Raw genomic sequence first — 124,872 nt, forward strand, 5'->3', positions numbered from 1 at the left:
TCAAAATTACAAAACATAGTTATTATGTTTCAAATCTGGTAATCCTATTACTGAGTACCTTTTCTCAAGACAATTTTCTCCGAGTCCTCCTTGCGTGTATTCCTGCATGGCAGAGGGTTGAACTGGATGACCCTTGTGATCTCTTCCAGCTCTAAGATTCTATGGCCTGGGACAAACCGCCTGAAAAGGGCAGTGTGCCAGCGGCCTTTTTTCCTCTGGAGGAAAGCCACAGTTGCCAAACCACGTGGCTTCCCTGCAGAGGAAAAAGAACCCGAGTTCTTTTCAAGCCACAGGGGTGGCGTAACAAGTGCGCCATTGGCGCGCTCATTACGTAAGCACTGTGTAGCAATGTGCAGATGCTGTGCATTGCTTATGTAACAATGGCAGTGCCCGCGTACACAGGGTGCCGCCATTGTTACACTGCCCATACGTTCTAGAGTTAGGGACCGTGCGGTTGCCACACGGTCCCTAACTGTAGAATCGGTGCTGGTACGCTGCTTTATGTACCATGCCTATGATTCAATAAAACTCTTGATCAGCCTTTGGTCTAACCTGGAGGTAGGGCTTATAGTCTCACTTTTAAAAACCCTTGATAGATTGGGTTCTTTTCCTTAGGACTGGAGCACGGCTTTGGCACGGCTTCCAGCCTCTTAGGATGCATGCATCATTTAAACAGCACAATTTCAAAGTGACCCGAAGCAGCTTTATTTGGCATGTCTGTTTGGGTCCAGAGTCAATCAAAAGATCTTTGAATCAAGGTGGCCTCTATCCTGTTATCTTCCACTGACTAGTTAAGACTTCTTTTTCAGGAAGCAATTGTCTAGCCAGCTAACCAATGCTTTACCTGAAAAAAGTTGCATTTATCTTTCTATCTGCCCCTTATTTGTTCTATTGTATCTAGTAATATTTGGGAAAGGTTTGGAGGATATTTGGCATGTGCCAAACCAAACTGAGAGTGGTAGGATACGAATGGACTCTAATGACCATTGAGATGGAACTAATAACCAAGCTCTCTGGCAAAGCAGAAAATTGGCTTCGTACTTGATCCCAGTCACTAGCCAGAGACTTTACTCCTTTCCCTGGAAACTCCAAGGTAGGACCTGGAATTCTAATACTTTAGATCAGAAGCTGAAACCTGGCCACCATCTGTGCTGTTGCTTGAGAGCCTAAAATTTAACCGAATGGAAGCAAGTTCATCTGCAGTGTAGAGTCACCTTTGAAAAATGCAACAAAAATCACAAGGATTATGCTCTATGTGTCCAGAGACAATATCTGAATAAAATTAGAAAGTGGAAAATAAACCTATTAGTCAAATGAACCAATGCAATGTGGCCCAGATGTAATTCTCATAATGCCAAATGAGTGTGTGTGTGTGTGTGTGTGTGTGTGTGTAGAGCTAGCTTTGAATGACCAGCCAAATTATATGGAATCATTCCTCAATTTGTGATTATCCCAAGAGAAAGCACTTTGTCTGCCAAGCCTTCTTCCCAAAGTTTTTTAATGCTGACTTATTAATCAAGTCTTGTGCTGAGTGCATAATCTTAGCTTGTAAAACTTGTAATATACTGCTGGAAATGAATCAAGCTCTCTGCCAAAGCAGGAGGCAGAGGAGGGAACAAAAGGAGCTGTCAGACCATGGATGCAAACAAATCTGACATTGTCTTTAAAAGACAAATGCTCTGACTTGATATCAAATTGGCAACTATTTCACTATTTGTTTTGGGAAATGGAAAGTACAGATTGGTAAACTAGAGAGAGCTTGGCAAATGCTAAAGAAACAGGAGAGCTAAATGACTGAGGTTCACAAATATGTCTGCTATTGCTGAGACACACTCTGTCCAAGAATGAAGATTGTATTAATCATGGAGAAATATGTGTGAAACAGTATGGGGAGAGCATTAACACAAACTAGTATCCTCTACAATTAGCCCCACTGGCTAGAGATTGAAAACCAAAACATCTGAAGGTCCAAATCTCCCCCATCTTATGCAGCTTCTTGAACAGGTAAGCATAGATCTTTCATCTTTCAATTGAGCCTTGCTTGAACAAGAGTGCTTTCTTGAATGGCAACACATTCATCTATCCTAGCTGCTCTTTGGTCTTGCCCATGGTTCATACTCCAGTTCTGGTTTTGTCCTGACTGCTGGCTTGTCCCATAGCTTTTGGTTCACTGCAGTTTCTTGCTCATGATCCAGCCCCAGGTCTTTCCCAACCTAATGACCATCAGGCATATTGGACTACAAGTCCCAGGTAGTTTAAGACCTCCAGAGGTCACCAGACTGAGGAAGGCAGTGGTAGAATGCAAAGGTAGGCCTGCTTTTGTTTCAGTGTTTACCAGTTCTGCAGGTTTATAAGTTTTACATAAAACCTACATATCTAACTCACAGATAGACACCTTGTGACCTTCCAGATTCTGATGGACTGAAACTATTACTGCAGAGAGAAAGCTAACAAAACTACAAACCTCAGAATTCCATACCATTGAACCATGGTAGTTAAAGTGGTATCAAACAGCCATATTTCTGCTGTGCAGATTCACCCTTAGTTTGTTTCAGACTAAAAGGATGTAACTGAATCATGTAGCATCTTTCAGGCTAATTGGGGTGGGGTGGGGATTAGAGCATAGACTTTCATGGACTCAAGTCCACATCATTAGATGCATGGAGAGTCATACAGCCATGAATTTGCTGATATGGACTAGAGTCCATGAAACCTTATCCCTATAAATTTCGTTTTCTTTGTCCCAAAAGTGCTGCAAGATTCCTTTATATCTTAATAGGATTTAAGCCACTGTCCACTGAACAATGATTTTTAAAAACAAAAGCAGTCTTTTTAAGTCCTATATGAGATGAGTTTGACTTATATCCATTTGTTAGTATTTGCTAAAGCAGACTTATTGAATGAATTGAACTTAAATTATGTTGATTTACCAAGTTCCCATTGATTCATTCTAATCTAATTGGCTTAACAACTGGATTTAGGACTCTGACATTTTGTAGGAAGATTTTTTCCCACCTCTTCCCCATCAAAATGGCTGAGGTTTTATACATTATGGTGGTTGGAATATAGTCTGGGGTCTTTGGTGTTTGTTAGAGAGTACAGTATTTGTCTATCTTATATTCCAGCATGGCGAAACAGACTGATGTCTTCTATTAACAATTTCCACATTAATTTTAAAACTGGTAGCAGGAAATACTACCACACATCAGCTTGGAATGTTGCAGCCACTTGTGGTTTGGGCAGAAAGGCCTGACTTGCTTTCAAAATTTGGATTTATGTGTAAAATGGGTTCTCTCTTCTTCAAGAAGAGAAGCATGGTTTGATGACTCAAACCCACCTTGAACTTTCAGAAATGGTTAACAAGAAGCTGTTGCTTTTCACCAAATCCTTATATAAAATGACTTATGATACATTTCCAAAAAGCAGAAGCTCCCATCTACTTCTTCTCTGATTAGTATGTCAGCATGCCTTTTAACTTCCCCACCTGCCTTACCTGTATATTGTAAACAAACTGATTTTGCAAAGATCATGGCATATAAAATCATGGAATTGGAATACTACAAGGGCCATCCAGTCTGACCCCATTCTGCTATGCAGGATCTCACAAGCAAAGCATCCCTGAGAGATGGCCATCCAGCCTCTGTTTAAAGACCTCCAAAGGAGACTCCACCACTCTCCAAGGGAATGTGTTCTACTGTTGAACAGCTCTCACAGTCAGAATGTTCTTCTTGATGTTGAGCTGGAATCTCTTTTCTTGGAGCTTGCATCCATTGTTCCGGGTCCTGTTCTGTGGAGCAGCAGAAAACAATCTTGCTTCATCCTCAATATGACATCCCTTCAAATATTTAAACAAGACTATACAAGTGTCCAGCATGCGTGGGTCTCACTGTTCCTACTGTGGCAGGCTATGTTCATGAAGCAATATGTCATAGATTGGCTTGGAGTGACTTAAGGGGAGGAAACAGAAAAGGAGGGGAAAAAAAGATCTCCCCTCAGGGCATGTTGCTACTGTTGATATAATGTCAGCTGCATCTCACATTCTTTCCTGAACACACCATTGGGAGACCCTGTGTTTATTGTTCAGCTCAAAAGGGAGGGGAAATTACAGCTTGTGGTACCATCTGTGATTGTCATACTTCAGCCAAAACAATCTCCTCAGCCGAACCCACCAGCAGTGACACCAGGGTCTTTTCTTTGGCAATTAGAAGGGGTAAAAAAAAAAAGGATCTTTTCTCTCTACCCCAAGATAAGAGCTTGTTGCAAAGTAAAACTATTAGTGGAGTGCTGTACATTTTGTTGGAAGTGCACAGAGTTTTCCTAATTTTGAAGTGCTAGAAATTGCAAAAGCTAGGCATGTAAGCCAGGGAAGAATGGTTTTTTAAATTACTTCTGTCATAACACACTGTTACATAACTGCAATTCACCTGAAGGGACATTTTGTTTCATGTTGATTGAAAATTAAATTACAAAAAGAAAAAAGCCTACATCCAAAAACAATGCTGCTCCTTTGATAACATGTTGCTGCAGCCAAAATAGTCAGGCAATCAACGAAGTTTAAGTACAACTGAATTCAAATACAATTCTATTACACTATGGTCTTCTGTTTATCACAGCAAATGCCTCATCTCAGTTGACTGTGCAGATGTAGGGCAAAAAAAAATTTAATGGACAACTATAAACATGTTGTGGTGATGTTTCCAGAAATATTGGTTCTTGCATCCTTTTCTCTTTAACTACTTTTGCTCAGGGAGGCATTTTAGGGTCAAAGGACAATTTGCCTAGCACATTTTATTACATGCTTAGCATATTCCACAAATGGTGAAAGATACATCTTTCCTGTAGCATGCTTTATTTTGTGATCAGTCACTGCAAAGTAAAAGTTGGCAAATTTACAAGGCAGTACTTAGGAACAAAACTTTGAGTAACTCCCACTATCCAAGGGAAGACAAATTAAGTTTGGGGAATGTCTTCTGTCATATATAATTAAACCTACAGAGAACATCAGGATAACTAAAGCATGTCCAGTCATCGTAGACTGCATCTACACTGCAGAATTAAAGTAGTTTGACACTGTTTTAAGTTCCATGGCTCAATGCTATGAAATTCCGAGATTTGTAGTTTTGTGACATTTTAGCCTTCTTTGTCAGTGAGCTCTGGTGTCACTACAAATTACAAATCCCAGAATCCCACAGCATTGAGCCATGACAGTTAGTGGTGTCAAACTGCAGTAATTCTGTAGTGTGGCAGCAGCCATAGAATCAAAGAGTTGGAAAGGACTGCAGGAACCAGCTAGTCCAACCCCTTGCCATGCAGGGATACACAACTAAAGCAGTCCTGAAAGATGCCCATTGTGCCTCTGTGTAAGGACCTGCCAAAGCGGGGAGTTCACCACCCTTGGAGGTAGTCAATTCCAATGTCAAGCAGCTCACCCAATCGAGAAGTTCTCCCTAAAATTTAGGTGGAATCTCTCTTCTCGTAATTTGAACCCACTGGTTTGTGAACAGAAAACAAGCCCGCACCATCATCTCTATATGACAACCCTTTGGATACTGAAAAATGATTATTATATCACTTCTCAGTCTTCTCTTCTCCAAGTTAAGCATAGCCACCTCCCTAAGATGTTCCTCACAGGGCTTAGTTTCATCATTCCTTCTGTTTCCAGTGTTCAGAGATGAGTGCCACTGACCATGCAGCCAAAAAGCCCCCCATGGGTGGTATCAGCAATGTTGTAAACAGAAGTAGGAAGTTGAGGGTGAGGAGAGGAAGAGTCCAATTTCTCACCTCCCAGGACCCAGCATCACTAGGGATGGCATCACCTGGTGCAGTGACTCATGGTCTCACCCCCACATACACACACCACACAACACTGACCTCCTCCTATACCACACCGTACAGAATCCTTAGTTATGTTTTTTGTACTAACGTTACACATAAATTGTAATTCCCATATGTCACTGAACGTAATGGGTGATAGTTGCGACATAAACAACTGGCACCATTAAAAGTGTACTTTTAAATTACAATAGCATATGCCCAGCCTGAATGTATTTACATAGACATAGGACTTTTTCACATGCAGACCTATGTGATTCCATCCCAGAAATGGTTAAAGTGGTGGCATCCCAGAAAAGCAAGTCCTTTTGCTAATGGTTATCACACACAAGAGCACAACAAGGGGTTAAAGGCACATTACTTAGGGTCAGATTTGAATTTGGCTATCAAATGGGTGAGGACAAACACCAATTGCTTGCTTAGAAATACCTTTTCTGCGTATGCTCCAAACTGTCACTTCAGGCCGGTACAGATGGGCCCTAAATGACACCCTCATTACGTACTAGGGTTGCCTTGGGGCGGAGCGCCCACATGCCCCGCAGCCCTAGCACATGACTAGGGCGTCATTGCTGCACATGCTGTATAGACGGTGTGCACAGCGATGACATCGCTGCTGCGCTGCTTCCAAATAGAGCAGTGCAGCAGTGATATGTTTGTGCTGCCGCAGGCTGCTTGTGGCAGCGCAAAAAGGAGACGCTTTTTAGTGCTCCTTTTTTTGCTCCGCAACAGCGCCGCACAATTTGCTTGCTGCAGCGCTGCTCTGCAGCAATGAAAGGCGGCCCCAGCCCACCCTTTTGGGCCCGTCTGTACCAGGCCTTCCACAAGTGCCCCCCTCCACATGCTCCGGGGAGGGAGGGGAAACTGGGGGGGGGGGGGCAATCCTCTTTGCCCCAGAAGCCCCAAAAGCTGTGTCAGAGGAAGACAGAATGAGGCTTCCCTTTGCAAATTCCGTAAAACCACAAAGACACACACACAAGACAGAGAGAGAGAAAGGAGGGGGCTGGGTCCATAAGCTTGCCTGATTCCACAGAGGGCTGATACTCCCCAATGCCCTCCTTTTCCAGGACATGTCCTCCATTTCTCCCTCCATTTCTTCAGGAGGAATGTCAAAACATCCTCCCTCTGCCTTCTCCCAGCAGTTCCCTAGTCAGAGGCTGCAAAGAGAAGGAAAAGCAGCCAGGCTAAAGTGTGTGGGTATCCCTTTAAGAAGAGAGCATTCTCCCTCTTTGGCACAGGAAGGCACCCTGGGAAACAAAGGCATCTGGGGGCTTGCATTTTCAGACAGCTGGCATTAAGTGAAGAGAGTGAATTCGCAGGCAAAATGGACATACAAATCCGGTAGTTTTGTGAATTTGCTCATTTCTTGATTCCCCTCACATTCTCCCTGGATTCTGTCTGGATTGCGTGCAGCGTCATGTGGAAAGCAGCTGCGAATTTGTCCCTAATACTCTGGATGACCTTGCATTGCCCTCACTTTAACCTTCAATTTTCTCTGTGTGATCAAGTCCATAGTTTCATGTGCTTCAAGTGAAAATTTGGTTAAATGCATTTTAATGAAACGCAGGTGAATGTCACACCTAGGGTTGCCATAACCCACCTGCAGGTGGGACAGTCCCGGTTTTGGCAGAACCAGCCCGGTCCCAGTCCAGTTCTGCCAATTCAGGGGTTGGGGCCTGGATTTGGCCTTTGCTGTGGGCCGGACGGCACTCCTCCTCCTCCTCCGCCACCTCCGCGTGCTTCCACAGCGGCCACCCACCTCCTCCTCCCCCACCTCCTTCTTTTTGTGTGGCCGCGCGGCTGCGCAGCCCTCCCTCTTCCTCCTCCTCCTTTTTGGGTGAGCGCACACAGCGCACGGCCCACCTACCTCCTCCTCCTCCTTCACGCGGCCATGCCGCCCTCAGCGCTTCCCCAGTGCTGTGGCCGGTGCCAGCTTGTGCTTGCCCCACTTGCGCATGTGCGGGACCATATAGGGAGTGCTCGTCCCCTTCAGGCTCGCTGGCCAATGGCTCGTCCCCTACATTTGTCCTACATTTGTCCCGATTTGGAGGTTCTGACTTATGGCAACCTTAGTCACACCCTATTTCCTGCCAAAAGGCAGATGTCTGAGAAGCAACGGTGTCCCACCTCCTTAGGATGTCACCTGGTGTGGTCCACACACCCTGCACCCCACTAGTGATGCCACTGCCAGGGCCCATGGCAAGTGGGTCTGCAGCAAAACTAACGGGATTTTTTAAATCCAGGAGGATTGGGGTCCCAACCATTAATCTGTTGAGCTTGCAAAGAGACACGTGGAAGGGCAGTTGGGTCTTATATTGTCTAAAACTCTGGAGATTATCACACAGGACTTATCCTGTCTTTTCCCTGATCGGATACACAGACGTTTAACTGTCAATGATAGATCTTATCACATTCTTCCTTGGTCGGCAAGCCTCATACAGACAATTATTTTCTTGCTTCAAGCTGCAATAGGGAAATAGATGGGGCTCACACTATCTAAAGCAGTGATTACCAAATGTTGGTCCTTCAACTGTTTTGGACTTCCACTATGGCCAAAAGCCAAGAATCCTGGGAGCTGAAGTTGAAAACACTTGGAAGACCGGTGTTTGGCAACCACTGATTTGAAGAGTCTTAGGCCTGTTACAGACAGTCAAAATAAAGCTGCTTCGAGTCACAGTGGAGGTATGGTGTTTCAATGATGCATGCGTCCTAAGAGTCCAGAAGCCGCACCAAATCCACGCTCCAGACTGGAGAGCGGCTTTGGTGCGACTTCTGGACTCTTAGGACGCATGCATCATTGAAACACCACACCTCCACTGTGATTCGAAGCAGCTTTATTTTGACTGTCTGTAACAGGTCATAGTCTTCTCTGTGAGCCTGCCTGAGTTCACTGGAGCCCTTGTTTGGGTCCCATCTTCTTCTGAGGCACATCCAATTTGTGTGTGAGAGAAGTCTTTCTCCATGAATGATCTCAGGCTTTGGAACAGCTTGCTTAGGTTGACTCCTTCCCTTTTGGTAACCTTTCTATCCAGACTGGATTTTGACAATTAACTTCTCTTGCCATGGCCTTTTAACTGGTAATGTATTTTTCTTTTACTGGTGTGTTTTTAAGGTGTATATTTAAATTTGTTTTATTCTTTTACTTGTTTTGTGTCTTTACTGTAAAAGAACCAATGTTGTTTAGTGGTTTGAGGAGTGAGCTAGGATTCTGAGATACCAGGGTGTGAATCCCCTCTCAGTCATGGAAACCCATTGGGTGACCCTGAGCAAGTCACATTCTCTCAGCCTCAGGGGAAGGCAATGGCAAACCCTCTTAAGAAATCTTGCCAAGAAAACCCTAGGATAGGTTGCCGCAATTTATTGTAAGCTGCCTGGAGTGCCATTCATGGGAGAAAGGCAAGCTAAACATAGAAATAATTTTTTAAAAACCAACTGTATGAAAATATAGGGAATCCATTCAGGGAGGATTCTGGGAGAGGGTCAGGGCACTTATGAGTCATGAGCCTCATCTTTAGAAGGCACAGTTTGTGTATTCCTGCCCTATAGGGATCCCTTTGTGCACTGAGTTGCATCATATGTGTGTGGGATCAAGGCCATTTATATGGCCCATCCTTTAATCACCTGAAATTTCAGAGAACCCTTTTTCTATATAAATATATTGTTATTTAAATGCAAGCACTAGGCTAGGCTCCAGTTACATCAACTGCCCTTCCACATGATTTTTTTAAAATCCCTTTTCCTGCCCTAGCAGGACCCCCCATATACCTTTGAAATGGTCTTCTCCTGTAGGCAACCTTTTCTTACAGATTAAAACATGCTGAGTGACATACTGTCTTCTCACAATGGCTCCAAAAAACAGCGGAGGCAAAGAAATTAAATGATAGTTGCCTGTTTTATGCATTTCTCTGTGTGAGCCTCTGTTTTCAACATGTGCCAATAAAACATGGCAGGAACACAGGGAGCAGGTGTGCATGAAAGCTGGTCAAAAGTCTACTAGCGCACCTAACAGATGACAGACAGGAGATGGCTTTGTTAGAGTTTTGTTTACAGCCAAAAGAAATATTGTCTCTGAGAAATTCTGCCCTGCTCCTGCATCACTGTGAGCACTCTGGGTTGCATGCATTTAATACCAAAGTAGGTTGACATCTCTGTTCCGAATATATTAGCCAAATTTAACTACACTCCTGAACTTGAGCCAAAGGAGGTCTGGGTTCAAATTTTGGGGGTCATTCACACTTCATTTTTTTTTTTTTTTTACCAGAATGATGTGGATATCCTCACTCACACATTCCAGTTTTGTTATTCACATTTTGAAATGGTCTTGATCCACATTCCTTCGGGATTTTAGCAGGAGCCAGCAGCTGAGGAAGGGGGGATCCCCCATTGCTAGTCCTGGGCTTGTCCTCCAAGATCCGGGAGGAAGCAACACACCACTTTCCTTCCAGGAGGCCCTAGAAGCCACCTGTTGGAACCAATAGTGCACTGAAAGAGTAAGCAGCAGAGTGTCTTTTCGTAAAGACATCCAGGTGGACCCTCGCCCTACCAATGAGTTGACAATGCGAATGTATTCGAAACCCGTTCAGTGTATGCTTAGTTTAATCTGGGTCTGTTCGCAACATTATTCACACTACCAATGATGTGAAACTTTTTAACCTGTTGTTGAATACCCCAGGTTAAGTTGTTTTTTTGGTAGCCCCTCCCCCCCAAAAAAGTGAATTGGGTGCATTCGGGGTGCATGTGAACGACAGGCATTCAACCCAAATTCTACCTGGATTATTTTCATTGTGTGAATAGGGCCTATGTTTTCCTGAAGATTTGCTGGCTGGAGCTTCTGTATGCAGAATGGAGGATTGAGTTACTATCTTGTCCTTTGCCTCTGAGGCACAAAATGGTTTATGCCATGAACACTACCATGTTTTTGGACTCTTGCCATTTTTTGGATGGGCCAAAAATGGCCACAGATGCCATTGTTTTCTCAGAATCTCTCAGATCCCAATGTGGAGAAGGGAGAATTCCAAAGGAGAGGATAGACAAGTAAGGAATACAAGCAGGGCATATGTGTGTGTGGTGGCGTAAAGAGTCAGAGAGGCAATGCGTAGCAGGGACCAGGAGGGCTTCTTAATTCTGACACTTTTCTATGTTAAATTATTAATTCTCCTTCATGCTTTGCAGCAAAGAAACGGACCACTGGAATTTTATTGCAGGTATTTGGTGCCAGCAGGGCTCAGTGGTTTGAGTGTTGGACTATGATAGTGTGGAGACCAGGGCTCGATTGTCAGCTCAGCCATGAAACCCACTCGATCACCTTGGACAAGTCATACTCTCTCAACCTCAGAGGAAGGCAATAGCAAACCTCCTCTGAAAAAATCTTGCAAAAAAACAACAACATGTTAGGTTCACCTTAGGGACTCCATAAGTTGGAAATGACTTGAAGGCACACAACAACAACAACAACAACAACAACAAAAACAACAACAAATTTGTACATAATATTTAGATAGATCCTCAGAGTCTCATGCATCTCTCTGCCATGCTGCTGGTGTACGATTATTCCAGGGAGAATAGCAAATGATAGTGACTTGTCCTATTTATTTCAGAAAATCAAATCTTGAAATGCATCTTTCTGCTCCTGAACTTTCTTAAGAAACAGCAGTGCATCAGTGTTCATTTTGAACTAAAAAAAAATCACAACAATCAGGAAAAACTCTCCTTCAGAGGAAACTAAAGTAATTTCTAAAGCATTTGTAAAAAGAAAACTGCTAAAAATGTCAAACTGGACCTCCATCTAACCTTCTTTATATATCAGCTTCCATTACTGGTTAGGTTTGGAATGTGCAGCTCTGAAGGATTAATGCATTTCCTTTCCATAATTTATGTGATGGGAAACTACACCATCAAGCATGCCCACTATTGTTTCTGGGAAATTCCAAAGTTGTGAATGAATCACATGTGCAGATAAACTCAAAGGGATTTAAAAAAAAAAAAAGAGGAAAGGATCACATGTCTAAGTATGCCAATCAATATTATAACTTATGTCCAAAATCTAGTTGTTAGCAATATCTGAAGCCAAGTGATTGAATCAATGGAAATTTGGTAAGTCAACATTTATGTAAGTTCTATTGATTCAGTGGGTCTGCTCTAGTTGGGGAGAAAAGTGGATAGAGACCTAATAGCCCTTGGCAAATCTGTTCAGAAGTAAGTTCAAATAAGTTCTGGCCTTATTCACAGTCATGTTTTTGCATCGAGGAGATCCAGGTCACCTTGGGGATGCCACACTGAATTGATCAGAGTCATAGTTTCCACTATGTTTACCCTGATCAAATTTCACCTTGCAGTTCACACTACAAGGGACTCAGTGGTGGTGCTGAGGGGAGGTGAGGAAGAGGAGGGAGAGGAGGAATAGGAAGGAAATGCTGGCAGTGGCAGTGAGGGGGGCAAGGAAGAGGAAAAAGATGAAGGAGGAGGAAGAGGTGAGAAATGGCAGCGGCGGCAGTGACGGGGTGAGGAAGAGGAGGAAGATGAAGGAGGAGGAGGGAGGACACTGAAAGAAGCAGCACAGGGGAGTGGAGGAGGAACGGGGAGGGAGGGAGGAGGACACAGCAGTGTGGATCTGGATTGGTGGTTCCCACTACCAAAGATACGGATTCTTGCGGGCTGCAAAAAAAAAAAAAAAAAAAAAAAACCCTTGCTAGTTGATCTGGTGTCAAATGTACCAGGTCAAATGGGTTTTTGGTGGGGCCCCCTCACAAACTGCACTGAGTGCAGTCAGGGGAAATGTGAACGCCTATGAAATAACCCAGGTTACACACCGGGTTATTTCATAGTGTGAATGGGGCCTCTGTGGGACTTGCTCCCAAGTTGGTATTTTTTGGCTTGCAAGTGGTCTTTTGGTAGATTTGTTTTAAGCAAAATTCCATATTACTAGTTCTTCCACAGAATGAAGTGATTTTGAGTAGACTGTCTTAGGAATAAAAAAAAGAAATATTTGTTTCCCAAGTGCCCATCTGGAGCTGGGGGCTCACCAGCTTTTTTGCAATGGGAGGAAAGCTCCTGCTGATGTCAATAGGAACTTTTGTCTGACAGCAAAGAGATTATCATTCCCTCTCATCTTAACCCATAGGGTTCCCAAATGTCATAGTCTGGACCAGCAGTGTAACTACATGGGTAGGGGCAAAATGAAGGCACTGTTCACTAAATAAGAATTCTGGTCCCCAATGGAATTTCCCATCAAATTTCTGACACTGCAGACAGTGAGACGCTGAAAATTGTTCGTCCCTCTAGAATTGATATCTTCACTGTGTCTGCATTCCCTTGGGAATTTTGCTTCTTTTTCTTGGATGCATAAATTTCTAAATACTCAGTTTAAGTTTTATCAGTATGTAGAGAGAGTTTGTAGCATCTTTGAGACCAAATGAAAGAAAGACATTGGCAGCATAAGCTTTTATAGACTTCAGTCTATTTCCTCAGATGTTCTTGCCATCTCAATTCCATAACCAATGGCTATGACTTTGTCCACAAATGACCATCCTTAAAACTGGACTTGCTACTTCATTTCCATACCCAAAGGATTTTGAATTTGAATTGACATTCTCACATACCTAAGGCATATCTGAGGAGGTAGACTGGTGTCTAAGAAAGCTCATACTGCCAACTTCTTTCTTTCACTTAGTCTCAAACATGCTACAGAAAAGGAGGGCCACTAAAATGGTGAAGGGTCTGGAATCCATGCCCTATGAGGAACAACTTAGGGAACTGGGGATGTTTAGCCTGGAGAAGAGAAGGTTAAGAGGTGATATGATAGTCCTGTTTAAATATTTGAAGGGATGTCATATTGAGGAAGGAGCAAGCTTGTTTTCTGCTGCTCCAGAGACTAGGACCAGGAGCAATGGACAAGCTACAGGAAAAGAGATTCCACCTCAGTATTAGGAGGAACTAACAGTAAGGGCTGTTTGACAGTGGAACACACTCCCTTGGAGTGTAGTGGAGTCTTCTTCCTTGGAGATCTTCAAACAAAGGCTGGATGGCCATCTGTCGGGGATGCTTTGATTTAGATTTCATGCATAGTGGAGGGTTGGACTGGATGGCCCTTGCGGTCTCTTCCAACTCTATGATTCAATGGGCCCGAACAGACAGGCCAAAATAAAGCTGCTTCGGGTCACTTTGGAGGTATGCTTTTTAAATGACACACACATCTTAAGAGGCCAGAAGCTGCACTAAAGCTGTGCTCTAGTCCTTAGGACTGGAGCATGGCTTTGACGTGGCTTCTGGCCTCTTAGGACGCATGCAGCATTTAAACAGGATACCTCCAAAGTGACCCAAAGCAGCTTTAGTTTGGCCTGTCTGTTTGGGCCCTATGATTCTACACAGTATTTCTCTACATACTGATTCTACAGACTATCTTTGAATTCTAGCACTAAAGTTTCATGATACTGCAATGCTGGGAATTTGGGAAAGGGGGGCTGAATTTTTATGAGGAAGATAATACCTTCATTTTGCCCACCCTCATAGCTACGCCCTTGACCTGGACCCTCTTCTCCATACATCAGGGAAAGGAAAAGAATTTTTGGTCAAGAGTATTGCCTTGAAAATTGTGAATGTGTGGATATGTGTATGTGTATTCCTCATTTCATACCCCCCCCCAATTGTTCCAATTTGACAGGGGCAGTCCTGATTAATCCTCTGTCATCCCACTGTTTCAACTACGATTGAAATGTCTCAGTCTTGCTCTCCTCATCCCCCTTTCCTCCTTTATCCTCAGCTTACTTCAATTGCTTCAAACTGAGGTCAAAGCACAAAAGTAGTTTACACTCAATTGAATCATCAGGGAGAAGAGGAGAGTAGAGAAAAGGTTGAAGTCTTGCCATTCCCCATACGCTCAGGTGAAAACTGCTGCAGCCTCACCTAGCTTGCCTGTTCTTCTGCATTAATGAGGAATTTTGCCATCTTGACCACAGCCAGATGTTGCTTGTGCTCATGTGTCCCAGTTTTCTTCAGTGAAATGTTGGAGGGTATGCCATTTGCAGGACTTGTTGGCATCTTTTATTTGTTTGAATTAATACTCTGAATGCTTGAATTCTATGGGAAACTGTGGTTAATGTTTAATGTATCACACTTAATGCCCCTTGTAACATTCCCCTTGTAACATCACCAGGCCACCCCTTGTGATACTACAAGAAGTTATCCATAGTTCTCAAGCTTTACCCTGGAATCCCAAGGCCTGGGATAATCTTGACCCTGCAATCCTATACACAGGTATACACATATCTAAATTAGGAACTGAGGCCCCTTTTGCCAGTCCATATTCCCTCATGCCATTTGATCTCCATTTATTTAGGGGAAACCCCCATGCATGGCAGGATTAAAGATGTGTATGAGGATATATCTAGTTTGGCTCTAAAATGGTTAAAAGGCTATAGTTTATAGTTGATAACAGTTATCTCTTGTCTCAAAATTTAGAGACCTGAATGAACTATTAGGCACTTTACCCCCTGTCATTTTGAGATTCAGCTTTAAAAAAACAACAATAAAACCCTTCTAAGCAGTGTTTGTGTCTATTGAGGAAAACAAGGATAACATTTGCTTCTATTTTTTTCCCTGCTAATCGACAGATTTCATGGCATTTGTCTAAGCCTGACTCTCCAAAGAATCAATTCAAATTAGCATTATAATTATCCCCCAAGAAATCTGCTTCATTATAATACTGAACTGGAGCACACAACTTTGTAAGCATAACATTCAAGTTAACTGATGTGAAGGAAAACCTCTTTTAATCAGAAGACAAATAAAGCTCAGGTGCAGTTTTGCAAATGACAACTCTAAAAATAGTTTGTCCTTGCTGGTAGATTAGGAGTGAGCAAGTCGCACTTTGTGTAGTTAGAATGTTATCTAAAGACTGATGATCCTATTACAAAAGAGAAGGAAGAAATTACAAGAGGCAGAAGAACTGTCTTTAACACTGTAGTAGATATTTTAAAATTGTACTCAGCTTATTCTATATTTGTGCCCTCCAGATGTATTGGACTCCAGCGCCTATCACCCCAACCAACTGGCTGGAGATGAAGGCTATCTTTAATAAGAGGTGGACAAAAATTTTGTTCAGAATATTTCCAGAGAAATTTCATGCATAATCTTCCTCTACTTAATAACTGCTATTTAAAGTGAAAAAAATGAGAATTTTTTTTGTAGGTTTCTTTCTTCACAAGTGACCTGAATAAAAATATGGGACATCCTCTGATGTGGTTTTAGTGTGTTATCCTATACTTATGACCCACTAAGCTGTAGGCCTAGAGGATTTGTCAGAAGCCTCAATATGCTGGTGGAACACCAGATACATCAAATAAATTGGAAGAACATCCAAGTACCAAATCTATTCTGTGGTGAAAATACACTGACAGAATGGATGAAACAAAGCTGTGGGTGGGATGGAAAAGTCAGATGGAGAAAGCGTATGTATGCTTTCAATCCATGGCTGCAATCACCAGCAGTGCAATTTTATAGCAGTCCTAGATCTAGTGTAAAGTGTGGTAACTAGTGCTTCCATGTCAGTGGAGTGGTAAATCGACTCTGGATTTCATTTTGCACTTTAAAGAAGATACCCAAGGTATAAAACATCATAAATAGTTGCAGCATCTTGGAAAGCTTGTGTAAAGTTCAGATTAAACCCCAGAGTGGGTGTAAAGAGATTTCCTCTGGCATCATAAAATCATAGAATCATAGAGCTGGAAGAGACCACAAGGGCCATCCAGTCCAACAACAACCAGTCCAGTCATGTTGCCATGAGATCATCAGTACATCAACTACCCATGTGTAATCCTCAATATTTGGGGGAATTTAAATTAGCTCAAAGTAGTGATGTCTATTGGCTGTGTTATGTAGCCTTGGGACAAAATCCCTGTGTATATGAAGTCCAGAGACAGAAAGAATTCCAGAGGCAGGGCTCTAAACAAATAATGAGTTTTATTTTAAAAGGGGGAATCAACAATCATATGAAAACACACAGCTATGCACATTCACAAAGTCCAAGAAATTTGAAGGTGTTATGTTGGAACAAAGTGGTCTAGACTAATGAGATACTACACCTTAATGAATAGTTGCTCCTCTTGTTATAGGTCCGGAGATGAAAAGGGAACTCAATCACTCCCAAGTGAAATGGGGGTTGGTGAGCGAAAGAAGAGCTAGCTGAGTAAACTGGCAGCATGTATGCCTATCACTGAACTAAGCCACCAAAACAAAGGAATGGCACCAATATTTATAGTGAATTTTAACCCTGGGGCAAAATTCAAGGCATTGAAAAAAGCAAATTCAAGGCACTGAAAGGGTTCAAAAACCCTTTTTGAAATGGGTTTGGATCACTTTGAAGTCAATTTTCCAAGTGGTGACATTGTGGTGTGAATGTGAGTGTTGGGCACACATTTCCGAGGCAAGGAGGACTAGCGGCCAGGGCTACCTGAGTCATTGACTCCTTGGCGTTAGCCCCTTGTTGGCATTTCTCACTTCTTCTAGAGTGTCCCAAAAAACAGAGCCCAAGTGACTCCTAGTGCTAACCTACATGTGATGGAGGCATCCTAACAATGGTGTCCACCGCAGGGTCATAGAAGGGCCATTTAGTCTGTATTTTGTTGCAATTCTGATATCAAAAGAGGAGGGGTACCAATGCCGGTAACACATGGGAAGACAACAACTGCCCCCAGAAGATCAGAGGGTGCACCACACTGGTCTCTATTTCCTTGATCTCAAGCTCATAATAGTGAAGGACAGGGGAAAGAGAGGATACAAAGAGAGTACTTTGTCCAGAATAGCCTGGAGTATACTTGAATACAGAGGCAGCACTTCTTTGCTTGAAACCCTGACACCTACCTTGAAACCCTGACAGAAACCCACCTCTAGGCTCCAGGCTCCAATACAAAAGAGCACTCCATCAACTGGGGTGCCTTAACTAAATATTCCACATGGGTAAACAAGGATAGGTGGAAAGACAAGTGTTTCTCTACCCCACTGATCTATGTAAATACTAGGATTGGGCTAAGATATTTCTCTTAGACAAAGAGCAGGATGAAGCCCCCATCATATTCCATACACCAAAGCCACTAGATTGGAAACTGAATCTTTCTTCAACATTAGCAATTGGACAACATCCCCTGTCATATATATAGGCAGCAGAAGAGTTTAAGGGTGTGTGTGTACAAGACAGGTTGTATGTATGAATAATAGCGTTTCCCTTCAACACCTTGCTGCCATTTTCTAGTACCTGCTATCTGAGGCAATTGCCTCACTCTTCATAATGGTAGGGTTGGTCCTCTATACATGCATGCATACACATACACAAAATGGGGGCAGCATTGTGTCCCATGGGGGGGTGCTGTCCAGTGCAACATCTGGGGGCACCTCAGACAGACAAGCAAGACAGGGAGGATGCATTTTGCTATTTGTATTGACTATAATGGCGGTCATTGTCTGATATGTCCTCCAACCTTTTAACATATGTGAAAACTATGTCTATGCGCTCTTAATTCCCTGTGTTTCTTGCATGTTGTGAGTTTTGTTCATGACTTTCAGGGGTGGAGAATGTCAGGGATTTGAAGGGTTAAAACACAGCACACAGGGAAATGCTTGATGTGTGTTTGTTTGGCCATGAGCATTCAGCAGAGTGGCAAGGCTGATCAGCACAGCTGAAGCTCATTGGCTCAAGGACACTCCAGTGTCCAATTGCACGTAGCCATGGATGATGAAACATGTGGCTAGATTGCACAGGAGACACATGACATGGTTACACACCTGAACTCACTGGGTTTGGGAGACCACATGGTCTGGAGACTATATAAACCCAGGGGTTGCAAGGGATAGTTTGTGGGTTTGAAGTAGGAGTTGGATTGGTATGTTTTGGAGTTTTAGAGATCTGGTTTTGTATTATAGCACTGTGAATAAAGAGCACTTTGGGGACTTTTGTTTCTCTGGTGGTTTATCAGAAGAAGCTACAGCATTGGTTTGCTGTGTGTCCCCGGAGGTTCCTGCATTGCTGCAGTTCCTGGAAGACATCCAGTTGCTGTCATCCCAATTGGACTTTGGAGCCACGCTTCAGCTTCTGGAAATTGCCAGTTCTGCTACATGGGTCTGATTTAACCCCAGGACTCGTTTGAGTTGCTGACAGTGGTTGTTGGACCCCAGCAGTTGCGCTGACAGAGAAAGTTGATGCACTAGCTTTAACTGTGCAGAAGCACTCCTTGCCACTGCAGAAATCCAGGAATATCCCAAAACTGCTAATTTATCTTTTCAAGGGGACAATAATCCCATCTAGCACAGTCTGAAAACCTCTCTCTTGGTCTACTTTTCAAATGAGCAAAAGCATCTCTGTCTTGTTTCAATTAAGCTTCAGTTTGTTCACTGTCATCCATTCTATTATTCTCACCAAACATTTTGTGAAAGACAATGTTGTGTAGTGATTAGATAGTTGTAACAAGGAGATTTGACCTCAAATTTCTTCCAAGCCATGATGATTTCCATGTGATTTTGTTTCACTTTACAGGCCTGTTATGTGGATCAAATGGGGAAAAACACACTGAAGCCTCTCCAGAGTTCCTTGAAAGAAGGTAAAGATACAGATGTGATGAGAATGTTGAGAGCTATATATAGTCAATATGTTAAGTCCACTATGCTAATGTTGAGGGAAATTTTGGCTCAAAGTACCAGTTATAATGGCTGACATAGTTAGATATGGCACAGCTGGGCTGACCCAAGATATGTTGCTTCTGGAGGCAAATGACAAAATGGCTCATCTTCCCCATTAGGCAATCTGACTGGACTGGCACTTGACAGAATGGCATCATCAACATACCTGAGACAGCAAGTTTGTTAAGGGCAGGGGTGGCCTAAAACACCTCTTAGGGTTGCCAATGTGTAACCTAGAAGGGCCCCTGTACTTTTAACAGTTGTAAAGAAGAGGAAAATTCAGCAGGTGCTGCTTGACATGCAACCAGGTAACAAGCAACACCTGCTGAAATTCCTTCTTCTTCAAAACCATATATAACTGTTTGTAGTCCTTCTCAAAATGGTGATAGGAAATGGGTTAGCAGCAGTTTCTATACCATTTTGAAGGGGGACTGCAGAAGAAAATAGAAGTTGTTTGAAGTAGTGGGAGAGCTGAGTAAGTTGGGTGCATTGGAGAATTTTTGTGTATTTTCAGACATTTGGAGGATTTTCTGTGTGATTGTCAGGCACAATTTGCCCACAAATGCTGCTGCATTAAAATGAATAATATTTAGGAGGGGTTTTATGGTCTTTAGGAGACTAATGGGAGGGCTATTATAGGCTGTATCCCGCATACCCTTGATTTAGGGGGTTAAAGACAAGGCTATGTGGTATTTGCTGCTCTGACTTCCAAGAGGGGACACCCCTTTTTGTTCAAGAGTAACATCTTAGACAGTGGGTCAGATATGTAACATGCCCACTCTGAGTTTTATTCCAAACATTTAAAAAGCTGTCCAAGTTGCTGAACCCTCGTCTAAGCTACAAGACTCAGGACCTTGAATAAATCCTTTAAAGTGTGGTGTATAACTCCAAGTGGCTTCACCACACCTCTGAAGTGGAAATCAGTGGATGCCACTGTTGCCCCCCAGTATCAGAAGTCTGAGATAGTTGACTCACTCTGACTAGCTGTAGAGTGCCCTTGCTTCACAATAAAACACTTTTATTTTATCTTGTGAGCCAGTTTGGTATAGTGGTTTGAATATTGGACGAGGACTCTGGGAAGTGTGCCTTCAAGTCATTTCCGACTTAATGCGACCCACAGGTGAACCTATCATGAGGTTTTCTTGACAAAAGTTGTTCAGAGGAGGTTTGCCATTGCCTTCCCCTGAGGCTGAGAGCATGTGACTTGCCCAAGGTCACCCAATGGGTTTCATGGCCAAGTAGGGAATTGAACCCTGGTCTCCAGAGTCATACTCCAGCACTGAAACCACTATGCCACACTAGCTCTCAGGACTCTGAGAGACCAAGGTTCAAATCCCCACTCAGCTATGGAAACCTAATGGGTGATCTTGTGCAAGTCGTACTCTTTCAGTGTCAGAGGAGGGAATGGCAAATTGCCAATGAATAAATCTTGCCAAGAAATCTCCCTGTGGTAGATTTCTAATTTAAGGTATGTGTATATAGTCCTTTAATGAATTTCAATATTCTTAACTTTTATAAAAAAAGTTTTTAAATAACAATTAAAAATGGTGCAAAATTGAATAAGAACAGCTTGACTTTTGTATCATTCTTTTTTAATCACCTTGTATTTATACTTTTCTTGCTGCTTTTGTATACTTGTTAGCCTTCTTGTGTGCCATTTTTGGAAGAAAGATGAGATATAAATATAATAATCATAATTATAATTATACTCAGTAATTATATCATAATTATACTGGGCTCCCCTTAAAGGAATGAAGGTAATCCAGAGTGGTGTATGACTAAGTACCCTGAAGGCATCATATTACATCTGCCCTTGGAAACTTAGCAGGGTCAGGTCTACTTAGTACTTGGATATGGGTATCTCCAAGGAATTATTAGGTGATGTAGACTAAATTTCACAGGAAGGCCATGGCAAACCGTCTCCTTGCCAAAGAAACCTCTATGAAATTCATTGGGTTGCTATAAGTGACTTGAAGGCACAAAGGCACACACACAATTTGGGCAGAATTCAGGGTTGTGGGATATACTTTTGATTTACTAGAAACTTGAGATCCACCAACTGGAACCTGGTGCAAGAAATAAAACCTTAGAATTAAATAAATTTGTTCTGACTACCAGAGCTCAGTAGAGACTTCTACACAAAAATCTACTTCCAGTTACTAACCAAAACTCCCTTCCACTGAGCAGAGCAATGGGCAAAGTGCAAGCCAAGGCTGTTTTTGTAGTACTTTACCCCTTCAGATACATCAGACTCTACCTTTTCTCTTTATTTGCCCCCCATAAAATGTGATTTGCCTCACCTTTTAAACAGGCTTCCACAGGAGCCTTTTTATTTAACTGCCAAAAGTATCTATTTTTAAAAAAAACAGAAGTGGATTTACAGTTGTTTTTGATTTTCTTTTGGAGGTGTTTCTGCCAGTATGTGCAGTTTCTGGATGTTCCTCAAGGGCAGGAAAATTGTTTCTGAGACCCACTGCAGTTGCCCACCTCCAATTTAGGAGCAGAATTCAAGATGAGAGGGATGCAATTTTGTTATTGTTACTAGAACAGAATTGGGATCAGATACCCTTACTGATCTATGACAAATCCCCCAGAGATCTACTACTAGTTACCATTCCATCTTCCTCTAGCTCTGCTCTAATCCACTTGACACTATAAGCCCGACTGTCCTGACTGATTCCATTTTAAGTCTTCAGCACAGACAACATCCTGCTCTGCGTCTGTATAGGTAAGGAGGCTTGCTCACAAACAACCCAGAATGCACTGTTGTGAAACAAAAGACAGCATTCGTTCCTCTATAGAAGATTTTTAAAAAATAAAACTTGTTATCATTCAGGCCACCTTAATACTCATTTAATTATTCATTTTGTTTATTTACAGTCAAGTTATTACCCATAATATGGTGCAAATCCCCAGCAGCCTGCAACACCAGATGCTAGTTTTCTATCTGCAGTCCCATAAGGCAAACCGAAGTATCATCAAGAGGATTTTAAAATAAGCCCAATTACATTTGTGCTGGCATGTCAGTTCCCCTAAAAGAAAACTGAGCAAATACGTAATGAGCTTCTAGTCAATGCTTTTTCTATTATGTAACAATTTTTAAAACTTCATTTTGGCACACACTTTGGAACATGTCTCTATAGTAAGCAAATCCACTGATTCATCAAGCTCATAGTTGGTTGGTAAATTCTTGTATGGGAGAGCTGTATTGGATTCCCCTTCAGAAGCTGGTAAGGTACATATTACCACTGCATTTACCCACACTGAACTTTCTACTTGTGCCACATTTTGGCAGCAAATGTGCCATTCCCCTATGATACAGAAGGGTTTTAAAATATTTTTTGTACCATGAGCCCAGTGATAAAGCTGGGGAGACAACTTACTTCCTTGGTTGTTTTTTTTAAAACACTATCTGTCAGGCATGTGTGTTTCTAATCAAGAACTATCTTAAGATCAGAAGCAAACTTTTAACAACAAGCTTTTTTTAGCCGAATAGCATGTGCCTTGTCACTTCCAACCAGGAAAAAAATAAGTAAAAGGAAATGAAGATGGAAGGAGAAAAGATACTCCACAGATGAAAGTCAGTATGTGGTCTTATTTTTTAAAATTCATATATTCAACCCCTAGGTCAAGTGTTCTAGAAAAGCAGTTCTTATTCAGATGGGTTTCATTAGTTCTTGCTTAAGGGCTAGCCTTACATCAAGAAGTGAATTTAAAAGGAGAAATTCTTGAAGTTCTTGCTTCTAAGTATCTGGATATAATGCTCTTGGTGTTCTTGTCTGGGGTGGGCGGACGTTAAGTCAAGGCTTTTCCAGTAGAATGTCTGTTATTTATGCTTAAAATAAAGCTGCTATATATGCTGAAAATGGAAAATATTTAGAGGTGGTAGCAGGGCAAATGAACCATGGTATGAAGGCCCATGTCCATAGCTATACTGTAAGAAATGGCTTAAGTAATTCATTCAAGTGAAAGATGGCAAGCTGCCATTTCAATAAAAAGTGATGTCATTCAGATCTGGAGGTAACAATAATTTTCTGGAACCTGAGCTACTCTGAAGTATACAACAGTGCAATGTCACAGCAATTCGTATGGAAGCTTTATGACAAGTTCTGAATCTTTAATGTTTGGGATTCTTCACTGAATATCTTCCTTCGGTGTCAAACTTCACATCCCATTTAACAGTAAAGAGCTGTGAAGCTTCGCTTGAAGTGTCTGTCAAGCCAACAATACTACTTAGAATACAACTTCAGTAAACAATGACAGTCTTCTGCCCAAATCTCTCAACCAGAAGCTGATTCATTCTCTCCAGTGGCAGGCGTGTTCTCTGGTATGTCCTGAGGGGAGTGTGTGTGATTTCTCTTCGCATTTCCTATGGCCAAACATGTGATAGACATGTACCACTAAGGCTTACCGTAGTTTTCTAGAAGGTGTCCAAGCATGTCCTGGAGTACTCTTTGAATTCTACTACTGGATTAGTTGGTGATACTTGTTTCTGGTCCATAACATAACATAAGAAATAATTACAATTTGGTTTGGACTATTATAGCTATCAGAAGTATTGCCTTCCCAAATGACATTTTAAGACTGTTGGAACAGAATCATATTGGAAACTGACTAGAGCACTAGTGAATATCAACGTTCAGCGACAGGCCAGCACTATAAATACTCAAATGATCTAGAGCAATTTGGTCCCTGAAATGTACCAGATCCCTTAATTTCTGTAAAGTTGAAAATGGTTTCACAAATGTTGTAGAACTGCAAATCCCAGCATTCTTCCCCATTGGTGAGGCGAGTGGATATTGTTGGGTTTCAGATCAACAACATCTGACCTTATCCCCTGACTTCAAATAAAGCCCTAACACAAAATCCATATTCCTTGTGCTCTGGCAGAAATGTATTAGAGCAGAGAGTCCATGAACATTAGGATAAATGTTCATCGTCCTGAACTAAATTGTCTCATCATACAGCTGATGGACTTTCCATATTTAGAAGTCTTTAAACAGAGGATGGTTGGGCATCTTTCAGGGGTGGTTTAGTTGTGTATTCCTGCATGGCAGGGCAGGGGCTGGATTAGATGGCCCTTATAACCCTTCCAAACCTATAAGTCTATGAAATAGTCCAGCCAATGAAGGAAGTACACTCAAGAGGAAGCACTTTCTCAACTTTATTTACCAGCTACTTCTGAGTTCACCAGGATTTGTACAGACAGAAGAGAAAGGGAAATAAAAAAACTTGAGAGAGAACCTCTGTATACTTCACTGAATTTTTACTTAACCAAGAATGAATATTGGTACTGGTTGAGAAGAAAATATATTTCAAGAGTGTTCTTTTGAAGAGCACATTTTAAATTGTAAAAAAAACCCAAACTCTTATTCAAATGGTCACTTGTGTTACTATTGTAATCATTTGGTAATCATTTGCAATGACTTATAACTTGGACCTTGAAACTGTGGTACATGCTCTGGTAACCTTGAGACTGGAGTTCTGCAATGTACTGTACATGGGACAACCCTTATACCAAACCCGGAAGCTACAAATGGTGCAGAATATGGCAGCCAGGCTGGTCACTGGTACTTCCAGGGCCAGCCATATAACACCGGTGTTAAAAGACCTCCATTGGCTGCCCATCCACTTCCGGGCACAATATAAGGCGTTGGTGATCACCTATAAAGCCCTAAATGGCTTGGGCCCGGGACACCTGAAGGACCGCCTCTCCCCGTATATTCCGTCCTGCACCCTCAGAACATCTGGGCAGCAATTACTTAGGGTACCAGGGGCTAGGCTCACCTCCACCATGAGGAGGACTTTTTCCATTGCCGCCCCGGCCCTTTGGAACACGCTGCCCATAGAGCTCCGCTCGGCCACCTCCCTGGCCCAATTTAGAAAGGACTTGAAAACCTTTCTATTTCAGTCTGCATTCCCCGAGTAAAGTCCAACCAGACCTCCATTCCTCTTTAAGAGCAAGAGGATCGGCTAACGGGGCTTTTAGTTATTTTTATTTTTATTGTATGTATTTTTATACTAATGTATGTTGTTTATTTGTATTGTTGTTTTTTACTGTGAACCACCCTGATCTTTGGAAGGAGCGGTATAAAAATAAAAAAAATTATTTTATTATTATTTTTATATATCCTTTCCTACTCAGACTGTTGGGAGCCAGGATGGTATAGCTATTGGTATGTTGGACTACAAGACTGGAGATTAGAGTTTGAATCCCCGCTCAGCCATGGAAACCCACTGGGTGACCTTGTCCAGTAACACTCTCTCAGCCTCGGAAGAAGCCAAAGTCCTCTGAACAAATCTTGCCAAGAAAATCCTGTGGTAGGTTTACCTTAAGGCCACCATAAGTTGAAAATGACTTGAAGACACACAACACCACTTACAGTGTTCCCAACATTTTCCAACATAAATACTAATTTCCAGACCCACCTTTGGCTGTCTTCTTCACTGGATACCTTTTTGCTCACATTTATAACTCACTGCAAATTGACAATTACTTCATCATCTTATAAAATATCCCTCTTTATAAACATTAGGTGTCCAAGGGAACATTCTTCTAGATCCATTTTGAGGACTCTGCTGAAATCTCTTGACCTAGATATTTTTCTCATTTTTGTGGATATAAGTGAGTGTTCATGTTGTTTCATTAATACTTTATAAATTTCCTAATGAACCTTTAGTTTGTTAAACTGGCATTAATATCTCACATTTAGAACAATAAGGTGATTCATATTCCTACATCCATACTGAGATATATATCAAGTGAATTTATTATATTGTTTTGTTGCATATTCCCCATGTTCTGCTGATACCTATCCTCATATCTCATACCCATAAAAGATATGTTGTATTGCAGTCACTAGTGTAAAAGAAACTAGGCCACAGGTTTAACTGCTTGAAATTCTATTCACTCTCCCAAATATTCCTGGATGTCTCCATCCACTTCAGTGCCACAAGAAGAACTATTATGGATTGGATCTGTACTCTGTAAAGATCACCACCACCCCATTGATTAATAGTATCCCATATAATATCCAAAGATCTTAGGGCATCATATAATAAAATCAATTTAAATAAGGTAAAAAAATTTAAAACAGTAAGAATAATTTAAACAGACTAAAATTAAACAAGTTAAGAAAATTAACAAGTTAAAATAAGATAGTTTAAAAGCGGTAGAATAGTCCACCACAATTTAAAACCATGCATATTTGCTGATTTGGCTCCAGAGGCTTTCATAAGGAATTATCTTTATTCCACATGGCATTAGAAGGATACAAGTGTTGACAACTATATGTTATACTGGTCAATGACCGAATAAATTTTATTACTATTACTATTAAAAGTGTTGACAACAATCAAGCCTGTAAGAGGAGGTTATTTCACCATCGTGGCACCACTGTAGAGAAGTCCTCTTACACATCCTTTCATTGCCCCTATCTATGGGACGCAGAAGACAGTATCTTCTGTAGACCTCAGTCCCTGGGCAGACAGATAGATAAGCAGGCAGGCAGGCCAGACTGACAGACAGACAAACAGTGTGAACTGTTCCTTAAAGTATCATGATCCCAAGCTGTTTTAGGGGTTACATTTTATCACCAGAACCTTGCCTTCAGACTGGAAGTGTAAAGCTAGCCAGTTCAATTCCATTAAAACTGGTGTTACATTGATTTCCACGTGGTATTTTGGTCAGCAGTCTAGCTGTTGCATTTTGCACTACTTATATCTTCTCAGCCATCTTCAAGAACAGTGCCATTTAGAATACATTACAATAGTCTAACTGCGAGGCTACTAATGCTTGGACTTCTATGGCTAAGTTATCCCTGTCTAGGAAAGGCAATACTTGGCAAACTAAACAAAATTGGCTCTAGACTCTCTGATAAATAACAAACAAATTTAGAATTCAGAGACATGGTTGTGTTAGTTTGGAATATCAATATGCAAAGGGATCTTCCAGCACCTTTGAGACTAACCATAAAAGAAGTTGTAGCATGAGCTTTCATAGACTTGGTCTACCTCCTCAGATGCATGGAGTGAACAGTTCATGCCTCTGAGGAAGAAGACCAAGTCTATGAAAACTCATGCCACAACTTTTTTTGCACAGTTAGTCACAAAGTTGCTCAAGATCCCTTTGCAAACAAATTCAGGACCTTTATCCTCCTCCCCCGTGTTTTTTTTTTACTAGTTAGAGCAATCAAGGCTATTTCAGTACAGTTCCCTGGCCTGAAACATGGCTGAAATAGGTCTAACCCACTGTTTTCCTTTGAGTACAGTGAGCAAAAGAGTAATTTTAATTGTTATTGACTTGCAAAAGTGAGTTGACAGTAAATAACTGACAGACTGAAAGAAGGTGAAATTAAAGGTCATACTGTACAACTGAATCCTGTTTAAAATTAGTTTGATTCTAACTTTCACCTTGTTCATATCTTCATAAGGCAAATGTTATCTTGAATTCATATGGTAAAGGGATCTAGAGAGGCTATTTAGATAACAAGACTCTAACGAAGTTGAAGAAATCACAAAATGCCAGAAATAAGATAGTTAAGCAACAGTTTATTTTAGTAATTTGTTTAAGCCACCCTTCATCTTTGCAATACCATATACAAATTGTACAGAGATGATTAAAAAAATACATAACCCAATAAAGAAGGAAAGAAGGCAGCAAATACAATACAGAGAGCAGCAAAGGGTTATGGGCAAGGAAGTAGCAGAGACAGAGCTAATAATCAAGATCAAGCTGAAGACTCCTTTAGATCTCAAACTGAGATTTTCTTGTTGCTAAAACAAAATTTGAGCCTGCTTTTAAAAGTCCTGAACCAGAGCTCCACACAGAGCTGTTCACAGTCCTGTCAGACTTTGAACCCACTGGAGCCTGCTGAACTTTGTCTTGTCTTACTATCCCACTGAGCTTTGGTAAGGAATGGTGGAAGCTGCAGTCCAACAGTATGCTGAGGACTTCTCTTTCTCCACACTGGTATTACTGGATACTGAACTCTTCCTTACATTGCCTTGCCATCTCAAAATTCAAACTCTTGCTTAGGCCCCCTTGCCCTCCTTTGGCTGGAATTCCATCACGATGAAGCCACCAATGAGGAGGGAACACAGCCTAGGATTCCCTAATTTCTGTAGAGTGTATTCCCTTGTAAGTAGGGTTGCCATAATTCTCTACTATAAACCGGGTCAAAATGTAAGACAAAATTTAGCCCAAAATATAGGGAAATTGTAGGATAAAATTTAGACCAAAATGTAGGACATTTAAGAAAAATGGAGGACCTTACATGTCCTACATTTTATGCTAAATTTTATCCTACAATTGTCCTATGTTTTGTCCTACATTTTGTCTCGATTTATAGTAGAGAAATATGGCAACTCTACTTGTAAGTGTACATAGGTATGCAGCTTAAAACACTCCTTAATATTAAAGATGGCACACAAATATATTTCCTAAATAATGCTACTAACATGGACTTATACAATCAGCCCTTCACATTCACGGACGTGGCATTCACGAATTTGGTTATTTGCGATCAGAGGAGCCAGAGGAGCCCATGTGCAAGCTGTTCCCAAGCTGTCCCAGGCATTGGAAGAGGTGGGAAGGGCTCGCGCAAAGGCTCCATTGGTCCCTTCTCCCATGTTTGGGACAGCTAGCGAATGTGACGAGCTGACTGTATTTCATTCTTCCAGTAAGATGCTGAGAAAATTGGTTTTTAAAGCATAGAATAATTAACTAAAATGAATGAAATGCTAACAGAATATTGAAAAGACCCATTCTCCAGTTGCATGTGCTCAAATTCTTTAAGAATATGATTTCTGGAACTTTTAAAAAACTTTCCTTTTTCCACTTTCATACAAGATGAGCAAGGTGTATCATTTTGTTAAAATCGGTTCACATGAACAACATTGTCAGGAAAAGGAAAACAAGGAAGACAAATTAGAAAACCAGAATAGAGTGGTAAAACAGAATCTACATTAAAACACACAGTACATTCCATGGAAATTTCAATGGATGGCATTGTGTAATTGAATTTATTTTTAAAAATTTCTGAAGGAATATGCTCTATATGTTTAGGAAAACAGGGAAATAATATTTGGCCATTTTCATGAGGAAATATACTTTAAGTGAAAGGAAATTCTGAGAAATTTTCCTGTCCATAGTTCATTGCGGATTCAAACTCTTTGAAGCTGATATGGCCATCAGAATCCTGATCAACTTCCCTGCAAAAGAAAAACATTGCCAACATTTGTAATTACCATTCAATTAAGAAAATTTATATATGGCTTACATCATACACTTTTATTTCAGCATACTGACTGTATTGGTGAAAAATAATATCAAGTTGACATCTAAAACAGAGCTGGGCAACTGTGGGAGGCTGAGGGGTCCCTCACTGCAAGAGATCTTGGAGGGTTGCATCCCCTGCATTATTTTGCATCCAAATGCCCTACTATATCCCCCCCCCCCCCCTCCTCAGGATTTAAGGCACAGAAGAGGTGTTTTTAGCAACAGAAAATTTATCTTTAGGTTTCTACCTTTAGAAACTACAGGTTTCTATCTTCAGAAACCACAAGTCTCAATTCCTATTTTGGAAAAAGGTCTCTCCTGGGCCTAAATTGGCCCAGGCTGACCAAAAAAGTGGTGAAAATGTTCCTATGCCCCCAGAGGACTTTTGAGGGCAAAAATGGTTTGAGCCCTGAGGGCCACAAGAAGCCTGCTGTCCACCTCATCTAAAGCAATTGCCTATGATGGCCATTTTGTAAAAACGAAACATAAATTAAGAACATAAGGAGAACCACATTAGTTTAGTGACCAATCAGTTGCCCTTGTGAAGCCACTTGGATCTCATTCTGGGAGAAACATGGGATATGCATTCAATGACTAAATAAAGCAACAAAGCCTGCCAAAAATGACTGCAACTGCATCCCCTGTTTTAGACTTCTCAGAGACGTAACTCATAACCATAGGTAACATTTAGTGCTGTTCTTCAAATGTACACCAGAAGGTCTTCCAAGCCCCTGAAGCAGAATCGGTGCATGCAAATTGTTGGGGAATCCATTCTGCCAGTGGACAGTGCCAATTGGCTACAACTCAATGCATCTAGTATGATTCAGAGTGCATTACATGGGTGGGTTACAGACCGCCGAAAAGTGGTGGCCTGCACCCGCCTCTTTCCCAGCCGGATCGGGGCCTCAGTGGCCAGAGCGGCAGCCACTGAGGCCCTGATCCGCCACTTTCCAGGCTGCGGGGAAGCGGCAAAAGGCCCCTTCCCCGCAGCCTGGAAAGGGGTGTCCTTGGGGCTTCAAGCCCCAAGGACACCCCACAGCGGCGGGGAGGAGGAGAAAAAGGCCGCTTGGACCCTTCCCCTCTGCGTCGCTGGGCGCAGCCGTCTGAAGGCTGCGCCCAGCGACGCAAACAGCAAAAGGAGCTCCGTTTCGGAGCTCCTTTTGCAGCCGGGGAAGAGGCACACTATGCGCCCTGGTGTGGCGTGACGATGTCACATCCGCGCCGCCCCGTATAGAGGCGGTGCAGTTGTGATGTCGTAATGGCGGCGGCCTTGTGGAACGGCGCCGCCATTTTGTGCGCGCTCCGCGCGTGTTAGAATTGGGGACGTCCGGAAAGGACGCCCCTTTCTAACCCTAGCGCGCACTTTAAGGCCCATTTGTAACGGGCCATGGTGTCCATTTTCAACCAGTACTGTAATGAAGGTGTGATCTGGGGCCCCATAGGTCAGAGTCCAATCCCCAGCGCAGTGCATGAAATCCAGCTACAGCATCCCCAGCAGGCAGCTGTCTAGTCTTCTTTGGAGACATGCAGAGAAAGAGACCCCATCATCCTTCTAAGTAATCAGTTCCATTGTCAAATAGCTCTTGCTGTCAAGAAGTTTCTTCTGATGTTCAATCAAAATCTATCCTCCTATAACTTAAAAACATCAAGCCTAGTCCTCCCTTCTGGAGCAGCAGAGAACAAACCTGCACTCTCTTCTCTGTGGCAGCCTTTAGATATTTAAACAGGGCAATCATGTCACCACGGTTTTCTCTCTACCAGGCTGCTTCTCAGCACAGTATGAAAGAATTCTGCATCTTTACATATCACTCATAGTATATTGCTGCTTTTGTACAAGCCTTTTAACTATTCTTGACAAACTAGTGGACATCTTAAAATAAGGAATATCTCAGAAGCCTACAAAAGTAGCCTTGATCAATCATGTTCAATTCTCACATGTTAGCAGCCTGATGCCTTAAAACACACAGGAATATGGCTTGGCAGAGATGAAAGTGGAGATGGTGCACTGAAATAGCGTAAGACTATGATGTTGCAGCACTGTGAATAAAGTTCCATACCTATCGCCTATTAAACTGTTTAATTGCTGCAGAGCTGTGGGGCAAAGAAAGCTGAAGTAGGTCAGCAGAAGTGCAGGATGACAGGTGAGCCATTCCAATGCCTTGCCTCATTTGGCACATTGATATTATATGAACAGAAAAGGAATGTTACTGTCAACAGATACTTTAAATATATTCCTTAGGGTGCTACTACAGGGAAGGTTATCATTAGGATTAGCAAACTGGTCTTGGGCACAAAATGGAAATAGAAAACCAACATCTAATTCCTTCGTTGGTCCATTGATCAGAATTGGCTGCACAGGAAATAATACTTTGCAACATCCCCAGAGGGTGACCTACTATTTCAATTGATGTTATGGAGAATTTTCTTTAAAATACTCTCTTAAGTTAAATTCCCCAGAATAACACTAAACAGAGTATTTTTTTTCTTTACCTGAGTAAAACTATTCTAATGAAAAGTCCAGACACTGTCTCTAAGAAACAACACAGCATCATTTCCGTGCAATAAGAATGAAAGCAAATGGGCTTTCAGAACTGATCATCTTGGGATAATTCTCATAAGACTGAGAAAAGCTTTATCACTCCTACTGAAAGCTTTTGACATCCCCCCCCCCCAAACGTATGCTAACATAGTTTTCACATGCCCACTTAACACAGGTCTAATCTGCACTGCAGAAATAATGCAGTTTGACACTGCTTTAACTGTCATGGCTCCAGTCTATGGAATTTGGAATTTGTTGTGGTACCAGAGATCTCTGACAGAGGCTTTAAATATCTCACAAAACAAATCCTAAAATTTAATAGCATTGAGCCATGTCAAACTGCACTGTTTTACCATGCTTCAATTACTCAGTCTGTAGTTAAAAACCATGGCCAAAGAGTGGATGCATTCTCATTGCCAACATAGGCAATCAATATGATAATATGGTTTGCCAGGAAAAAAGGTAACAGTGTTTGAAAGATTGGAAAGATAGTGAATAAGGAAGGGAGATGATAAAAGAATATAAAATTAATTATGCATATGTGAATGTCTCCATATTCACTTTCTGTAAGGTATTCATAATTGTATAGACCTTTCTCATAATATTAGAACCTGGGGCCATGCAGGCAACCTGAATGGTGGTGTATTGATCACAGACAGGAGATACTCACAAAGCATATAGTCAAGTTATGGATAAGTTATCACTAGGTGTGGTGATGGCCACCAACATGGATGGTTTTAAAGTAGGATTGAACAGATTAGGAAAGGAGGAGGTTACCAGTGGCAACTAGTCACAGTGGCTCTAAAAGTCTTGTCATATCAGCTGCAGGGGAATATGAGAGGGTAGGAACTAATATGGTCATATCCTGCTTGTAGGATTTTCACAAACATCTGAGTACTGTGGGAACAAAATGTTGAATGAGATAGGCTGTTGGCCTGGTCCAGGATGGCTCTTATATTATTACTCTTAAAACCATTAAAGAGACAGAGTTTTGCTCCATAATAGAGCACTAGAAGTCAGAAAGGCAGGCATTGCTATATGATTGTAAAAAAGAAATCTATGGCTTAGAAAAGTACTAACTTTCTTCATGTGACATTGGTTTCTGTCCCTTATATGTGACAGCAAGAAGTTATGAACAACATACTGAATATCATTGTTCTTGAGAATCTACTTACACTTTACATTGAGATTTAAATGGAAAACTTCTAGAGAGGTTCTCAAACACAGAAGAGTGTGTATGTATGTGGGAGGGATTTTACCAGTTTCAGGAGACTTTAATTATCTAAGTGAATAAGAAGTTAATTTATATTCTGCAGCAGCTTATGTTGTGATACTAATCGCTTCTACAGTTCTAATAAAAGATCAGAACTAGATGCTGAATGCTACAAAACACACATTTTTATGGTGGAAAGTTATCGAATAAAAACATTGGTCACAGCTATTCTAGACTGCAAGGGCAGTTATCCCAGACTACAAATTTATAATGTATTTACTCAGTTAAAATGGTGCATCTGTCATCAATATGGATTTTAAAATTATCCCTATTGCCTTCATCATGACTGTTCCTTTACATTCTTCCATAAAGAACAGAGCTGCAGTGAAAACCTAGAAGCAGAACTAATCCAAAGAGCCAGTAGCCCTCTCATTTGTTCCCATGTTGCTGGTGTGTTGCACTGCAACATCATGAGGACTCTGGGATTCAGTCCCAAAAATAACTGTTTCAAACTCTGGCTACCATCACGCTCCATCTAAGTGTATTGCCTACCAGACCAATGAGGGGGACCAACCCTTGATAGGATGTTTCCCTTCCATCACTGGGGAGGAATGTTTGTGTTTCTCTAGCCCTCCTTCACCATCCCAATGTTGATGCAGCTTTAAAAATCTAACTAGACAGAGGAGAAAGAAGAATATGTAAAAAGACATTGTAAAAGAAGCTCCCTTGTCAGAGGTTTTCCTACGATATCTCTATTTGATTTTCTGAATCCTCATATTACATATAACATTGCTGTAAATCTATTTTGTGGTTATTTTCATACTCTAGTGCACTACTTTGTAGAATGCTAGGGATGGAATGGAATTTAAAAGGTCATTCATCTATTTCTACTGCCCTTTTCCAGTCTAAAGACGTAGGCTGATACATGCACAATCCTTCCCCCACCCCTCCCACTGTGGGGTGTTTCTTTTGCTGGCTATTATCACTCCTTCTCCAGCAATGTATTTATTATCCCTTTGGACTCTTTATAGAGAATAAGGTATTCCTGTAAGGAGCACAACGTGTCATGTGTTTAATTACAGACTTCCAACCGATGGCTTGTCACACTCTGGGATAACTAATAAGCTTGCACTTCCCTGTGTGGTCTTAAACAGTAGAAGGTAACCCCTGGGGAAATGAGAATGTTTCTCCATGCGTCTTTCTACTGACAGTTATTCCAGACTTCAAGCTCTCATTTATAAAGCTGCACATGAAAGCTGAATTAAGAATACCACTTTGGATCAATAGTGACCTACAGATAATGGGCCTTATAAGTTCTTTGCCTTCCAGCATTGACTCTTATTGTACAAAATCCCAAGACTTCAAAAGTTAATACTGGTCAAAACTCCTGTGGTGCCTTCATCTATTTTGGATAATGCTTTCTAGTGGAAAGGGAGGGTTCTATTTAAACTATTTTTAATAGTCATTCTACTACCAATATTTCTACATGGGGCTCTTCAGCACTGCATTTCCAGGAGTGAAGCCAGTGCTCTATTGTGGCTAGAGTAAAGGTGGACAAAATGGCACCCTTCAGGTATTTTGGACTACAGTTCCCCTTGGCCACTGACCGTGGTGACTGGGAGTTCTAGTCCAAAACAACTGAAGGAAAAGAGGTTGCCTGGATCTGAACTAGATTATTGGATTTAGACTGAGAATACACTGGTTCAATTTTTTAGGTTCTTGTCTTTAAGACTTTTATTTGGGGGGAAATGAACTAATTATAAGCAACTATTTGTAAAAATTACTGGTAAGCTTTGCTTCTCCTGTTGTAACTGGATTTTCTCTTCGCTGCCTCTCCAACCAGTGTCACCTTTTGCACTGCAACAAAATTTGCTGCAGAGGATTTTCCATGGGATAAGAGAAACTATTTTCCTGCAAGCTATGCTGGTGGAAATGCTTCTGTCAACAGAATAACACAGTTGGATCCTGGCCTTCATTCTTTAATTTGACCAATACAGGTGGTTAATCATGCAAATAGATCTGAGAGACTAATCATAAAGATAGGTTTGTGATGATCATGTAGATTGGAATAATACAATCACAGTAGCAATGATGTCTGCTCCTAAAAGTGCAATTCTCCACTGAAACTCTAGGATAAGAAGTTTTCTCTTGTTTACTCAGGCAAAGAGGTTCCAACAAATAGTGCCAATAGTCAGACTTGCAAAGGAAGGGAAAAAATAGAAGACAAAGGAAAGTTTCATAGAATAAGGAATACCACTGAAGGCAGTCTAAAAAAATTAGGCTATAGATTCTTGCATAATAGGGGGTTGGACTAGGTGGGCCTTAGGATTCCTTCTAATTCCATAATCTCATGACTTCTTAAATATCAAGTTCAGAATTACGGAAAACATAAATAAAACAATGTTTCTCTTACTGAGTAGGGGAAAATGGTACCAGCCAGACAGGTACTGGAAAGTTATGAAAATAATGTATCCTGTTTAACACGTTCAAACAGATATTCAAACTGTTATGGCTGTACAGCAGAACTCCATTGTGATCGAATACTGATCTTTCTGATGGCAGATAAGCAACCTTTTTATTTGGGCCAGCCTTTATCACTTAACTCAAGTTAATGCTAAGGAGAAAACTGGATGATTACTTTTGTCTTCTTTTAATTAATATATTTTTGTGTCTTTAAATTTTTGGTGTTTTAATTCTGACTGTACAGTATTTAGTTTTATCACTGAATGCCATTTTGAGGGAGAAAATTAAGATATAAATTTATTAAATAAATGAAACATTCATTGTGAGTTTACTGCATTACTTTGAGTTTAGCTAACAACATGTATAGTAGCTTTACTTCTTTTAAAGATATAGATGTTAAGAAAAATTAGATAAAAACTTTAAAATATGGAAGAATTGTAAGTATTGCTGTAGTTTTGTTGACTAAAATAGTACAGATCTGATAGGATTACTGGCAGTCAAAATCCCCGTTTTGAGTGATGGCATCCTTAAGGATGCATTTAAGTTGTCATAATATCATCAAGATGTGTAGGTACTTACCCAATGAAATAGTCTGGAGTGCTCTCCAGTTTTTTAGATGATAAGATTAAATCACAAACTAGTTTAAAATGATGGGATTAAAACCAAAAGCAGTACATTGTGTGGAAGATAAATGAACAGTTCAAAAACTGAACATGAATGTCTCCTTTTTACTTGACAATGGTTTCTTTCCCCCTTGTTACAATAGCAGTACATATACACTACTTTTAAGAAAATTGAATCTCTGAATACTTCTAGGTAAGAAGTCAAAAGGGGGAATCAAAGGGTGCTAGCACACTACACTGTTATTGCATTATACTTTAAGTGCCATGACAACAACCTATGTAATCCTAGGACTGGTAGTTTTGGGAGAGGCCTTTAGAATTCTTTGCCAGAGAGCTTGAATGCCTCAATAAACTACAAACCCCAGAATTCCATAGGATGTTGCCATGACAGTTAAAGTGGAATATAGTACTATAACAGTTTATAACAGTACTATAAAGTGGAATATTGGCACGTTACAGACCGCCCGTTTGGGGCGGCCTGTAGGCGCGCCTTTCCCCGCCGGATTGGGGCCTCAGCTGCCAGAACGGCAGCCTCCGAGGCCCTGATCCGCCGCTTTCCAGGCCGTAGGGAAGTGGCAAAAGGCCACTTCCCTGCGGGCTGGAAAGGGGTGTCCTTGGGGCTTCATGCCCCAAGGACACCTGGCAGCAGCGGGAAGGAGGAGAAAGGGGCCGCTCAGCCCCTTTCTCTTTTGTGTCACTGGCGCAGCCATCTAAAGGCTGTGCCAGCGACGCAAACCGTGGTAGGAGCTCCGTTTCAGAGCTCCTTCGTGCGCCGCAGAAAGGGCGCTCTATGCGCCCTCCCGTGGCACAAAGATGTCACGTCCGCGCTGCTCCGTTTGGAGGCGGTGCGTTCGTGACGTCATAATGGGGCCCCTGTGTGGAACGGGCGCCGCCATTTTGTACGTCCTGGGGACGTATTGAGGTTAAGTGCATGCGTAAGGCACGCACTTTGCCTAACCCTAGTATGTCCCCAGAACGTACTTTACGCCCATTTGTAACAGGCCATAGTACTATAATGTGGAATATAGTACTATAACTCTTGTTGTTATGTGCCTTCAAGTCGATTCCTACTTACAGTGACTCTAAAGTGACACTTAAGGTGATTTTCTTGGCAGGATTTATTCAGAGAAGATTTACCATCGCCTTCTTCCAAGGCTGAGAGATTGTGAATTACCCACGGCCATCCAGTGGGTTTCCATGGCCAAGTGGGAATTCAGACTGTGGTCTCCCAGAGTCCTAGTCCAACATTTGAACCACTACACCACATTGAGTCTGGTTTACTCTTCTTACCAAACCCAAGGTTACAGCTAATGTATGCATGATGACATCTTTCTAAAACAGGTACTAATAGATGGTGATGGAGTGGTAAATTCTGAAGTGCAGGCTCTCATCATGGTAGTCCCCAAAGCAATACTTTGAAAGGCAATCCAAAAAGGCAAATATCTGGGTGCCCACATTTTGCCCACTCTAAACAGAGAAATTGACCTGAAGGGGATGTTGAAGTCTTGTTTGGATGAATGTAAGAAAGAAGTAAAGATAAGGGGTGGTAGAGAAAGAGGGAGAGAATGGGATCAAGGGATGAAAATGGAGGGCCCACTGCTGTCTTTTGCCTCACCTACCTCAAATTCCAGACTTGTCCACGTTTCATATACATCCATCCAACAGAATTCAGCCGGGGGAACTGCTTCTGTGTCTCAACAATGAGAACAATACACTTGGGGGGGGGGGGGGATGATTGGCATCAACACTGAATTTGTTCTGACACCAAGTGCAAACATGGCTCCTTCTCAAAGTCTTTGGGGTCTGATTAGTTTCATTTAAATCTTCAGATGTTCAAGGGTTTCAGACAGTTTTAATATGTTTAAACTTAACTTTTCACATTGTTGAAATGGTTTTAGCCTGTTTATTTTTTACTTTTCTCAGCTGTTTATGGGCCCGTACAGACAGGCCAAACTAAAGCTGCTTCAGGTCACTTTGAAGGTATAATGTTTAAATTATGCATGCATCCTAAGAAGCCAGAAGCTGCACCAAAGCCATGCTCTAGTCCTAAGGACCGGAGCACAGCTTTAGTGCCACTTCTGGCCTCTTAAGATACGTGTGTCATTTAAAAAGTATACCTCCAAAGTGACCTGAAACAGCTTTATTTTGACCTGTCTGTACGGGCCCGATATTTATTTTATTATACATCACCCAAGATCCCATGATATAAGGCTGTATATAAATACTGAAATATGTGCATACATGGAGGCACTGGGGAAAATCCATAACTGATGACTGCTGTTATAGTACTAATACCTACAACTAGAAAAAATACCTAAATTCTAATTTGCATCCACAGAGCATAGCTAACCTGCTAGTATTTGAAGTGAGTGCCTACTGCTCCATTCCTGAGTTATCCAATTTTCCTACTTTATGCCTATGTATTTATTGAGTGCAATTCAATTATTCTGAAAGATGCTATTAGCGGCAGTGTAAATAAAAACGCTTGAAAATTCCCCTGCAGCATGCATCCCTATTATACTGAAGTACATTTTAAGTACAGATATCTAAAGAGAAGGCTGTAAAGCACTACAAATATATCCAGTCTTAAGAGAAAGAAGAGGGTGCTTCTTAAATACTGCAATACCTAAGTACAGATCAAGTAATTTCTTCCTCAAATATATTATAGAGTTATCTGGTAACATCTTAAGCTTGATTATGAGATAAGAAAAATGAGACAGATACAGTCACTATTTAAATCCTTAAACAGCAGCTACTGAAGAGCTTTTCACTCTTCTCAATAGTCTTCTAGTACATTATGATCCAGCATGAACAAGAGCATATTGATGAGGAAAATTATGCATCCAGCTACATGGACTTTTTACAGTAGCAGGGTTTTCCACAAAAGAAGCAATGGAGAGCACCATGTTCATTTTAACAGCCGGGAAACAGAGCAGATGAAAGTGTAAAGTCTATGCCTCTTGGCTGAGCAATTGTAATGTTTTGGCAACAACGTGGCAAACATTCTATAGATTTACAAAGAGGGATCCAGGCTATTTTGTTCCTGTAGGTGACATCTCAAATTTATTTCTATTAATACAGATAGTCTAGCAATACAGATTAACAATGCTTGGGAAACCAGGTTAAAATGTTTAAATGTTAGAAGATGAATCAACAGAATCAGTAACAGATCCAATCATTTGCCTGCAAAGTAACAATATCCCAACTCAAAGACACATATTAATTTTAGTATTAAATATACTAGCATTAATACACATATTCCTGGGCAGAGGTTGCCATCGACTTCTTTATTCTGTCCATTTCAGTATCATTAATATATATTAAAATATTAGTGCTGGATTTTAAAACTGAGAGACCTACAGTCTAAGGTTATGCTACGGATGCCTGTTACCATAGGTGAATTTTCTTCCCTTCCCTCTGTAGCCCTCTGCACCACCCAAAACCCATTTCTGAGAATTTCTCAGTCCTCCAGAGTCAGTTTTGAGGGTGCAAGGTGGTGCTGCAGAGAGTGATTCCAATGAGAGAAGCATTATCATGAGTACAAGCATTCCTTTGGATTATGATAAGCAGTTTGTTTTTAGACAAAATGTAGTCCAGATGTATTGAGCATATGAAGAATGGTGCTCTGCATGCTCATTGTATTACACTGATAGCCACAAGTGCCATAATGTTTATGGCAGATCTCCACAGCAGATGTTTTCATAAGTTGGTAGTACCACTGTGCTTTTACACTGATAGTATGTCACATACTGTCTCCTAGTCCCAATGCCCTCCATGTTTAGTGATTTACAAAAGCAACTGCTCTTTGAGAAGTGATGACTTATCTTGATGGAGATGCACTCATCAACTTTGCACAAACTATGACCATACACACCTTGTACAAGCACAAAATATATTTCTGCACTAAGTGGGACAGTGCATCCTATCAAATCCTTGTTGAGATGAACTTTAGGATTAAGCTGTACAAGTGTCTTCTATAAAGGAAGACACCATTGCCTAAAGGACTATGTGATGCTAACAAACCCCAACATTTAGAAGGTCAGAATACTGTTAAACCTAAAATGGATCAGTTTTTAAAAATCTATGCTTTTACTGGTGCACATAATTTTCCCTTTCCTTATTGACTGAACTCATCCATCTGTTTAAGATAAATCACATAACAGCTTTGTATAGCTAGATAATATAGATTGCTACCATAGCTGTCTGTAAAAACAGATGGAGCAACAGAACATTATATTCAGCATATGCAGTTGCACAAAATTTGCAGCTTTTAAAAACAGTGACATGCTCTAATATTTATTAAGGGAATACTGTGCCAGGCAGCTACAAACCAGAAAATCGATAGAAATTGCACTACATTAATCTGTACTTCCAACATCTGCTGAACTATTGATTAAAATCTGTCAGTTTTATTCCCAATACTGCATTAATAAGTACAGAAATAATACAAATTTAGGCATGTTTTGCTGAAGAGAAAAAGCAACGGAATAACCACTCACGCACTTTGATTTCAATTCATTTCAGCAAAAACCTATGGACATGTTTATCTTTCTCCCATTGAAATAAATGGAACTTAAAAGTGCTTAGTTTTAGCAGAACCATGCTTGTTGTCTGGTTTGTTGAAATATTTAAATTTATAAAACAAATTGATCTGTTTGTAGATGAGTGACAGAGAGATAGGATCCAATTTCATTCAGAAAGCAGTACCCCGTATCTTATGCCATGCTATTCTAAAGAGCATCATACTTTGACAGGAAGATTGTTGGAGGATAGTACACAGGTATTCCTTAAAGTGGAAGGCTTAGAATCTGCTTGCCACAAGTCTGAGATTGGGTACTGAGAAAGGAATGGATACTGATATCATATTATTCCTATATGAGTGGGTTAGATACCTGTGATCTAGTAATTTCATGGAATCATAAAATTGTAGAATTGGAGAGGACCTCAAAGATCATCTAATCCAGTCCATTGCCAATGCCACATCCACAATCATAACACACTTCTAGATGGTCATCCAAACTGTTTTAAAACATTAAATGAAGGCGAGTCCAGCACTCTCAGAGGCAGCCCATTCCACTGATCAAGAGCTCTTACCATCCAACAGTGGAATGAATTCTTTCCCTCCAACATTTCACAATTTAAAAAATAAACTGCTTACATGGGGCCAATCAGAGTGTGGTCAAGATGGAAAAAGTTATTAATGAGGAAGAACACAAAAGCTAGGAGAAGTTGCAGCAGTTTGCTTTTGTCTGAGCATGCTAGAAATGCTAAGATTCCACCCTCTCTTCTCCTGTCTCGGCTGCGGGGTTAACTACCTTTGTACTTTGACCTCAGTTTGCAGCAACTGAAGTATGCTTAGGGCAAAAAGGGAAAGTGGGAGGAGAGAGAAACTGGGCCATTTTATAATCAATTGAAAAAGTAAAACAGAGGATTAATTGGGATTGTCCCAATTATTGGAGAATATGTGAACTGCCTCAGAGGATGGCAGGCTTTCCCTGCCACCATTTTTACTTCCCCTTCCTCTTTGTTGCAGTGCTTGAATAAAAATACTTGAACAGCCAATCTCCCTCACCAAAACTAGTAGTATCTTCCAGTGCACTTGATATCTTTTGACTACAAGTCAACAAGTGCAATTGGTTGCAGGGCGGTTCCTTTATCACTAAGAGAAACTGATCAATCAAAGCATTGATTTAGATTTAGAAATGTTTGAAAATATTTCTTCTTAAACCCTTTCCTTTGCAAATAGTGCAATGTTATGTTTATCAGCTCATCTTACACATTTAAATCACTCACTCACTGCTAAACAGAATTTATTTCTTTTCTGTGCAGATCCCTTCTATTAAGAAAACAGTAACAATATTAGTCAAGGGCAAACAGCAGACTTCAAAATGGGTTTTGAAGACTGTCTACTATATTCTTATTTAAAAGCCAAATAAGAAAGTACAGGCTGTATAGCTCTTATCCAGAATTCTGATATACTCCGGATTCCAAAATTGTCCACATGGGTGCCTGATACAGTGACACCTTTGCTTTTTGATGGTTCGGTATATAAAAACTTTGTTTCATGCACAAAATTATTGAAAATATTATGTATAAAATTACCTTTGGGCTGTGTGTATAAGCTGTATACGAAACAAATGCATTTCATGTTTAGACTTGACTACCATCTCCAAAATAGCTCATTATGAATATGCAAATATTTAAAAATCCAAAAAATAAATAAATTCTGAAATCCAATTCACTTCTGTGCCAAAGCATTTTTGATGTGGGAGACTCAATCTTTATATGATATTTCAGTAAGCTGTAGAACACGAAAATTCTGACCACACTGAAGGGGGTGTACTGTTGCAATATAACTAAGCACTGACAAATTGAAACTGTATTGGATACAGAGCATAATCCATCCATCGAGCTCAAACCGAGCTCAAATAGCTTTTCCTTTTCATTTATTCTTCTAAGCCAACAATAATCTAGAGAAAGCAGAACAAGGAAAACAAAGGGATTGCTATAGTGGAGAAATCACTGATGTATCAGGTTTCAGTATCTCCTCCAACACTGCTCCATAAGCAGATATGTCAATGGAAGTCCCATAATAGAACAGACTGATTTTAGTGGAAGCTTATTGGTTAATTGCCTCATATATGGACATTAAAGGATATCTTTATATTTCTTAATGCTTTATATTCTCAAATCTCTCTAATACAACCAATATTTTGGATCTGCCAGGATTTCTGGCAAGAAATTCAGTAAGAAGCATTCAGTAAGAATTTCTTCTGCCTCTTACAGGGGTGTGTGTTTTCAGTTCATTCGTTTTTCATTTCCTTTAGCATGCTTGTTCTTAATATGATCAATATTTCCTCTTCTTCTCAGTGTAACACTTATATCTTTTTTATATCTTGTACTACTGCAAGATGAATCTATTTTTCCATTCCTTTTTCACCGTATGTTCCCTCTTTTCCATTACTGAAGATGACTGAGAGTCTTTTACTCAGACATACAAAATGGTAGCCAGGTTGTGTTCTGTATAAAATTAGTAAATTTAAATGCAAGTGGAGTCCTTAGCAAGTCAAGCCTACTTGGTGATTCGGAGTGCTATGCCACTGAAACCTGTAACATATCCTGAGCTCTGCTAGGCTTTTACCAGCAGTGGCATTACTGGGGGTGCAGGGATTATGAACCACACCTGGTGACACCTTGGAGAAGGGGTGGCACCCAATTGGGCTGTCATCCCACTCTGTGTATTTGTGTGGTCTTTCTGCACCTGGTACCTGCCCCTTCTCTGCTCTCCTGGTTCTCTCCACCAAGGTAGCAAAGAAGGAAGGGTGAGCATAGCTCCTCATGGCTTTTGGCCTGGCCTGGCTCTTTCTGTGAGGAGGAAGCCAAGGCAATGGAGGAGGTGGGGCAAGTGCATTCCTTCCACCCCTTCCAGCTGCCTTGCTTCCACTTCCTGGCTACAGTCAACTTCTGGCAGCCCTGGATGGGCAGCTGGGAGTGCAAGTGAGACAGCAGGGGTAGGGGAGAGCAGGGGAAGGAGAGCAGGGTAGGCAGCCACCCCGCCACCCTTTCTGGGTCTGGCCAGGCAGGAGACCAGTTAAGTGAGGCACTGGGAGGGAGGAAGAGCAGAATATGCTGCTGCCATCCCCTCGTAGCCCTTTCTGGGTGCCTATACTGGATGACACTGAGTCTGGTGATGCCACTGAATACCAACAGGACAGAGGAGAAGAAGGAATGGTGCTTTTTCCACTGCTTCCTTTCCCGTTTTGGAAATAAGTGAGGTTACTGATCCATTTCCCTCTCACTGTTTGTTCCAGTTTTCCCCTCTGATAGAGGTCGGATGAAGGCCAGTAGTACAGTTGGCTCTTCTTATAGACAGATTTTTTATACATGGATTCAAACATCCACGGTTTGAAAATGTTCAAAAAAAGTATAAATTTCAAATATCAAACCTTGATTTTCCATTTTTTATAAGGGACACCATTTTGCTATGTCATTATATTTAATGGGATCCCACAGGGGATCTTGGAATTAAACCCCAGCATATAACAAGGGTCCACTGTATTCCAAATCAGTCCACACCTTGCCCTGTATCTGTCACCTTTTTCTCTCCCATTTTTAAAAAAATCTAATATTTCATGTAATATTGTCTACATTTGTAGTTATCCCCAATCCCTTCACCTCTCTGTTCACCAATCAGTCACCATGTACATAGCAAAGCTAATCAGAGTTCATATAGTTTTTGTGGGTTTTTCGGGCTATGTGGCCATGTTCTATAAGAATTTATTCCTGACATTTCCCCAGCATCTGTGGCTGGCATCTTCAGAAAATGCTGACCTGGAAAAGAGAGAGAGAGAGTGTGTGTGTGTGTGCGTGCGTGAAGACACACACACACACACTGTGTGACCCTGGGTGAGGAGGAGTGATTCCCATGTTAATCTGTATATTGTTCTGTTGTTGGTGGCCTCCTCAGGGTAGGAAGATATGCAAAAGAGGATTAGTGTCGGTTAATTGGTGATCATTGTCTGCTGAGAAATCCCCTGTCCCTGAGTGGTTTCACATTTGCATTTGCTGAGTCCTGGTTTTGGTGTTCTTCAGGACTGGTAGCCAAACTTTATTTACTTTGGGGGTTTCTTCTTTCCTGTTGATGTTGTCCAAGTGTTTGTGGATTTTAATGGCTTCCCTGTGCATTCTGACCAGAATTTCAGTGTTTGAAAACAGTTTTTTATGCCCAGGATGGTTTGTAACATGTTCTGCTACTGCTGATTTTTCTGGCTGGCCCAGTCTGCAGTGCGTCTCGTGTTCCTTGATTCTTGTTTGCACACTGCGTTTGTAGTCCCTATGTAGACTTGTCCACAGCTGCATGGTTTGCGGTAAACTCCTGCCGACTGTGAGAGGGTCTCTCCTGTCTTTTGCTGAGCGTAACATTTGCTGGATTTTCTTTGTCGGTTTATAAACTATTTGGAGGTTGTGCTTCTTCACCACTTTGTCTATTCTGTCTGTGACTCCTTTGATGTATGGTAGAAATACCTTCCCCTTGGGTGGCTGCTTGTCTTCACTCCTCTGGGTTTTTCTGGGTCTGGCAGCCCTTCTGATGTCTGAGCTGGAATAACCATTCTCCTGTAGAGCCTGTTCTAGGTGTCTCATCTTTCAAGAAATGCGGTTTGCAGATGAGTTTTGCCCGGTCTATCAGTGTTTTGATTGTGCTTCTTTTTTGTCCTGGGTGATGGTTGGAATTCTTGTGCAGGTATCTGTCTGTATGTGTAGGTTTTCTGTATACTGTATGACCCAAACATTGGTTCAGTTTGCGGATGACTAGGACATCCAAGAATAGCAGTGTTCTTTTTCTTTTTCCATAGTGAATTGGATGTTAGGGTGGATATTGTTCAGATGGTTCAGGAACACGGACAGATCTTCTCCATGGCTCCAAATGGTCAAAGTGTCACCCACGTATTGGAACCAAGTTGTGGGCTTTCCAAGGCTTGCTTTTCAAAGTGTTCCATGTAAAAGTTTGCTATCACAGGGCTTAGAGGGCTTCCCATTGCTACCCCATCTCTCTGTTCGTAGAATCCATTGTTCTACTGGAAATAGCTTGTGGTGAGGCAATATTCGAATAGGGCTGTGATGACTTCTGGAAAAATCTGTCAGATGAGTGTCATGGTATCCATTATGGGGACTTTGGTGAACAGGGAGACCACATCAAAGCTGATTAATATGTCTCCAGGTTTTAGTTCAAGGTTATTGATTTTTCCTATGAAGTGAGCTGAGTCCTTGATGTAGTGGGGGGTCTGCCCTATATGGGTTTGTAATTGTGTGGCCAAAAACTTGGCCAAGTCATATGTGGGGGATCCAGTAGCACTCACTATGGGTCGGAGTGGAATAGAATCCTTGTGGATCTTGGGAAGTCCATATAGTCTTGGTGGAGAGCCTCAGATTTGCACAAACTTTGTCTTGTGGTTGGCTGAATTGAGGAGTTTTTGATCAGGGTGTTTGTTTTTCTGCTGATTTTGCTGGTTGGGTCTTGTTTCAGTTTTTTGTATATTGTAGGATCCAGGAGTTCCTTTATTTTTTGTTTGTATTGTTCTGTTTCCATGATTACTGTGGCATTGCCTTTGTCTGCTGGGAGGATGATGATTTCTGGATCCGAACTGAGGTCCTTGATGGCTTTTCTTTCTTTTTTGGTTATGTTGCTGGGAGGTGGTTTTGCCTTGCACAGAATCCTTGCTGTTTCCCCTCTTATCTCTTCTTCCTCCTCTGGGAGATGGTGGAGGGCGGGTTCAACCTGGGCAATGATGTCCTCAACAGGAATTCTGGTGATGGTTACTGCAAAGTTGCCTCCTTTGGCCATGATGGCTGTTTCCTCATTTGAAAGTTGCCGCTGTGTGAGATTGATGATAGTCCGTGATGTATCTTGTGTGTGTTTCAGGTGGTTCTTATGGCATTTGTTGATTTTTTCTTTTTGTCTTTCGGTGTGATCTGCCATATCTTTTCCCATTTTCCTGTAGTTGAGGCTGTCAATTTCATACTCTGCTAGTTCATACTCTGTTAGCCCATAGCTTTAAATGAGATGATGGTAAATTTGGTGTAGAAAGGTGATCCATAATACAGGTGATAAATGGGGACCAGATTCCATAAAAATGCCCTTTATTTCTCCTCTGTTTGGCTTAGAATGGGAAGTTATTTTTTTGTTAGGACAGTCCACCAGACACTATCTAGTCACCTGACAGCCCATCCATTGATTTCCATGCTCTCAAAAACTCCACTAATGAAGCACCTAGTTGTATAGAAGTAACTGTGAATGTGTTAATTCTCTGTTGCTTGCATAAAAGGTTGACAGAATTTATAAAGTACTGCTAAACAAGACACCCTGCCTTAACATTTGACTAATCCAGATAAAGACCTCACTCCAAAATTGGAGGACCTTAGGACAATAAATCCACATGTGTTCTAGGGACCCTTTTTGTCCACAACCCTTCCAACATCCATCAGACAAAGCATTATTAATATGACACAATTAACAGAATAGAGATGTCATCTATGTGCAGGTTTTATAACCCTTTCCTTACAGAGGCCAGAAACTGATCTGTATGAAGAAGTCAACCAAATGGTGTGCCTAGCTCACCCAATGTCAGAGCTCCAAAGATGTGGAAGTAGGTGGGACAGGAAATTCCAGGTTACATAATCTCTAAGGACGAGGGGAAAAAGATTCAAACTATCATATAACTCCCAGGACAGCCTCCCAAGGTACTATAGGACTGCTGGGAAAATAACTTTGTGACATCTTTCCTTTATTAATGTCATCTTCCTTATAATGGTTTATTGTTTTGCTGTGTTAGCTTTTAATGGTGTTTTAAAAGATGAAAAACACACGTTAACGTTGAGTATTACAAGTTCTATAAGAACCTGTTTGGATCTTAAGCATCCTTAAGTTAACCTCTATTCTCCACTCCCTCCGCACACACCTTTAGTAATATCTTATATTCCCACAGAACAATATCCTACAAGAAAAAGTAGGGATCTGTTTGGTACAAATAATTGTGAACAAAATATATAATACAACACAACTACATTCATATGGCAAAGGGAAATTGACTACTTGACCTAACACAACTTTTCTATTTCCAGATTTTATTATTCCATTACTTATCTATTTTCGTCTTAGAAATATATTTTCTTCCATGATTGAAAAATATTTTAAACTCCATGACCAAACCCAGGTTTCATTTCTGACTGAAGCACTTTAAGTAAATCTGTCAAGAATGATAAAAGCAAAATGCAAAGATAAATAAAAGCGGACAACCTAGAAAGAAATATTTTCTATGAAGATGCTAACTTCTCTAGAATAAAAATGTGCAGATATCTCAAAAATTAAACTGTACCTTTAAAAATAAGAACAAAGGAATCTTAATGCAAGAGAATCATTGAACAATTAAAAGAAAATGCTTATCTCAGTTAAAGAACTGTGGTATATGTCTGATGATAAACTGTAAAGTTCTAGAGTGGCCATAAGTAAATTGCTAAATGGATCAGACTGACCTTGGAGTGCTTTTGTACAAAAAGATCAGAATAAAAGTCACGACTTTCAGCTGAGTGCACTGTTTAGATTCCACACTGACTCCAGGCTCAAATTATTTTCAACAGTAGGGCCCAGTCCTTGGAACTCAAGGGAGGGGAGAAAGAAAGAATGATAACAACCTTTCAGTCACCCAATCTGAGTCTGATGACATAGAATCATAGAGTAGGAAGAAACCACAAGGGCCATCCAGTCCAACCTCCTGCCATGCACGAACTCACAATCAAAGCATCCCCAACAGATGGCCACTCAGCCTCTGTTTAAAGACCTCCAAGGAAGGAGACTCCACTAGACTCTGAGGGAGTTTGTTCCACTGTCGAACAGCCCTTACTGTCAGGTTTCTCCTAATGTTGAGGTGGAATCTCTTTTCCTGCAGCTTGCATCCATTGCTCTGGGTCTTAGTCTATGGAGCAGCAGAAAACATGCTTCCTCCCTCCTCAATATGGCATCCCTTCAAGTATTTAAACAGGGCTATCATATCAACCCTTAACCTTCTCTTCTCCAGGCTAAACAACCCCAGCTCCCGAAGGCATTCCTCATAGGACATGGTTTCCAGACCCTTCACCATTGTAGTCACCCTCCTCTGGACATGTCCCAGCTTGTCAACATCCTTTTTGAATTGTGGTACCCAGAACTGGACACAGTATTCCAGGTGGGGCTTGACCAAAGCAGAATAGAGTGGCACTATTACTTCTCTTGATCTAGGCACTATACTTTTATTGATGCAGACTAAAACTGCATTGGCCGTTTTAGCTGCCGCATTGCACTGTTGACTCATGTTCAACTTGAAGTCTACTTGGACTCCTAGATCCCTTTCACATGTACTTTCATTCAGCCAGGTGTCCCCCATCCTATATCTGTGCATTTCATTTTTCCACCCTAAGTGCAGTACCTTACATTTCTCTGTGTTGAAATTCATTTTGTTAACTTTGGCCCAGCTTTCTAGTCTATTCAAGTCAATTACAAAAACAGTTACTTTGTCTAGCCCACATTTCACAAGCTTGTTTGCAATAATGTCATGGGGAATCTTGTCAAAGGCCTTACTGAAATCAAGATTCCTACAGAACAATATCCTACAAGAAAAAGTAGGGATCTGTTTGGTACAAATAATTGTGAACAAAATATATAATACAACACAATTACGTTCATATATATAAAATAATTACCAGCTTGGTAGATGAAGGGAATGCTGTGGATATATAGTATAGCTGTAGATATATAGATGACAATTATCATCCAGTTAGTCTGACATCAATACCAGGAAAGATTCTAGAGCAGATCATTAAACAGAGAGTCTGTCAACATCTAGAAGGCAATTCTAGTACTCAGTGAGAAAGTACTCAGTGAGAAAGAAGTGGTTAAGGGAAGCCATATTTACACATAATTTGGGAGGAAAGTTCTCTTTGAGTTAATGACAAACAAGTGCAAAAAATCTGCTGTTGACTTTGTATCTACTGCTATGCTATTTATTAGTTTGCAGAGCAGTAATATGCAGTTTTGGACAGGGCATAGCACTTGACTGCAAACTATTTTGTAGGATGGACTACAGAACATGGCTGAGAAGGTGGGAGGAAAGAAAAAGAGGAGTTACTGGTTTCTAATTACTCATGAGCACCATATGTTTAGATTGTTGTAGTAGTATCTACATATTTTGTAGTCTGCGTGTTTTGTTTCTTCCCCACCCCTCAAAATAACTGCTTGTTTGGATAAAAAGCATTTTTTATGCGGTGTAGACTTGAATATTAATGTTATGATCTTTCATACTCTTGACTTCTCTGCAGTGTTTCTCATAGTATTATCCCAAGATATTTCTCTGTATTAATACCACAAACTAGATTTTATGTTCAAGGTGACTGTAATCTCTAGACAAATACATTAAATAAAACCCTTTCTCTTATTTTTCTAGTCTTCAATACCACTTATAAATATAACAGTTTCTGTCTCACCTATTTTGAGAATACCTTTTAAAAGGACCTTAACTTTTCAAGTTAATAGAAAAATGTGTTATTTTATTGCCTTGTTAATAAATAAGGCATGCACTTGTACACAGTGGACACTCCATTCATGTAACATTAATTGAAATAAAGTGTTGATAGATGTTACTATTTGGTAGAAATAAGTGTGTCCACATAGACCTCACTGATAATACTAAGAAAGTTGAGTGTAGAGAAACATAACTGTATGGAAGATTTATTTCAGATAAACTGAAATGAGGTAAAATGCACTTATTAATGATAATTTATTTTAGATATTGTATTGTAGTTCAATATCTAAAGGGACCATCCTGCATCTAGGTATTGGAGATGTGATTTGGGTGTGGCTCAGGTGGATTTCATGTAAAAAAAAGTGGATCCATGAAGACCTAGATCCGTATTTGCACACAATGGAACAGAGTATTATTGCCATGAATTTTGAGCCTGGGGCTAGTGATGTAGTCACAGAATCACAGACTTGGAAGAAACCACAAAGGCCATTCAGTGCAACCCCCTGCTATGCAAAAATACAAAATCAAAGCACTCCTGACAAATGATTATCCAGCCTCTGTTTAAAAACCTCCAAAGAAGGAGACTCCACCACCCTCCATACAGTATGTTTCAGTGTTGACCATCTTGTTCTATCTTCAAAGACATATGTTCAAGACCTGTACCCAGGACAAAACTATTATAGAACAGAGGACAGAAAATAACAAAACCTCACTAGTGGTGACATATAGCTCCCAACTGAGACAACATATCATCAATTAACTACAACCCGTTCTGGAAAATAATGCTGCCCTCTCAAGGACTCTTGATGGCAGGTCTTTATTCATCTACAAACAGCCTCCCATCCTCAAACAGTGACTTACCTAAAGGAGGACAACACAACACAGATGGGATCATGGGTATAAGACCTTGCCACAAACCCTGATGCCAACTCTGCCCACAGATTGATTCAGGAAATGTCATCACAGGACCTAATTATATCACCCACAATATTAGAGGAACTTTCACTTAATAACCTCCAGTGTGTTATATGCCATACTCTGTTAGCAAGGCCCTTCAGCACTCTATACTGAGCAAACAGGCTAGTCTTTGTGCCAGAGGATAAATGGACAGAAATCAGACATTAGGAATAGAACACACAAAAATCAGTTGCAAAACACTTCAGTCTTTCTGGGCATTCCATCTTGGACCTCACAAAAGGCTCTCTTGGTAAGTTCATCATGTCTCCTTTCTGGTTCCCACGCTATATTCCTATACTCCTACCACCATTCATATGGCTCGTGAATGATGCACGGCATGTGCACCGCACTGTAACTTCCATCGCATGTAAAAGGCGCCCGTGTATGACGCAGGCGCACTGTATATTCCTATTCCTAATGTCTGATTTATGTCCATTTATCCTCTGGCACAAAGATTGGCTTTTTAAAGCTGCCACATCACAATGTTGACTCAGTTTCAGCTTGTGGTTTACTAATAACCCTAAATCCCTTTCACGTGTCCTGTTCTCAAGACAGGTGTCACATATGCTACATCTGTGCATTTAATCCCCCCCCCCTCCCAAGTGTGTAGTACTTTACAATTTTCCCTGATGAAATACATTTTGTTCATTTTGGCCTAGTTGTCTAATCAGTTAAGGTCAATTTTGAATTCTGATCCTGTTTTCTGGGGTATTAGCTACCCCTCCAACTTTGATGTCATCTGAAAAATTGAAAAGCATGCCCTCTATTCCATCATTCAAGTAATTTGGCCTAGGTCAGAACTTTCTGGCACCCCACTAGTCACTTCTATGAAGATGAGCCATTGGTGAGCACCCTTTGGATTTGGTCAGTCAACCAATTACCTAATAGTTGCATTGTCTAGTTCACATTTTACAAGCTTGTTTACCTGAATATAATGGGGGACTTGGTCAAAATATCATGGGGGACCTGGTCAAAAGCCTTATTGAAATCAAGATGTGCTACATCCACAGTATTATTTTCTTCTACCAAGCTTATAACTCTTTTAAAAAAAACATGGCATGACTGGCATGACTTCTTTTTTGAGAAACCCATGTTGACTTTTGGTAACTACAGCATTCATTTCTGAGTGTTTACAGACTGTCTGTTTAATGATGTGCTCTAAAATCTTTCCTGGCTTTGATGTCAGGTTGAGTAGGTGGTAATTGTTTTGGTCCTCCCCACTTTTGAAGATACAACTTTTGTCCTCCCCTCTGCTGGAACTTCTCCTGTTCTCCAGGAAACCTCCAAGATTTAATATTCATTAAATGCTTAAAATAAGCATTAGGATCTATGGTGTAGACTATCTTTATTCGATTTATATCATTTCATATTGTTTAAAGGCAGTGATAAAAACACAAAACATTGTGTTATTAAAATACAATTAAGCACATTCTAATATTAAAATACAGTGAGTTAAGAACAATTTAAAAGTGCATCAAACAAAATAATAATAATAATAATAATACAACACCACTTGTTATAAAAGCCTCTTTCTCAGAAGCCAGTGATAAAATCCAATAAAAACAAACAATATTTTTTTGAAATGTGATTAAAACCAGAGCTAAACATGCATCATAAAAAGAAAAGAACTGTAAATGAGTCAAGACTCCCTCTAGTGACAATACAGACTAACTGCAAAAAGCTTGCAATCAAGTTGTTCTGGTTTATGATCAGTGTTGCCAACAAGCCTTGGAGATAATTCCCGGAAATGTTTGTCCAAAACCCGCTGAATCCCCCCAGATCACACGGAATATTCAGTCACAATTCCCAGAAAATTCCCATAATGTTAAAATGGCGGATGTTTTGCAAATAAACGTAAATATAATTGAATAAAAATAATTGTAACTTATTTCAACTCTCAAAATCACCATTGAACCAAACAAAGAATCTTTCAGTCCTTTTAAGATATTTATTTTGACATGAAGGGGGTTCAGGAAGCTTTGTGCCAAATAGAAATGTGTTCGGCTGCAACCGCACTGCAGAAATAAATCCAGTTTGACACCCTTTTAATTGCCATGGCTCAGTGCTAGGGAATCCTGGGAATTCTAGTTTTCAGAGACATTTAACCTTCTCTCTCAGCAAACTCTGGTGTGACAACAAACTACAATTCCCAGGATTTCATAGAACTGGGCCATGGCAGTAAAAACGGTATGAAACTGGATTGTCTCTGGAGTCTGGAGTGAAGATGCAGCCTGAGTTGGGTCCAAGACACACTGCAGAAATAAACCAGTTTGAGACTGCTTTAACTGCCCTGGCTCAGTGCTAGAGAACCCTGGGAATTGTAGTTTTGTGAGAAAGAGCTCTGGTGCCACAATGAACTACAATTCCCATGCATCTGAGGAAATACGCTTAAGTCTAGGAAAGCTCATGCTGCCAACTTTTCTTTCAGTGAGACTCAAAGGTGCTACAAGATCTCTCTATCATCATCACCATTATTATTATCATTATTAAATCCAAATGCAGCTGAAGAACTGGACTTAAATTGCCAACACTGATATCCTGTAGACTCATTCTCTGGGGCTGTGATCTGGAAGCGTGGAGGCAATTCCCTTGTTCAACCAGGGAATCCTGGGAATTGTAGTTTCTTGTGACATGTTGAGACTGTGCTTTTACCGGCAGCCAGGGCTCCATGCATGAAATTCTGGGCTTGGTGGTTTGTTGTGCCCAGAATCCCATCATCGCAGGGAGCCTTGCAGTTAGAAGCAGTGCCAAACTGGATTATTTCTGCAGTATGGATGGCAATGGAAAAGAGAACAAAAAAGAGAGCCACAAAACAAAATTCTGGGAAGACAGGGCAGGGATGCCAACTTACCAGGTGCTCTGCCCATGCTCAGAGGCATATTTAATCACTAACACACACACACTCAGGGACATCACATTCACATCACACAACCCAAATGGTCCATCTCAAAGTACAACAACGACCCTGAGAGGTAGGCTTGGGGCACTCTGCCCAAGCTCAGGAATTCATAAATTCAAATGTCACTCTAAGGCACACACAGAAGTCCACAACATCAAGCCATGATACCATTATCAAGTATTGCCTTTGTGTGCCTTAAAATTTATTTCTGACTTGGAAATCCCAGGCAATTGGGATTAAGCCAGCCAAGATCCCTCACTCCCTGCCTCTCTCCAGCACTGCAGCCCCTTTGCTTTGCCCCTGGAGCCTGAGAATGCCTGGGGGGGGGGGGGGGGCAATCACTGTCCTCTCTCTGATTGGCTGAACTGTTAGTGTGAATGTGATTCCTCCAAACAGTTGGGGTTGGCTGGGGGGCTTGCTCCGTCCTGGCTCTCAGAGGGAGTCATTAGAGAGAGAGTTTTTTCTCCAGCCCTCTTGGCTGAAAACTGTTACACTCAAGCAGTCTGGAGCTGAAAGGTCCAAAGTCGCTGAAAAGGCACTGAAAAAGAGCCAGGCGCGAAAATCACACGAAAAGCTCTGAAAAGTCCCCGTTTTCGCGTGAAAGTCGCGAAATTGGCAACACTGTTTATGATGCCCCTAAGTTGCCCTATCATAGGGTTTTCTTGGCAAAATTTGTTCACAGGGAGTTTGCCTTTGCTTTCCTCTGAGGCTGAGAGAGTATGACTTGCCCAAGGTAACCTGGTGGGTTTTCATGGCTGAGTGGGGATTTGAACCCTGATCTTCAAAGTCATAGTCCAACACTCAAACCACTATACCACCCTGACTCTCTTCAAAAGCCTGCATGAATAAAGGCTTTGCCTACCACTGAAAGGGCAACAGGGAGGAGCCAGGAAGGCCTCCTTTGGCAGAGCCTAGGAGCAGCTACCAAGAAAGTCCTCTTTCACATTGCCACCAACTGTGCATAGAGATTGGCAAGACCAAGAGATGGGAGCCCCAAAGAGCTAAAATCCTGGACAGAGGTTTATGGGAAAATATGGTCCTTCAGACAGCTAGACTCCCAAGTCATATAAATCATAACCAGCAATCTGGTTATGTGCCAGATCAGACTATTAGTAAGTGAAGTTGTTGGACAAGGGAGGTATATATAACGGAGCTGAAACTTCTGAACATTTAAATCTTTATAATTTTAGTGCTATTTTAAAACACATATATTTCAGTTGCTCTTAAGAGTTACAAAAATGTTCACATGATCACTCAGTGCAGAGATGGCAACAGCTAAAGACCTGTTAAGTAGGATGCACAGTGGAGCACATTTACTCATGCATCCCATCACTCAATCAAAAGAAAGTAATCAATATTCTTGTTGAGATAATAAGCCATGTTTCTGACTTTTAGTGTTGTATATTGCTGTCTTAAAGTAATTCCTACAATGGTATAAATTAGTTTTAAGGTTATGTTACTAAATTGTGAAATATTCTATGGGATTTTATTGTGGCTTTGTCCTTTGCATGTAAGATGCTTGGGGGTGGGGAGGTGGGTCTTAACCTGAAAATAACATATACATATTTAAAATGAAGAAATCATAATACAGAACTTTACAAATCAGTTTCTTACAAAAATGGATTCTCTGTAAGCTTAACCTTGGAGCATTTAAATACCTTAAATACTTAACTATAACACATAAACATACACACACACATATGACCTCAACATATATATGAGAAATCTACAAATCTGCTCCCTAGTAAAAATATATTGTTTGCCTAAATGGCTTCCAAACATGCACTAGGATTTCTATGTTGCATTGTAGGCTGGTTTTGCAGATTTCAGAAGTTTCTTAACAGTAAAAAAGGGCCCTAGACCATATTGTTTTGAACTTCCAAAACTCTCAGCCGGTATGGTCAGGAGAACGTCTGGAATGGCATGGAATAGTGGGGGCTGAGGTAGGAGGGAATTGACCAAAGTTGGATGGAAGCTCCAGTTCTGAGAAGTGTCTCTAGTAGGTTTTGGCAAAATCCTTCCAACACACACTGTTCATCACATTTTGGAAAGGACTGGGATGGTGGTGTTAGGGAGAAGTAGATAATTTCTCTTCTGCAAGATTCTTTGCTTTCACCATTTTTAAGATTCAGATCTACTGCTCTTAAATAATCTTCAACAACAATAAGAACATCTCAACAAAATTATGAAGTTCCAGTCATGGTCAATCTCCTCCATCTCTAGACCCTGCCCTTTCCACAAAACTGGGACACACAACAGCTCTGTGTAAAATCTATCTTTTATAGGCCCAGTACATACCTCTGGAAATGTCTGGGCTGGCGGTGGCCTGTTTTCCCACGTAAGTGGCATACATCAATGTGTATATGCTTCACGTCACTTACGCCAAGATGATGGCGTCCATGTAGACGAGATCCAACCATTAGGCCGACGCCGTGCCATGCTAGGGTTAGGGACCATGCAGTTGGTGCGCAGTCCCTAACTCTAGAATCGGCAGCGACACAGTGCTTTGAGACCGTCTGTCCCAGGCCATAGTCTAGGATCTAGACATGGAAGCCAATAAAATATATTATTAAAGTATCTTTCTACAACTGTTTTCTTACCCTTCCCCCTCCAAACAAAAATAAATGTTCAAATGTGTCCCCTGAAGCTTAAAAGCTACAAAACTAGAATGTTAAAGGCAATTTCCCCAGGCCTGTTTTATTCCTCAAATAGCTCTTTTATCAAAACCAGAAGGGACCTTCTGCTCACATATATGGTATTTTTAGAAGGTGAGTGTAGCCTGCTGAGGTTTGAAGTAGGGATGAAAATGCACTGGGGGCAGCTCACCAAGTCTTTGACAGGTGTCCACCAGGAAAAGAAAGAAAGATGACAACAACAACAACAACAACAGCTTCTGTCTTATTAGAGAAGGGGAGAGGAGGGCTGACATTCCCTTCTTCAGTTCTGTAGCACCACCCCACGCTAAAAGAAAGAAGTCCAAATCCTTCCTTTCAGCTACACAACACACTCCTAGCCATATGTTCAACAGACATTCTCTTCTGCTACTTTGAGTATGATATTGGCTCAAAAGATTTCTTTCTTCAAATATTAACTCATGGGAGTGTTGGCTTCTTGAAATGCTTGGATAGAAAAATAGAACTTTTTCCATTATTTTCTTTAGGCTTAAACATGTTTTGGAACAGTAGACCTTTCAAAATGTGAGAATTCTCTTAGTGTTTGGTTGACGCATTTTAACAGCATTGTTGTAGTTAACAATCAGTATTTGCTATAAAACAGCCCTATAAATGTGATACAAATTGATTCTGTAAAAGATTTCAAACTGCTGATTATGTTAATATTAATTAAAGAAAAATGAGAACATAGCAGTTAAACAGCTTCCTTGGAGGAGTCTAGGGTTTATCATCATTATAAATGCTCGTTTGTACAAACGAAAGCAAATACAAGGAAGACCAGAAATCAAGAAAACACCATACATCCTAACACAGTCGACTGTATACTAATTATACAGACTATATAAAAGTGTTGTAAAAATGCACCAAGGATCTGTACCTATAAGAAACTTTGGAAAGGGAAACCACCCTGAAAATACATGAAAGATGTGGTTTAAATAATGAAAAGATTGCTACTACTGAAATTCTTCACAATTCTGGAATATTTTTAGAAGCATATAAAACTTTTGGTATGATTTATATCTTCCTATTTATTTTTGTTTTGTTCCTATCAATGGTACATTTACTGGGACATTTGTATTACAGTGTCAACATAGTATATTGCTCAAAATATTGTACCAGGAATAGATTGACCCAGGTTCTAAGCTGAACAACGCTCACTCGGTGATCATGCCACAGCCACTACCTCTCAGTCTAGTCTGTCTTGCAAGGTTGTAGTGGTGATACAGCTTCTTGGGGGAAAAGCATGCTGTAAAACAAATAAATAAATAATCATGGCAAAGATTTAGAAGCCAGTGACCCTTCCAGCTGATAGGAAATCAAGAAAAATAAAAACTACTACACTCCACACCTGTGCTTTAACCTCTGCAAATGTTTGATTACAAAATCAAAGAGCTCTTTGACATGAATTATTTCTAATTCATTAATCCACATTTTTGCTTGTTGCTAAGCAACATGCATAACATTAAAACATGCATTCACATATCAGAACAATTTCTGTTTCTCGTATGTACAATTCAAGATCTTTTCAAGTGACTAGGATCCCAGCTTCTATTTTCTTTCTTTGGAATATCTATACTTCCTCTTTCCATATTCCTTTTCAAATAATTTTTTAATCATCAATGATTAACATTTTATTAAACACAAATACACATATCACCATGCTAAGAAAACAACAATATTGTTTTTCCTTCCTCAGTCATCTGCTCTATTTTCTTCTCTCCTTTCTTGGACTGATTGATTGGAAAAGCAACCACAGAAGTGAACCAGAATCGTTTCCAGCTATGTTATTAAACAATATGGCTATCTTTTGGGGTCTTAAAGAGTTAGAATGGGCACTACATTGCCAATTTGGCAATTCTAACGTGGTGTCACCCAGTGCAGGGGTTGGGGCTTCTAGGAATGGGGCTTCTGGGGGCAAGAGCAAAAGGGCACCTCCAGGCCTCACTACTACAACACCATTCTATTCATGAGTAGAATAGAGTGGTGCAAAGATTCTGAGTACCATGTGGCGGTTGCCACACAGGACTCAGAAGGCAGCCGCTGACTGCTGCCTGCCCCCTGAAACTTTCCAAGTCCAAGATGGTGGTTGCTGCACAAGACTCAGAGGGCAGCAGCACCCCGCCCGAGACTTTCCAAATCCCACGTGGAGGTTGCTGCATGGAACTTGAAAGACAGCCACCCTGAGTGTAGCACCCCACTGGGTGATATCCTCCTCTGGGATTTCTTCTGGTGTGGTCTGCACCCCCTAGTGACACTATTGTCTAGGCTCACAACACACAGTTTAGTTTGCTTTGGCAAGAGTGTTGCAGCACTCTTTGAAACACCACAACAGCATCTGTCATTCACTTATTCAGTAGCTGCTACACATCCAATAGGTGGCTATCTCAACATCTAGAAAATGCAAGTTCTGGGATGAAGCAGACAGCTTTTAAAGACTGTCCTCCAGCCGTAATCAGTCTGGGACCGCAGTGACCATATGGCCCACACCCAAAGTGGGCCACTGCTTACAGTCCCAAACTGTCCGGGAAAGTAGCCAAATGGAGTGCAGATAAAGGCTGAGGCCAGTTTGAAAAGATAAACACAGAGGCTCTGCAGCAGCAAGAAGTTGAGTTGAAACACAGTACCAGTCTAATGTCCAAATGAGCAGAGTCAGGGGGCAAGCCAAAGGTCCAGGATTCCAGAGAGCAGGTCAGCAAGTCAATTCCAGGGTCAAGGATTCCAGGTCAGTCCGTAATTGAGGAGGCAAAGTTTCAGACAACAAAGTCAAGGGAGCCAGAGCAAGATGCTTCCACCAGGGAACGCAGATAGGCACTGACAAGGAAGCTCGTCATCTAACAGCTGTTTCTGTTAGCCCAGTGCTTAATCACACCTGCTTAGTGATTACTGAGCGTTTCTCATAAAACCTCCAGGATCGGTGGACGCACGCCCTTTCTGTCCCTCGCTAGCTGAAGGTAGGTATCTCAGTGTCCTGTTCTTCTAAGTCTCCCAGGCCTAGAATCTCTGCTGCGGGGAGGCTGGGCTGCTGAGTCACACACAGGCTCTGCTGGAGCTGACAAAGCAGAGCTAGGGCCTGGCTCAGCTTCAGGTTCCAGCTGCACCTGAGGGACAAACTCGGCCTTGTCCTCCTAGTCCTCAGCCTGGCTGGCCATGACACAAGCCATACCAGCCAGGAGTCAATTCAAATTGATTCCTTTTTAATCTGGTCCTTTCAACTGGAGCAGTCTCAGCATGGATTCCAAGTGCTTTGGGGGCATGCATCATATAAACGCCACGCCTCCAAAGCAACCGGAAGCCGCTTTATTTGGCCCATGTGTTTTGAGCTCTCATTCAAAATACATATGGTCATCCTCTAGCCTAATGGTAAGTAGCTTGGGGCCCTCTAGATATTGTTGGAACTCCAAAGGCATTACCTTCCGGTGGTGGTGGGATTGCGTGTTCCTGTGAGGCAAGAGGCTATGCTGATGGTAGCAGTGTGGCTGGTAAAGTCTCCCATGTCAGACAGGGTCAGGGGACAGACTACATGTGCCAAACAACTACTGGACAGAAAAATAGTGGGGGTGGGTGTAGCACTGGCAAAAGTTCTCACAGAGACAACAGCAGTTGCACCATAGTAAACACCTGGTAGTACTATGCAGAAGAAGGTACAGTAATAAACCTCCTTTGAATGTTATTTACAATGAAAACCCTAGAATGAGACAATCCAAAATGAAAAAAGAGACAATGCCAGAAGATTATATTCCCAGGCTGGAAGGCACAAAAATCTACTGGGGTACAGAACAGGAAACTATGAGTAGTTCTGTGACAAATGATGCAACAGGATTCGAGCCAAAAGGATATTCAGCTGTTGACATACTCAGAGGTGAAAGGAATGTCCAAAGCTGCACAATACATATTACAGGAATATGGAATGGGAGAAGCACAAATCAGGAGAAGTTACATATAATAAATGAGACATGGAATGTATAAATATTGCAATACCTAGTGCAAGCAAGCTAAAGTAGAGAGGAAGGGGGACGTTTAGAGTCAGTCATTAACATCTCGTTTTACTTAGGAAACAAAAATCTAAGACAAAATGGAGTGGCATAGTGAGGAGAGATGTAGTAAAATTAGTCAAAGGATATAAAGCAAAGTCTGATATAATGCAAAGCTGTAAATCTCAAATAGTTTATGCAGTCAAAAACTCTCAGCAGACATGTAGCCACTACAGTTTAGTAGTAAGGCATAGGCCTTAAGTTTGCATGCATTCCCTCCCCAGTCTTCCTTTAATATGGCTGCGGAAGTCTTCACTTCCATTTCCAACTATGTTTTTTATTAAGTCCAAACTGGTAATTATTAATAACTATGGTTTACTAAAACAAACAAACAATGATCACTGTTCATTTGGGTTCTGATATAATCAGACAAAGTGATTAATTGATGGTGGAAGCAAAAAGAAGAATGGAGGAGGGAGCACACAAGTCCATGGCTCAAATGCATGACGCTTAGCTACAGCTAAGAGTTACATTCAAATAAATCCAGTAAAACCCTGCTGCTTTACCTACTAAAATTAGTACTTTAAAACATAACACAAGACAGGTAAAGGCAGAAGAACAAATCAGATAATTAAATGCTTGTTAGCTAAAATGTATTCATGACCCTTCACTGACTAGGCTGATCTGAATTGAATACCCCACTGTACATCTATATGAGGATCACAATGTTGGTACTGCAGAGATAGTCTGAATGATTTTTGTATCATCACACATTTGGTAACACTTAACAGTTATTTAACTTATATTTAGGATGATTATAGCTCAGAATTAATGCGCAATGAACACTTTCCATTAGTTCATTTCTGTTATAAAATACTGTTTTTACCAACACTTCCACAAACGTGTGTTTGTGTTTCAACAACAGATTGTTGTGTACATATCTATATTTGCTAATAAAAATCACTGGCACATTTTGGTATAGCAAACAGTGCTATTTCTATAGTTATGATGCATTTGTAATAAGTGGTACCAAACAATAATGTTACAGAGAGAGAGAGAGAGAGAGAGAGAGAGCAAGATGATACCAGGTTAACCATAAAGAAGCTGAAAGGGCTATATAGTATATTAGATAAACCAAGAGATTACTGGGTAATGAGAAAATAGGGAAATTGTTCATTAAACTACTGGTATGTTCCTTTTTCTACAAAAATATGTTAACTTTTCTGTGATCCTTAAAGGAAGCTAAAATACACACACGGATTGGAGGTACAGAAACCATACAAGCATAAAATGAACAAACAAACAAAATGAAATTGCAAGAGGTGTACAAAATCTCCAGCAAAATTCACTAAAAAAGTGACTGAACGTGTATAAATATGACACCTGCTTAAAATTGTTTAGTTTTTTCCAAAGTAGAGGCAGTTCATAAATTCTAGATATATTCTCTTTCTTTACTCCAGATTGAACAAAGTTCAGTTTGTAAAAATAGTTAAGTGAAAAGAACATGCATGAGGATGTTTTGGGAGGTGGGAATAAGATTTCCAACATTTTAGTTCCAATCAAATTTATGTTGAAATGTCCCATTGATTTTTATATAATGTATTTTCATATAACTGCACCTACAATTGCAATGTATAAAATTTAATCCGTGTAAAGAAGATTTAAAGACTTGGAAAGAAGCCTATGAAAAAACAAGGTCTCCCAGATTGTGGCTTTCTCATTTGTGAAAGGAAGATTTTTTTTCCCCTCCTTAAGTGAACAAGACTTAAGATGGGTTTAAGGTTCACTCCAAAGATGGAAGAAAGAAAGCACGGTGATCTTATTAAAAGAAGAATTGTTTAGCTAGGTCACACTGAACATAAAAGAACAGGATCATAGTTTTATGCTCAGAAAAAGTAGGGGAAAGGGAAATGCTTATTGCATATACAGTATTCCTATATAAAAGCATAACATAGCCTACATGTGAATTAAAACAGTTTTAAGATAATAGTAAAATCTGAAAATATGTTTTATTTAACTATATAGATAAAAACCATGCCTTATGAGGAGAGAGTTAGGGAGCTGGGTATTTTTATCCTGGAGAAGAGATGGTTAAGAGGTGATATGATAGCCCTGTTTAAGTATTTGAAGGGATGTCATACTGAGAATGGAGCAAGCTTGTTTTCTGTTGCTCCAGACAATAGGACCCAGAACAATGGATGCAAGCTACAGGAAAAGAGATTCCACCTCAACATCAGGAGGAACTTCCTGACAGTGAGAGTTGTTTGGAATTACCTCTTAGTAATTACTTAGAGTTAGCATGATGTAGTGCCGTGATGGCGAACCTATGCCACATGTGCCAGAAGTGGCACTCCGGGCCGTTTCGCCGGGCAGGGCCCTTGGGGAAGGAGAAACAGGCACACGTGTGCCTGTTCCTCCTTCTCCCTGCCATTTTCGGGCCTCCCACTGTCTCTCGGAGACAGTGGGAAGCAAGAAAATGGCACTGGGCAGAAGGAGCCAGAGGGGCGCACCTCTGGCTACTCCTCCCAGCCTTTTCCTGGCCTTCAGTTGCCTATTGGAGACAACTGGAGGCTGGGAAAAGGTTGGGGGGGAGGCGGAGTGACCAGCGCGTGCCAGTTGCTCCTCCCCAGAGACCTTTCCCAGCCTCCAACTGTCTCCAGAAAGACAGCTGGGGGCAGGAAAAGGCCCCTGAGGAGGGGCAGTGGTGGTGTGTCATGTCCTGGGCTCCGTTAGGGGCCCTTCCTCCCCCATACCTCTCTCCTGAGAGAGAGATCTGGGGCAGTAAAGGCCGTGGGGGAACCAAGGACAGCGGCGTGCCACGTCCTGGGCTCCGTTGCGGCCCTTCCAGCCCGAGACTTCCCTCCAAAGAGAGAGATCTGGGGCTGGAAAGGCCATGGAAGAGCCCAGGACAGCAGCGTGCCTGGTCCTGTGCTCCATTGCGGCCCTTCTAGTCCCACACCTCCCTCCGAAGAGAGAGATCTGGGGCTGGAAGGGCTGTGGGGGAGCCCAGTACGGCTCCGTGCCAGCAAACTCCGGAGGACAGTGCACCGTCCTCCACAGCCCATTTGCTGGCCTCTGATAGCCCCAAAAGGGACCCTCAGGGGTCGGCAAACTCCGGAGAACAGTGCGCCTGTCAGCGCAACTGCTGGGGTCCAACAACCACTGTCAGCAACTCAAACGAGTCCTGGGGTTAAATCAGACCCTTGGAGCAGAGCTGGCAAATTTCCAGAAGCCGAAGCGTGGCTCCAAAGTCAAAGTTGGGATGACAGCAACTGGATGTCTTCCAACTCCTACTTCAAACCCACACCACACCCTTGCAACTCCTGGGCTTATATAGTCTCCAGACTATGTGGTCTCCCAAACCCAGTGAGTTCAGGTGTGTAACCATGTCATGTGCCTCCTGTGCAATCTAGACACATGGTTTCATCAGCCATGGCTACGTGCACTTGGGCACTGAAGTGTCCTTGAGCCAATGAGCTTCAGCTGGGCTGATCAGCCTTGCCACTCTGCTGAATGCTCATGGCCAAACACACACACATCAAGCATTTCCCTGTGTGCTGTGTTTTAACCCTTCAAATCCCTGACAGCGCCATCCTCCACGGCCCGTTTGCCGGCCTCTGATGGCCCCAAAAGGGACCCTCAGAAGAAGCCCCGCCCCTTGGGTGGAAGCCCCGCCCCCTTGGGTGGAAGCCCCGGCCCCATCCTGGGGATAGAAGCCCCGCCCACAGCATGCAAAGTGGAAAAGGTTCACCATCACTGGTGTAGTGCTTTGAATAGTGAACTATGACTGTGCACTAAGGTTCACATCCCTGCTCAGCCATGGAAGCCCACAGGATGACCCTTGGGCAATTCAATTTCAGCCTCAGAAGAAAGCAACGGTAAATGCTTTCTTAACAAATCTTACCATGAAAACACCAACCATAAGTCAGGCACGCAAAAGCAACAAATACTCAGCCATGCGAAACACTACTGTAATAGATACATAATCTACTCCAGGGAAGGATATACAGTCGGCTCTTCTTATACACGGATTTGTTATACACGGATTCAAGCATACAGTTTGAAAATGTTCAAAAAAAGTATAAATTTCAAATATCAAACCTTAATTTTCCATTTTTTATAAGGGACACCATTTTGCTATGTCATGATATTTAATGGGACTTCAGCATACACGGATTTTGTTATACACGGGGGACCTTGGAACCAAACCCCTGCGTATAACAAGGGTCCACTGTACAACAAAAGTGGTAAAGGTACAGCTCCCTACACCATTCGTATGACCTCCAAGGGCCTCCACCACATTTCTTTTTTTTACCTAAAGTGCTTCTCCCACACCTTTATTAGAGAATGTTTCTAGGAAAGAAATGAGGAATTTCTCAGAAGCTTGATTATCTAATGTGGAGTAATGTCCAATAGCAAATTCTTCATTTCAGGGAGGAAAAATAAAGTAATATTTTATGAAATGCAAGTTCAGTCTGGGTGAGTAGAATGTATTTTGAATCCAATTCTACACATCCAAAATGGTGAGGACTCTTTTTAAAAAAATGAAACAAACACATCCAAGAATTATACAATCGGACAGGAGTATGAATCACGCAGCTGTCCAGATTTTGTAGAACTGCAGTTCCCTGAATTCTTCACCTTTGGCTCTGCTGCTAAGATTTGAAGTCCAACAACATCTCAGGGTAACATGATTCCCATCCTTGTCCTAGTCTTTAGAGGTTATTCTGCAGAGATAGTACTTTATGCACATGCAGCTGCATACATATTTGAATATGTAGGCTGAAACACAGTAGCTTAAGAAAAGAGAACAACAAAGAAGGATGACTGCAGACATCCCCAGAACTGGAATGATACTGCACTGTGTACTATGTTCCCATGGCAACTAGCCATGGGAAGATGAATGTTTCATATTCACTCTGCTCTGCGATACATGCCTAAATCAAAATTTCATAAACAGCAAAAGATCCTAAGTGAAGATATCTATTAAATAAAAAACAGGTTGTTTATACATTTATACAGGTTATTTATATATTACTGCATAATTATAGAAAAGAAATGATGAGATAATTTTGGAAGGGAGTAAATATATACAGATATTAATATACACACACACAGTGGGATATAAGTAAGTATAAATCAGGGTAAAATATACAGCACAAAAAAATGTACTACATTCTGCGGATTAATATCATTTCATGAATCCTGATACAACAAATTGTAGAAGCAGTAATAGGCAGCAGACACTCTGCTGTCCTTTCTCTGATGTTCAGAAGAATATAGGGGCTCTTATGGGGTTAAAGCATAGGCTCTGCAGATTACCCCTGAACATCATGCTGGTTTTTTTAACATCATATACCAGGTTTCTGTACACTCGGGAGAGCAAATCAGTCTAGCATAAAAGAAAAAGAATTTTTGTAGATTTATTTGCTAGACCCAGATAACTAGAACTACTGGTATCACTAAAGCATACAAAATAGACCTGCTGTCTTCTCCTATTTGATATCACATCACTGTTTATAGAAGTTAGCTAGCAAACAAAGGTTATAACAAAACAAAGGTTATAAAATGTTATTAAGAATTTAATTTATTAATAACTTCTGTGTTTAACTTTCAAATAACAAACTTCTACTACTGAACTTCCTATAACAACAACAAAAGTTACCGTTGATATTCGGTGTATATACACTGTAGAAATAATGCAGTTTGACAATAACTGCCATGGCTCTATCCTACATATTCCTGGGATTTGTAGTTTAAGTAAGGCACCAGCATACTTTGGCAGAGGCTATGGACCTTTTAAAACTAAAAGTTCCAGGATTCCATAGGACGGAGCTACAGCACTTAAAGTGGTGCCAAATGACATTATTTCTACCGTGTAGATGCACCCATTGTCTTGCAACCGTAGATAATGTTACCAGGTATCTTCTGCTGGGTTAATAATTCTATCAGTACAATGGACACTCTTAATGCGGTCTTACTGAATTAAGAAAGTGAGAAAAAGACAGTCTAAAAGCAGGGCAACAGTAGCCTGAAGTAAAAGAATTTTGAAGCCATTCTCCTTTCCAGCCAAATGTTTTCAGTAGAGAGCGTAACACTGAAGTATATGGACTAGCAACACTTTAAAAAACCCATTATATAGCTCAGTGGGTAGCATTTAATGATTCATTAAGACCCAGGAATTCTGGCAAACCTACCTTACCAGACTGCAAAGGAGCTCTCTTAAAGCTCTGGAATTTAAAACAGTGATAATATCTATAGACTTTATTTACAATATCTAAAGTTAAAAACAGAGGTGATCTAACAGTCACAAAATACAGAGTCCTTTATTCTAACAATGCATGTTTGTCAAAATAATTTTTCAGGCCTCTGGCATAGATTTGGTTTAATGTGCTGTTTTTACCATGGTTATTACATAGTTTTCAGTTTTGTGAAGCAAATTCAGACAGCTGAAACCTAGTCTTCCCTGCTATTCAGTTGCTTATTCAGTTGCTTTATGACTTCTTATTCTCTGTAAAGGAAACACACTGTCTCATTAGCAGGAAATATATACTGCATGGTTGAAAAGCTTGGAGTGGGTGCTGGGACCCAGCTCTCCTTCCTCACATTTAGGCTGATTTCTTAGTCCAGAGTACTCTGTGCTACTTTTACTCCAATGGCTCAATGGAGTTCTGGGATTTGTAGTTTTGTGAGATATTTAACCTTCTTTGTCAGAGCTCTGGTGCCACAACAAATTACAAATCCTAGGGTTCCGTAGGATGGAGCCACGATAGTTAAAGCAGTGTCAAACTGCTTTACCTCTGCAGTGTGGCAGCAGCCTAGATCTCCTTATTCAACTATGCAAGCTACTAACCCTGAATGTGAAAGGCCAAACAGGTGCAGCCTTGTTTGTCCACTGACCTTATAAGCTAATAGGTTGTGGAGTGGGGGTCATCTTCTGGGGTGCAATGTCTCTTCTGCCCCTCTGTATTCTTGAATAAGGAATATGTCCCTAATTATCAGAGGTTAATTTAAGAGCCATTTGTTATTTGTGGTAGACCACAGTCAGAGGTCTTTCCAACTTGGAAAAGCTAGCAATCACAGCCCTTGGTATGATGACAAGGGTGTCTGAGGGAGAAATGAAAGGAGGCCTTTTTCCGGTTTAACTCAGTTGTTCTGAAACTTTGGTCCACCGGCCATTTGGAACTTCAGCTCCCAGAGCCTCCAGCCACTTTGACCAACGCTCAGGGAATGTGAAAAGTAAAGTTTAGAACACCTGGAAGACCAAAGTTTGAGAACCACAAGAGTTTGTGAGAGTTCAGGCACAACTGGAGTTGGATACAGATTATAACACTGGTAGAAGTAGCCAGCCAATTTTCACACTTGTTGTTATAAAGACTTTTACTTACTCAACTGTACTTTGTTGTGTTTTTTTAAGTTCTGCTTTTGTTTTTCTGAAGATTGTGAGAGTCTCAGCCACTTCCACACATAAAAACCATCTAATATTGGTCCAAATTTTAAGGCACCTATATAGTAAGCTCAAGGGTTGGTGACAGGACCTTAGGACTAAATTTGAGTGAGGAACTTGGATGGGACACACCATCACACCTTTCTCCTTGAGTCCTCTGGCATACACAGAGGGCTTGGTAGGAGTGTCGAGGTCATCTTTCAATTTCATTGCTAATGGTAAAATAATAAACACTATGAATCTTTTCTACTGATTAGGACGGTCATCATTTCTGGACAGTTGGAAAAGAACAGCAGAAATGAGGTCTCCAGGGTAGGGACCTAGATGGGTTTAAACTTGTCCACCAAAGATGTCACTTATCCCTCGTGAGAGGATTTATGAATGTTTACCTTGAAATGCCGTACATAAATACATATGCTTTTTTCCAGAAACAAAAAATTATTTTTGGTTGAGGGTTGTGCATCTCGACTGCCTTTAAATACTGACAGAATGAGTACATTGGCAGCTGCAAACCCTCCACTGGCTTCAGCTGAGAGCTAGGTTGAAGGGAAGGACACAACCTGTTTCCTTCCTTCAAGCTTGAGCTTACAAGCCCAATAGTAGCAATAAGAAGTACATTTCTGTACTACTTACCAATGTACTAAGTGGTTTACAAAGTGTAAGCTAATTGCCCCCAACAAACTGGGTATTCATTTTAGTAACCTACAGAAGGATGCCAGGCTGAGTCGACCTGGAGCCCCTGACTGGTATTAAACTCACAACCTTGTGGTTTATGAGTGAGTGGCTGCAGTACAGGCATTTAACCACTGTGCCACCAGGGCTCCTGGCGGTCCAAATTTGTTTAGAACTTTGAAAAGTTTACAACTCTCAGAATTGTCCAGTGAGCATGCCATACTGGTTGGGAGAGGATCTGGGAGTCATTGTCCAAAAAGGGATCTTTTCCTAGCATTGAATTCATTCCATGAGGTCCTTCATGTCATGTTTTAAAAGACCACAGGGAGGAACCAGTCTTGAAGAAGAGCATCTTCTCATAGCCCTATCGCATTTTGTTGGAAGCACTTCTTTGCTGATGAAGAGAGGAAACAGCTGTTCCTACCACCAGCTCCACAAGTAGGGCTACTATACCCCCTATGAGACTGATGTTTAATGGCACCAGCAGTTGACTCCAGTGCCAGGAGACAGATGCCCTTATCCAGCCAAGGAAATCCATGCACCCATACAATCATAGAATGCAAAGAGACTTCAAGAGTCATCAAATCCAATCCCCTGCCATAGGCAATCAAAACATCCCCCGACAGATGGCCATCCAGCCTCTTTTTATAAAATCTCCCAAGAAGGAGACTCCACCACACTCTGAGGGAGCATATTCCACTGTCATTCCTCTGGGAACAGATCAGTTTGGTTGGCTCAAGAACTACGAGTATAAATGAGAAATTCATCTGAGTGAAGATATTTGCAGCACACAGTGTACAATGGAAATGCTCACTCTGATCTGCAAACATGTGTTCAGTTTCATGAAACCAATGCAGTGGGCATAAACTGCATCAACACACAACTGTTCACCCAATTTATATGAAGATCTTGATCAGGCAAGTGATAGGCGCATAGGAGTCTACTGCTGCACAGTGATCTTCTTAGCTGTATCAAGAGTGAGATGGAGGAGATAAAAAGGGAGAGGCTTTCCTTTTCTTTGTCCTGTTCTCCATCTCTCTCATTTCTGATTCACCCCATGGGTGCAAAAAACTTGTAAAGGAAATATAAAACTAGCACTTAATATTGTAAGATGCAAGTCTTTCCCAGAATGTTTTTGCCAGCAGCTCTCTGAATGATACCTTGTGGAGAGGATGCCTGCTTTGAATTATGACAAGAACCACAACTCATTTTGCTGGAATACAGTGATTTATCACCTGATCATTCTGCCTGACCTGCTACATCAATTTAAAATCGTGCTAACAAACAGAAAATGCTGTAGAAGGCTGTGGTTTAAAAATAACAACACCAATCTACTACAGATCCCACACATTAGTAAGACCCCAAGTAATTTATAAATTAATAATCTACTAAAGAGCTGTTGGAATGATTACATAATAATTCTCTGGTTTCACTTTTACCAATGAACTACTCAGAGGTCTAGCACCAAGCATACTCCAGATTAAGATTAATGCCAGAAATCCATACTCCAGATTAAGATTAATGCCAGAAATCCACTGATGCTGTCTTGTCTCTTGACAGGAAGGCATGAATGCTCTGAGAATGGCCTTTTGTTGTTTGTAATTGAACAGAGTAGTGAGACTAATATTTGTACACCTGCTTAACTATGTGACAATCTAGCTTCCTGGCACACCTGGTATAGGTTGAATATGCTTGGAAGAAAAGAGAGCAAGAGAAAGCTATTATCAGTACAGCAGAACACGTTTGTGGATTTCCCCCGAAGAATACAACGAAGCACCTGATGATTTTATTTGGACTGGAGACAACAGCATAAAAGGAAGCTGAAGTGTATTCAGTCTATTACAGCAACTAAGTATGTTGTATCATCTAGGTCAACTAATGAGATCACCTGACACTGAACTCCCTGGAGATGAAAACTGTTATGCATGCACTGAAAAATATGAAATAATGTAGCCATTTATTTTGAAAAGCAAAATAATGCCAGACTAAAATGAGGATTAACATTTACATGAAAGATTATCAAAGTCACATATTATTATCCAGCACTGTTTATCTATCCTTTTTTCATTAGTTGCCTTTAAAAGGTTATTTAGCACCACCAAATGGATCTCTTGTTAGTTTATGTTCATTTTAGTGTTCCACATGTTCTGTAAAGATTAATATATTGCCTGATAAAAGTTTTATGCTGTGTAACTTCCCAAAATGTATTGGTCTGAAACTGAAATACTATGTTTTTTCTAATGACAAGGAAAGCTTTGTTTAAAACACTGCTATTTCAAAGAGCACATCATAAGTAAGGAGAATAAAATTAATAAGTACAATTATAAATGTGCAGTTTTCATGTGCATGTTAGACACACATTGATACAAACTCACTCACTCACTCACACATAACAGCTCAGACAACTACATGACCTAATCCACTAGTTTTATTTGTGTAAGCGTGGAGTATATTCCTAGGCAGCCTGTGTGTAATACAGAATTTCTTAATGACTTGTGTTGTGTACTTCAGTGGTGTGTATTTTCTAATAATAATTTGAAAAGTTTCCCTGCAGCTACTGGAAACATAAAAAGCATCAATATTTTAACTTTATTGCATACTGTACTATTTTTTCTAGAGTATAGTTATAAAACAGGCTCCGGAACTTTGTAATACTTTTCTTTTGTACAGCATTTTATTCTATTTTATCTACTCTACAACTGTTGTAGAGCAAATGTTAATGTTAATTTTCAAAACAGATCACATAGTTGACAAAACAGCACAAACTCTTCGTGTCCACAGGTGCCTCATACGTTGAGTTTAACACCTGTGTAACATACACTGCTCTCAAGTTTTGTGCATGACACATAGCTAGTGGATAAAAATAAAAATGAACACAACGTAGAACGTAGAGCACTATGTCTTAACTTTTGTCATTTCACCCTTTGTCAAGCCCATATTGGAGCACATTGGTTTCTGGGTTGTTATGTTCCCAAGTAGTGAGGAAGGCAGAATTACTGTGTGTATAGGCTTTCCCTTCATTGTGATGTCTTGGCACAGTTAATGGCCATGCTGTAAGACGAATGAGTGAGTTCTGACTTAAACCCAGAGCTGAAGAACCAAAGAACCAAGGAATTGTGCTTTAAACATAGCTAAAGGACCAAACAAGATGGTTCCGTGCAAAGCATTGATGTGACAAAGGTATCTGGCAACCGAGGCGAGGAAAGTCTGAAAACTTGGAAGCTGAAGCGGGGTGCCGTCCAGGTGTGACGAACCATGACCGGGAAGGTGCTTATCTCCTGAGTCGCCATGAAGAGGAACTGACAGGACAATGGAGGGCTTTGAACAGAACGAGTTGCTTTGAACATGGACTGATCTGAACAACCTGTCTCTCCTCCCAAAAGAAGAAGTTGAGTAATGGGCCGCAATATTGCGAGACTTCAGCAGCCAAAGTCAGAGGGAAGAAAAAGTATAAAGACCCTGGACTTTCACCTCCATTTTGTTGGCATCTACCGCGGCAACGGTGTCATCCCCAGCCTTCGAGAACAACTGATCAATGTTCGGCGGAAGGAAAGTGTGTGTGAGTATTGTATGAATGTGTGAGTGAAAGAGCTCTTGATAATGAATGTTTGTGTTACTTGTGTGATTTAATAAATGTTACATGCATGGTGTTTAAAACCAAATTTGGTGTCTCAATGTCTGTGTCAGCCCTACTGTGAATAAGTCCCCAGAGAGGGAGATTTTCATTACACGCTCTCAGGATAAACAGGTAGCCCTTACAATCTTGGGCATAACAATGCTGGGTGTGGTGAGGGGAAGAAGGACAGAAGATGGAGCAGGAAGCTGCTATCCTCAAGGGAATTCCCTTCATATAGGCAAATTGTATGTGGTGGATGATATCAAGCCCTGTCTACATTTTAGAAACATAGACAAATCATTCTATTTGCCTTACCTGAATACTTCAACAATGATCCTCTCTGGCAACTTTGGTGCAACAATATTAAAGGCTTTTTTCAAGTCTTCAAAAGATAAAAATCCATTACCTTTTTGCAGAAGAGAGGAAGAGAACAAGATAAAAAATACATGCTGAAAAATATTTAGATATTCAGAACGGTGCATTTCTAAATCAGGATGTAAATATGTAAAATTAAATCTTAACATTACTGAAACCCAGGGCTCCACAGTATCAGATGGGAGCTAAAAAGGATCTAATTATTTCTTCAAAAGTTCATAAAGTATCAGGTGCACTAGATCTATTTGTTGTGCATGGGTTTACTTTACTACTTATGTAATACCTTTGCTTTCAATAACCATGGTTTACCTGTATTCTTACTGTAATTTTTGACTTTTAGAAGACTTTGAACCATCTTTGTTCACAAGCAGAAAGCCAATATGATTTTGAAATCAAGTGTCAAAGTGGATTCAAAGCTCCCTTTGATTGTAAGGCCTACTAAATATCCTTGGCTGACTTACTATCAGCTATACTTTGCTAGTAAGGCCCCAGAGAGGCAAGAGGGGAAGAGAGGCTGGTCACCCACAATTGCCAAGAAACACTGCAGCCCCAATCAGGGGCCCAGAGACTCAAACAGCAATGGGGAAGTGAGTCTGTCCATCTGCTGCTGCTGAGGAACACTGCAGTCCCAGCTATACATTTAATATATTTAGTATCGTATTGAGAAGGGAATGACCTCTTACATACAAACTCCTGCCCTGGCAGCTCTTTCAGAAATCACTGCCAAGGAGTGGTGCTTCTTCCAGCATCTCTCTAAGCAGTATTACTGTACTGACCTGTATATAAGTCAACCCAGGATTTTAGGGTCAATTTTTGGGCATAAAATTTTCAAATTATAGTTACGTATATGGTCAATACAAAAACCAGACAGACTACATAATCAGATCATGAACCCCAAATCCTAGAAAATGATGTGGAAGCTGCAATAAAAGAAATTAGGAAAAATAAATCATCAGAACAGATGATATTTCAATTGAACTGCTTCAATCCACACATACAGAATCAATTCAAGTGTTAATTAAAATATGCCAACCAATATGGAAAACAAAATGATCGTCAACAGATTTGAAAAAATCAATATACATCCTCATCCACAAAAAAGGACACACAAAAGACTGTAGCAACTATAGGACCATAGCATTAATTTCCCAGGTAAACAAAATTATGCTCAAAAGTCTGCAGCATGGACTCCAATCATATATGGAGAGAGAAATCCCAGAGGTGCAAGTGGGGTTCAGAAAACAAACAGGCACCAGGGACCACATAGCAAAAATATGATGGTGAATGGTGCACACCAAAGAATTCCAGAAGAAAATCAGCATGCGCTTTATGGATTATACTTTATAGATTGCTTTGACTACATAGATCACATAAAGCTATAGAATGCTGTTAAAGAAATGGGAGTAACATACATTAGACGTGATAAGAAATCTTTACTTAGGACAAGAAGCTACTGTTAGAAAGTGCGAAGATGAAAGTACAAAGGCAGGCTTACGGCTGAACATAAGCAGAACAAAAATAATGACAGTGGAGGAACTATACAAATTCAACCTAAATAATGAGGAAAATGAATAGTAAAAGGTTTCCCATAGCTTGCAGTCAAGAAATTAGTAGGAGACTAGGAATGGGAAGGGCAGCTATGAAAGAATTGTATAAGATCCTAAAGGGTAAAGCTATGCAACAGAGCATTCTAACTTTATTAGAATCATCCAAGCCATTGTATTCCCCACCACCATGTACGGATGTGAGAGCTGGACATTGAAGAAAATGGATAGGAAAAAAATCAACTCATTTGAGATGTAGTGCAGGAGAAGAGTGTTGGGATACATTGGACGGCCAAAAAGACAAACCAATAGGTCTTGGAACATATTAAGCCTGAACTCTCCCTGAAAGTCATGATGATTAAAGTGAGGCTGTTGTACTTTGGCAACATCATGAGAAGGCATGACTCATTAGAAAAGAAAATAATTCTAGGAAAGGTGGAGGGTAGTAGAAGTAGAGGAAAACCACACACCAGATGTCTAGACTCAATCAGGGAGGTCACAGGCCTGCAGGACCTGAGCAGAGCAGTTGAGGGCAGGAAAGAGCACTCTTCTCCAGCACTACATCTCAAATGAGATGATTTTTTCCTATCCATTTTCCTGAGGACAGGATCTTGGAGATGTCTAATCCACAAGGTCACCATGAGTTGAGGTTGACTTGAGGGCAGTTAACAACAACTAACAATATACTTTGTTCAAATGCTTGCAGACATAGCAGGAATAGGGTGAAACAATATCGTATACTACCTTGACCTGAAAAAAATGGCACAGTTAAAGTGTAACAAAAAACTATCAATAAGTCATGAAAAATCATAGAGGAAAACTTACACTGTCTGTCAAAAACAGTGAATAGATGCCTTATTTCACTATGGTAAAAATGGGCAGACTTCTTTGTACTCATAAGTCTGAGAAATTCTTCAAGCGAGACACCTAAAATAAATAAAAAAGGAATGGGCATATATCAACAAAATCATACCATTATTCCTCCTCAAAATACTTGTAACTTAAACAGCATAGTAGGCATTGTCTAATCCACTGACTAAACATAAAACTAAATTGCCTATGTAATGATTTATGGTAAACAGAACTTCAATAGACACTGATCATCTAGTGTATATTAAGTCAAGCTTTAAATAAAATTATCCTACTCACAAGCCAGTGCTGTAGTCTCAGGAATGTTACGTAGAGTTGAAAATATTATCTTACTGATTTTTGGAAAGTTAACAGATGACCAGAGTAACAGAGTAATATGTTCTACAGCATATTTCCTTCTAGTCAAATTCCTTCAAGCTTTTACAATTGAATACTTATAGATGTACACTGGGTGAAATAAAATGAAAACCATCCCCCAGAGGAACAGACAATATTGGAAGAATACTTTGCCTTCCACAGTGCTGTCAGGGATTTGAAGGGTTAAAACACAGCACACAGGGAAATGCTTGATGTTTGTGTGTTTGGCCATGAGCATTCAGCAGAGTGGCAAGGCTGATCAGCACAGCTGAAGCTCATTGGCTCAAGGACACTCCAGTGTCCAAGTGCACGTAGCCATGGATGATGAAACATGTATCTGGATTGCACAGGAGACACATGACATGGTTACACACCTGAACTCACTGGGTTTGGGAGACCACATGGTCTGGAGACGATGGCCTGTTACAGACAGCCAAAATAAAGCTGCTTCGAGTCACATTGCAGGTATGGTATTTCAATGATGCATGAATCCTAAGAGTCTGGAAGCTTCACCAAAGCTGCACTCCAGTCCTTAGGACTGGAGCGTGGCTTTGGTGCGGCCTTTGGACTCTTAGGACACATGTATCATTGAAATACCATACCTCCAAAGTGACTCGAAGCAGCTTTATTTTGGCTGTCTGTAACAGGCCTATATAAACCCAGGGGTTGCAAGGGATAGCTTGTGGGTTTGAAGTAGGAATTGGATTGGTATGGTTTGGAGTTTTAGAGATCTGGATTTGTATAATAGCACTGTGAATAAACAGCACTTTGGGGACTTTGTTTCTCTGGTGATTTATCAGAAGAAGCTACAGCATCATTTTGCTGTGTGTCCCCGGAGGGTCCTGCATTGCTGCAGTTCCTGGAAGACATCCAGTTGCTGTCATCCCAATTGGACTTTGGAGCCACGCTTCAGCTTCTGGAAATTGCCAGCTCTGCTAAAAGGGTCTGATTTAACCCCAGGACTCGTTTGAGTTGCTGATAGTGGTTGTTGGACCCCAGCAGTTGCGCTGACAAGTGCAGCATCCTGTGAATCTGTAAAACTGTCTCCAGATAAATCCTTTTGCATGAGGTCTGCTGACATGACTCAGCCTGTTTCTTCCCATATGTATAGGTGGTAAAACAGGACAGTTCAAAATCAACTGCATATAATATCATAACATGTCTGAAAACATTATTCAGATCAGAACACATAATTTGTTCATATTTATCAAAAATAAAGTAAGCTAGCAAAGACAATCCTCACTTGGGCTATCGCTATGACCAGTACAATTTATTTAGTCTTGTATGCTACCATTTTTCTGCAAAACCTTCCAAAAAGCACTTAGACTTTGCTACTACTTTGAGAGGAGAAAAGTCATGTGCTATTTTAAATCTACAGCTAAGCTGCATGTGTTTGCGTTCCTTTTTAAAAAAAATACTTTGTGTTTGTATATTTCCTTGGTTGTTTACATACATAAACAGATAAATATGCATGGGGAATAGTCCAAGAGGAAGACAATACTGTTTCCAGAGCATAGCACTGGGTCAAACAGTGTTACTAATAAAATATAAGTTATGACTACCAAAAGATGAACTGAACAGTATCTTCTCATGTCAATGCCTAATATGCCTCCCAAATATTCAGTATTTGAATTTGCCTACTGTGACATGTTATGCCTAAATACACTGAAGGCACCAGATCCTGTCTGATCTTGTAAGATAAGCAGGATCAGCCCTGGTTAGTACTTGGATAAGAGACTGCCAACAAATACCAGATACTATAGGCTGTATGTCAGAGAAAGGAATTGGCAAAACCACTTCTGAGTATTCCTTACCTAAGAAAACCCTATGAAATGCACTGTATTGTCATAAATCAACAGATGACTTGAAAGCACACACAATACCAAATTATATTATAGGGTTTCTTTCTATTTTTTGCTAGCCCTGAGTTAGGCGATTAATTCAGCACCCTGACCCAAAAAAAATGCCACTCTAAATCACTACACCACACTGGTTCTCAGGCAGTATCTTAGTCTGAGTTAATGCTCTTTCACCAAGAGGCAGGACCTATGTAGCTCAATTAGACTTTCTGCCCAGTGTGGTAGAAAAGAGCCATCCAGTTTAAAACAAGTGCCAAAGAAGTAAAGATTCATATACATACATATAAAGAAAAAATATCAGATTTACACATTTTAGCCCATTCAATAGTGGGGCTATGAAAGAAAAACCCACACTGAGAAATAGAATACCTTCTGGCTGCTGCAGCAAAGGAACAGAGTCTATAACTAGCACTTTCAGTAGAAGTGCCTTCGATGTTCAATTGATAGAGAACCTATCTTGTGATTTTCTTGCCAATATTTGTTTGGGAGAAGCATTTTATTCCTCTTAGGCTGAGAGAGTGTGACTTGTCCAAAATCACCCAGTGGATTTCTATGGCTAGTGGAGGGAATGCTCAGTAGATGAGCCTCATCTTCCAAAAGGCTTTCCTGCTTTCTGTTGGGAGAAAGGGCTTGCTGTTCTTCCAAAGACTCTCTCCCACTTAGAAGTTAAATCTGCTCACCTTCCCTTTTTGAGGAGGCAGCTGTCTTAATCCCTTATGATGTCTCCAAAGAAGAGTGTTCATAATTTTGGAGCATGTATTTGGGGACAAGTTCAGAACTTTGGATAGCTATGCATAGTCTAGAATTAAATTCCAAGGGGATTCACTGCACCCCTGATAGAGGAACTACCAGATCCCTCTGCCCCAAGAACCTGCTTTACCATCAGCTATCTGGACCACTAGTAGATCTCTGGGTGAAGGGAATGTTTCTCCATCATCAACAGAGTGAGGACAGGAGGGACAGGTCCCTGGCTACTCATCTCTGGGATTGCATTAGTCTTGTGTCAGTAGGGCATTAAGCGTGACTTCAGTCCTGCTACAAAGTATGGAGTACCTAGAAAATTCAGAAAGCTGTTCTAATGCCAGCTGACCTGCCTTAGAGTTCTAGTTGTCCTTATGAGTTGTTCTAGCTCCAAGTACTTTATGGAGAATTATTCCCCCTCCATACACACACACTTCTGTAATCCACCCATAAATTTGAGGTTCCAACTGACAGTACTGAGCTGTGTACTAATCCCATTCTCTTCACAGATATAATCACCTACAGGGAAGAGATACCCAAAAGGAAAAACTGTTTTAGTTTTACATATTCTAGAGGACTCAAAGATGCAACAGCAGAAGAAAACTGAAGTTTCAGTAAGACAGGACTTCAAACCACACTAAGGCTTGATGTGCATAGGTCCTGTCTCTTGGCGAGTAGGCATTAATGTAGAGGAAAACACCCTACTCCATGGCTGGAAAACATATTATACTTTTTTTTAACCTTTAAGAAATGTTACATCTTCCCTTAACAGCTCCAGTGTTTTTGTAACTTCAAAATATTATCAAATTATATTTTTACTTTCATGGTTCCTTGTTGTATGACTTGTGTTAGGTCTTGGGATGATTTGGTATTCAGCCTCAATTTTTTCACATCTCCTTCTCATATGAACACCTAGTATTGCTGGCATTATTCCCAGACCTAGTACCCCCAGGTTGGAAGGCCAGCTGAACAAGATCACCATTCTTTGCTTACTAAATCTTGCTGGATGGTGCTACATTCACAGAAACAAGGCTCATCTTTGGATTCAGAATTCTCTTGGGTTCAGTTTAATGTTACATTCTCTAACTGTACAGCTAGGTCAAAAGGACTAGGCAAATCCTTTCAAGCTTTCAAGATCTCATGACAATCTTTTTTTTTAAATGAACATCTGATGCTTGCATAATACCAGGCTGATTTTGATTGATGGAGGCCATGACTGAATCCACTTCCACCTAAAATTTAAACAAAAAAATAGCAGCATTAATGAATGATCCCATATATTTTCTTCTAGTTTGTGCTACATTTTCATTTCTTACCTATAGATAAACTGATTCTGTAAAACTATCAGGCTATTCGCACACATAGGTTTTAATTAAAATGCTTGCTCCAGTTATCTGAAAATTAAGGCATGATCCAGCCAAAGTTAAGCATTTTGAAGAATAAAGTATGCTTAATTACCCTACACTGAAACTAATAAGACTTCAAAGTGCTTAACTTGGCATATTATTATTATTATTAAACTTTATTTCTATAGCGCTGTAATTATACACAGCGCTGTACAAAGTCGGTAAAATTAGGAGTAAATAAAAGCCTGCCCAAGGCATACATTCTAAGATAATAACAATTAAAAGAGGAATAGATAAAATTACCATATAGAAAAGAAAAAACAAATTAAAAACATCAACTATAAAACAAATCACATCACATCAAATATTGTCAGACAGCCAGATGACAATCACAAATTCCCTGAGAACGCTTCCCTAAACAATATGGTTTTCAGCTCAGCCTTAAAGCTGGTTAGGGAAGTGATGAGCCGTGCATGCAGAAGAAGAAGGTTCCAGGAATGAGGGGCAGCAAGAGAGATGGGACGGATCCGGGATGGGGCAGAGGAGATCCTGGGTTGAAAGAGGAGACTTTGGCTGCCAGAGCGGAGAGTGCAAGTAGGGATGTAGGGAGAGAGAAGATCAGTTAAATAAAGAGGGGCCAGCCCATGCAGGGCTTTAAAGGTGAGTAGCAGAAGTTTGTACCTGATGCGGAAAGGAAAAGGGGGCCAGTAAAGGGAAGACAACAGAGGGGAGACATGATCATAACGGCGAGCGAGTGAAATAATGCGTGCAGCTGAATGCTGAACAGAAATTAATGGGTGGAGATGAGAGAGGGGAAGCCCTGCCAGGAGGAGGTTATAGTAGTCTAATCGTGAGACCACTAGGGCATGGACCAGTGTTTTTGCGGTAGAAGCTGAGAGGTATGGACGGATTTTGGCGATATTATAGAGAAAAAAATCTCATGTCATATCATGTTCCCATGTTCTTCCTGAAGTACATACTAAAGTTACATAAGCATTAAAGTCTAACAGCCTACTAGAGAGAATCCAGCTTCTGCAATATATGAGTACTCCTACTACATTCCCCTGAATCTAATCATTAGGCATGAGTGCTCATGTTAATATAGTCAAAACAGCATCATCCATGCACACGAGGAACATAAGATGTCTGACTTCAGGGGAAATAAAATGAAAAAGCAGATAGGGTGGAATAGAGCATCCTGGGGAGCACCATGGCTGACGATTGGAACACTAAACAGGGACACCTTACAGTGAAACATTTTGTTGGAAGTCTCATCTGTCCATCATAAAAATTTAAATGTACTTCATGACATGGAGCTACAGACAAGAAATATTTATTATATCCTACAGAAGCAATACATGTAGAAATACTAAGTATATCTACTGTTGTTGAAATGAGATGTTGAGGTTTGGGACACCTTATTAAAATAAAAGACAGTGGCAACACTAACACCAGCAACACCAACATTAATTACTGTATATAAATGGAGGAATTCCCAATGTAATGTAGGGCAGTATAGGTAAGGAACTGAAAGCATGTAGCTAAGCAGAAAACAAAGAGGAGACAAGCTCCACTGGCTCTAAGATGGTCAACTGTTTATTCAGTGTTTAAAAAGCCCAATGCGCTTCAGCTGTATATATGTATATGTACTTATATGTGTGTATACATACACAGAAATGCTGCAGTATCTATTCCCTTTATCTCTATGGTCTTGTATTTTGAAGAGTGTTCACAACTCCAGTGATTTCGTTTGAAGGGTATGTACAACTTTGTTTAGAACTATATGGATATTTTTGTACCACAGTTTGATGAGTGTTGTCCTATCTTTTTAAATATTATATCAAGTGTATTTATATGCATTTTCAGCCCCTGGGGAAGGTCTAGTGTGGCTGAAATGTGTTGGGCTTTTTAAACACTGAATAAACTGTTGACCATCTTAGAGCATGGGGAGCTTGTCTCCTCTTTGTTTGGCTGCAACGTAACACAGAACCAACTCTTTCATTAAACCTCAGACATGTAGTTTGGAAAACCCACCTTTGAAGACTTTATATACATTGCTACATTATATAAACTATTAAATATCTGATTTTTTATGAGTAGTACTTAGCGTGTTTAAAGAATATGCAAACATCTCAAAATAGGAAGTGAGGAAAACGAAATGTACCTTTGAAGGCTTATAGCCAAAAAGCATCACGACAGCAACCTTGTAGTCCTCCCTGCTTAAATATCCTTTCTTGTCCTCATCACATGCTTCAAATGCCTAAAGAAAATAAAGATTTAAAAAAGAACACTTCACTTAACTGTAAGTATAATATGTTACTATTTCTAGTAACATATTATACTGCCTTTTATTTATTCCAAACACTTTTATACTATACAAGTCATTTCCATAGAGTGTTTTACAATGCCACAACGAAAGAGTAAAATGTGATGTGGTAGCATACTCTTCAACAAACGCTTGGCAGATAAAAACTAGTGACACTGAAGTATGATCAAGGTGGCAAAAGTTACTAATGAGGAAGAAGACACAAGCACTGAGAAGTTGCAGCAGTTTGCTTTTGCCTGAACCTATTTGGAAAGGCGAGACTTCGCCTCGTCTCTTCTCCTCGGCGTTCAGTTAATTGACTGCAAATTACGTTTGCATTTTGAACTCACTTTGTCGCAACTGAAGTAAACTGAGGACAAGGCAAAGAGAGAGGAGGAGAGAGGACCTGGGAAATTTAAAAGCAGCTGAAAAAATGGGAAGGCAGAGGATTAACTGAGACTATCCCTGCCAAATTGGAACAGTTGGAGGGTATGCAGAGATAGAAACCCAGTCTGCAGCTGCACTGCAGAAATAGTCCTGTTTGACACCACTTTAACTGCCATGGCTCAGTGCTGTGGAATTCTGGGAACAGAGCTATGCTCTGGTGAGGCAACAAACTACAGTTCCCAGAAATTCCATAGCATTTAGCCACGGCGATTCAAGACGTATCAAACCGAATTGTTTCTGCAGCGCAGATGCTTCCCCAGACACCATTTTGCCATCGAAGTATGAAGCCACCAGCACTGCAGGAGAAACGCAGGACAGGAAGTGGTAAGAAGCTGGCACTCCAGGCTTCTAACAGCGTGAGATGTAAAATGGCAGCAAACCAAAATGAGTATCTTGCACCCAAGCAGAGCCTACCTGACCAATCAGCACCTACAGCATCCTCCCCATCTCCTTCCATGTATACGTGTGTCTGGTGAAAACAAGGATGGCAGTAACAGATCAAGGCAAAGAGATGCCAGATAGTTCTGAGAAAACCACAATCAGGCTATGAACACAACAGCACTCTTCAGCAAAGATTCACTTTTACAGCATTTTGAACTTCTCTCCTCAACAGCCACTAAAGTAGCCAGAAGAATAAGAAGAACGCTGTCAGCAGAACTGGTCTAGATGACAAACCAAAGGCAAGTGAGGACCTGCAAGCACTCCAATACAGCTTGAATGCATGTGAAGAGGCATATCTAAGACTTGCAGTGAAAGAGAGGATGTATGTCTGCGCTGGACCAGGGGAAGTGGGGAGGAGGGTGGGCGTGTCTGTGTGTGTCAAACGTTTGGACTCCAGCTCGCAGAAGCCTCAGCCATGTTGGCCAACAGTCTAGGATTCTGGGAGCTGAAGTCCAAAATGCCTTGAAGGGCACAGTTTGGAGAACACTGCACTATCTATACTCTTCAAGTGTTGCTGTTCCAGTTTAACTGCTCTGGCTGCTTCCTGTTGCATTCTGGGGTTTGTAGTTCAGTGAGGCCTAAGCCTCACTGGCTGAATACTCTAAAGCAGTGGTCCTCAAACTGCCCTTTAAAGGATGTTGGACTTCATCTTCCAGAATCCCAAGCTATTGGCCAACATGGCTGAGGCTTCTGGGAGCTGAAGTCCAAAACTCTCCTAAAGGGTACAGTTTGGGGACGATTGTTCTAAAGGCCCCTCCCTAAACTACAAATTCCAGAATGCAACAGGAGGCAGCCAAAGAGCAGTTAAAGTGAAGTAGCAACAGGGTCTAGTGAGATAATCTCCGCAGATGGGCAACTACAGCGACCACCTACCTTCGCCCACCGCTTCCTAAAGCAATGCCCGCCCCCCTCAGCCTTTTCAAGCCCGGCGCGCATCTCTCACGACACCGGAAGTCCCTCCAAGCTCCCCGTAGCAACCGAACCGCGCTCAGCTCAACTTCCGGTTAGCAACCAAACACACCCCTCTCATTGGCCGGAGAAGACCGGAAGTGGGAAATAGACGGGAAAGGGTCTTTCTTTTGGCCCCGCCTCTCTCAGACCCTTGAGCCAATTGGAACGTTGGACTACTGGATGTTATAGCGCTACGCTCTTATGGAGCTGCTTTCCCACTTTGACGGCTCTGGCTGCCTCCCGTTGCATTCTGGGATCTGTAGTTTAGGGACAGGCACTTAGAATGCTCAGCCAGAGAGCTCTTAGGCCTCACTGAACTACAAGCCTCAGAATGCAACATAAAAGTGGAATAGCAGCTCTATTAGAGTGTAGTGTGGTAATCTATGAAACCTGGGCAAAGTCACACTCTCTCAGCCTCAGAGGAAGAAGGCAAGGGCAAAACCTTCCCCTGAACCAACCTTGCCAAGAAAACCCCAGGATAGAATTGCCATAAGACTTGAAGGCACGCAAAAAACAATCTCTGAACCTCAATACTATTGGCTGGCAAGAAGTGCCAATCACTATGTCTTCCCCGGAAGCGGAAGTTGCCTCTGTTAGCACCGCCCCTCTTTCTGTCAATCACTTGGGAAGAAGTGTGTTGAATGGGACTCATTTTCTCTTCTGGAGGCGCTTAGAAGAAGAGAAGCAGAGGCAGGTTTCTCTTCCGTCTCTTTCCTGTTTAGTCCTGTTCACACTGCAGGAATAATCCAGTCTGAGGCCGCTTTCACTGCCCTGGCTCACTGCTAGGGATCCTGGGAACTGTAGTTTATTGTGACATCACTGGTGCCACAATAAACTGCAATTCCCAGGATCCCCTAGCAGTGAGCCAGGGCAGTTAAAGCGGCCTCAGACTGGATTATTCCTGCAGTGTGTTTGGGCACTTTGTGCCTCTTCATAGACTTCCTGCGCACTACAGAAATAGTCCATCTTGACCCCACTTTAACTGCCAAGGCTCCATGCTAGGGAATCCTGGGAATTGTAGTTTCCTGTGGCACCAGAGCGCTCTGGCAGGGAAGGCTAAATGTAACCATGAGACAATTGGGAGTCGACTGTATTTTGTAGCACTATGCAGAAGTTTGCGGCATTTAGTCGCTTTTGAGAGAGAAAAAGGCAAGTGGGCAAAGGTTTTTCCCTTGAATGTGGAAAAACCACCAATGACGGCAAGCGCCACGTTTCTGCCTGAGAGAACAGCTCTTTCTGGGATCTCCAGGTCCTCCAGGGCAACTCTGTGCTCAACATCTGCCAGACACTGGAGGAGCTACAAAAGCCTAGCTCTTGTGTTCTTTCTAGTGCTTCAGTGCAACTCTATGGCCAGCATCTGCCAGAAGGTGATCCTAGAACCATGTTGGGAAGACCTACAAATGCATGGAGAACCTCTAGGCTCTCCAGCACAACTCTATGGCCAACCTTTGGCAGGGTTGCGCTGGAGGACCTAGAGGTTCCCAGAGAGAACATATTAATCAAAGCCGCAAAAATGGAGAGACAACTTTATGTAAATGTCAGTTTGTTCTTATGTTCTGATGAGTGTCTTATTTTGTTCTTATTTTGCCTATGGTTTGTTAACTGCAATAAAGGCAATTGATTGAGATAAATGTAAACTAGGGAATGAAACAAGCAGAGAGTCACCTCCAAGTATAACTTGTCCTTCTTTTGATGATTCCAGAGGAGAGCTTGTAAAAATGGATTAAACAAAGGCTTGTTATGGTGACCAGTTAATTGAATAGAAGTGTCCAGGAGTTGTGGGTGAAATAATTTCCTCTCCTTCTTTCCATCTCAGCCCTAAACCTCCTCTCACACTCTCAACATGTCTCAGGAAACCGACCATGGGAAATGGACAGTCTCTAGCAGTGATGAGAGCACCGATGAGCAAGCAGATGGTGAAAAGCCCTCCACTTCTTTGCCACATGAAGCTGGCCGAGGCAAGGAGGGTGAACCCCGTTTCCCTTGTTCAGAAGCCAGGAAAACTGCACTCAAGAGAAAGAGTTCCCCTTTGAAGCATCCGGATGGGAGCTTTCCAGAGGAGTTGGCCCCATCTCAGAAGCAGAAGCCTGCTGAAGAAGGACTAGGTTGGTGCCTCTCAAGTAGCGATGGGGAAGAGGAGGAGGAAGTTAAAGTTCAGAAGGGGAAAGAAGATGCAACAGCCAATGGCAGACAGACAGAATACTGCACTGCTCTTAAGGAGCAAGGAAGGACTCAGAAGCCTGTCCTGGGCCAGGAGTCTTCAGAGCCATCTGAGCAGCAAGTGCAAGATGCTTGGGACCTGCTCAGTGGGAGGAACCCTTTCAGATTCTTCCTCACTAAAGTCAAAGGAATTAACTCCAAATACAATTTGGGAGCCCTCCACATAAAAGGTGAGAAATACTAAGACAGGTGTGTGATGAATAAGTGAGAACAAGTGCTGGTTTCTCAGTGGTCCCCCCCCCCCCCCACTTGCCCCTTAAGAGCTTATGTTAGAAGTTATCTGCAACTAGAAAAAAATAATGCATGTCTGTACTGTTCATGCTGTCTGTTGGTTGAATATTTGTTATGTTTATATTTTGTTTCTCCTCCCAAGAGCTTTCGCATATACTTGGCCCTCTGTATCCACAGATTTCTTATTCATGGATTTAATAATCCACAGCTTGAAAGTCGTTTTTAGCAATAACAATAGCAAGTACATTTCTATACCTCTTATCAGTGAACACAGCACTCCCTAAGTCGTTTACAGTCTGTAAGCCAATTGCCCCCAACAAGCTGGGTAATCATTTTAATGACTTGCGAAAGGATGGAAGGCTGAGTGTACCTTGGAGCCCTCCTCTAGGACAGAACTCACAACCTTGTGGCTGCAGTACTTTAAAAAGGATACATTCCAAAAAGCAAACCTTAATTTTGCCATTTTATATAAGGGACACTGTTTTACTATGCCTGTGTGTGTGTGTGTGTATGTGTAGCATCCATGGATTTTGGTGTCCACGGAAGTCCTGGAACCAAACTCCAGTGGATACCAAGGGCCTAATGTACATGGCTCTCTTCTTCCCATCTTGATGCTCACAACAACTTTGGTCCAAAACACACAGCAGAAATAACCCAATTTGAGACCCCTTTAACTGCCCCGGCTCAATGCTAGGGAATTCTTGGAACTGTAGTTTTGTGAGACATTTAGCCTTCTCTGTCAGAGAGCTCTTGTGCCACAATAAATTACAATTCCCAGGATTCCAGCACTGAGACTCTTAGACCATACTGCTCCATTGTTCAAAGCTTGGCATTTTCGTGAAGTGATATAAAGAGAATTGAACATTTATGACTTAATTAACCTACCACCTTCCAATATGTCCAGCATAAGTTGGGTTGATACAGAATACAGAACATAGCCTTGATTGGTGACACTCTCTTATTAGACCTCTCTCTCTCTCAATATCTCTCTCTCCCTCTCAGTGTGTGTGTGTGTGTATCTGTAAGGATACTTGCTTAATTTTAGGTGAGCTGTTAAAACCTTTCTGATCTATGTGTTTTTAGTGTTTTATAAATATTGGCTGTGCTTACTGTTTCAGAAGATTTGATGTTTCAGTTCTTAATTTTGCAATGTTACTATATTTTAAGTTTTTTTTAAAAAAAAATCAAGTTTGAAAGGCACCTTGTCCATCCTCTCTGTAGCATATCAGAAATAATTTTACAAACATTTTAATGCAACATTACATAAATGTAATGCTAATGAATGAGTTTGTCCTTCCTTTCCTTGCTCTCTTTTGTTATGTTCACAAGGAGGACACCTACAGTTACAATTTAGCTATGGATTATCTAAAGAAAGTGCATCAGAAATGTCAGGAGGACCTTGGGTTGTACAGACCATAATTTAAAGTTTAAATAAACATAGTTTATCTTGGTTCAGATCCAATAGCAAGCTATAATTGGTGGAAAATAGAAATGGATGTTCCTGATCTTCTCATTTCCATACAAGAGGAAAATGGTGCAATAGATTCATATGCATAGCACTAAGGTACAATTCAGTGCTACACCTGAAGATGTCTATTGCTTTACACTTGTTCATATGGGATAAAGCTTTTATTTTTTACATGGTTCAACATAAAAATTTTGATGTTAACTTTCGAATAATGATTTTTTTTAAAAAAAATTAGATACTGTACCTATTTTAATGTAAAAAATCTTGTTTATATTTTGTTTAATTTTTATAACAGATATTTTGTCTCCTCTCTTTGGAACTCTTGTCTCTTCTGCTCAGGTAAATTTTCATGCTTGTTTTCTTTTAAAATGCAGTACAGTATTGAGTCTTCATCAATTACTTGTCAGAACTGTGAGAACATTGGAAACAGTCTTCTGGTGATGCGCACCACTTTACTTAGCTCTGTTGATACATTAAAAAAAAAATCCCAAAGGGACACCTCTGTATTGGACCATCCAAAACATCATAAAATAGAAATGAGTTTATAAGAGTATGACATCTGGAATACTCAAATGCTTGCTCATTTCATTGACATTTCAAATGGTATTTAAAAGTAGTACAGCAACAAAATGTCTGGACTTCTCAACACATCCCTTAATATTGTTTAAGAATGAGTATCAGTTGAACTTTTCTGTTATGTATGTGCTTATGTATTTAACTGGAGAGTGTGTGCTTCTGGGAAGACATGGGCTCTCTCCAGATGGGCCTAAAGTGCACCCCCGTCATGTGCTAGGGGTTGGCCAAGGGCACACCGCCCATACTGGCCTCACCCCTAGCATGTGACGGGGGCATCAAAATGGCGGCACCCTGTACACACGGGCACCGCCATTTTGACGTGACGGACGCTTAACGTCCCCATGTCCTGGCGTCATTGTGACACTGCAAGTGCTCCATTGGCGCACTGCGGCATCACAAACGCACTGCAAGAAGAACCCGCTTTTTAAGGTGCGATTTGTCCGTTGTGGCTCCCTCGTGAAGCAAAACAAGGCGCGGATAGACCACCCTTTTTGGGCAGTCTGTATCCTGCCTTAGTTTCTTCTGAACAAGTTTTTTACTGATACACACAGGTAATTTTTCTTCAACTTACCTCCTCTTACTAAGGCAAATAACTAAAGTAAAGAAATGTTTTAGGCTCCTAAACAAGTCAGGATTTTATAAATGAGAACAACCCCTTATGTATGATCAATAAACCAGGGTCACCATCTTGGAAAATAACATATTTGATTTTTTATTTTATTTTTTTGTTACATGTGGGGAAAGTACAGGTTGCATGTGGCCCTCGGGGGCCTATTTTGAAGCCCCCAGAACTCCAAAAAGTATATTGTTTTTAAAAGCTGGCCAAAAACCACCCAAGCTGAATCCCTTTGCCCTACCTGAACTACATAATTGCTATATTTCAGCTGATTCCTGGAACAGGTTGTTGTTGTGTGTCTTCAGGTCATTTCAGACTTATTGTGACCCCAAAGAATTTTCTTGGCAAGATTTGGTCGAAGGATATTTGCCATTGCCTTCCTTCCAAGATGAGAGGATGTGACTTACCCAAGGTTACCCAGTGGGTTTCCATGGTCAAATGGAGATCTGAACTCTGGTCTTCAGAGCTATAGTCCAGCGCTCAAATCACAACATCACACTGGCTGTCACCAGAAGCTTTTCTAACAGTCTCTCTTCCACTAGTCTGAGTGTTTTCTGAGGTGACCATGCAGGAGACTTGCACTTGTTGACTCACTAAAGAACGATTTACATAGTAAACTGCTATAATCAAGAAATTAAAAATACTCTGTAAGGTATTTAAAAATAGGATTCTAATGGCAGTGGGGAGCTGTCCAGCAGCATTGATCAAAAAATGTTACACAACAAATATTGTGTTAGTGAAAAGGCATTCCTTTTCCAAAAGACAAGATTCTAATTATGACCTTTTTTCCCCTTTTCTCTCCATGACCAAGTTTAATTATTGTATAGATGTTGAATGGCTTGTCAAACAGTATCCAAAGGAATTCAGGTACATTTCTTTGAGAATTCTCAACCTTTTTTGTCGTTGTTCATTTTAATGGACATAAAAGTTATCTAGACTTCTTCATATTTCTGATTCACATTTTCTAATCTACGTTTTAGTTGGTGTAATGAAGATAAACATAATATATTAAATGTAACTGCTTTATATTCTAGGAAAAGGGGATACTGAAGATGCAGTGACCCTGTGTTTGTCCTTCATTAGTAAATAAATACAGGTTGAGTATCTCTTATCTGGAATTCTGAAATACTCCAGAATCCAAAATTGTCCACATGGATGTCTGAGACAGTGACACCTTTGCTATCTGGTGCTTCAGTATACACAAGCTTTGTTATATGCACACAGTTATTACAAATATGTATAAAATTACCTTCAAGCTATGTTTATATGGTGCATACAAAACCTAGATGAATTTCATGTTCAGACATAGGTCCCATCTCCAACATATCTCATCTATATGCATATATTCCAAAATCTGAAAAAATACAAACTACGTCTGGTCCCAAGCATTTCAGATAAGGGAGACTCAACATGTACTATCTACTTGATGCTTCAAGAGCACTACTTACATATTTTGCATTTAAAAACTTTGTCAGTTTTGTTATTCTGATATTTCTCCCACCAGTTTATTTGATCGTTCATACTGTCCTATGTGGTAAAAACATTAATTGGCACTTCTCAGATGTTTTTCTCATGCTGCCTGTCACATTCACAATAAAAGCTTTGGTTTTTTTTACAAAAGACCTCCAGGGCCTGCATAGAGTGCCAAAAAACAAAGTTAGCAGAATTCTGTTTCTGTTTTTGAAAAGCATTTGTGTGTGTGTTTGTGTCTTCAATGATGCAACATACTTAAAAGGTGATTGCTGCTGTTTGAGGCTTCCAGGAGAGGCAGTTCACACCTTTTTTGTGGCCAGAAAAAGGGCAGTCCAGACAGTCTAGAGTGGTCAAGTAACTCAATAACAACCACCATACCAATAGAACTGCTTCAAGCTATGGAGGCAGAATCCCCTCTAGTTATAACTAAAATCTGACAGCAAATAAGGAAAACAAAAGATTGGCCCACAAATGCTCAATAATACATTCCATCTATTCTGGGTGATTTATTTTCCCCAAGCACTCTGAGTTGTCTATTGATTTCTATATTGGCCCTCAGATGATGTCCATATATTACATCATTTGATTGCTTTTTCTAAGTCTCTCCTCACTATTAATACCACTCTATTTCTTCCTACATTTTCATTTTCTGAGTAAAATACTATGAAATTACCTGTCAAAAATGTCCCATTCCTTTCCCACTTTAGCTCACTCACCCCAAGTATTGCAATGTTTATACATTCCATTTCTTGTTTTACCGTGTCTTGCTTTCACAGAGGCAAAGCAGGCAGGCCAAATACAGAGATCTCTGACCACAATTGCTCTGGGACTGTGGCAAAAACACAAAGTAAAATGAGATCTATACACTCCATAATAGACGTGCTGGCAGGAGTGGCTTTTTGCTGCTCCATTTCAGGCCTCATTAGCCAGTCCTAGAGCGGCTTCCAGCTGCTTCAGGGTCATGTGTTGGTTGAACACCATGCCCCTAAAGTGCTCAGAAGGCCTGTCTGCTTCGGGCCTAAGTTTCATGCTTCTCCCATCCCATGTTCCTATAATATGTGTTGGGCAGCTTCAGACTTTTCTTTCACTTCCGTGCATTCCAGTGCATGCCAGTCATCCTTCCAACTTCAGTCCAGTTGCATCATTAGCCACATTGCTACTTGTCTTCTGCTGTACCCCAGTAACTTGTTGCATGCCTTCCATCCTGCAAGTTTCATCTTCTGTCACTATCTCTTGTTTCATTTTAGATTGTCTTACCATAGGGTTTTCATGATAAAAGACATTCAAAAGAGGTTTGCTCCTAACAAGTTTTAGCTATGATGCCACTGCCGTTATCTCAGAGAGGTCCCTGTCAGTGTTGCCCTTCACTACTTCTGTTGCCCAGTAGCTATTTGGCATATTTAGTCTGGCTCCTCAGCAAAGTCCTATCTGACATGGAAGACCCTACCAGCAGTACTACTACCATCAATATAGATTCTTTCCTAATAGGAGCATGCAGCCCCACCACCTCAAAAAGCTAGTGCCATGATAAGACAGCCAATACTGCAGTTTTCTAAAGTTCATGAATCATTTTTAAATGTCAGGTCAAGTGTGTAATGTTCTGCAGATATTAGGTTTCATGAACATAACTAGAAGTTGGAATGTTACCTGGGAAGATGATTGTGAAGAAGTTCACTTGTCAGTACAAACCTATAAGGCTGCTTGGGTTTTAAGGAGTTTTTTACAAATATACTCTTAAAGATAAAGTTGAACAAGTAATGTTGGACCACTGCTTAGGATAGAGAACCTGTTGTTAGAATAATTAAGGTATTTCTATCAAGGAAATTATGGGTAATAGTTCAGCTAGGAACTTGTGCAAATTTAGTCATCAGTGAATTTGTCAAATGAAGTTTTCTTCTGTTCTAAGGGACAAGCCTTTATTAATAGTCCATGGAGAGAAACGGGAATCCAAAGCAGCACTGCATGAAGAAGCACACCCATATAAGAATGTCCGTTTGTGCCAGGTAATTGTTTTTCTTCTCCAAACTGACAAAAAGTAGATATTCCACACTGCAGTTCACCAATAGTAGAATGTAGTATTTATGGTCAGGCTAATTTTAATCAGAAAATATTTTTTATTTGACTTGATTTATTTTGAAAAGGTATTTTGGAATTCATTAGGAATCCCACTGCAGACTCCTAAGTATCCTACAGTCTGTACCCAACCCTCTTCATTTACTTGTGCCCAGGATTCCATGTGTTCATCTAAACTGCATTTGCACCGTGGAATATTATCCCTGTGTTCATCAGCATACACACACATGTGCACGTGCATATGCTGACATGTGTGTTTTCTTAGTGTATATGTACAGCAGGCCCCCCATTCAGTAAAGAGCATAAAGGGAAACATAAGCTCTATACTTTCCTTATATCTCATGCTTTTCCTGTTAGATCCTTCTTGTCTCCTCTTCTCTTTTCCTGGAGCTTCTTCCCTGAAATGGCAAGTTTGAAAATCAATTTCCACTTATCCTGACTGTGACATCTAGCAGACCCTGCTCCAGCAGCAAGATTCATTCAGCAACTTGTATTCTAAATGAATTCTCCTAAAATGTTTCAGTATGTATTTTCTCTGCTTCTGGAATCTATGGGCCCAAACGGACAGGCCAAAATAAAGCTGCTTCGGGTCACTTTGGAGGTATGCTGTTTAAATGATACACACATCTTAAGAGGCCAGAAGCTGCATCAAAACTGTGTTCCAGTCCTTAAGACTGCAGCATGCCTTTGGCACAGCTTCCAACCTATTAGGATGCATTCATAATTTAGACAGCGTACCTCCAAAGTGACACGAAGCAGCTTTATTTTGGCCTGTCTGTTTGGGCCCTATGAAACCTTTTAAAAAAAGAAATCTTTGTAGAAGTATGTGTGTGAGAGAAAAAGAGAAAACGGGTGGAGAGAGGCATGCTGGGCAGATATGGAGAGAAAGAGAGCCCATTCACTATGTTTCCTGAACATGGTTTGAGATGATTTGGTCACTATTTAAAAGTGGAAGGAGAGAACAGAAGTGTGTAGTAGTATTGTACTTGTGTAAGGTTTACACAATTCTAGCTGTAAGTTCTATACAGTTATAATGTTTTTGCTTGAAATATGGATAGATTTAATTTCATTTCCTTTTTAGTAGGCATCAAAAATTAAAGAGAAGGTTCTAATTTTCCTAATTGTTTATGTTCTTCTGTCAATGAGGACTCTTCTTCCATTCTTTTTCTACAGTAGCTTACAGAACATTTTGGTATCATCAAACTAAAACTGATTAAATCTAGCAGGTAGAAACTGATAATGAAGAGCTGCATGAAAAGCTTCTATAGTAACTTTTAGAACTTTGAAGATGACACATACAATTTTGGGTAAAAGGGGTTGTCATGCAATTTGTGTTGAGGCCACCAGGGAGCAGTAAGCGAAAGCAAGACAAAATTGGGTTTTTTTCCCTAAAAGACATTTGCAGTTTAATAGTAAAGTTCCTGTACTGGAAAACCTTTTTTAAAAAAAATACTATTTTTATTGTAGGCAAAACTGGATATTGCTTATGGAACACACCACACGTAAGTAATTTATGATAACTGAGTGAAAGTGTTAAAGATAATTCAAAATATGGCCTAATACATACAGTGGCCAACTGTTACATTTATAAGCTATACTCCAAGGAAACAAAGGCAATGTATGTGTGAAAAAATAGTTATTGATATCCCTCCCATGCTTCATGGGGTGTTTGACTGTTCTAGAAAACTTAGAGGTGGCCTTGGATGATAGCTGTTAGGACACCCCTTGCTTTAAACCCACACGAGTTATACCTTCAAACAGGGAAAGTTTGAATAAGTGTTGGATTTAGGAGTTGCCCATTTTTGGCAGCAAATTGCACACAATTTGTCCTCTCTTGTTTATTTTTTCTCTATTTCTTTAAGGAGGCACAAAAGAAATTGGCCATCCGTCTGCAACCACTGCACTAAGCATTATGTTTCCATTTCCCATTTTGACAGCCTGGTCAGGAGGTTATCATAGTTGATAGAAAAATTTTCAAGGTTACCCTTGCCCTGATTGTTTTAACTGGGCCATGAAGTAAATTTCTATTTTTTAAAACCTGAACCAGAAGCCAGACTTAGATGTAGGGGTTTAATAATTAAGTATTCCCATCTGAGTGAAAAATATTTTAGCATCCATTTATTGTTAAATGGGTTGATGGACTCATAAACTAACTGTAACATAATTCCCTACAGGCACCAGGTCCCACCTGATATTAGAAGCTAAGCAGGATCAGCCCTGTTTAGTACTTGGATGGGAGACCACCAATGAATATCAGGTGCAGTAGGCTATAATTCAGGGGAAGAAACTGGCAAACCCACTTCTGATTATCACTGTCTAAGAAAACCCTATGAAATTCATGGGGTCACCCTAAGTTGACAGGTGACTTGAAGACACATACACACAAAAAAAAATTACGTATGAAAGTCTCACAAATATGCTAAAGAGACAGTTGGGGCTTTTGGTGTATTTGATAATGGCTTCATGTGATACTTATGGTAGCTGTGTTTCACAAAGGAAAATGATGTTACTGCATTATGAGGAAGGCCTCCGAGTAGTGATACATACCTCAAATCTTATTGATGATGATTGGTACCAGAAAACACAAGGGTAAGCAAAAAGATTTTAAGTTTTTTGATTTGCATGACATATGCTGAAATAAGGCAACATACAGTTAGCCACACATTGCCTGATTGTTGCTTTTTTTTCTCCTTTCTTTTCTTTTTCTTTTTCTTTTTCTTTTTCTTTTCTTTTCTTTTTTTCTTTTATTTTTTTTATTATTTTTTTTTTGGAGACACCCCTCTTCCTTTAGGTAAATCCATTGCTACATTTGTAGTAGTGCCAGGAGTTCCCCAAAAACCTACTGTGAGTGGATTTGTGATTCTCTGGAAGTTTTTAGAATGCACAGGGAGACTGCATGATAGAGAAGATATTACTCTTTCCTTCAGAAGCACCTGTTGGATATTGGGCTTTCATTCTTATACATGTATACATGTGCAACATTCTTAAGGGTTATGTACACTGTTTAGAAAGGTATTTAATATTGTGCCTTGTGGCTTTACACCATGAGTTATTGCATTCCTAGCAGCCTCTAGGTTCCTTTATTTCCCTGAGGATCCATTCTTGTTGGTATGTCTTTCCCTTATGTTGTGAAGTACAGTACCAAATATCTGGGTCAGGCTCTCTCAAATAGTTGTACACCTAATAAGCCCCTTTCCTTCTCTACTATGGTTTCTGAAATGATAGTTAATACAGTTACAGAGAATGAAGTGTTTCAGAGGAATAACCTCTCAGTTTGTTATTACCGTATCTATCTTCTGATCCTTTGTGATCATTCTTAAACTGTGAAAGCTACTTAGGTAACTAGATAACTTCTAGACTTTTATGAGATCTTCCAGAAACTTTACAACAAAATACTAGGAACAATGCTCCCTCATTAAAGGATGTCAATAATTGTAAAGGTACCACTTTTCCTTATATGTTTGAAAGAGACCAAGGTCCAGCATATGTAGAATGTTTCATTTTAAAAGAAGAAAATAGGTTTTCATGTGCTGCTTGTATGAGTGAGCTCCTTAATGGTGTAGAGATGGTCTTTGGACCATCTGAGATAGGAAACACTAGTAGCTAATTCTGATAATGGCATCTGTAATGAATTTAAGATTTCAGAAGCTCTTGAACAGATTCATATTTTTAGATCTAAAAAGTTGGTCCATATTTACCTTAATACACCAGTGCTTCAAAGTCTCCTAGATGTTAGTTGCTTGGGTTAGACTGCCTTAAATGTATGTGCATCTTTGAATCCGGTCTTCATTCGTAATAGAGAATAGCTCCAGAAATGTTTTATTCTAGTTGAAACATTCCTTTCTTTTTCTTTTGTTTGCAGCAGGAAATATGAGAATAAGATTTGGCTCTAAATGGCCTTTATTTTTCTCTTCTTTTTTTCCTCTCAAGAAAAATTATACCTAATGAGTTTTGTGAGGGAGAAAAGAACATATCTCGTAGGATTTTAGGTGAGAGAAGAAATTTTGTCTGTTGACAGTAAAAATGTGTCTACATAGCTAGTATAGATCCTGCCTCTTCTTTCTGCATAGAATATAATGGTGGTGGTGTCTGTGAATATAAAAGCATGAATTATCTAGCAAATGTTTTGCTTACTTTTACTTACTTCTCCTTATATCTGTCACTAGAAAAAATGAACAAAGGAAATGTTTACTAGTTTGGGGGGTTGCATATAGCTACAAGTTAGAAACACTTTCTAGAAGATTAACTTTTAGTATGTTTACTTTTAATTAAAAGGGCAAAATTTCAAAAGGGATTTACAAAAGGTATTTACAAATGTTCTAATGGCCTTAGTAGCTCATCTGAAGTTACAGGGCATATGCCTTTACCCATACTTAGATGACATGTTGTCGAGGGCCACAACATATCAAAGGGCTTTGCAGGATTTCAGAGTGGCCATGGATTGCCTGTAATTGAATGGCTTTCTGATAAATGTCAAGAAGAGTCAGCTGAGATATATAGAAAAGGGGGGGGGATAAAAGAATAATACTTGATGAGAACAAACAAAATGAAAACAAGACATAGGCAGCTTGCTGAAAGATTACGAATGGATCTGAGGTCAGATGGTTTTGAAACTAAAATGTCAAATTTTGATATAATAATGTGCTCTAAGAATAATCATACATTCACAAAAATCTATAAACTATTATTAAAGCTAGATATCGAAGAAGAAATTGTTAAAGAAAGTCTGATCAAGTGGGCCCAAAACATTAGAGAAATCACATGGTGTAAAAGATTAAAAATTACATTGAATTATGGTTTAAAGGAAAATGCTTTATAGATGGCATTTTTCACCTGAAAAACTGGCAAGGATGTTTAAAGGCCAAAGTAATAAATGTTGGGAGTGCTCAACTAGTGTTGGCACATTTTTTTCCCCATGTCTGGTGGTTTTGTAATAAAGCTAGGATGTTCTGGGCCCAAATAAGGAGGGCCTGTTACAGACTGCCAAAATAAAGCTGCTTGGGGTCTCTTTGGAGGTATGCTGTTTAAATGATGCATGGGTCCTAAGAGTCCGGAGGTCGCGCCAAAGCCACACTCCATTCCTAAGCATTGGAGTGCAGCTTTGGTGCAGCTTCCGGATTCTTAGGATGCATACATCATTTAAACAGCATACCTCCAAAGAGACCCCAAGCTAATTTTAAAGGTGAAAATTCAATTAAATCCAGAACTTTATTTATTAAATATGACAGGATTATTTTGGAAAAGGAATATGAAAGGATGGCATTGTATATAGTGACTACTGCAAGGCTTATAGTTGCACAGAAATGGAAGAAAACTAATATTCTGACTCAAGACAATTGGCTTCTTAAACTGTATGACCTTGTGGAAATGGGGAAGCTGATCTGCTTGTTAAGATATGGAGTGACGGCAAGCTTTGTTAAAGATTGGAAACTTTTAATAGACAATTTAAACCAAAGTTTGGAATATTTATATTCATAGGCTTAGATCACCAATAATAAGTGTGTATAAATTACTTAGTGGTACGCTTATTACATGTGCAAGATATTGTCTTCAGATAACATAGAAAATTTGATCATGGTATAATAGGGAGGAAAAAAAGATTTCATTTAAAGGGAGAGGATCATGAGAAAATAGGTGATGGAAATGAAGGACAGGCTGAATTATGTAGAGCTAATTTCCAGAAGGTAGGGAGTACTATTTAATGAAAAAATTATTTATAAAATGTAAAAGGAAGAAGTTGTAGTGTAAGATATTATCAATATGTTCTAATAAACATACATTTTTAAAAAGAAAGAAAAGTCAGTCAGGTGAACCCGATGAATCCATAACTCGCCTGGGAGCTCTAATTGATATGAGCAAGTGCATGATTTATATTTCAAAATAGATACAGGACAATCTCAGGACGGAGGTGCAGAGGATATGCTCTTTATCTGCTGTGTCTCTCATGACTTTAGCAAGGCGCCTAGGCCTTATGATTTCAGTGATTCAGACAATGCCTTGGATCACATTCCATTCCAGGTCTCTCCAGTGATTCCTGCAGCCACACTAATCTCAGATGGCAAGGCATAAACACCTATTACTTCCTCTCTTCCCTCAGGTCAAATTTGCCCTAGTATAGTCATCCAGAAAGTTCAATCTTCAGAGGGGATTGACATTCACAGAGCTCCATAGCATTGTAGCAGCCTCACCTGTCAATAATAATAACAGAAGATGCCTCTTGCTTCATCTAACTGAAAGAAATTGGAAAATGCTACCAGTTGTCAAGGTTGCCTATTCAAGTTTTTTTTAACCTTCTAGAATATGGCTAAGTCCTTTGTATCCAAGACTACCACCTGGAACTGCTGCATCTGATGGTGAATCTCATACTATGTTTAAGACTGACCTAATAAGCTATTTGATGTCTTATAATGCTCCTGCTCTCAGTGAATGGGTTGAAATAATCAAGCAACATGATCTTTCAGAGACGAGGTACCTGTTTTGAAATACTTCTTGAAAAACTTTGGTTGATTTAGTGTATCATTCAATTCCATACTGAAATAGGTGTATAGTACTGGCGGTGCCAGATTACCTTATCATTTTTATAAATGTCTCACTTTTATTCACACTCTCAGAACATGCACGATATAGGAATGAAATGAAGAGGGTTGGTTGCTTTTTTTGAAAAGTATTTTCTCTTCAGCAGGCAGTAGTGTCTTTGAAAATACTTTGTTCTGACTTCTAATGCTCTTTAGAATGCACTTTGGTAAACATGTCTAGATTTATTATTGGCATATATGCATATGCTCAGTGTGTGTCTGTTTTTGTAGAGTATATCTTCTTGGCTCAACTCCAGGTCGATACCAAAATAATGAAAAGGAGAAATGGGGACACCTTAGGCTTAGAAAGGTACTAGATTTTTGTACCTCTTTTCTTTCTGTCTCAGTAAGTATGTATTCTTACAATCTTAAAACTAAAAGGGACCCCAGAAAGTACCCAGTGAATCTTCGAATATGGGAAATCTATTGTCAGAAGACTATGATAGTTGATCATCTATCCTTTTCACCAAAAAACCCCCAAAAAAACCCAAAAGAGAACCACCACCTTCTAGCCTTTATCTAGAAGTTCATGTAGGAAATTCTTCCAAATATTTAGTAAAAACCTCTTCGTATCATTTGAACCCATTTGTTCAGGACCTATCCTCTGGAACAGAATAGAACTAATTTCCTCCATCATGTAACAGCTTCCTTCAAATATTTGAATGTCATCATCATACAGCCTTCTGACAATCTTGTCCTCAAGATAAACATACCCATATCTTTCAACTTTTCCTCAAAGGTGTGCAGGGTGGTCTTTTTCTAAGCCTATGCCTTATCCCGTACTCCCAGTTCCCTGGTAGCTCTAGAAATTGTTAAAGAGAGAAAAGTACCTTGAATTGGACCCTAAGGGTGATAATATATCTAATTTGTTATTCAAGTGTAAATAAAATACCTATACAGTACAATATTTAAGGTAAGACTTACTCTTTTCAGTGGGGAAAAGTTGAAGCTCAACAGTGTACACACTATATCTTATGACTACTAACTCAGAGAAGATTATGCTACAGTAAAGGTGTCAGTTTTTAATGTTAGAATTTTTCCTTCCATTATAGCATTTTGATAGTTTCCCTTCTTTTGAACGAAGTAGAGAAAGCTGGCCATAGAAGAAACTGTATAAAGATGTACAACAGATAACTGAGATGAATCCATTGTTGGTCTGAGGGTTAGAAGAGCTGTTGAATTAGTAGCTAATGAATGTTGGTGTTCATAAGTAGCAAACTCTATGCCAGATGTAACCTAGGAGTTTATCACACTTCAAATAATGTGAGTTAACCCCAATGGGATACAGTCACTATTCAGGTTCCCAACAGCTATTATTGCATGTGAAATCACCACCACTCCCACAGGGCAACTGCAGTCTGGGCCCCAGCCACACTTAGCTGGCCGCTTTGCAAAAACAGGCTATGAATCCTGTTCAAGTACATGTGTTGCACTTGCTGTTTTTGCAAAACAGCCAGCTGAGTGCAGCTGTGACCTGGGCTGCAGTCACCCAGTGGCCACCCAGTAGCGGCGATTTCACATATGATAATATCATTGGGAACCTAAAAAGTGCCTGCATCCTGTCAGGGATAAGTCACATTATTTAGAGTGCGATAAACTCCCTAATCTAATATACACTTTGTTTTGTACAGGTTAAAGTGATAATGTTTGCTTGCTGTTGTTTCTCTCAAAACAGCTGTTGAAAGATCATGCAACACAATTACTTGATCAGAATTCATGGCCTGTAATAGGACAATTCTCCAGTATTGGATCAATGGGAGCTGATCAGTCCAAGTGGTTGTGTTCCGAATTTCGAGACAGTTTGGCCTCTCTAGGAAACAGCGTGAAGAGTCTAACAAATCATGACATCCCCATTTGCTTGGTATTGCTTTTTATATGTTTTTTGTTTTTAAAAATGTGTAGGAGCGTACGTTCTGCCACTGCCATGTTTGCCTAAATCTTATAGATAGAGAGATTTCAATGTTTTAGCTAAAACATATTTTTCAAAATCTTTTAAAGCTTGTAGAGTATAGTGAAAAATAGATCTTAAGCTCATTGAGCTCAGTGGAATTTGTAGATTATTAACTTCTTGAAATGCTCCTATTGCACATTTCTCTTGCCATATACAACAATTTGTTGATTTACTTTTACTTCTTGTTTAGATTATGAATTTTTGAATGGCTTACTTAGTTCTAACTGAAAGAAAGAAATTGACATCATGATCTTTCGTAGACTTTAGTCTACTTTGTCAGATGGATTTAGTCGCTCTACATACTCATTCTACAGATTTAACACAGCTATATCTTTGAATTTTACTTAGTTCTGTTAGTCTGTCCCAAAACAGGCACTCTGATTTAATGATTTGTATTCAGTGCCAGTCATGCTACAAGTAGACCCATTGAAGACAGAGGGACAAATGGGTTATAACCAGCTTAATTCTCACTGTTCTTAGTATGTTTATTGCAAGCCTGACTAAGACTAATACAAACACAAAACGCCTAACTCAAACCTCCATACAGTTGGGAAATTGTCCAGAACCAGTTTTTGGATGGCACAGAAAACTCTGGGAGAAACAGAAAGAATCCCATCATGCTGGAGGTTGAATGCCAGCATAATATTGGTTTTAGACCAGGGATGGCTACTTGGCTACTAAACTGGGGGCTGCCATGCTGTTTAATATTTATATAAAGCAGTTGGCTGTGGTCATGTGGAGTTTTGGAGTTGGGTGTCATCAGTATGCTGATTATACTCAGCACTGCCTCTCCTTATCAGGAGTCAGCCAGGGATGTGCTGGACCAGTGCCTGGATGATGTAAGGTGCTGATAGAAACTGAATCCCATTAAGATTAAAGGTTTGGGAATTGGTGGCTATCAGGTCCAGAAATTGGGTAAGCTACATGTCAAGGATAGGATTGCTCTCCTCCTGATGGAGCAGGTGTGTAGCTAGGAATACTCTTAGATCCATCTTTATCGCTGAAGGCCCAGGTAGACTCTCTGGCTCAGAGTGCTCGAGGCTAGCATTGAGTGGTCCATTGGCTACAGCCTTTCATGAACAGGAGTAATGTAGCCACATTAAGTGTTATCATACATTAGATACCATATTGGTGTTGTTCCAGCATCAAATCCAAAAGAGGCTTTTTATTAAAGCATACAGGCTCAAATTATTTTATCCACTTTGCACATGTTCTGTGGCTGACATTGTTCTAAATTGTTTTATTTGTTTTTGAATTATCTGTTTTTAAAATATTTTAGTCTTTTACATTTAAGGGTTGGTTCTTTATGGGTTTACGCTGATTTTATTATAAGTTATCCTTTGGATATAGGGCAGGATATAATAACAGATAGGCCTTGCAACCTTTTAAAATTGCTTTTGAAACATTTTGAATAGTTTGTCTTGGAGGTTTCTAGAAGAAGAGTTCTCTCCTCCATGTTTTTGCCAGAAAAAGTGCTGTCTGTGTTTATTATTTTTGAAAGAGAAAGGCTGTCTATAGGTGTAGAGGCTACAAAAGTGCCTTTGAAATGTAATTTGCCCGTCCCTAAGCAAGTACTTTCTGTGATCAGTAAATTGCATTCAAGTCAATATAACTATCTTCTGAGGTACATTTACTATTTCTGTTTTGTCGCTATATGCTTTTTGTTTAGGTTTATCCAACTGTGGAGAATGTGAGACAGAGTTTAGAAGGTTATCCAGGTAAAAATACATAAATACTAATGTATCAAAGGAGTATTATTTATTACAATAAACAGGAGATTTCCTGGAAATGGTTTCTAAACATCCAGGAGTGTTCAAAATTTTTAAAAAATAATTTATCCCACCTTTCAGCCATAACAAGATACACCAGATATATTCTGTCTACAGAATTCTTTTAAGAGGCTGAAGTGTAAATCACTTGTAAAAATCCTGTAAAATCTGTTGTTCTTTGTTTGTGGTTGGAAGAGTATTGGGCTTTTTCATGCAGTAGTAATGCTGTGGTAAAAAGTGAGTGTTTCAGCTTTCTGTTTTTTAGCAATTTCAATAACACATACCTATGTGTAATTAATCCTTTTTCTTTTAGCCGGGGGCTCCCTTCCTTACAGTATACAAACTGCACAGAAGCAGCTTTGGCTGCACAGTTACTTTCAGTAAGTGTAAGAATCTCTTTGTGTTTAAAAGCATTCTGTTATTAAAAGTGAATGTATGTATTATGACTTCATACCCTGGACTTTTTTCTCCAAAATCAACTGAATTTGTAGCAAGTGATACTAATGCACATTTTTTACATGTGAATTAGATAAGCTTTAGAATGGTTTTTTTTAAAAAAAAAAACTCATTGGATATGATATAAATTTGAATAACTTAAATAATTTTTAAGTTTTTCCAAAAATGGAGGCATTCTTTGCATTTCATTGTGTGCCAAGGTGCTGATTTGAAAAACCTGTAGCCCAGTGGACATGTCATATTCCAAGTCATCCCACAGCCATAGAGAGAAGTCTTCCTATATGTAGCTATTAACTTTCCTTCCAGGTTTGTAAAGAAATATCACCTGAATATTATGAATCTGACCCCGGCGGAATAAAAGTTTAATGAATTATGTCCAAAAATCTCACAATAGCATGTGCATCATGTTCATTGTCTTTTATTTATTCAATTTATTATTATTATTATTATTATTATTATTATTAACCTTTATTTATAAAGCCCTGTAAATTTACACAGCGCTGTACATACAATCTTTTTAATTGGACGGTTCCCTGCCCTCAGGCTTACAATTATTATTATTATTATTATTATTATTATTAACTTTTATTTATAAAGTGCTGTAAATTTACACAGCGCTGTACATACAATCTTTTAGTTAGACGGTTCCCTGCCCTCAGGCTTACAATCTAAGAAGACACGACACAAAAGGAGAGGGGAGTGGTGGTGGGGAATGGGATCAGGTCCAGCAGTTCTTCTCCACCTCCGAGGCCTGGACCAAGGCAGATCGACTGGAGGAAGGGCTTGGCTGCTTAATGGATGGTTAAAAGGAGGCTTCCTGGGTCAGAGAGGGGCTCACCTCTGGGAATGCTTCTCTAAACAATATAGTCTTTAATTCAGTTTTGAAACTGGGTAGAGAAGTGATGAGGTGTGCATGTGCGGGAAGAAGGTTCCAGGAGTAAGGGGCAGCAAGCGAGAAGGGACGAATTTGGGACGGGGCAGTGGTAGTCCTACACTGTGACAGGAGACCTTGACTACAAGAGCGGAGGGTGCGAGTAGGAATGTAAGGAGAAAGAAGGTCAATCTAAAAAGACATGACACAAAAGGAGAAGCGAGTGGTGAAGGGGAAGGGGATGAGGTCCAGCAGTTCCTCTCTACCTCCAAGGCAGGTGGACTGGAGGGAGGGCTTGGCTTCATGATGGATGGTTAATCTTCTACCCTCTTTATATCCCTCTTTTCTCTGAATGGAACCCAAGGTGGTTCAAACATGACTTAAAACAATAATCAATGAATTAAATTAGTAGTAAAAAAATTAAATCACATGTTCAAGAGTTTTCTTTTCCATTTGTTTTCCTTTATTCCGTTCTGTATATGCACAACATTCAAGAAGGAATTGGTTGGGAAAAGAGAGCTACAATAGGGCAGGAAAGCTTGAGAAAGCCTGCTGTTTACAGTGTTGCCTGTGTCCTTTCTTTGGATTCTGGCTAGTCATTATGAAGCAAATTCTGATTGCATATCATTTCATCCAACACTGATCCATTCATTGTTAGTGTGTTGAGACTAAAAGCCATCACTAAAAGCCTCATCACTTCCCTAACCAGCTTTAAGGCTGAGCTGAAAACCATATTGTTTAGGGAAGCGTTCTCAGGGAATTTGTGATTGTCATCTGGCTGTCTGATAATGTTTGATGTGATGTGATCTGCTTTTATATTTGATGTTTTTAATTTGTCTTTTAATTTGTCTTTTCTTTTCTACATGGTAATTTTATCTATTCCTCTATTTAATTGTTATTATCTTAGAGTGTACGCCTTGGGCAGGCTTTTATATTTACTCCTTAATTTTACCGACTCTGTACAGCGCTGTATATAATTACAGCGCTCTAGAAATAAAGTTTAATAATAATTTAATAATAATAATAATCAGTAGGCCACTGCAGCCTTCACAGAACTGACTGAATGTGGCCTTGATACTCCTCACTAATCAGCAAAGCTTCCAAGCTGACAGCTAAACTTCCAAACATTGTTCAGAGACAACACTGTGGATCATTGTTGGGGGCTCAGTCTCTAGGAATTATTGCAGATTGCTGCTTTGTACAATATGGTTTAGGGAGAGGATCTGAACCATGCCAGAAGAGGCTATATTATGCCTTTTCTAATCTCTTGTAAGAGATATGTGTGTATCCATTTCAAACACAATTTTGTACTCCATTTGCTCATACATCATATAACTAGTGAAGCTGGAAATAGTTTTTTAAAAAAACCAATTCTGCCCATGACTGTTACATGAGGATAATGTTAGTTGAAGGAACACTAGATAACTTTTAACCTGAACCACTACCACCCCCTTTTTTTTAGCCAATGGTCTGCTGAAACTTCTGGTCGTAGCCATGCAATGCCACACATTAAGACTTACATGAGAGCATCTCCAGACTTCCAGAAGATTGCATGGTTTCTAGTTACAAGGTAAGTCTTCTATCTTTGTCTCTTTGGGCCAGTAAGGCTACTTCTGTGATCCCTCAGTCTTAGTTCCTGTGTTCTCCATTTAGTGCCATTCAAAATTTATTGGATACTCAAGTTGTTTTTTTAGTTGAGTCACAGAAGTAGGTGAATCTTCTGCCTTTCCTTTTGCTGGTTGAAGTGTCATACCATTTTTTCCCTTCTATAGAATTAAGATTTGGTCCAACTTCAGGACTACAAAGTTCTCATGAGAAGACCTCACTGAGCTCATCTTAAAATCTGAGAATTTGTAATATTTTGGCAAGAAAACCAATACACTAAATTTCCCATAAGCTGTATTCTGTAGTCTATACAGATGAAGTTTTACTGTGGACACATGAGAGCACAATTCTAACAGAAATGCTGTTTTCCTTTCTCTTTAGTGCCAATCTTTCCAAGGCTGCTTGGGGAGCTTTTGAAAAAAATGGCAGCCAGTTAATGATCCGTTCTTATGAGCTGGGAGTTCTCTTTCTGCCTTCAGAATTTGTGAGTTCAGTAAATAGATTTTTATGTGTTGTGAATGCAAACAGAATCATGTTGTTTATCCACCTTGCAAGAATGTAAGTTTTAATAAGAAAATGAAGACATCAAAAGACATCTTTTGCAGGAGAATGCCATAAGAATAGCCTTGTTTTGTTCACCATATATTTTCTATGAAGATTATTAAGTGTAAAACCAGTCCAATTTGTAGCACCAACTAGAATAAAGCCATTGTATCAATGGAAATTAAATGCCAATTTATCAATTTCCCATTGATTAAATAGGCCTAATCAAGTTGGGATTTGGGCCACAGTTCCTGGCATCAAGAAGGTTCTATTAATGGCTTTTGGGGAATGTAATTCTAGACCAAAGTCTAGTGTTACAAAGACAGGCAACAGGTATTTCCCAGTTAACAAACTAGATAAGTCTTGGACGTTACTTTACTTTAACAAAACAAATTGGTACAAGAAGCAAAAATAATATAGAAAGAATAGAGTTAGGTTCCTACACTGGAAAAGGGCAACTCAGTATGTTTCAGGAAACATTTTATTCAGAATTAACCATATTGCCTGACTGATACAAACACTCATGTCATTTAGGCACCAAGTTAAAACTTGAGTGTACATCAAAGCTTTGACCCTCATTAACTCATCCCAAATATATACATCATTTTAATAAAACTTTTTAAATATTTGTGATCTGTTTTTAACTTATTACTGAAGATTAATGTTTCAGCTAATTTAATTATTTTATTGTTTTAAATTGTGTGACATGATTTAATGCTTTTTGTAAGCTGCTCTGAGATCTTTGATATAGGGTGGCATATAAATACGTTAATTAATAAATAAAATGCATGTGTGAAATGAAACAACCAGGTCAGATAAGCTTTGCATAAGTAAACAAACATTTTGAACTGTCTATAAACCACTTGCAGGCTTTTTCCAAAATGCAAGAAGATCTGCCGTTTTTTTGTTTGCTTTTTTCTTTTACCAGGTAGCATCCCACACTGTTGCATTAGTATATAAGCACAATTTTCTCCAAGGCTTCTGTTGGAAGGCTCAGGCTGAGTCACTAAAAACTTGAACGCAAACAATTAACTTATACCTTAAAGAAATGAGAAGAGGAGTTTGTCAATCCCCTACAACCACTTCGTGTGTTTCTATGTTTCTCCTCCCCGCACCAGAGACTTAATCTGCTGTAAACATGTTTTAGTTCCAGTGAACATTTGTTAACAACCTAAAGAGTGGGGAAATAAACAGAAGACCTATAAATTTTTTTTATTAATTGTGATAAAGTGTAATTTTTGTTGTTTATTATGTTATATGGATTATGGTTTTTGACATATTGTAATTACTATTTTTATGTTTTTTCTATCAGGTATTATGTTATGTTTATATTTAATTTGCTTAATATTGTTTTGATGTGGACTTGTTCTGAAAGGCTGGTGAAAGTATTTTCTACAAACCTTGTTTGATTTGCGACGTTCTTATGTTTTCCTATTGATTGCCACTGTATTCATATTGCTTATTGTTATTATCTGCTTTATATCACTGGGGAGCTGGGAAGGGATTAGTTTGTTTTTTATTGTATTTTTATTGTACTTCCACTGTTGTTAGCTGCCCGGATTCCTCGTTGATTGGGCGAGATACAAATAAATTATTTATTATTGTTAAGACTTAGGGGGCAAAAAAGCTGGGTTTTCCCTCCCTGTCGCGGCTTTACAGTGCTCCTGCAGTATGTAGCATGTACTCGTAAATGCCGCACCACTGGAGTGCTGTGAAACTAGCCCACATGTGGGTAGGCAGGTGGTGTGATACTGGCTTCTGGGTGGCTTCAGAGCATGGCATTTTGATGCTGCATGCTGTAAAGCCGCGGCAGGGAGGGAAAACCCAGGTTTTTTGACAGCTGAAAAAGGAGCGGCAGATTTTGGGCCGGCAAAAATCTAGTTTAGGGCCGCAGTGTGCAGTTGCCACAGCCCCAACCCAGCTCTCTCAGGAGAGGCTTCAAGCTGCCCCTTCAGGGCTGTCTGTTCCGCCCCTTAGTTTTCTATCTAATAAAGTGATACCTTTATTGGCCAACCAAAATGCACAGTATATTTGTTGCAAGCTTTCGAAGCTCCACTGGCTTCTTCATCAGGCAAGATGTTACAAACCAAACAGGAGAAAAACAATTAGAGATGTTAGTCAGATGCCTGCATTTTGTTGTTTCTGTCCTTAGTTAACTGGTGTGGGTATCTTTTGTAGGCTGGTCCCTCATCCTGATAAATGGCCAACACAGCTACCCCTGCATGATCACTACACACAGGGAGCTGATTCACAACTATAGTTTCATGATTGTTTGGTGTGATTCTTTAAGCTAGGGCTGCTTTAAGGTTTTTCTCTTCCATTGAGTGAGAGTGAGCCTGTTTCTCTTCTCACCATACATGCCCAAAAGCTTTCATTAAAAGCTTAGCTCTCAGACGTTTCATTAACTTAGGTATGCCTGCACTTTGCACAGTGCTTGCAAGAAGTATTCCTTTTTTTGTATTGTTTATGAGTTTGATATTTTGTCCATCTCTTAAATGATAGTTAAAATTAACTATTACTAGTCAAAGCAAGACAGCTTCATAAATAATAGTCTGAAGTATGGTTGTTAAAACTGACACCATTTTGTCTGGGTTCAGAATTTACAAGAATGTAATATATGCATAATTCCATATTTAGATGATGGGAACATAGGGATTTGCATACAGGAGGGAGAATCACTCCTACTGGAATGTCCCTTTACTGGAATTTCTGAATATCTTGTTGGATCTTACCCCATGAGCCACATTTCAGCATTGTTTGACACAATTTCTAAAAGTAGAAATATAATCTTTTGATCTAATCACATTTGTGGTACGCTCTAAATCATTCCGTTCAAAAACTGGCTTATTTTATCTCTTTTGTCTTGGTATCACTTTGAACAACTAAAAAGAAATTTTAGACTCCAGATTCCTGCAGTTTGAGCAGACAAAGAATATAAAAGCATTAGCACTCAGTAATTTCATTACTTATCTATAAAAACATAGTATCTCCACACAACAATAATTAATGGGGGGTTGAGAACTTATTTTATTTAAGGATAAAGTTACTGATTCCTGAAATTAATTTTCTATAGTACGTACATTCTTTAGAAAGCAAGGTTAAATAGAAAGTAAAATGAGAATTTCAAGTAAAATAAGTCTATAATGAATCTATTTAAAGGCTGTGATGTTGGATTAGATTAAAGGTGAAGTTGGAACATACAGTCTTTTAATCTGTGTAAACATGAAAAATATATTCATGTTGCGGTGGAATAAAAAGGGGACAGTCTAGGTAAAATGCAAATTAATAAAGATGATAATAAATTTCAGTGCTCTTTTTTTTCCCTATAGTCTTATATGTTTTTTACAAAAAAAGTACTCTAAGTAGATTCCTGGGACAGGACACCTGTTATTTACAGTGGGAGTCTTTTTGTGAAATCTGTGGTTGTCCTAGCAGTCTGACACATAAAGCAACTATATGTAGCATTTCATGATACTTGATCAGTCTCTTTGTCCATTTTTTTTATTTTTTTATTTTATTTTTTTGCCATACTGATACTGGAAGAAGTTTAAAAAGCCAAGACGTTCAGTACAAGCATACCTCAAATAACAAAGGCTCTGACAAAGAAGCTTTTTTTAAACAAAGTCTTTTTATGTCTGTCAGGCTTCTTCCTTTTTCTATGTCTAGCTGGAGGGTTTTTATCAGCATTGGCTTCAGGAAAATAGTGTAAGCAGGCTAGAGAAACAGTAAACAGTTCAATAAAGCTTAAATTGATCCTATTGTATGTGCCTGCCTGCAATAAGTAAGGTAAAAAGCCGCTGTCTCCAGATTCCCTTTCTGAACATGTGTGAACAACAAAAGGCAGAAGGAGAGCTGATAAACCTGCCTTAGTAGCTATCCTTTGCATGCTGAAAAAGCACAAATCTGTAAGTTAAGCCACCAGAATGGAAACTATTAGAAAAGTGGAGACTGGTGAAAGAAAGAAAGAAATCATCGTTGGATGCATTTTGGAAGCAGCCTTCAGGTGTCCTCCAGTCAGTTCAGTTTTTTTCTTTATTATGCAAGGATATCTTGACCTCTTTGTTGTTGTTGTTTTGTATGCAGTGTAATAATTTTTGTATACAGTATGTAATAATTTGGGCTTTAACATCTTTTAATGATAGGCCAAACATCAGGATCTCTAAGAACTGCTAATATGCAGCAGAACCCAGAGGGCACTCGTGCATATGGAAAGCATTTGAATGAATGCCCAGAAAGGCTGTTAATGTTGACTTCCATTTCTAGCTCCTTACCCTCCATTCATTCTTCAGAAGCAGCTGGTAGCATGGCATGTGGGATGGCAGAAGAATAAGGCTTTGTTAAGCAGTGGAGATCTAGAAAATCTGCTATATATTATGGTTTCCTGGATTTTAACCACGGCCATTAAAATGTACATTCATAAGGCAGAAAACATTCAGGAGTAGCTGTGTTGGCCATTTAAGAAATGCAAACAAAAATCCATCAGTGATTGGTTGTCCAATAAAAGGTATCACTGATGGATTTTTGTTTGTATTCATAGGCAGTTCATGTTTCCAGAAAGTTATTTAACTGGCCTTTTGAGGCCTTGCTCTCTTTGAGCAGGGCAAATAATTACAAAGCTAATAAAATGCCTGCTTTTACCTTTGGAAAACTGATAAGTTTAAGACTCTGACTGGTAAGCACTCCAAAGAGGAATAAACTTGACTGTGTCTTACTGTTTGCTGCATTTATGTTGACTAAAGCAAAAATTTGAATCTTCTCCATCTTCATTTTTCACAGGGCTTCGATACAGGATACTTCAAAGTGAAGGAAAGTATGTTTTCGGATGAGCCAGTTTCATCATTTCCTGTACCATATGATCTGCCCCCAGAGAAGTATGGAAACAAAGGTAAGATGCTTGGAAGTTCAGGAAAAAGCTCTTTCTCCTTCTTTCATGACAGTAAAGGCATTGAGTACTTGGTGAAAAACAGGATTAATGCTGGCTGATAGTAGGGGAACATATCATGCCCTAGAAGAGGCAGTTTCAAATAAATAGCCTTGGGCTCCACCAGCACAAGAAATTTAAAAGTAATCCTACCCCACCCAGATGGTACAAATTAAGGTTAAGTGTACTTGAAAGCTTCCTTCAGAGTAGTCTACCAGTTTGCATGTTTGTTCCATTCATATCAGTGGAGATCAATTTGATTGGGGGGGGGGGTGCAGTAAAATAGGGGAGATCCAAGGTAGTCTAATGCAGCTTCCTAGCCTTCCACAGTTGCCCACGCTTAATATATTTAGATTCAGTAGTGCTTGATGTAGACTGCTGTCCACTACCTTGTTTGTTGGAGTGAACTCTTCCATTTCTTATTGAAGAAAGAGCTGACTCACTTAAAGTTTTCTTTTTAGTTATAAATGATTTTGTAAATGTCTAAGTTCAGAAATTGATCTGTCATGGCTTTTTCTCTTTCTGAATCATTGCAAATTGCTCCATTTGATGGACACATAATATCTTGGCTTCCTATTATATGCATTTGCATTCTTTTTCTCCTACAGAGAGAGCAGTGCTCTGTTCTGTCTGATATAATGAAATGTCACTCTGTTCATTGTGCAATAGATTAATATACTAAAGATTGAATGATATGTCAGACGTATGAATTACTGTCAGTAAATTTTGCAGATAAAGCAGGAAATGTGAAATATTGTTACTTTCTTTTCCTCTTTAAAATTCTGCATGTGCATTGGAATTCTAATAGTAGATGATTGTTCAAAGGCTGGTACATAGAAATACAAGATCCCTCAGGTCTCAGACAGGATTGTTTGCTAGGAAAAGCTCTGATACCTGAATTTCAGAGGGCCACAGGATGTATATTGTGAAGTCCCCCAAGAAACATGGAGTGTAAAGTCCAGTCAAAGTATAATATTCTCACTCTGTGGTTTTTTATTTGACAGCCCATTTGGAAAAAAAACAAAAGGATAACAGATGCTACCCAATCTGACAAATAAAATATAGTTATGCTGCTCTATCAGTATACATCCCTTGAAGAAATATATGAATGATAATGGATGAAACCTTAACCCATCAATAAAAAGTCCAGTATTGAGGTTAAATATATCTTAAGAATGGATACACCTGTGGCATAATAAAAGTTGTCATAATTAAGTTATATTTTTCCCTTCATTGAGAACTTCCCTTTTTTCAGTGATGTAGTATCTTTGCAGAAAATTAATCAGAGTCAATAATGCTCCACAGTGTAAAGTATATAGTACAGTCGTCCCTTCATATTTGTGGAGGTTAGAATATGAAAATTTTGTGAATAATACAGAGCGGCAGGAAGGGGATGGAGAGGAGCATGCATGCTTGCCTCTCTTTCCTCTCCTTGCTGCCCTGTAGCTGGCTCTGCTAGGCCAGTTACAGGATGGCAGGAAGGGGATGGAGAGGAGGAGGAGGAGTGCATGTGCATGTGGCAACCTTGACCCGACGAACGATCAAAAACGTGAATGCCAAAGCTGTGAATACAGAGGGATGACTGTACTGGCAAGAATCCTGTCTTGGATTTAACTTAAAACTACAGGACTTAAAATATAAGTAATATATTGTGCCATTAACATATATGAAGCCTAAATATATGCTGTAATCATCTGTCACCTGTCACTGGATTGTTCATAGAGACAAAACAGCATTTGCTGTTGTAGACACCATCCCTTTTGAAGCTGCCTCACAATGTCTTGGGCACACTGGCTATGTCCCTTGCTCAACTAGTTCCAGCATTTGATTGACACTAACTTCAAATCTACTACAAAGTGAAATCTTTTTGAATGCTCATGGCATGTGTAAGTTCTTGTACACACCGGCCTGAAAGGCCAGTATGGGGGCAGAGTTGGGGTGTAGAGCCCTCACGATGCACACCCGACTCTGCCCCCCCCAGGGTGCCCTAATGCCTTGTACCGCTCCACACACCGTGCGGCGTCATGGTGTGCCTCTGGCTCTGCATCCATAAGACGCAGCACCAAAGGAGCACCATATAGCTATGGCACCCATTAAAAGGGTGCAAAAAGGAGCTGCTTTTTATGGCTCCTTTTTGGGTCCTCGAAAGGCCAGAGAGGGGCCACAGTGTGAGGTTGCCGTGGCTCTGATCCGGCTAAGAAAGGGGCGGCTGGAGGCCGCCCCTTAGGGGTTGTATGTACAGCCCCTGAGCTTCCCTAAAATAGAGGCATTAAAACTACTAAATATTTTAAAATGGTATTCACTAGTACTTACTTCACAACAGTTGTACAGAAGCTACCTGATCCCACCACTTTTAGTCTGATTATAATAATCATCTTAAGTTTGAATGTTTTGTTTCAGATTGTTGCATCTTCATGTGTTGAAGAAAGGAAAAGAGTGTTCTTTGACATGTACTTGTCCTTAGATGCTCTTTAAAACTTATGTAACACAGAGTTCATAGTGCATTTAAAGACTGCCCTTTGGCTTGAAATTTTTAAGTGGCTATAAAAATGTCTTGCTATCACCCAGGAGCTGCTACAGTGAATGAATTTGGTTAGTGTTGTTTATACCATAATACACAAACTGTTGTTGAGCTAAGTCCATTACTTTTGGTATAGGTTCTCAAAATTTGTGAGTTAAAATTAGAAATGCTGAAGATTCTAACACACCTTGATCAAGGCAAAATAAAATTTAGATATTAATTAGTGCTCTAATGAAGTGTTTTTGCACTGTAATTTCCCATGGGTACATAATCCAGCATTAAATATCACTATAAAAAGTGGCAAGCAGTTAGCATTATGAAGGATCAAAGCAAATCATAGATACAGATATGGAAATAAATTTATTAATTGCTCTCACATCAGCTTCAGCTTATGATGATCACTGTTATGCTAACTTAAAGCTGCGGATTCAATCTATCCATTTGCAATGCAGTCTTCCTCCTTTCCTATTGCCTTCCACTTCTCTGAAAATTTGTATTTTTTCTAATGCATCGTGTTCTCTCATATGTCCAAAGTATATTGCATCAGTGTAGACTTCTATAAAGAGTTCAAGCTTGATTTGCTCTAAAACCCATTCATTTATTGTATTAGTATTTCATGGTATTCATACAGCTCTCTTCCAACACTACATTTCGAGTGTATTGATTTTCTGCCTGTCAGTTTTCTTCACTGCCCAGCTTTTACATCCGTGCATAGAACTCAGAAACCATACTATGGCATGAATAATTCTGACTTAGATATTTAATTATATCTTAGCATTTGAGGAGTTATTGAGAGTCTTGTATAGTTCTTTCATAGCTACCCTTCCAAGTCCTAATCTTCTGATTTCTTGACTGCAGCCCCAGTTCTGAATTTTTACTGAGCCATGGTATTGAAAACTATTTCAGTGTATTCATCATTTACTTTAAAGCTATGTATATCATCTGTGGTCATTATTTTTGTTTCCTTAGTGTTAACCCTACTTTTGTACTTTCTTCCTTGACTTTCCCCAATAATCATTCCAAGCCTTTGCTATTTTCTGCTAGTAGCATAGTGTTATCTATATCTCTTAAATTGTTGACGATCATTTCTCCAGTTTTCACACCTTCTTTCTCTGATTCTGATACAGCTTTCCATATATGTTCAGCATATAAATTAAACATATAGGGTGGTAAAATGTAGCCTTGTCTGACTCTTTGCCAACTGAAAACCATTCTGTTTCTCCATATTCTGTTCTAAAGGGTGTCTCTTGTCCTGAGTATAGGTTATACATCAGAACCATCAAATGGTATGGCACACCATTTCTTTTACAGCGAACTGTAGTTTTTCATAATCTATGCAATCCAAGGTTTTGCTACAGTCTCTAAAACACAGGATGATTTCCTTCTGAATTTTTTGCTATCCTCCATTATCTTGTGTATGTTCACAATATAATCCATAATGCCTTTTCCTGTTTGGAATCCAGCTTGAAAATCTAGCATTTCTTGCTTCATATTTTGAGATTTTGAGATTACTGCAGTGGTCCAGTGGTTACTGCAGTCCCTGGCATCCCCTCACGGGAACTGGAATGTATGTTGAGCAGTTCCAATGTGTGGAGCATTGTTTTGTTTTCCATATTCATTGGCAGTTTTTGTTTAGAATTTGGAATTTATCTCTGTAGTTTTGAAACAGTTCTATTGTTATGCTGTCTATTTTTGGTGATTTTTTTTTCTCCCAAGTGCTTTGAAGGCAGCTTCAGTTTCACTTTCTAAAATTGTGACTTTGGCGGAATACAGACCGCCCAAAAAGGGTGGTCTGCCGGCGCCTCCTTTTCCGCTGGCAGGAAGCCGCAGCAGATAAACCACGTGGTTTACTGCCAGCAAAAAAGAAGCCACAAAAAGCACGTTCTTTTTGCGTCGCGCTTGCAATGCCAGAGTGCGCCAACGGCACACTCATGACGTCACAAGTGCGGCGGGATGTGCGGGCGCTATGTGTCCATCATGTCATAGTGGGGCACCCGTGTAGACAGGGTGCCGCCACTTTGATGCCGCCAGTACGTACTAGGGTTAGGGAGTGTCTGCATGGTGCGCACTCCCTAACCCTAGTACCGCCGCCATGCCACATTTTGCCCGGGCCTTTATTGTAATGGTCCTTTATCAACAAAAGGTTTTTCAGAAGGAATCTTTCATTCCTCCACCTCTTTTATTATTTTTTCAATGTATTCTGTCACCTTTTTATTTTTTCTTGATCATGTAGTGCACTTCCTGTCGTTTATGTAGTATTTCCACTCTTGAATTTAGTTTCCTTTTGATTTCTTGGCTTTTGTGGAAAAGGCCTCTTGTTTTACAAACTGTGTTAGAGGTATTCATACTCTGTTTAAAGTAACAATACCCACCATTAAAGGACAAGTAGAATAATAAAACAGTTATGAAGTATCAAGCTCTATTTAAAATCTAAGAATGAGATGTCCTGTTTAGTGTTTCATTCAACTTATATTTATATCTGTGGTGTAAAGTTTTCTTCCTAAATTGCAGATCGCCCATGGATTTGGAATGTTCCCTACACCAGAGCTCCTGATACCCATGGAAACATGTGGGTTCCTAAATGAGCAGTTCAGTTTCACTCCGAAACATCGGCAGCTTTAATTCTGAGTTCACACGTAAACATAGTGTTCATACCTGAGAGACTTGATGATTTTGTTAATATTGTCTTGTATACACAATAAAATCTGATTGTAAAATAATGTATTAATATCTAGATTGACGTTTTTGAGAAATACGATATTTCTAAATCTCATGATAACACAGAGTTGTAAACAGTATTTATAATTTTTATTATCTGTTCTGAAATGTTGAAAACAAATGACTGTGTTTATACCTTTGCCAAAATATGTTTGAGCCACGTTTTATTTTTCCTTGAAACAGTGGCTATGATGGAGAAAATTTTATAAAAGTGAAATAAAGTGAATAAATGTGATCACTAAGCAGACCTTTCCTTTCTGCTGTTCTTGAGCTCTCTTGTATATAAGCAGTGACTTTTCCTATATAGGATGGTACTTTAATGCTTTTCATTGAAGACTTATATTGTGCATTCATTGTTATTCTTTTTGCATATTTCTCTCTCTCAAGACTGAAATCCTGTTAAAAACATATGTTGTAGAAAAGGTAGCTTTCTACTGCAACATAAGAAAATGAACATAGCACCTTTGGTAGGGAATGATAACTGATTGGCTGTGAGCAGTGGAGATGGTACATGTAGGAAAATTTGGATATGATGTTCATTGTTCTAATGCTGCTACATAGACTGCACATTTACTTACATGGCTTCCATTCCAAAAAAGATACAGTATGTTGTAGGTCTCTAGTAGTGTGGCTCTTTGTCCCCCAAAGACCACATGGCCAATGAGAGAAGTGGCTTCTGCCTGCATGGATATCCTTCCAGGACATCTTAACTGACAATAACAAAAACATCTTGACAAAATGTAGGCCTGGGACTCTTAACATTGTTTGCCACCAGCATACAAAGTTAACTGTTTTGTAGATTTTGGATTACTGCATTTCCTACAGAAGTCTATTACAAGGGATTATATTGGATACAGAATTTTAGTGGTAGATTGTACAGCCAAATAGGCAAACAAAGAGATCATAGATTAGATCAAGCCTGAACTCTCCCTAGAAGCCAAGTTGACTAAATTGAGCCTATCATTCTTTGGCCACATCATGGGAAGGCATGACTCACTAGAAAAGACAATAATGCTAGGAAAGGTACAGGGTAGCAGAAAGAGGAAAACTACATACTAGATGGATAGACTCAATCAAAGTGGCCACAACATGGGGGGTCTTGGAGGTGTCTCACAGGGTTGTCATGAGTCGAAGGCAGCTCGAAGACAGCTAACAACATCCTAATAATAGGTATGTCTCCTTCTGTCACACTCAGTAGCTTCATTTGATTAAGAAATCAACTTTAAATTATTCTATGTTTCTATAAATATATTAAACCACTAGAGTAGAAGTTACAGTCTCAAAAACTCATTATTTTTGCACTTTGCTTGCTACAAAAAAATTATAAAAGTTGATTAGATACAACCACTTTCTCAGCTCTGTCTATAGCACTGCTTCTCAGGCTATCTTGATGTGAAGGACCAGCAGTGTGTCGGGGAACAGCGCCATATATTAGCCCATTGGTGATAATTGTTTCTTTCTTTCTTGGAAACTCTCCAGTGATCAACAGCCAATGACTCAGGGACCAACTCTGTTCCAGGGACACCACTTTGGATAGTACTGGTATACAGGATACTGAAGAAGAAAAAGAAAAAGTTGTATTAATCACTGAAATATATCACTAAAATGATCACTGAAATTAATCAGTAATAACTATTTTTTCCTTCCCCATTCCACCTTCTATTTGCATTGTGTCTATTAACATACAAACATGTACTAGAAGGGCTTAGGTGCTTTCACATACAGTATTTATTGTACTTTGTCATCAAGTCAACTTTGACTCTTGGCAACCCTATGAATGAGAGACCTCCAAGATCTGTCATCAGCTGTTCCAGTCAGGTCTTGCAAAATCAAAGTCATGGTTTCCTTGATTGAATCAATCCACCAGGAATGTGATCTTACTTTTTTCCTACTACCTTCTACTTAACTATTGTATTACCATCTTTTCCAATGAGCTGTGTCACTTCAAGAAGTGTCAAAAGTACAACAGCCTTAGTTTAATCATCTTGGTTTCTAGTGAGAATTCAAGGCTGATTTGCTCTAGGACCCATTTGTCTTTTTAGCAGTCTGTGATATCCATAGAACTTTTCTCCAGCACCTCATTTCAAATGAGTTGGTTTTCTCCCTGTCAGCTTTCTTCACTGTCCAGCTTTCAAAGCTGTATATAGAAATGGGAAATAGTGTGAGATGGATGATTCTGACTTTGGCACTTAATTAGACAGTATGGCCTGGTACATACTGGCCTTACAGTTGCCCTCGTCATGTCCGGAGCGCCCACACGCCCCACAACTCTCACACTTGACGAAGGCGTAACAATGGCAGCTGAGGCTTCCCTCGGGTGGAAAAATAGGTGCCAGCAGGCCGCCCTTTTTGGGGCAGTCTGTACTGCGCCTATATCTTTATGCTTGATACTCTTACCTAGTTCCTTCCTAGCTTGCCCTGGCAAGCCCTCTGATATCTTGACTAGTTGCCATTTTGATTAATGACTGATGCAAGATAATCTGCGGTCATTATTTATGTTTTCTTGATATTCAGTTGTAAGCCTGTTTGTGTACTTTAAGCAGGATTAGTAGGAAGTAAAATAATTAGTAGTGACTAAGAACCTAAATATTGTTAAGGCATCTGATCTGATCTGATCTTGGAAGCTAAGCAGGGTAAGCTCTGGTTAGTACTTAAAAGGGTGTGGGCGGGGCTGGCGCCGCAGGCTGCATGTTGGGCTCAGAAAGGGGAAGTTCTGACCCACGTGCCAAACAAACTCACCAGGAGCATGCTTTTGCTGCAACAGTGTTTAATTCCCAACAAACTATTCTTCCCTTCTGCCCAAGTATATAACAACAAAAACAAAGTAAACAAGTCAACCAAGGTGTTTCTAAGTCCCGAAGTTCAAGACCTTAGCTTCAGGTCTCTCCGACCCCGGCGTCTCCAGGGGCACTCCTCCTCTGTCCAGCGGAGTGCTTTTCTAGCGGCTCCCAGTCGGCCTTGTCCCGGTCTTGAGGAGTAGGGCCAATCTCCCACTTCTCCCCTTTAGGGTCCCACCATTCGTCCTCGAGGTCCCTGCTGGGGGATCCTTTCCACACCTCCTCGTCCGAGTAGGCAAAATCCCCTTCCGTACGAGGATGCCTTAACTCCACCTCCTGGTGGGGTCCCCTCCTTCAGAAGCCGGGCCGGGCTTGCAGGGAGACCGGGACCCCGTCCCTCCCTGGACTTCTCTTTACCTCCACTGCCCCTCTCTCGTCCGCAACTCCCCGACCTCCTCTTCCGCGGTGTATCCCTCTCCCCGAGCGCCACTCTCCCTTCTCTTTTATCCCCCTCTCAGGGCACCTTGGCTCCTCCTTCCCTAGCTCCGCCTCCTCACCAGTTCCTCCCTCCTTTCCCACCTGGCTCACTTCCGCCCCCTCAGCTCTCCCTGCCTGAGGGCTCCCCTCACTACAAAGGGAGGTTGCCAACACATACCAGGTGCTGTAGGCTGTATTTCAGAGGAAGGAATTGGCAAAACCACCTTTGAGTATTGCTTGCCATAGAAAATCCTATGAAATTCATAGGGTTGCCATAAGTCAACAGGTGACTTACAAACATGTGCACGCGCGCACACATTTCCAATTGTTGCTATTGTGAATTGTCACTGCTTTTTTTTCATTAATCTATATTAAACTAATTTGTCACACATAAATGTTGAATCTTATTGCCATTACTTTCAGTGTTTACTTTTGGTACATTTGCCACAAAGCTTGAAACAAATGGGCTTTGGGAGGGGTTTACATTTTTCCGAATCCCTCAGCCAGCCTGGCTAGTGGCCTAGGTAGATGGAGATTTCTGGGAGCTGTGATTTTTTAAAAAAGCAACTTTCTTAAGCTCTGACCTGGGAAAAGAGCGGGATACAAATAAATATAATAAATAATAAATACTTTCAAAAGAGAGTGCAAACCATTTATGTCTTCTAAGCCTAAGGTATAGAGAGCCTCCTGATGCAAAACCAGATTTATCCACTTAGTCAAGCCACATTTCCTCCAGCCTTGGAAGAAAACAATGGCAAACGTCTGAACCAATCTTGCCAAGAAAACTCCAGGAGAGGATCGCTATAACTCAGAGCTAACGTGAAGGCACATAACACACTCACAAATGCCACACTGCATAAATAAGCCAGTTTGACAGCACTTTAATTGTCATGCCTCAATTCTATGGAATTCTAGGATTTGTCAGAGGACTCTGACAGGGAAAGCCAAATATCTCACAAAATTACAGACTCCAGAATTCCATAGCATTGAGCCATGGCAGTTAAAGTGTTGTCAATCTGGATTATTTCTGCAGTGTGGATATACCCTTGTTGTTGTTTACGACTTCTTACGACCTTAAGACAGCATGTCCAGACATCCTTCTTTTCCAGGATATGTCCTACATTTCAACCTCCTGTCCAAGAAGAATTTCAAAATGTTCCTTGGTGTGAGCCATGACTAAGAAGTCCTTTGAAGTAACATCACATTTGCTGTTCCCCTTTGAAAAATTTCTCTACTTGACCACCCGTCCTTACTGAAAATAGTGGGATAGGTTGGATCCTTGTAAGCCTCTTTTCTCCTAGAGCAGTAGCATACAACACTCCCCCCTCGCCGCCCCCAAAGCCCTGGGTGCATTCGTTTCTTGGAGGTAGAGCAAACTGGGCAATGAGCTGTTTGAGGACACAACGCAAAGGGGTTTTCCTTAATTTCAGCATTTTATGCCTTTCATACAAGGAATAATTTAAATGCAGATTCAGTCAAGGAGTTGTTGCTAGTCAAGTACAATTTTAAGTATTTGTCTTGCTCAGAGTTCTAGAAGTACACTGCAAGCTGACCAGGGATTTCAGCAAAGAGAAGCCCATCAGAAAAATGCGGTTGAGTACATAATAAAATACAGTGTGTGTAATATAGCCATAAATAAACCATATGAAATGAATGTATATATTAGCTTTTACTTTGTAATGTACTACATTTTGCAGTACTTTCTCCCCCTTTGAGGTTATGACAGCTGGTCACCCTGCCCTAAGGGGAACCTATCATCGGGTTTTCTGGGTTTGAGAGTGTGTGACTCAGCCAAAGTCACCCTTTGGGTTTCCACTGGAGAATTGAACTCTGGTCTGTGGACTAACAGTTCAACATTCAAACCATGACACCACACTGGCTCTCACATACACTCTTATCTACCTGACATCCTAGCATGAGCCTATTTGCATGTGAATCTGGGTTATTGGATTAAATTACAAGTGACCTATTGTCTTCACTGCGTGGTCAAAAACTAAGATTGAGTGTTCATTTAGACACAGAACTGTTACTTTAGGAATGCATCTCACATGGAATACTGTGTCCAGTCCTGGGCACACAGTTCAAAAAGGATGTTGAGAAGTGGAGCGTGTCCAGAGGAGGGCAACCAAAATGGGGAAGGGTCTGGAAACCAGCCTTAGGGAGCTGGGGATGTTTAGCCTGGAGAAGAGAAGGTTAAGAGGTGATATGATAGCCCTGTTTAAATATTTGAAGGGCTTTTCATGCTGAGGATGGAGCAAGCTTGTTTTCTGCTGCTCCAGAGAATAGGCCTCATAACTGGATGCAAGCTCCAGGAAAAGAGATTCCGCCTCAGCATTAAGAAGAACATTCTGACAGTAGGAGCTGTTTGATAGTAAAACACACTCTCTCAGAGAGTAATGGAGTCTCCTCCTTTGGAGGTCTTTAAACAGAGGCTGGATGCCCATTTGTCAGGGCTCCTTCGACTGAGAGTTCCTGCATGGCAGGGGGTTGGACTGGATGGCCCTTGGGTTCTCTTCCAACTATATGATTCTGTGGTTGAAAGAAGAAGTCCCTGTGCTGGGTGGGAGGAGAAGTGCAAGACCCCTGAGGGCTAGGTTGCCTTTCCTTGGAACTGGAAAGAGCTGGCATCATTCTTCCGCCTGCCTTTCCCTGGCATTTGGTGAGAGTTGTTCTGAGGGAGAGCCAGAAGCATCACACCAAGGGACCACCTTGAGTGAGGGATGGAGTGTGTTCGAGAGGAAAAGGCACTCTGCACATGGCAAGGACGCCCGCTCTTTTGGGATCTGAATAATGTTTCAGCCTGAGGAGAGAATAACAGAATCCTAAAACTGGAAGAGACTGCAAGGGCCATCCAGCCCATCCCTATTCTGTCCTGCAGGAACTCTCAATCAAAGCATCCCCGATAGATGGCCATCCAGCCTCTGTTGAAAGACCTCCAAAGACAGAGACTCCATTAGACTCCGAGGGAGTTTGTTCCACTGTCTTACAGCCCTTACTGTCAGGAAGTTCCTCCTAATGTTGAGGTGGAATCTCTTTTCCTGCAGCTTGCATCCATTGCTCCGGGGTCCTAGTCTCTGGAGCAGCAGAAAACAAGCTTGCTCCTCCTCAAGGTGACACCCCTTCAAGTATTTAAACGTGGCTCAAAAAGTGTGAGTGTTGGACTAGATATGACTCTGGAGAGTTGAATTACACAAAAGGCCACTATATTAATTTTTTGTAATATTTTCCTTATCAGTCTTACAACCTACATGCAATAATATAAGAAGACTTCCACATAGTATTCCACACATATATAGTATATCACATTATTCATTCTTCACTTTACCTTATCTAAATCTAATTCTTATCCAACCATTTAATATTAATTAAACCAGTAATTTAAAAAAAACCCATAACATGGTTATCCACATCTTCATTCTTCTTCTGTCTTCTTTCCCCCAAATGCTGCTTTTCATCATTCCACAGAGAGAGGCCACTATTTTAAACAGAAAGAGTTCAATCATCAAAATGTCCCGTTTAATAAGAACATCTTCATAAACCTTAATTTTTGGCTTCTACACGATCTTTTTAATAGAAAAATCTGATGTTTAAGGAGGGAGTTGACGCATGAAATGGGATTCAGTACCAAAGACATTGTTTTTCTACTTATTAGTATTATTATCACCATTAAGCTTTCTTTAGAGAGCGCTGTACATAGATTCGGTTGGAATAGACTAGACCAAAGCTGCCGGAGGTGCAGATTCAGCTAAAATAGATTAACCCGATCCCTTTTCATACATCTTGACATCCGGACCCCACAACAACCTCCAAGTCCCGGAATCTCAGGGCCTTGAGCCAGAAGAGAGGTAAAGCGGTGCCAAACCGGGTTATCTCTCCCGTGTGGATGCAAGGCCACTCTCTCAGCCCCAAGGAGGCCATCGTGGGCAACCCTTCCTGAAGAAAGGTTGCCAAGCAAAGCCCGCCAACAGATAGATGCTCAGCCTCAGGGTCGCCCTAAGACCTGAAGGCACACGGCCCCCACGGCCAACCACAAGCCCAAGCCCAACCCCGCTGGCCTTAAGGCACCCTGAACTGGGAAAGGCTCAAGGAAGCCAGACAGCCGCAGCCCCAAGAGGAGGAGGGACTCCTGGGCCAGCCCCTGACTGACTCAGGGCCCCCCGAAGTCGGAGAGGACTTGGAGAGAGGCAACAACAAACAACGCCTCTTGCTTCGTCTGAGGCTCCCCCGAAGTCGGGAAGGACTTGAAGGGAGACAACAACCACAACCACAACCACAACCACAGCCCTAGGAGGGGGAAACCCTGGCTCTCCGGAGGCTCCCCCAACCAGCCCAAAGGCCCTCCCCCCTCCGGGGCCTGAGGCAGAAGCCGGGGTTGAGGTGAGCGCTTTCCCCGGGAGCCCCTGTCCTCCATCCCGGCTCCTTCTGTCCGGGAGGAAGTCCGAAAACTGACTGGAGGCGCCTTTCTAAAGAGGGCGCCCAGCTTTCCTTGTTCTTTCTTCCCTGGAAGCCCCCCCCCCCTTCGGAGCCTGGCTGGGAGCAGGGGCTTCCCTTCGCCGGAGAGGCTGGCCGCTTGCCTTCCCCAGGACCTGCCCTCCCTCCTCCTCCCTCTCTCTCTCCAGGAAGAAGCACTTGAGAGCAAGGCTGGGAGCAGCCGGCGGGACGGAGAGCAGAAGCCCCGGGCTTGGCTGGCTGGGACCAGAGCCCTCCTCCCTCCTCCTCCTTCTGCCCAGACGCCCTCCCTGCTCAGTCAGCCTGGTCTCCTCCTCCTCCTCCTTCTCCCAGGAGGACCTGTCCTCCATCCCCAGCTGCTGCCTCTCTCCAGCGGATCCCCAGGACTGAGGAGACTTTCCAAGCAGAGCTGGCCAGGAGGAGCCCCTGACTTTCCAGGGGCCAGCTCCC

The 124,872-nt window shown here is 40.5% G+C and overlaps 2 protein-coding genes across 7 annotated transcripts; one reads left to right on the forward strand and one right to left on the reverse strand.

The window, feature by feature from the left end:
• Window positions 1–28,030: 28,030 nt before the first annotated feature.
• Window positions 28,031–84,673, reverse strand: EFCAB11 (EF-hand calcium binding domain 11). Of its 6 annotated transcripts, none has more exons than XM_089523577.1 (6): window positions 84,591–84,673; window positions 82,153–82,248; window positions 79,829–79,874; window positions 75,641–75,742; window positions 73,212–73,302; window positions 28,031–29,706 (listed from the first exon to the last, which is right to left on the reverse strand). In XM_089523577.1, exons 1-6 carry the CDS (start codon window positions 84,621–84,623, stop codon window positions 29,607–29,609), a joined length of 468 nt encoding a protein of 155 aa, XP_089379703.1. In that variant the 5' UTR covers window positions 84,624–84,673; the 3' UTR covers window positions 28,031–29,606. The 6 variants fall into 6 exon arrangements, with proteins under 6 accessions (XP_089379703.1, XP_089379705.1, XP_089379702.1 ...); XM_089523579.1 differs by lacking the exon at window positions 84,591–84,673 and adding an exon at window positions 84,203–84,258; XM_089523576.1 differs by lacking the exon at window positions 84,591–84,673 and adding an exon at window positions 84,055–84,163.
• Window positions 84,674–84,739: 66 nt separating this feature from the next.
• LOC149315035 (tyrosyl-DNA phosphodiesterase 1-like) lies at window positions 84,740–116,910 on the forward strand. Its single transcript, XM_089522376.1, has 16 exons — window positions 84,740–84,822; window positions 85,949–86,522; window positions 88,347–88,390; window positions 90,055–90,110; window positions 92,623–92,719; window positions 94,257–94,291; window positions 95,286–95,378; window positions 99,087–99,257; window positions 99,596–99,674; window positions 101,040–101,225; window positions 102,985–103,033; window positions 103,398–103,464; window positions 105,874–105,981; window positions 106,398–106,500; window positions 111,336–111,444; window positions 116,513–116,910. The coding sequence occupies exons 2-16, from the start codon at window positions 85,976–85,978 to the stop codon at window positions 116,584–116,586; spliced, it is 1,818 nt and encodes a 605-aa protein (XP_089378502.1). The 5' UTR covers window positions 84,740–84,822; window positions 85,949–85,975; the 3' UTR covers window positions 116,587–116,910.
• The last annotated feature ends 7,962 nt before the right edge of the window (window positions 116,911–124,872 follow it).

This window comes from Sceloporus occidentalis, unplaced genomic scaffold, assembly GCF_023333645.1.
Source record: "Sceloporus occidentalis isolate IW3139 unplaced genomic scaffold, rSceOcc1.0.p SCAF_4, whole genome shotgun sequence".
NCBI lineage: Eukaryota > Metazoa > Chordata > Lepidosauria > Squamata > Phrynosomatidae > Sceloporus > Sceloporus occidentalis.

Bases quoted from the DNA above. Each gene is read 5' to 3' on its own strand.
- LOC149315035 (XM_089522376.1), top strand. From the start codon at position 85,976: ATGTCTCAGGAAACCGACCATGGGAAATGGACAGTCTCTAGCAGTGAT. The intron at 94,292-95,285 runs GTAAGTAATTTA...TGTTTCACAAAG, and splicing joins GCTTATGGAACACACCACAC to GAAAATGATGTTACTGCATT. The intron at 103,034-103,397 runs GTAAAAATACAT...TTTTTCTTTTAG, and splicing joins GAGTTTAGAAGGTTATCCAG to CCGGGGGCTCCCTTCCTTAC.
- EFCAB11 (XM_089523576.1), bottom strand. From the start codon at position 84,117: ATGCGCGCCGGGCTTGAAAAGGCTGAGGGGGGCGGGCATTGCTTTAGG. The intron at 79,875-82,152 runs GTACATTTCGTT...TTTAAATTTTAG, and splicing joins TTGGCTATAAGCCTTCAAAG to GTGGAAGTGGATTCAGTCAT. The intron at 75,743-79,828 runs GTATTATGCAAG...TATTTATTTTAG, and splicing joins CATCAATCAAAATCAGCCTG to GTGTCTCGCTTGAAGAATTT.